The 144,179-nt window shown below is 35.2% G+C and overlaps 6 protein-coding genes, 1 long non-coding RNA gene and 1 other non-coding gene across 13 annotated transcripts in view; 5 read left to right on the forward strand and 3 right to left on the reverse strand.

The window, feature by feature from the left end:
- Positions 1-19,971: 19,971 nt before the first annotated feature.
- Positions 19,972-20,940, forward strand: LOC110775626 (uncharacterized). Its single transcript, XM_021980235.2, has one exon. It carries the CDS (start codon positions 19,972-19,974, stop codon positions 20,938-20,940), a length of 969 nt encoding a protein of 322 aa, XP_021835927.2.
- Positions 20,941-50,360: 29,420 nt separating this feature from the next.
- On the reverse strand, positions 50,361-51,630 carry LOC110775624 (23 kDa jasmonate-induced protein-like). The gene is made up of 2 exons (XM_021980233.2): positions 51,100-51,630; positions 50,361-50,803 (listed from the first exon to the last, which is right to left on the reverse strand). The coding sequence occupies exons 1-2, from the start codon at positions 51,547-51,549 to the stop codon at positions 50,621-50,623; spliced, it is 633 nt and encodes a 210-aa protein (XP_021835925.1). The 5' UTR covers positions 51,550-51,630; the 3' UTR covers positions 50,361-50,620.
- Positions 51,631-62,774: 11,144 nt separating this feature from the next.
- On the forward strand, positions 62,775-63,759 carry LOC110775623 (23 kDa jasmonate-induced protein). Its single transcript, XM_021980232.2, has 2 exons — positions 62,775-63,290; positions 63,403-63,759. Exons 1-2 carry the CDS (start codon positions 62,841-62,843, stop codon positions 63,595-63,597), a joined length of 645 nt encoding a protein of 214 aa, XP_021835924.1. The 5' UTR covers positions 62,775-62,840; the 3' UTR covers positions 63,598-63,759.
- A 1,013-nt stretch (positions 63,760-64,772) lies between these two features.
- Positions 64,773-64,844, reverse strand: TRNAD-GUC (transfer RNA aspartic acid (anticodon GUC)). Its single transcript has one exon. It is a non-coding gene; the product is annotated as a tRNA-Asp (tRNA).
- Positions 64,845-69,256: 4,412 nt separating this feature from the next.
- On the forward strand, positions 69,257-74,402 carry LOC130464016 (uncharacterized). 2 transcript variants are annotated; one of them, XR_008924310.1, is made up of 2 exons: positions 69,257-69,609; positions 71,325-72,214. XR_008924310.1 is itself a non-coding variant. In XM_056833356.1 (2 exons), exons 1-2 carry the CDS (start codon positions 69,356-69,358, stop codon positions 74,383-74,385), a joined length of 438 nt encoding a protein of 145 aa, XP_056689334.1. In that variant the 5' UTR covers positions 69,257-69,355; the 3' UTR covers positions 74,386-74,402. The 2 variants fall into 2 exon arrangements, 1 of the variants encoding a protein (XP_056689334.1); XM_056833356.1 differs by lacking the exon at positions 71,325-72,214 and adding an exon at positions 74,202-74,402.
- Positions 74,403-94,714: 20,312 nt separating this feature from the next.
- LOC130462788 (uncharacterized) lies at positions 94,715-101,225 on the reverse strand. 5 transcript variants are annotated; one of them, XR_008923576.1, is made up of 6 exons: positions 100,776-101,225; positions 99,402-99,465; positions 99,073-99,312; positions 98,429-98,573; positions 97,113-97,200; positions 94,715-94,979 (listed from the first exon to the last, which is right to left on the reverse strand). It is a non-coding gene; the product is annotated as an uncharacterized lncRNA (long non-coding RNA). The 5 variants fall into 5 exon arrangements; XR_008923575.1 differs by having other exon boundaries at positions 99,073-99,465; XR_008923574.1 differs by lacking the exon at positions 100,776-101,225 and having other exon boundaries at positions 99,402-100,146.
- Positions 101,226-136,477: 35,252 nt separating this feature from the next.
- On the forward strand, positions 136,478-137,890 carry LOC130463158 (uncharacterized). Its single transcript, XM_056832205.1, has one exon. The coding sequence runs from the start codon at positions 136,478-136,480 to the stop codon at positions 137,888-137,890; it is 1,413 nt and encodes a 470-aa protein (XP_056688183.1).
- A 2,352-nt stretch (positions 137,891-140,242) lies between these two features.
- LOC130463159 (uncharacterized) overlaps positions 140,243-144,179 on the forward strand; it is a 6,310-nt gene continuing 2,373 nt past the window's right edge. Inside the window, exons 1-3 of the mRNA XM_056832206.1 lie at positions 140,243-140,404; positions 143,702-143,852; positions 144,126-144,179. The exon at positions 144,126-144,179 is cut by the window's right edge and continues 212 nt beyond it. Coding sequence (XP_056688184.1) covers positions 140,243-140,404; positions 143,702-143,852; positions 144,126-144,179 — 367 coding nt within the window. The remainder of the gene's footprint in view (positions 140,405-143,701; positions 143,853-144,125) is intronic.

The following is a 144,179-nucleotide window of genomic DNA, read 5'->3' on the forward strand; positions in this document are numbered from 1 at the left end:
CACTTATACCCATACAAACCAATATTCCAATTTTCTTAAAAACCACACTAGATTCCAAATGGATACATAAAAAAGAAATGGAGGGATTATTTATTATTTATTATTTATTATTTATTATTTATTATTTATTATTTATTATTTATTATTTATTATTTATTATTTATTATTTATTATTTATTATTTATTATTTATTATTTGTTATTTATTATTTGTTATTTGTTATTTGTTATTTGTTATTTGTTATTTGTTATTTGTTATTTGTTATTTATTATTTATTATTTATTATTTATTATATATTATTTATTATTTATTACTTATTACTTATTACTTATTATTTAGAAAAGTTCAGACCAGACCAGCATAAATCAGACCAGACCAGACCAGATCAGACCAGACCAGACCAGACCAGTATGAATCAGACCAGACCAGACCAGACCAGCAAAATGAAAAATCAGACCAGATCAGACCAGACCAGACGAAGAGAACAGAGGCTGAGGCATCAAAGTACACTAGTGTATAATTAAAAATCGTGTGATTTAAAAGTTTTTTGTTTTCGTGTAATAATTACTACTTCCGTTTTAAAATGATATTTACGGTTATTGTTTGCAAAAATATTAAGACAAAGTAGGAATTAAAAGTGTGTAAAAAGGTGGCTGGATATAAGGTGGTGATAAAGGTTGCAAGTTGAAACAATTTTTAGTTGTCGCAATATCCTACGCGTGGGATTCTAAATGGTACTCCCTCCGTCCCAGAATATTTGAACCGATTTTACCGGCACAAAGTTTAATACAATGTAATTGACTTAATATTTAATTAGATGGTAGTTGATAGTGGGGTATTTTTTAATATAGATAGGGGATATGTGTCAACTTTTTAAAGGGGTAGGGGGAGGATGCATGTGACCACAATGACATGTGAAGGGGATAGATAATTGATATAATTAATATTAATAAAAGTTTACCATTTATATAAATGGTGCAAGTAATCCGGGACGGCTTTATAATGAAAGTTGTGCAAATATTTCGGGAGGGAGGGAGTATATATGAGCGTCAAGTAAGTCGTGCGTCATCAAAATGTCCATACTATATATAAATGCAATAGTTTTACTATGAAAATCTGTACATAAAGCGGTCGATACAAAAAACGCAAATTATAATATTTTTCTGAATAACAAATTACATTATAATAGATTATATAAGTTAAAAATTTTAGTTTTCAATTTAAGTCATGACACATAAACATGTTATGTCATCATTGTGACACGGTTTAAAGGTCGCAAGTTGCGACCTTTATCATTTTCGTAATAAAATATGTACAAATTGTAATAGATGGGTAAAAGGGTGGGTAAAGGTGTAATAATAAAATAGATATAGTAAGGGAAAGTAATTAAAAAGTTGTAAAAATATTGTGGGGTAAATGATAAGATAGTATACTTTCATGTATAAAAATAAAATAAATCAAAAAGTAACTAACATTATAAAACGGACAAAAACATAAAATATAGAAGTAAATATTATTTTGAAACATAAGTAGTAAGTAAATAACGAAATGGTCCATTAATTTTGGATTGAGGAATAAGTCGATCTAGTCATAGTCATGCATGATGCATGCGTATGTGGACGCTGGACCAATGTTTGGTCGATTGTGCTAGATGTACAAACGTGCTTTATTATTTGGGCAAAATATATTGTTTGCCGACTATATTTTAATTTGGTCCATTTGTACTATTTAACCAATTATTTTTAGAGATGATATTTTCTTCGATTGCATTCGGTCCATTCATATTTTACTATATTGGATTCTTACGACCCTTGCATGATAGAGTATGTGGTACTTATTCCGAGACTTACCATGCATATTCATTAATTCATATAGTCGTATACTCGTATATGATAGATTCGGGCCTCCAAGATAAAGACAAAGTAAATTAAATTGTATTTCCTCCGTCTTTTAATACTCGCAATGTTTGTTAATTTCACGCATGTTAATACACAACTTTGATCATTTACATCTTAAATTCTCTTTATGCAAAAATTATAAAAAGTTGATATTTTGAAAATACACATTGAGACGAATATAACAAGATCCCACATGACTACGTTTTATCTTATATAAAAAACACAACGAATAGTCAAAGTAGATTATATGAATAATGGGAAAAGTCTAAACGTTGCGAGTATTAAAAGACGAAGAAAATATATATCTTTTAGTGTTGCATGTGGACATGATCACGTTCCGCCTGGACGGTGATGTAATTGTACAAGACAATGAAGATCATGTTTTGGATTTGGGTTTGTCATTGGTAATGAAGATTATATGGAGTATTATACTGCTTTAATTTTGTGGTACCAAAATATATAATAATATATTTTGAAACATTGTGGTACCAATTTATATTATACCAAAGATTATGGTACCAATTTTATACCTGTACAGTAGTACAAGATGGTGAAAACAAACTAAGATGATAAAGTTGTGAACTTTGGGGGGGATGAAGACTTACTTTGTACAAGTATAGTTGTGAACTTTGGGGGGGATGAAGACTTACTTTGTACAAGTATAATTGAGGTATTGGTTTATTCATAAAATGGATCATGCTTCCATAGTAAACACGTGAATAATAGGTTAAATTCTGTAGGGTTGTTTTATAGGGTGGTCTCGACAATTTATGTAACCTGGAAAAAAGAGCGCTAGTCCTTATATAATCTATATTATTAAAGCAGAGTGGTGAGGAATGTAAGGGCTCCAAAACCCCAATCCTCACCTCTCATGCTTTGTTATTTAAGGAAATTTAGTAAATAAAACAATTAATAAATCAGCAAAATCACCTCTCACACAATTAATTGGGAGACTAATTGAAAATAACCATAATAAAGGGTAATTAATGGACATTGAAGAATAAGGAAATAATTTTAAACAACTATTTACTTTCAAATTTCATGACAAATCCATAGTACAAAATGAAAACGTTACACATTTTAGTTTCTATAAAATAATAAAAAAAATTAATATATTTTAGCAATGGAAAATCGAATTCTACATAGTTACACAATACGAAAATAAAAATAAAAATATCATAACTTTGGCAGAATTATACATTGTAAATCAAATTAAACAAAATTACTTCTAAGCCTACATGCACAATTGTACATATTATCAATAGCTCCGCATTTTCCACTTGCCGCTACATTTTAATTTTCCTACTATATATTGTAATATGCATGTCTATATTCTACCAAATATCATGCCATTCTAATCAAATTAAATCGGCAAACTCCAACAAAAAGGGAAAAATACCACATAAGAATATGAAGAAAAAATATATCAACCGAGGATTAGATCAATATAATGAAAAATAAATTTACAACTAAAGAAAAACATAATAAGAGGAACTAGATCTAAGAAGTTATTAAATCTAGAGAAATGAAGTTTTTCGAGAGCAAATCTCATTTTCAACCATCTAAGCAGAATTGAAACATACCCTTAGAGTTCTTATTTTTTAGGGGAATACTCTTAGTTTACCAAGTATAAAAATATATGCAATTACACAAGTCAGCGAACCTATTAATTTTATTGGCATAAGACGATTAATTGTGTATAGATTGTTGAAGATTGGAAGAAAAATCTTAGAAAGAAGGAGAAATAATGAAGCTTATGCTTAATATTTTGAGTTAGATGTCCTTCGACTAAGCTTGGTATACCACAATACCACGTAGATTTTTTAACACATGAAAAGACGATTATATTAACAATACGTTAAGGTAGGTTCGGTACAAATACATCTTCCATTCTGATGAAGAAAATAACGATAAGATCATACCTCCTTTTTACAAAATATCTCACAAACCTTGAGACCACAAAAAATCCTGGTTATCTATACAAGCCAAAAGATGAAACACACTACGACACTTGGGAGAATTAATTGTTGGTGATTTCTCATCTTCCATTTCAACAATGGTAATCGGACTATCCACTGTTGAACCACTAACAACAAAAGGAGTAAAGTCCTTTGCCTTCGAAGATGACCCTTCTGCCACATTCGAGTCCTTTGAAACCTGGATGGCCTCCTAACTATCGGACCAAAAACTATCTGAGATGCATTTGAATTAGTTGCCACTTTGTTGATCACTGCAGCTCTTTCCTCTGCTTCCTTTTTTAATTTTTAATTTTGTTAAATGGCTATATTATTCTCGAAGAAACATTTAAGCCTAACTAAAACATGATCATTAATATCATATCTAACTAAACATTAGTAAATCTGCATTAGCTTGGGATGAAGGGATTATTGTAACGTGTTGTTGATATGATTAGAAAAAAATAACATACTCCATTCAAAATAAACGGGTAAGTGAGGATATTAAGGTATTCAAATAATGCAAAAGGTAATGAGAAATAAAATGAAGGTATTCAAATCCCTTTTGTCGAATCGCCATTTCAGAGATAAAGCTCGAACATTCAATTCTTTGTTGGCATTCACATCTATGGCGGTAGAAATAATTGACAACACAGTTAATGATGGTAGAGACTCCTATGTCTTCCACATAAGTGGTAGTAATCATCAGAAAATTGGGTCTCCCAGAGTCAAGGAACTTGCTAAATTTTGCGTAATTATACATTTATGACATTGATAATGAGTACAAAATTGCATGCATGTGATAGATGGTTCTGAATCTTCTATGATAAGCACCATAATCCTATGTAGAATTGAAGGATTACAAAAATGTTTGACAGTGTAAATCCATATGCTGCGATATTTCAGAATGCTCGAACCATGTTGCATGACCAATGTGAATATCGAGATTTGCGGATTAGGATTACTCGGGCTAGAGAAGGTAGACAATATGTTCACATTCTTTTAGACTCTCATTAATCTAAAACTTAATTTTGGATACTTTTTTAGTTTCTTATTTCTGGTTTTATGTTTTGCACAAGGGACATACAATATTTAGAAACGTTTTGATACTGCCAAATAATAAACATTGTAATTAACATAGTCGTTTAATAATTTTTTTTATACTGCGTACTTTTTATAGGTACCCGTACAATAGCACGGGCACATACTAGTTTATTTTAAAACTCTTTATGCCATTTAAAAATTGCTCCATTTGAATACTCCCAAACACTCTGGCGTTGTTTAATAGGTACCTTAATTATCCTTATTGTCAACTCAATATTGGAGTCTATTAATTATATTTATACGAATTATATAACACTCCTAAGCTTCGTCAATAATGGTTAGGCTGTATTACCTATATTCAATACTTACCAAGGCGGAGAGTGTTACCACATTCGTAATAAGTCTACAACCGGTCCAAACCGGTTCGGACTGTGTTTTGGACCGGTTTCTTGTCTGATTAATAATAACTTGAATTAACAAAATTTTGATTTTCCGTCTGTTCCGGCCATATTTGGACCGATAAACACCCATACGTCACAAAAAATATATACTAGATTTTAGCTCGTGCGATGCACGGATTTTATTAAATTGTTATGTTTAAATAAAACTCACATATATATATATATATATATATATATATATATATATATATATATATATATATATATATATATATATATATATATATATATATATATATACCAATTTATATATTATATTAGATTAGATTATTTTTTATTTTTCGTTGAATTTCATTTTAGATTTATTTTTTTTAATTATGAGAGTGTTTGTTTTTGGATGAAATTGTATATACCTAATATGAATAATTAATTGTTAAAAATTTCTATGTGACAATGAATTACTTATCTATGTGGCACTCGAATTTTTTATTTCAAAATTGATTTTGAATTCTTATTTTTCATTGGCGGAAACCATTATATTTCATACGTGGCGCTCTAATATTGGATTAATGTTTGATTTTAAATTAAATTTTATTTTATTTTATTTTAGATTATTTGGATTAATTTTATTTTAGATTTGATTGTTAATTTTTAGAGTGCTTGATTTTAGATGGAGTGGTATATATTAACAATTAATTAATTAAAATATCTACGTGGCATCTATTTATCTACATGGAAATCGGTTTTTTTAATTCAAAATAAATTAGAAATATATACATAATATGAATAATTAGTTGTTAAAAATTTCTATGTGACAATTAATTATTTATCTATGTGGCACTCGAATTTTTTATTTCAAAATTGATTTTGAATTCTTATTTTTCATTGGCGGAAACAGGCTATTATATTTCCTACGTGGCGCTCTAATATTGGATTAATGTTTGATTTTAAATTAAATTTTATTTATTTTATTTTAGATTATTTGGATGAATTTTATTTTAGATTTATTTTTTAATTTTTAGAGTGTTTGATTTTAGATGGAGTTGTATATATTAACAATTAATTAATTAAAATATCTATGTGGCACCTAATTATCTACGTGGCAATCGATTTTTTTAATTCAAAAATAAATTAGAAATATTATTTTTTATTGGCCGAAACCATTAGTAATCCTAGGTGGCGCTCTAATATTTCAGCAAATATGCCTCCTTTTATATATATATATATTAGATTAGATTAGATTAATGTACATGGGTCGTTCTCCCCTCTAGAATTTTTTAAAGTGTTGATCACCAAGGTGGAGAGTGTTAACACATTCTCAACATCTGTTGTAACTTGATAATCTCTCCTGGGTGGGAAGTTCGACTCATCCATCGTAATCGTGAAGAAATAGAGTAGTTGATCAATAGTCTTGCTAAGGTAGGAGTTTTTTTTTTTTTTTTTTTGACATTGGCTAAACAAACTTGGAAATCTAAGGTGTATTACTAAAGGATAATCCTTCTCGTCTACAGCTATTCGCTATGTCGTGGCTTCCTTGACGTCCAATCTGTTAGTTTTCATGATTGTGCAAACGTTGAATCTTTGTGCGATCCTTTTGATCTCCTCCAGTGTCCAGTGGATATGAATGTCATGAGAGGTCTTCGCTTGTAATGAATTTACTAAAGTTGCGCAGTCTGTCAAAATGAGTATGTTGGCGATGTGTCTCAACTTTGCCCACTGAAGGCCATGAAGACAAGCCTGTGCTTCTGCTTGTAGAGCTGATTTGGCAGAACCATGGGTTCCCCCTCCCTTTTCATAAGTCATATTGTCTTCCTTTCTGAATGCCCACCCATAACCTGCCTTATTCTTGTCCCACGAACCATCAACCTGCAAAACAAAGTTAGCAAAATCCGTTTTGGAAATACCCAATTGTACCAACCAAAAGCCCGGTGGATTTTGGTGTTCATTTATGTTCTTCTCCCCCTTTCGTGGGTTGCCTTTCTTGAATATTTCCAATTGTTGCATTCCTAAATTTGCTTGTTGTAAAATCATACTCGCATGGCCTCCTGATTCCCTAAACACTCTCGCATTTCTGGTTGTCCAAATACTCCATAGCATAGCTATGAAGATTGCCAACTTGTTACTTTGTTTCCCATCCTCGCTATAAAAGAGCAGGATATGTTGTTGTACCCATTTGTTGAGAACAATGTGTATGTCGTTTTCTGGTTGAATTTTCAAGGTGCATAAATTCCAGGCTAGTTTAGCCACGCTACACAGCATAAAAACATGCTGCATGTGTTCTTCCGTCTCTCCACAGTAGGCACATCTAGCATCCACCCCTATTCCCTTTCGAATCAGATTAGCATTGACTGTTATGCCATTATAAGTAAGTTTCCATAGGAAGACTTTCCACTTTGGTAGAATGGGTAGTTTCCAAATCAGACGAAGGAACTTGACATCCCCTTCACCTAGGCGGTCTTCCTGTTCTCTTCTAGTTGCAGCTAGCCAAGCATATCCAGATCTTATGGTGAAAGTCCCATTTGTGGTACCCTTCCAATATAGATAATCATCAGTCGAGTCTTTTGGCAGTTCCATGGCAATGATTTCATTTGCAACTTTCCATTCAAAGCATCTTCTTACCTCTGCAAATTTCCAAGTTCTGGATGTTTGATCAATAAAGTTATCCACCCTCCACCCTCGGATACTAGCCAAACTCTGGTCTGTTCTTGCCTCCGGTACTTTCCCATTCATCCAAGCCTCCCTACAGGCATGTAAACCCTTCCCATTGCCCACCTTCCATGCCATACCTTTCTCGAAAACCCTGCAAGCTCTGTACAACCCCTTCCTTCCCATCGAGTAATTTTTATCATGGTTATTTCTCCTCATTTTCTTGCAAACATAACATCCATGAGTACTAAAGATTACTTTTGTACTTAGTAGATCTCTATTATCATGCAATCTCATTGCTTGCTTGAAGAGAAGGGTGTCATTTAGTATTTCACTCGATCTAATACCTCTCCCTCCCATTGACTTGGGTCTATTAGTTAACTCTTTCCTTACCCAATGAATGCCTTTTCCTTTCCCTCTAGCCCACCAGAATCTGGTTATAAGTGAGTCTATTTTGCTTGCTATCGACACAAGAACTTTCAAACACTTCATAACATGAGAGGATATGCTCAGTAGAACAGTTTAGATCAAGATCAGTTTTGTTGATGGTGAAAGGTGGAGGTTTGACCAGGACAGAATCTTCCTAGCAACCAAATCCACCAAGTATTGAAAGTGGATTGTCTTTTTTCCTTGTATGTCAACGGGAACACCTAAGTGGACTCCCATGCTTTGAACTTTGGGCATTGATAGAGCTGACTTTAGCCTTTCCTTTTCTTCTTCCCTCATTATTGGCGAGAATTTGACATATGACTTGTGTAGGTTCAGTTGTTGTCCTGAAAGTTTCCCAAATCTTTCCAAGATTTCTGTAATATGCTTGCAGGAGTCATCGTTTGCCTTGAAAAACAATAAAGCATCGTCCGCAAAAAAGAGGTGTGTTATTGAAGGTGATCTTCTTGTTGCCTTTATACCTTGAATGAGCTTAATATCCTCCGCTAGTAGTAACATTCTGGACAAGATATCCATACAAAAAAGAAAGAGATATGGTGATAAAGGATCACCTTGGCGGAGGCCACATTTGGGGACAAAGGTATCTGTAGTCTTTCCATTTATCACCGCTTTGTAAGAGACCGTAGTGATACATTGGGAGATCAGTTGAATCCATTTGGTCGGGAATCAATAGGCATGCAAAACTTTTAGTAGAAACAACCAATCCACTCTGTCATATGCTTTTGACATATCCAGCTTTATCACTGCCATCCCACTTGATTTCCTTGTGTTAATGACATTAATTAGTTCATGACTAAGAAGGATGTTATCCTCCATGTACCTCCCTGGGATGAAAGCATGTTGGTAGTCTGAGATCAGTTCTGGAAGAATTCCCTTCATTCTGTTCACTAAGCATTTCGAGATGCACTTGTATATTGTGTTGCATAGACTTATTGGTCGAAAGTGTGCAGCCAATTCCGGGGAGTCAACTTTGGGTATCATAACCAATAGAGATTGGTTCCATTCCTTCAAGATATTGTCTTTTTCAAAGAACCTAGAGACACTCTGCACCACCAAATCTCCTACTATGTTCCAGTATGTTTTGAAAAATTCAGCACCAAAGCCATCTGGTCCAGGCGATTTTGTACAATGTATATGGAACATTGCATCTTTGATCTCTTTACCTGTAAAAGGTTAGTATATCAATATTTGCCTCACTTATTTTTGGTAGACTTAACTGCCTTAGGGTGAGGTCTATATCTTCCCCATGATGTGTTGGCAGTGTTGGATTGAAAATATGAACAAGAGAGTCCAAGATTAAGTTGGCAACTTGCTCTTGTCCCTCTACCCACTCTTCATGGTCGTTTCTCAAACATGTAATCTCATTCCGTGATTTCCTTTGCTTCACCGTTCTATACATTGTTGTGGAATTGCAGTCTCCCTCTTTTATCCACCTCTCCTTCATTCTTTGCAACCAATACCTATATTGGAGATCATGTATTGGTATCAACTCATTGATCTTTTCGATATACATGTTACCTTGTCTAAGATCCATCCTATCATTAACTTGCTCATTTAATTTTGAGTTCACCTCCTTCCAATTGATGCCCCAAAGTTTCCTATGACTTAGACACCAATTTTGTAGTTTAGTCCTTATATCCCTTAAGTGACTTCTTACTCGAAACATGCTTGATCCATGTTCATAAGTAGCCCACGATTGTTGAATCAACTGTTTGATTTCCGAGAAATTTAAACACCAACTCTCAATTTGGTATGGTCATCTTGGGCTTAAGATTGGTGGGTCCGAGTCATAGCATATTGCAGCGTGGTCCGAAACCGTGATAGGTTCGTTTTTAATTCTTCCTTCAGGGAACTCATCAAACCAAGAAGTCGTGACGTACCCTCTATCCAACCTTTCTAAGATTAAAGAGTTACCAATACACTTGTTCGTCCACGTATATTTTGGTCCCGAGAAGGGGATATCTATAACATTACATCTCATTCTCCAGTCAATTAACTCATTGGCCCCTCTTATAATAGGGCTACCTCCCAATTTGTCGTCTAGCATTTCCAATTGGTTAAAATCTCCAATCATAATACTATGAGGATAAAGATCCAAAAAAGATGAGAGGAGAGTCCAAACATGTCCCCTCTCATCAACTTTGGGAGCACCATAAACAAACATCACCTTTCTATTTTTCCCATTGCTTTACAAAAGATTACAAATGATGAGGTGCTTCGAGGCATGAATACAAGTGATTACAGCATTTGTCCAACCTAGAACAACTAAACCTCCCTTACTTCCTTCTGCATCAAAACCAAAAGAGGAATTGGGGTTCAAAAAGCCAACTTTACTGGCTACATCATCTACAGAAATCTTGGTTTCACACAAAAACAAAAGAGTTGGCAATCTAGTTCTACATAACCACACTAAGTAGGGGAATTTAGGGGTGTGTGGATCATTGAGACCCCTACAATTCCAAGATAGGAGTTTCATAATATCTTCGGGGACTGATCTAGTTCAGTCACCTCACCCTTGTCATCCTTCTTCATTGATTCCAGAATGCTTGCTTGTACATCCATTCTCAAGTCATCATCTTCTTGTATGCCTACATTTGAAGTCGCATATTCCTTCTTCAATTTCTTTACCTCTTCTCTTGGACGATCCTCTCTCCTTTCTTGTCTTTTCATGATACCTTTCCCTTTGTCATCGTGCTTCACAAAAGCACTAGCACCATAGTTTCTTGCCATATCCACATCAGAAATCGCCTTGGAGACAAGTCTGGATTCCCCTTTTTCATCTTTCCTCCAAATGTTGAATCCACCATTGTCCGACCATCCATGAAGGGTTCTGTATCTCTTCAACTCCACCCAGTCAGAGTCAAATTCACTTCTCCTTATGGATAAATCATCATCACATGATCTTGCCCTTGTTCAAGTGGAAAGAGTGTTGTATTTTGATGCTCCCCCGCATCAAAATTCTTATCTACTCCGCGAGGACATTGTAGAGTGGATTTCCCACGTTTAATGGTTTGTTTTCTTTTTTATTCTACAGGGCTCTCCCCTCTTTGGCATCAAGAAAGTAAATTAAAAATTGTTATATTTTCTTTTTGATATTCAAATTTCATTGATAAAAAAAAGTCATAAGATATCTACATAAATATTTGGATCGAATAAATAAATAACAATCAAGCCAAATAAAAATTGTCTTTCACCATAGCTATAGCTGTAAAAAAAACTCACCCTATCCAACCGATTTCTGACAAAAACAAAATCGAGCCGAAAAGAATTTCACACATTTAATCAGCATAAACATAATGGCCCAATACAACTACATTATCTGATTATACCCGTACCGATTATACTCGACGCGTAACCAACTGATGATCCGATTTGACACCCCTACCATAGCTATGATCGTAGTATATCGAACAGTTTGTATATCCTCTTTCATATCCTATGTTTTACAACCTTCTTCGACGAGGGGATCTATAGATCTGTTGCTGCCGTGATATGCATAGTTTCCGTCTGATTCGTCTAATTGTAGTTGAAAAATTGACCTCCTTTTCTATCCCGAACTACCTCTAACAAATAAACAACCTTGACTAAAATAGGCACTTGATATCTATGAGGGTTCACCCACCCAGGTTACAACATTCTACCGAAGATGTAGATAACGAGACCACCTTCACAACCTAATTCTCCCTTCTGTCCTTCTTTTGTAATAAGGTAGGGCGAGGCTTTCTTCTTTACAATCAGTTCATCAGTATTTTCAGAGAGAGGGGCCCACAATTACCCTCCTCCCGTAACTCGATCCTAAAAAAGTGTATTCACAAAATTTAACTAGAATCAAATCCACCATAGGGGTACTTACCACGCCAAAAATATGTAGTTTTATTAAGATTAAACGCAAAAAAACAAAGCAGAATTGAAAAGAAAGGGCCAAAAATAGCCAAATTTTCGACCTAAGGTACCTAATTTTTTAAAAACCCTAAAAAGAGTAGGGCAGAGAGAGAGAGAGAGAGAGGGGGGGGGGGGGAACTCCTCATTTTAACAGGAAAAATGATTATATGATTGAGACCATGGCTCTATTTGAATTAGCATGCCAATTCAGACGGCTAATATAATAAGATGTTGAAATTTTAAGTTACCTTAAGAACATGTTTATCAAACACCAAGGGTTTGGATTTCAACCCAATAAAATATAATCCCTAACACCAAACCCAACACCAACAATATTGAACAACATTTATGAAACACCATCTCTAAAATGTCACTTTGCAATTAAAACACTATCTATAAAATGTCACTTTGCATTTAAAAAAAAATTGTTTAGTCCCCTTATATGCCACATGTCAAGTCTCCCATGCATGAAATTGATTTTCTATTTGGTCTTCATGAATACCAATTCTCAAATGATTTTACTATCTCTCTTCTTTTCTCTCTCATCTTTCTAACTATTTTATTGTATTTTATTCAATTCTCTCTCTTGAACACCAAAAGTTGGTGTTTGATAAACATGCTCTAAATGATTTGAGTGGTTATTCAAGTACCTTAAATAGAATATAAGGTCTTGCAATTGACTTGAATTGAGACGTTACTTTGAGTAAGGTTTCAATTTATGGTACTTAAACTTTCATGTATTTACCTATAATTTTTTATTTTAAAAAATAATTTTATAAATTTTAGTTTCTTAAACCATTAATTCTACCAAACAACTCATGCATCTAATCAAGTACCTTATTAGTTTCAGGCTTTCAGCACCTTGATTATTAGTTTTAGCTACACCCTTTCCAATTTCAGCTAACTTGTCAGTTAGTTTTGGCAAACATAGCCCATAACTAAGACACAATGTTTATATTAAAGTAACACACAGAATATTAAAGTTGAAAAATGATTTGGGAATGGAGCATAGTTGTTACACTTTCCTTTTTCGTCCGTCCCAGATTAGTTGTTATACTTCTAAATTAGGAATGACACACAATTATTATATTGTCTCTCTCTTCCCACTAAATTCTTTTTCGTCTTCACACCCTCTCTCATTCAATTAAAAAAATACCCCACTAACTCCTATCACATCTACTTTTTCAATAAAATAACAATTGATAACCAAACAACCACTTATCACCTAAAACTATGTGCAAAGGTATGTGCAAAGGCTCGTGATACCACTGCTAGGTTATGATACATATGAATAAACATAAATCATGCGGAAAAACCATAAAGCCAGGAAACAATTATTAACACATAATCATTTAGCATAATTCAGATGCATACACTTTGTAGCGCGCCCTCCCTAGCTGCGCCCGAACCGAACAAGAACAAGTCTTTAGGACTCCAAGTGTCGTCCCTCCGTAGATAGTTCACAGCACGTCCGGATCCGCCTTAAGCTTGACCAACTAGAATCGCCCTTAAGGTACTTAGAATTTTCGGCTATTGTAGGCAATGATGTGACTGAATTTTTGCTCTCAGAAATCACTTTGAATACTTGAATTGTCTCTCTAAAATTGTGAACCTAGGCTCATATATATAGAGTTATGGAAAGGGATTTAGAATCCTATTAGGATACCAATTAGTTTAATTAGAATCCTATTAAAATTCTATTTAAACAAATTATATCTTTATTAGGATTAGGATTTAATCATAGAACGAATTCCATTAGCTTTAGGATTCGTAACGAACACAAGCGTTGCACGAACACGAGTCCGAGCCCGAGCCGCACAGCCCGCGCAAGCCTTCGGCCCACGCGAGATGCACAGCCCGCGAGCTGCGTGCTCCGCGGCATTGCTGGGCCTGGCCTTCGCGCTTGGCTTGGCGAGGCTTCGGCTGCCTGTGTCGAGTGCGTGGCTTGATGGACGCGGGCCTTGCCTTGCGCTGGGCCTTCGTCTAGCAAGTCTCGTCCGATGCTAATTCGTACGATGCACTTCCGATTAAATTCCCGATTCCGGAATTCATTTCCGATACGAACAATATTTAACATTTTCGATTCCGGAACTAATTTCCGTTTCGAACAAATATTTAATATTTCCGTTTCCGGAATTATTTTCCGATTCCGATAATATTTCCGATTCTGACAATATTTCCGATTCCGGCAATATTTCCATTTCCGATAATATTTTCCAATACGTACCATGTTTCCGTTTCCGGCAACATCTATGACTTTGATAATATTTATATTTCCGATAAGATCCATATTTCCTGTTTCCGACAATATCATCGTTTCCGGAGTATTCAATGTTTTCCTTTGACGATCTTAGCTCCCACTGAAACCAATATCCGTCGATTCCGAATATCCATAGATGGAGTATTTAATGCCATTAAATACTTGATCCGTTTACGTACTATTTGTGTGACCCTACGGGTTCAGTCAAAAGTAAGTTGTGGATTAATATCATTAATTCCACTTGAACTGAAGCGGCCTCTAGCTAGGCATTCAGCTCACTTGATCTCACTGAATTTATTAACTTGTCAATTAATACTGAACCGCATTTATTAGACTTAACATTAAATGCATACTTGGACCAAGGGCATTATTTCCTTCAGTCTCCCACTTGTCCTTAGGGACAAGTGTGTATTTCCTAATTCCTTTGTCGCTCGATGCTTGCTCTTGAACATAAGGTAAGAGTTGTCATCCTTATTATGTCCACAGGTGTTTCTCGGTTTCAGAGTTCAACTGATCAAATAAACAGATAATCATAGCCTATGATTCATCTGAGCACGGCCATGCATTTCACAGTTTCTAGCTCTCCGAGTGGCCTTATACAACTTTTAGCATCTCATCCCGATTTATGGGAGGACAATCCCAATCTTGCGATCTTGAGATTAGACTTCGTTTGATAGGTGATTGCCTGAGCGTTGCCTTTATAGCCTCCTTTTACGGTGCGACGGTTGGTCAACGTCAAAGTAAGTAGTTCTCAAACAAGTAATCTCAAATCACTCAGGCATTGAGGATTTAGTGTCTAATAATTTTAATGAAATTTACTTATGACAGATTTTCATCTCTTACAGTAAAGTTTCATAGGTATGTCCGATACTAGTATTTCCAAAGTAAGTATCTATGCAAATGATTATGACATTGCCATGTCCACATAGTTCAAGAAACAGAACTACTAGTCATCTTGCATTCTAGTCGTCTGACGTTTTCTATGCGTCCGTCTTTATAGAAAACTCTGACCAGGGACCATTTTCAACTTTTGACATTCAAGTTCACTTGATAGACATTTCTTAGTCACAGGACTGGTCCTGACAGTCTGTCTTGAATATATCCTCAAATTTGAAGGGACTCATCATTTAATACTAAACCAAGATTAAATGGAATATGAAAATACATTTCATATATGATAAATGTTCAACCCCAATGTTTTACAACCATGGGCCTCAAACCCATCTTTAAAACAGTTCATGGAATTCAAAGCTATGCTTGATTTCCAGTGCTACAATGTGAGTGTTGCTTCTCACTTGTTGCATAGGTTTAGTTATCATGCTTTGCCAATCTTAATATCCTTTTCATCGAATGTTCTTCGAGATATGATGATAAGATCTTTTGAGTATGTTTATTTTGTGATCTAGTCTTTCTTGCTACATTAGTGGTTCTACGCATTTTGCAATGAAGAACCATTAAGTCAACAAACATGTGATCTTCCCAAGTTCAATGAAGAACTCATTAATATAAACAACTCTGTTTTATTTCTTCTTAGGCAATAAGTACTTTTACTTCAACTGTTTAGGTTGCTAGTGATACTTTGTTTGGATTTACTTGTCCAAGCAGTTCGCAGATATGTGGAAAATTTTCCAGCTGTATCTTAGAACATAGAAATTAATATTTAATTTCCCACGCAACAACTCATGGTCTCCGATCCATGTTGCCATTTCAAAACACGATGCTCTATAGCTCGTCCTTGCCAATGGTTAACTCCAAAGGGATCTTGCTTGATCCTTTACCAGTGTTTATGCGTGTAGCATCAATATTTAGCATATCTTTATTTCGTTGAATCAAGAACTATTCCTATGTACCTTTTTAAGTACCATAAGTATTCTTGATCTCAATCTAGTTGATCTTCACTTAGATCAATAGAGATTGGTATATGTTCGTCATGCCTAAAGTCATACGATACGTTTTTGGCGATCCTCATATTATATCATACATGATAAATTCTTTTGCAGAATAATTCCCAATTGAATTCTATTCATGTAACTTTAGCTCATTCTAGTTTTAGTAGATACTAAATCCAGCTAAATTCTTTGACATATAATATAGGTTAAGAATCTCACTTAGATCCTTTGATGTTTAACTTAGTAAATGCTTATACATAGTTCAAACATCCATTACTTAGATTTATTCATATGGGTCGAATGTCTCCAATGGAGTCTTTCGTGTTTGATTTAGTAAATGCCATTACTTAATCCAGAACAATATTATAAGATCTTTGTGAATAGATCTTAATACCCAGTATGCACTAAGTTTCGCCTTGGTCCGTCATTGATGAATAATTTTCAAATCTAAGTCATTAGCATTTGAATGTTATTTCACAATAGAGAGATATGTGTATGACACACATAGGACCAATTAAGTTTTATGTACTCCCACTAAACTTCTTATATATCTATAAGAATCATGTACATTTTATGAAACTAAAATACGTATTAGCTTCACTAAAATACAATTCCAATTCCCAATTGCTTGCTTAAATCTGTACTTAGATTTCATAAGCTAACTTCCCTTTTCAAGCATTATTTGGATCCACAAATCTTATGACATGCCATGTACATAGTTTCTTCCAACATTTGATTGAGGAATACTTTTTGTCATCCAATTGCCATATGTACCAATATGCAATCATTGCTTGAATTATAGACTTAAGCATTACGATTATGCATGAGGTTTCAACACAATCCACGCCGTGAATTTGCTTGTAACCTTTAGCAACTAATCTAGCTTTGTGTGTGAACACAATTCCATGTTTGATGGTTTTTATCCTTAAAAACAATTTGCAACCAATAGGTGTTAACCCATTCTTACAAATCAACAAAATTTCAATTTTGTCATCAAAACATTGGTTATGTTTTATGGCCTTTAACCATCTAAAACATTTGAGTTTATATATGGCTTTTAACCATTTTAGGGAATCTAGGTTTCGTCATAGCTTTCTTACAAGTCACAAACTTATTGATCTACATGATAATAGTTTGACTGCAAGTTGTAGGTTTCTTCACTATCTAATAGAAGAATCGCATAGATTCAGTGACCTGAACTCCATGATTCTTCACTATCTAATAGAAGAATCTCATAGTTTCAGTGACTTGAACTCTATGCCTACTTGGGTATAGAACATCGATCAAACAATAGAATATCAACAGCCACTTGAAAGTCCTTTGAATATTCTGTTCTCCTTGAAGCACTTGTAAAGTCTTCTAAGAGATGTCTATTCTTTAAAAGCCACTTCTAAAGTCCTTAAAGAATACGTGTCCGGATTTTCTAAAGAACTTTGAAAAGCCTCCGGAATGTCCGTTTATTTTTGTTGTTCGCCTCGAAGACTTTCGAGGTGTATTTTCTCCTACTTGTCATTTTGGAAACGAATCTCCAAAAGGACATCATTTCTAGCAAACAAACATTATGTTCTCAAAAATTCGTGGTAGAAACAATACCCTTGTGTCTCATTTGAATAAATCACAACGAAACATATATCTATACTTGGGCCTTAGTTTGTTGAATAACAAACACTAAGCTCCCACTGAGTTTAGCAACTCTCTAGATATATATTATCGAAAAGATATTCTGAAATTACTTTTCAATAGCTTTGACGAATTTGGTTTAGTTTGGTGGTAGTTGAGCATTTTTGTTTTAGAAATTATAGGAAAAGTCTTTATGATTCATCATTGATCGAATCAAGTACTAATCGACTTCGATCATTCCAACTTAGATATGTCATATCTTATGGAGCTAGATTGTGAATTTTACTACACACAATCATTGATGATCATTCTTGACTTAAGTAATCATCAACATGATCTAACCTAGATCTTTATGATTTCTCGCCAAGTGGGATTTATACTTCTGAATCTTTGAACTAGCCAAACAGATTCAAACTTATATCACATTGAGTAAATAAACCTATATTCACTCAAATCTGTGTGAAATAATAAAGTCATAAAACCTTTCTAACAATAATTCATATCTTTTGTTACTTTCAACAAGTAAGACTAGCTTGTCTTGAATTGATCTATAAATCAACCAACTTTCAAAAGTCCATCAAAATAGAGCTTTTGAAAGTTAACTTGTTGACATGGTCTAAGCAACAATGCCAAAAATTAGTGGAACTCAAATCAAGGGGTTGATTTGAACCTAGTAAAGTATTGTTAAAGAGTAGTTTGTTTTAATCAAGCATATTGACTCAACCCGTAAATAACCATTTCATTCAAATAAACAAACAAACAAGCATTGTTTTCGTTCTTCTGAATGTGAGTCTTTCTGTGTTTGAAGCAGAAATTTAGGTATGTTGATTATGGAACAAAATAGCCATTAAGTTCCAGCCTTTGAAAGGACTTAAAACAAACTAGATGACCCTACAACTAATGTAGCATTGCCATGCTTCATTTCCCACTTATAGGTCATTAGTGTATCCTAGCTTCCATTGTTTGAGTTATTACCGAAGCAAGAACCTCAAGCGGTATATGATACCAAGGAAGTTTGATTGCTAGGTCACTTCTCTTTAAACATAAACTTATAGCTAGAAATGGAATAGTAAATTCCTTTCATTTGTTCCTTGTTTTCCTATTTCTTGTACCCTTTCTCATAGTCTTAAGAAGAATTGAATTCTTTAGTGTTGACTTTTATACATTGTTTAGACATGTCCAATGTCACCAACAAGGTTCTTTACCATTTTAATTTATGTTGAATATTTTGTTTCAACTAGATGATCTTACCAGAAGCTTCTAAAGTTCTCTAAGCATCGATCTATTCGAATGTCTAGGGACTAGACTCATTCGAGAATTAAATGGATAAAAGATGTTAGGTTGTTAACCATTGGTAAAGCTGAGCGTTTAAACTCAATGCTTTATGATCTCAAAACTACATTGTATTTTGAATTCACAAGCACCAATCGGTTTGCCATTCGACTTTGATGTTCGAAAACAACCATAAAAGTCGCTATAAGAAACGTACATTTAAATTGCTCATTTTATCTCATTTCCGTGAATCGTTCTTGGATTTATTACCAATCGAGGAAATTTACTGTTATCTTTCTAAAAGGATTTACTGCAGTGCAAGATATTTAATTATAAACAATAATTAAAACATACATTGAAGCATGCGAAGTCTAAACATTTATCATGAGTAATAACTGATAGAATAGAATATTTATTCCTTATTTAGTCAATATATTGTATATGTGTAATTGGTTAATTTTCCTAACTATTAGCCTAGAATCATGCTAGAATACAACTATACGTAGTTTGTATATATTGACACACACAAAGCAATAATATTCAGGGAATTATTTCTCACATGGTATCAGATTAGGTTAAGAATCCTAACCCTAGCCGTCGCCCATTTTCTCTTCCTTCTCCAATCTTCTTCTTCCTTCCCGTCTGTCATCCTTCACCATGACTGACACTTCCAAATTCCACTTTGCACTTGCTGTTACCAATGTCAAAACCCTCATACCCATTACGCTGGACCTGGAAAATGGGAAATTTCATTCATGGGCGACGTTATTCAAAGTACAAGCAAACATACACTCTGTTCTGGAACATATTCAGCCCCCCACTGAAGAAACTGCTGCGAAGGCATACCAAGCCTCAAAAGAGGCTGACCTCCCTCTCTGGACTCGCCTGGACAATGTGGTCCTACAATGGATTTATGCTACCGTGTCTACTGAAATTCTGGACACCATTCTCGTCCAAGATGACGTTGCTGAAAAGGCATGTAAACGAGTGGAGAGTTTGTTTCATGATAACAAAAATACCCGTGCCGTATACCTTGAAACAAAGTTCACCACAACAGTTATGGCAGATTTTTCTTCGATTACGGCATATTCGAACCGCCTTCAGTCCCTAGCCACCCAACTCGCCAATGTCGGCGCCCCGGTATCTGAAAACCGCCTTGTCCTCCGCCTCCTTGCGGGTCTCCCGGAAGCATACAGATACTTCGTCACCAATATGCAACAGAAAAAGAGATTGCCGGGTTTCGTAGAAATGGTCTCGCGTCTCAAGATGGAAGACAACACAAATAAAGAATGGGCTGCCCGTGACAGTGGTGGTGCCGCCCTCCTTCTGGTTGATGACGACCCCACACCTCCCCAACATCACCCCCATGGCAATAACAACAACCATGGTGGTGGCCGAAATCATGGTGGTGGCCGAAATCATGGTGGTGGGCGAAACATTTACAGAGGCAAGAAACCATCTTACCGTGGAAGGAGTAACAACAACCACCACCGTGGCGGTAATCACGGCGGTGGAGGGGGTGGCAGCAGTCACGGCGGCAGCAATTCCAGCGGCTACAACAACCACAATGGGTCAAGCCGTGGACGAGGGGGACACAATGTAGGAGATATAACTAATAGTATATGAAATTAGAATGCCTTATCTGAAATTATGTCGTGGTGTGACACCAATCACTGCCCTAAAGTTGAATTTTCCCCGCTACACACACGGACTCATGGCAATCAACCCCCAGGGTTACACGACTCTTCATATCCGGTGTGGACGGATACGAAGATTGAGAACACCCTTAAACAATGCCCAAAACAATGGTAGATTTTGTGTTTTTCATTTTGGAGAGGATGAAGAGGTTAATTTTCTGTGTGTCTAGAGGAATAATCAATAGCCTTTAAATAGGCCGAAACAATCAACAAGAATAGAAGGTTATTAATTGGTCATCAATTAGGCCATAAATGGAGGAAGCAATTAAGGTAATAATGGTCAACAAATCAATTAGTTGACATTACACAATCAATTCAATAATTACGCTCCAAAATTGATGATTCATAGTAGGAAAACCCACATTGTATTTACGGGAACTTTAATTCTTTTGAAGCAACATAATTTGGAGTTTTTCAACATAGACCAAAAGGGGAAAAACTCCAACATTCCCCCACATGATTCAAAAGAACATAGGCTTTATTATGAGAAGATGTTTTGGGCAAGGTATACTTAGTTTTACAAGTATCAATGTCTTGTGGACTTGAATTGATACCTAGTGCATACTAGTATGTCATACAACCATGTAAGGTAGAATTACCCTTGAACCTTGCATGGGGATTGTAGTAACACAATAGCGCACCAAACTTTTCTCAAAACAAGTACTGTTCTCGCGAACTTTAATAGTCGATGCCCCACGATTTCCTGGTTTTTCATGAACGCTCTAGAGGGCCTATCCTAAGGAACCTCATAGGGGATTGGGCGTAACCCCCACATTCACATAGGTAAGTTCATCAAGTTTGTACTGTCACAAACCACCTTCACAAGGCTATGAACTTATTAAGAGTTTTGACTCAACCTTACACATATGACAGTAGAAAAAGTACTACATCACTTTAATTTATTAATAGGAATGGTTGTAGTACAATACTTGAGTTCTTTTGTGACTTCGTTTGACCCATTGAACTTAGTTATTTCTAAGACAGGTATCAATCACAATTTACTCACCATAGGCTTCATACCCATTCCTTAATGCTGACTCTAGCACACAATTTCTACAAAGGCCTTTGATGAGAGAATCTCAATATTCCTCTCACGTTCACGTGACATCACAATTTTTCATGATCAATATCCATGCCTCAATCATGTATTCTAATTACATTACAAACTATCTCAATTATAGCTTGTAAGCCAAAACCATGGTACTAATGGAGTTGGATTCACCAATAATGGATCTCACATTTTCCAATTAACTCATTGTACCTGACAAGAGTGACAACCCACATACATAGTAATATGTAAATAATAATGTGGAGAAACAGAAAAATCACCTTACCCCCACAATGAGCTAACATCCAACTTTTTTTTTTTTTTCTAATGGTAGAATCCATTGATATGGATATCAACTCCATAGTAGAATTATCACTTTCTATTAATCCAACGGACATCTCAACCATACTCGTTTGACCATCATCCCTAGGTACATTTCAGTGATTAATGGAGAACGCTTCACATTCTCCACCTGCAACACAAGATTGTCTACATATTCTGCTTATCACATAAGCCACATCAAGTTGAGAACCAAACATAAACCATTAGACCTTCAAACACGTTAGCCTATTTGATCATGGAAGACTATTTCCACATAAATTTCAACAACAATATGCTAGGAATATACTATATAATGAAGGCAACTCCATAGGAAATTGGTTCTTACCAAACACCTGTTCTACGTATTCATTTTAGTTGGGTAGCACCTTTACCAACTTATTTGTCCCATTTTGTCTTTCATCTTGTTTGAAAAAAAATAAAGATTGTAGTCTCATTCGAAGCATTAACGTGTGTACAATGCAACAAAATATGATCCACATAAGTCATACGATCAAAGCCAATCATATTTGAACACACACATCCATCAAATCCACTCACGATTAAATAAAAGTAACTAGGATAGTTAAACACTAAGGTTTTAGAGAACCCATTAATCACCAACCTTGTCCTTAGCCTCAACAAAGCCACCTCTCAAAATAATTTTAAAGGTTGTGATTAGAGATTGACTCCTTCATGGTTTGACAAGTCTCAAGGATAATAGATCATAACTCATTCATATATCCAATTTAAGTGGTTTCTCTCAAGAAATTAGCGCAAAAAATACTCATGAATTCATCATACAACATATGAGTTACATTTACTATTAAGAAACACCTCATGACCTATTAGTCTTGTGACATAAACTTAGCAAATGTGTCACAAGCACCATATCCATCGATAGCATGATTTGGAAAAAACACCATAACTCATACTCCTTTAGTTGTGATTGGATAAGCAACGAGTAATCAGAGGAAAAAGATTGAATGCATAAAACAAAAACTATCAACTAAAGATTATACTAGAAGCGATAAGCACGATTTTAAAAGTATTTCGTAAAATGTCATCCTCTCTTGGAATTGCAAAAAAGTTAATCATTTCCAGCATGTTACCTCCCAAAGACTCCAAAAGTCCCAATAAATGTCCAAGGAGAAACCCGTCTTTGGTTTTTCGACATTTCAGTTAGAGACTAACAAAAAATGCTAACAGTAAAACTCACTGTACAAAACTTAGCTCAAGTTAAATACTGTTGAAAGTTCAGACGATTAAGTAACCAGGATTTTATCAAAGAAATTCTTCATTAAGGCCATCTATAACCCTATGATATATCATCATACTTCAGCAAAGAGAATACAATCCACAAGTCATGAAACAATAATCAAATCGAAAAACTGCACTCTGCCATATTTATAGGAAAGTCAATAAGATAAAATGTCAAACTTTTAACATAGTGTTTGCTAGTAACCTACGCCTCAAAGCTACACTTATTCTTATGAGACAAACCAAGGAATTGGGAATTAAATTACCAATAAAGTTCTTCCCTTTAATAATGCATTTCAAGAATCAATCACTAGCCGCAAACATATACGCTAATACACATACTCCGTAGCGTATTATTTATCATGTTTCGCATTGTTATCAAACCCTCGTATGTCAATAACAGTATGCATAACAATTAATTACTCCAAAAAACCACAATGTAAAATCTAAATAATGGAGTTCTGTATTGTAGCAACAATTTAATTGATTCAAAACCCAAAACAACGGTACCAACAAATCACTAACATCCAAAAACTTAATTTGTATCCTTCCATGTTATCTTGTTAACCGTCAAAAACCAATTGATGTCATGTAAAAATATGCCAGATCAAGAATTTTCTTGCTCGGTCAAAAACCACAAGAAACAGCAATCCAAAACTCAATCGACGAAGATGATGCAGAAAAACATGAAATATGAATGTCGGACAAATTGAATTGAAATTGGACAGAAAATCATGGTAACAACAAAATAAGCTTCTACAAAAAACTATTAGTCATAAAAATAAATAATCAAAATTCAACTTTAGATTGTAGGAGATATAACTAATAGTATATGAAATTAGAATGCCTTATCTGAAATTATGTCGTGGCGTGACACCAATCACTGCCCTAAAGTTGAATTTGCCCCGCTACACACACGGACTCATGGCAATCAACCCCCAGGGTTACACGACTCTTCATATCCGGTGTGGACGGATACGAAGATTGAGAACACCCTTAAACAATGCCCAAAACAATGGTAGATTTTGTGTTTTTCATTTTGGAGAGGATGAAGAGGTTAATTTTCTGTGTGTCTAGAGGAATAATCAATAGTCTTTAAATAGGCCGAAACAATCAACAAGAATAGAAGGTTATTAATTGGTCATCAATTAGGTCATAAATGGAGGAAGCAATTAAGGTAATAATGGTCAACAAATCAATTAGTTGACATTACACAATCAATTCAATAATTACGCTCCAAAATTGATGATTCATAGTAGGAAAACCCACATTGTATTTACGGGAACTTTAATTCTTTTGAAGCAACATAATTTGGAGTTTTTCAACATAGACCAAAAGGGGAAAAACTCCAACACACAACGGCACCCATCAACCAGCAACTCAGTACTGGCAATACTCACCTTGGGGTTGGGCCTCACCACAATAGGCCGTCCCTCCCTGTCCGTACCCCACAATCCCATGGCAGCAGCAATCTCGCCCTAATAATCAGCCAGGGGTACTTGGTGCTCGTCCTCAGCAGTCATACAATATGCAAGCGCCTCAAACCGGGTACACACCAACGGATATTGAAGCCGCCATGCATACTCTCTCTCTCCATCAACCTGATGAAAATTGGTATATGGACACAGGAGCGACCTCTCACATGACTGCAAATTCAGGTAGTCTCACGTCTTATTTTAAATTGAGCACAAATAATGGCATTATTGTTGGAAATGGTAGCACTATTCCTATTCATGGTTATGGTCATAAATCTCTCACTGCATCTAAACCCCCTTTAACCTTAACCAACGTTTTTCATGCTCCTAAACTCATCAAAAATCTTATTTCCGTCAGAAAATTGACTAGTGATAATATGGTTTCTGTTGAGTTTGATCCTTTTGGGTTTTCTGTGAAGGATTTCCGGACGGGGAGCCGCCTAATGAGATGTGAGAGCTCGGGGGATCTCTACCCATTCACTGTCAATCACCAAGCCACCAAAATTCAATCCTCCTTCCTAGCTGCTGCTCCATTCAATACTTGGCACTCTCGATTGGGTCATCCGGGAGATGCTATTCTTAATTCACTTCGTAGCAATGACTTTATTCAATGTAATAAGACTCGTAGTTTTTGCAATTCTTGTCCATTGGGGAAACACATTAAGTTACATTTTCATGATTCTCTGAATGTCACTCATATGCCTTTTGATATTATTCATAGTGACTTGTGGACTTCACCTGTTTTGGGTTCAAGTGGCCATCGTTATTATGTGCTATTTTTGGATAATTTTAGCAATTTTCTATGGACTTTTCCAATTTCTAAAAAATCTGAAGTTTACTCCACTTTTCTCTCATTTAAGGCCCTAATTAAGACTCAGTTTGAGAGAGATATTAAGAATATTCAATGTGACAATGGTGGAGAGTTTGATAATGGCCTTTTCGAACTTTTTGCAATAATAATGGCTTACAATTTCGTTTCTCTTGCCCCCATACCTCTGCCCAGAACGGGAAAGCAGAAAGAAAAATCAAGTCTATTAATAACATTGTACGAACATTGCTTCTTCACTCATCGATGCCCCCTTCCTTTTGGCATCATGCCCTCCAAATGGCAACATATCTCATTAATATTCTCCCTACTAAGCTTCTCAAGTTCAATTCTCCTACTCAAGTCTTGTACAAGCGAGACCCATCTTATTCCCATCTTCGAGTTTTTGGTTGTCTATGTTATCCTCTATTCCCCTCTACAACAATCAATAAACTTCAAGCCCGATCAACACCTTGCGTATTCTTGGGGTATCCTACAAATCACCGGGGTTATAAATGCTTTGATTTATCAAACAATAAAATGTTTATTTCACGGCATGTTATATTTGATGAATTACAATTTCCCTTCTCGAAATTACATAACCCCATTCCGAATTCTTATACTTTTCTGGAAGATGGAATTTCCCCACATATTCTATACAACTTGCCCAAATCCCATACACAAAATGCTGGTCATGCGGATCATGTTCCTACCCCCACTGATCCAGCAAACCCCTTAAGGCCCACGGCCCAACTTGACCATGCAAGACCAACATCTCCCTCCAAAGCCCACCTTGATACCCCACATCTACCTACTGCCAACACATCAAATATCCCCCCCTCTCCCATCTCTTCACCTACTGTCGGTCCATCACCCTTAAGCCCAGTTCAGGCTCCCATTTCCTCTCCACGGCCCACACCTAGGCAGCCCAACCGCATGGCAACTAGAAGCTAGCACGGAATCTTCAAGCCCAAAAGGCTGTTCAACTTGAGCACTGCTACCACCATCTCTCCCATACCTCGTAATCCTTTGAGTGCTCTAAATGACCCAAATTGGAAAGCTGCTATGACCGATGAATATGATGCTTTAGCTCAAAATAAGACGTGGGACTTGGTTCCACGCCCTCCTAATGTGAATTTAATTCGTTCAATGTGGATTTTTCGTCACAAAAAGAAATCTGACGGTTCTTTTGAGAGGCATAAAGCCCGTCTTGTAGGTGATGGCAGTGGTCAACAGGTTGGCGTGGATTGTGACGAGACCTTTAGCCCGGTAGTCAAACCGGCCTCTATTCGTATTGTGCTAAGCATTGCTCTCTCAAAATCTTGGCCCATTCATCAGTTGGATGTGAAGAATGCTTTTCTTCATGGTAATCTTAATGAGACCGTGTACATGCATCAACCAATGGGATTCAAAGATCCTGTTCATCCAGATTATGTGTGCCTTTTGCGGAAATCGTTATATGGGTTAAAGCAAGCTCCTCGAGCCTGGTATCAACGATTTGCATATTATGTCTCTACCATTGGTTTCTCCCACAGTCGATCTGATCATTCTCTATTTGTTTATTGTCGTGGAACTGACATTGCTTACATCCTGTTATATGTTGATGACATCATTCTTACAGCTTCCACAGATGCTCTCCGCAAATCCATTATGTCTCTTCTCAGTGCCGAATTTGCTATGAAAGACTTGGGTCCTCTAAGCTACTTCTTGGGCATTGCAGTTACACGTAACAAAAATGGTATGTTTCTCTCACAAACCAAATATGCGGAGGAAATAATTGAACGAGCAGGCATGACTCATTGCAAACCGTGTCACACTCCAGTAGACACGAAGACTAAGCTCGGGGCTCAAATTGGCGTGTCGTGTGATGACCCCACGCACTACCGCAAGCTTGCGGGTGCTCTCCAGTACCTTACATTCACTCGACCGGACATTGTTAGGTTATGATACATATGATATTACATAAATCATGCGGAAACAACCATTAACCCATGAATACATATTATTTACACATAATCATATAGCATAATTTAGATGCATACTCTTTGTTGCGTGCCCTCCCTAGCTGCGCCCGAACCGAACAAGAACAAGTCTTTAGGACTCCAAGTGTCGTCCCTCCGTAGATAGTCCACAGCACGTCCGGATCCGCCTTAAGATTGACCAACTAGAATCGCCCTTAAGGTACTAGAATTTTCGGCACTTTTGAGCAAGATGTGTGGCTGAATTTTTCTCTCAAAAACTCACTTTGAATACTTTGAAACTCGTTATAAATTGTGAACCCAGGCCACATATTTATAGGGTTATGGAAAGGGAATTGGAATCCTATTCAGATACAAATTAATTAAACCTAGAATCCTACAAGAACTCTAATTTAATTAATTTATCAAATAGAATTAGGAATTTAATCATTAACCGAACTCTGCACGTTTTAGGAAACGTGCACGAACACAAACACTTACGCACACACACACGGCAGCCTCGATGGGCCGCCCATGCGTGCGTGCGAGCAGCAGCCCACGCAGCGAGGCCTGCGCGAGCCACAAGCTCACGCAAGCACCCGCGCGCGCTGCGCGCGCTGTGCGCGCTGCCACGGCCTGCTGGGCCTGGCCTTGCGCTGGGCCTGGCGTGACTGTTTGTGTGGCGCGCTTGGCTTGCTGGGCGATGGCCTGGCTTCGTGCTGGGCCCTCGTCTGGCAGGCCTTGTCCGATGCTTATTCGTACGATACGCTTCCGATTAAATTTCCGATTCCGGAATTCATTTCCGATACGAACAATATTTAACATTTCCGATTCCGGAATTAATTTCCGTTTCGAACAAATATTTAATATTTCCGTTTCCGGAATTATTTTCCGATTCCAGTAATATTTCCGATTCTGACAATATTTCCGTTTCCGGCAATATTTCCGATTCTGGTAATATTTCCATTTCCGATAATATTTTCCGATACGAACCATGTTTCCGTTTCCGGCAACATCTACGACTTGGATAATATTTATATTTCCGATACGATCCATATTTCCGTTTCCGGTAATATCATCGTTTCCGGAGTATTCATTTCTTGCCTGTGACGATCTCAGCTCCCACTGAAACCAAGATCCGTCGATTCCGAATATCCATAGATAGAGTATTTAATGCCATTAAATACTTGATCCGTTTACGTACTATTTGTGTGACCCTACGGGTTCAGTCAAGAGTAAGCTGTGGATTAATATCATTAATTCCACTTGAACTGAAGCGGCCTCTAGCTAGGCATTCAGCTCACTTGATCTCACTGAATTATTAACTTGTTAATTAATACTGAACCGCATTTATTAGACTTATCATAGAATGCATACTTGGACCAAGGGCATTATTTCCTTCAGTCTCCCACTTGTCCTTAGGGACAAGTGTGCATTTCCTAATTCCTTTGTCGCTCGATGCTTGCTCTTGAACATAAGGTAAGAGTTGTCATCCTTATTATGTCCAGAGGTGTTCCTCGGTTTCAGAGTTCAACTGATCAAATAAACAGATAATCATAGCCTATGATTCATCCGAGCACGGCCATGCATTTCACAGTTTCTAGCTCTCCGAGTGGCCTTGTACAACTTTTAAGCATCTCATCCCGATTTATGGGAGGACAATCCCAATCTTGCGATCTTGAGATTAGACTTCGTTTGATAGGTGATTACCTGAGCGTTGCCTTTATAGCCTCCTTTTACGGTGCGACGGTTGGTCAACGTCAAAGCAACCAGTTCTCAAACAAGTAATCTCAAATCACTCAGGTATTGAGGATTTAGTGTCCAATAATTTTAATGAAATTTACTTATGACAGATTTTCATCTCTTACAGTAAAGTTTCATAGGTCTTGTCCGATACTAGTCTTCCCAAAGTAAGTATCTATGCAAATGATTATGACATTGCCATGTCCACATAGTTCAAGAAACAGAACTACTAGTCATCTTGCATTCTAATCGTCTAACGTTTTCTATGCGTCCAATTTTATAGAAAACTCCGACTAGGGACCATTTTCAACTTTTGACATTCAAGTTCACTTGATAGACATTTCTTAGTCACAGGACTGGTCCTGACAGTCTATCTTGAATATATCGTCAAATTTGAAGGGACTCATCATTTAATACTAAACTAAGATTAAATGGAATATGAAAATACATTTCATATATGATAAATGTTCAACCCCAATGTTTTATAACCATGGGCCTCAAACCCATCTTCTAAAACAATTCATGGAATTCAAAGCTATGCTTGATTTCCAGTGCTACAACGTGAGTGTTGCTTCTCACTTGTTGTATAGGTTTAGTTATCATGCTTTGCTAATCTTAATATCCTTTTCATCGAATGTTCTTCGAGATATGATGATTAGATCTTTTCGAGTTTGTTTATTATGTGATCTAGTCTTTCTTGCTACATTAGTGGTTCTACGCATTTTGCAATGAAGAACCATCAAGTTAGCAGACGTTTTTCTTGCTTCAAGAGTGGTTCTACGCATTTTTCAATGAAGAACCATCAAGCCAGCAGATAGGTGATCTTCCCAAGTTCAGTGAAGAACTCTTTAACATAAACAACCCTGTTTTATTGCTTCTTAGGCAATAAGTACTTTTACTTCAACTGTTTAGGTTGCTAGTGATGCTTTGTTTGGATTTACTTATCCAAGCAGTTCACAGATATGTGGAATACTTTCCAGCTGTATCTTAGAACATTAATATTTTAATATCCCACGCAACAACTCATGGTCTCCAATCCATGTTGCCATTTCAAAACACGATGCTCTATAGCTCGTCCTTATCAATGGTTAACTCCAAAGGGTCTTGCTTGATCCTTTGCCAGTGTTTATGCGTGTAGCATCAATATTTAGCATATCTTTATTTCCTTGAATCAAGAACTATTCCTATGTACCTTTTCAAGTACCATAAGTATTCTTGATCTCAATCTAGTTGATCTTTACTTAGATCAATAGAGATTGGTATATGTTCGTCATGCCTAAAGTCATACGATACGTTTTTGGCGATCCTCATATTATATCATACATGATAAATTCTTTTGCAGAATAATTCCCAATTGAATTCTATTCATGTAACTTTAGCTCATTCAATTTCAGCAGATACTGAATCCAACTAAATTCTTTGACATATAATATAGGTTTAAGATCCCATTTAGACTCTTTGATGTTTAACTTAGTAAATGCTTATACATAGTTCAAACATCCTTTACTTAGATTTATTCACATGGGTCGAATATCTCCAATGGAGTATTTCGTGTTTGATTTAGTAAATGCCATTACTTAATCCAAAACAATATTCTAAGATCTTTGTAAATGGATCTTAGTACCCAGTATGTACTAAGTTTCACCTTGGTCCATCATTGATGAATAATCTCAAATCTAAGTCATTAGCATTTGAATGTTATTTTACAATAGAGAGATATGTGTGTGATACACATAGGACCAATTAAGTTTTTATGTACTCCCACTAAACTTCTTATATATCTATAAGAATCATGTATATTTTATGAAACTAAAATACTTATTAGCTTCATTAAAATATAATTCCAATTCCCAATTGCTTGCTTAAATCTGTACTTAGATTTTATAAGCTAGCTTTTTCTTTCAAGCATTTATTTGGATCCACAATTCCTATGACATACCATGTACATAGTTTATTCCAACATTTGATTGAGGAATACGTTTTGTCATCCAATTGCTATATGTACCAATATGCAATCATTGCTTGAATTATAGATTTGAGCATTACGATTATGCATGAGGTTTCAACACAATTCACACCATGAATTTGCTTGTAACCTTTAGCAACTAATCTCGCTTTGTGTGTGAACACAATTTCATGTTTGATGGTTTTTATCCTTAAAACAAACTTGCAACCAATAGGTGTGAACCTATTCTTGCAAATCAACAAAATTTCAATTTTGTCATCAAAACATTGAGTATGTTTTATGGCCTCTAACCATCTAAAACATTTGAGTCTATATATGGCCTCTAACCATTTTAGGGAATCTGGGTTTCGTCATAGCTTTCTTACAGGTCACAAACTCATTAATAGTTTGACTGCAATTTGTAGGTTTCTTCACTATCTAATAGAAGAATTGCATAGTTTCAGTGACCTGAACTCCATGTTTCTTTACTATTTAATAGAAGAATCTCATAGTTTCAGTGACTTGAACTCTATGCCTACTTGGGTATAGAACATCAAACAAATAGAATATCAATAGCCACTTGAAAGTCCTTTGAATATTTTGTTCTCCTTGAAGCACTTGTAAAGTCTTCTAAGACATGTCTATTCTTTAAAGCCACTTGTAAAGTCCTTACAGAATAAGTTCGGATTTTCTGAAGCACTTCGAAAAGCCTCCGGAATGTCCGTTTATGTTTGTTGTTCGCCTCGAAGACTTTCGAGGTCTATTTTCTCCCACTTGTCATTTTGGAAACGAATCTCCAAAAGGACATCATTTCGAGCAAACAAACATTATGTTCTCAAAAATTCGTGGTAGAAACAATACCCTTGTGTCTCATTTGAATAAATCACAATGAAACATATATCTATACTTGGGGCCTTAGTTTGTTGAATAACAAACACTAAGCTCCCACTGAGTTTTGCAACTCTCTAGATATATTTTGAAAAGATATTCTGAAATTACTTTTCAATAGCTTTGACGAATTTGGTTTAGTTTGGTGGTAGTTGAGCATTTTGTTTTAGAAATTATAGGAAGAGTCTTTATGATTCATCATTGATCGAATCAAGTACTAATTGACTTCGATCATTCCAACGTAGATATGCCATATCTTATGGAGCTAGATTGTGAAATTACAACACACAATCATTGATGATCATATTTGGTCTCAAGTAATCATCAACATGATCTAACCTAGATCTTTATGATTTCTTGCCAAGTGGATTTTATACTTCTGAATCTTTGAACTAGCCAAACAGATTTAACTTATATCACATTTGAGTAAATAAACCTATATTCACTCAAATCCATGTGAAATAATAAAGTCATAAAACCTTTCTTTAGCTTTGAACTCTATCGTCTAGGCGTTCTAACAATAGTTCATATTCTTTGTTACTTTCAACAAGTAAGACTAGCTTGTCTTAAGTTGATCTAGAAATCAACCAACTTTCAAAAAGTCCATCAAAATAGAGCTTATGAATGTTAACTTGTTGATATGGTCTAAGCAACAATGCCAAAGATTAATGGAACTCAAATCAAGGGTTTGATTTGAACCTAGTAAAGTTCTTTAAAGAGTTGTTTGTTTTAATCAAGCATATTGACTCATCCCGTAAATGACCATTTCATTCAAATAAACAAACAAACAAGCATTGTTTTTGTTCTTCTGAATGTGAGTCTTTCTGTGTTTGAAGCAGAAATTTAGGTATGCTGATTATGGAACAAAATAGCAATTTAGTTCCAGCCTTTAAAACAAACTAGATGACCCTACAACTAATGTAGCATTGCCATGCTTCATTTCCCATTTGTAGGCCATTAGTATAGCCTAGCTTCCATTATTTGAGTTATTACCGAAGTAAGAACCTCAAGCGGTATATGATACCAAGGAAGTTTGATTGCTAGGTCACTTCTCTTTAAACATAAACTTATAGGTAGAAACGAAATCGTAAATTCCTTTCATTTGTTCCTCGTTTTCCTATTTCTTGTACCCTTTCTTATAGTCTTAAGAATTGAATTCTTTAGTGTTGACTTTTATACTTTGTTAGACATGTCCAATGTCACCAACAAGGTTCTTTACCATTTTAATTTATGTTGAATATTTTATTTCAACTAGATGATCTTACCAGAAGCTTCTAAAGTTCTCTAAGCATCGATCTATTCGAATGTCTAGGGACTAGACTCATTCGAGAATTAAATGGACAAAGATATTAGGTTGTTAACCATTGGTAAAGCTGAGCGTATTAAACTCAATGCTTTATGATCTCAAAACTACATTGTATTTTGAATTCACAAGCACCAATTGGTTTGCCATTCGATTTTAATATTCGAAAACAACCATAAAAGTCGATATAAGAAACGTACATTTTAAATTGCTCACTTTCTCTCTTTTCCGTGAATCGTTCTTGGATTCACTACCAATCGAGGAAATTTACTGTTACCTTTCTAAAAGGATTTATTGCAGTGCAAGATATTTAATTATAAACAATAATTAAAACATACATTGAAGCATGCAAAGTCTAAACATTTATCATGAATAATAACTTGAAATTAAAGCAACCATGCAATTCAAACAAGTTATTAGCATTTTATTCGATTTTATTGTTCCGGCAGGTGTGAATAAAATGATTCCAAGACCCTAAAACCATTGAAGAATTAAGCACAGTTTGTCGACTCAATTCTAAAACATTTTAGGTAAGCAAAAGCCTTTTGCTAATAGTCTAGAAACTACTCTTGGTTGATAGGTACGTCTAAGAACTTATTAGGTAAACCTATCAATTTTGCCACGACATAAAAGGACTCCTTACTTATATCGTTGAGTTTCACCAAAACTAACATATACTCACAATTATTTGTGTACCTTGCCCCTTTAGGACCAATAAGTAACACCTCGCTGAGCGAAAACTATTACTAGATTGATGTAAAGGATATCCAAGCAAGTGTATATTTTGGCATGGCACCTTATAACTCAATTTTTAAGTTTGGAACTTAAGGCTCTTACTATGTTGGTTAGATATTAAGTGAACTAAAATCCTTAATCATGCAACATAATCAAGCCACAATCTCATGCATAATTAAGACATATTTAAAGCAATAAATAACTTAAAGCATGCATAAGATAAATGTGATCTAGTATGGCCCGACTTCATCTTGAAGCTTTAACTTCAAAGTCCGTCTTGAAAATCTCCGTGGGAGGCACCATTTTCTTCAAATAGGATAAGCTATAACTAATTACAACTATTTGATGGTACGCAGACCATATTTTCTATCCTATTTGGGCCATACTAGTCACTTCATAACCTGCAAAACAGTACATATACAATATATACCATTCACCCATTCATTATCATGAATGGCCCACTTAGCTGGTTAGTAAAACACATTATGCATCACGTAAATATTTGCAGCAATTAATCAAGGGCACCAATAATCTACCAATTATTCAGTCCTTATTAATTCTAATCAAGTTGTTTTAACCTTAAGGATTTGTAGACCTAATCAAGAGTTTATGACTAAAATACGCTTCCACTTAAACCAATAAATTCATATGCTTTACTAATTTTAAACATAAAAATGTATTTCTAGTCTAACCGGAAACATACAAATTTAATTAAAATTTAAAGCTCATATAAATTTATAATTGAATCCAAAAAGTTTAATTTAATTTCAGTCGTTATTTAAATTAATTCATGATTTTAATTTTAGTAAAATAATTAGAATAAATAACATTTATTATAATTACAATATTCAAAATTAAAATCCAAGAAAATAATTTAAATTATTAATTTTAAAATTAATTAAAATTTCGTGAACTGAAATTTTCAAATTAAACATTCAAAACGATCTAATCGTAACGCAAACACCCTACGCATTGCACGCCCATGGGCCGCACGCATACAGCCATTGTTGGCCATATGCGCGCAGCCCATGCGCTCGTCGCATAGCTGCTGCATCTCCATCGCAAGCCATCGCACGCTGTGCGCGCGAGCCATCGCTCGCTGGGCGCGCGACATCGCTTGCTGTGCGCGCGACATCGCTCGCTGTGCGCGCGAGCCATCGCTCGCTGTGCGCGCGAGCAACGCTGGGCGCAGCGCTCGTGGCACGCGAGCTTGCGCTCGCTGCGCGCGAGGCTGCGCGCTCTTGCGCGAGGCAGTGCGCGTTGTGGCGCAGCTCGCTTGCTGCCCACACGCGACTGCCTTGGCTCGCCCTTCGCCCATGCCCATTCGTCCATTGCTCGTGGCCCACGACACAAGGCAGGGCTGCTGCCTTGTGCTCGTGCACTACGCCCTTGCTCATTGCATTCGTGCCGCACGGGCGACGAGCTCCCTTGCTCGTCGTCGCATGCCCGCATTATACAACACCCCTTAAGGGTAACACGAAGCGTCCATTGCTTTGTGCGTGCAAGTTATATGAACGAATCGCATAAAAAATTTAAAATTTATAAAATATATGACAAATTAATAAATATAATTAATTTCATAATTTTAGGGCGAAAAATCGAAAATTTATTATCCAATTGATTTCCGATTGTTATGGATTCAAGTCTAGGTCATAAAAATTTAAAATTTATCATAAATTTACAATTTTTATGGTGGTTTTTAATCATAGGTTTCTAATTAAATTACAATTAATTATGAAAATCAAATTAATTCTAAATTATTCTAATTTTCAACAAATTAATCATAATTACAAATTAGATTGCATAATTAACAAGACTAGGCATTCAAACTTGTTAAACATATGCAGTAGGTCAATCAAAAATTCAAGATTTATCAACAAGAATCGCAAATATTTAATTTAACATCTTAAATTTACGAAATTTTGCATTCGAAAAACTAAAACCTTCGAAAAGTCATAGTTAGGCTTCGAATTTGAGAATTCTGGGTTCGGCAGAAAAACACTATTTTTGTCAAAATTTTAGAATGCCTTTTACATGCGGAATTGACACAAAAATCACTCGATTTGGATGAGTAACGAAGAAACTGCCGAAAAACTGCGTACGTATAATTAAATAAACGCAATTTGCAATTAATTAACAATTACGAAAATTAATCACCCCTTTTAATTCTTGCAAATTTGTAATATTTAACCATGTTTATGCAATTTAGATTATGAAAATAATAAGGGGCTCGTGATACCACTGTTAGGTTATGATACATATGATATTACATAAATCATGCGGAAACAACCATTAACCCAGGAATACATATTATTTACACATAATCATATAGCATAATTTAGATGCATACTCTTTGTTGCGTGCCCTCCCTAGCTGCGCCCGAACCGAACAAGAACAAGTCTTTAGGACTCCAAGTGTCGTCCCTCCATAGATAGTCCACAGCACGTCCGGATCCGCCTTAAGATTGACCAACTAAAATCGCCCTTAAGGTACTAGAATTTTCGGCACTTTTGAGCAAGATGTGTGGCTGAATTTTTCTCTCAAAAACTCACTTTGAATACTTTGAAACTCGTTATAAATTGTGAACCCAGGCCACATATTTATAGGGTTATGGAAAGGGAATTGGAATCCTATTCAGATACAAATTAATTAAACCTAGAATCCTACAAGAACTCTAATTTAATTAATTTATCAAATAGAATTAGGAATTTAATCATTAACCGAACTCTGCACGTTTTAGGAAACGTGCACGAACACAAACACTTACGCACACACACACGGCAGCCTCGATGGGCCGCCCATGCGTGCGTGCGAGCAGCAGCCCACGCAGCGAGGCCTGCGCGAGCCACAAGCCCACGCAAGCACCCGCGCGCGCTGCGCGCGCTGTGCGCGCTGCCACGGCCTGCTGGGCCTGGCCTTGCGCTGGGCCTGGCGTGGCTGTTTGTGTGGCGCGCTTGGCTTGCTGGGCGATGGCCTGGCTTCGTGCTGGGCCCTCGTCTGGCAGGCCTTGTCCGATGCTTATTCGTACGATACGCTTCCGATTAAATTTCCGATTCCGGAATTCATTTCTGATACGAACAATATTTAACATTTCCGATTCCGGAATTAATTTCCGTTTCGAACAAATATTTAATATTTCCGTTTCCGGAATTATTTTCCGATTCCGGTAATATTTCCGATTCTGACAATATTTCCGTTTCCGGCAATATTTCTGATTCTGGTAATATTTCCATTTCCGATAATATTTTCCGATACGTACCATGTTTCCGTTTCCGGAAACATCTACGACTTGGATAATATTTATATTTCCGATACGATCCATATTTCCGTTTCCGGTAATATCATCGTTTCCGTAGTATTCATTTCTTGCCTGTGACGATCTCAGCTCCCACTGAAACCAAGATCCGTCGATTCCGAATATCCATAGATAGAGTATTTAATGCCATTAAATACTTGATCCGTTTACGTACTATTTGTGTGACCCTACGGGTTCAGTCAAGAGTAAGCTGTGGATTAATATCATTAATTCCACTTGAACTGAAGCGGCCTCTAGCTAGGCATTCAGCTCACTTGATCTCATTGAATTATCAACTTGTTAATTAATACTGAACCGCATTTATTAGACTTATCATAGAATGCATACTTGGACCAAGGGCATTATTTCCTTCAGACATATCTTATGCCGTCCAACAGGTATGTTTATATATGCATGATCCGAAAGTTGAGCATATGAATGCCCTCAAACGCATTATTCGCTACATAAAAGGTACTATTACCTTTGGTCTGCATCTGTACAAGTCTGTTGTTGGCTCTCTTACATCTTATACAGATGCCGATTGGGGTGGGTGCCCGGATACCCGTCGATCTACCTCCGGCTATTGTGTTTTTCTCGGCGATAACCTGATTTCCTGGTCTGCCAAACGACAACCCACACTATCAAAATCAAGTGCCGAAGCCGAGTATAGAGGAGTGGCTAATGTTGTTTCGGAATCTTGTTGGCTCCGAAATCTTCTCCTAGAGCTTCACTGCCCAATCCGGACGGCCACATTAGTATACTGTGATAATGTTAGTGCTATATACCTATCGGGTAATCCAGTTCAGCATCAACGCACTAAACATATTGAGATGGATATCCATTTTGTACGTGAGAAAGTTGCACGTGGTGAGGTTCGCGTTCTCCATGTTCCGTCCTGTTACCAGATTGCTGACATCTTTACCAAAGGGCTTCCGCGCGTTCTATTTGATGATTTTCGGGACAGTCTCAGCGTACGACAACCTCCCGCTTCGACTGCGGGGGTGTGATAGAATAGAATATTTATTCCTTATTTAGTCAATATATTGTATATGTGTAATTGGTTAATTTTCCTAACTGATAGCCTAGAATCATGCTAGAATACAACTGTACGTAGTTTGTATATATTGACACACACAAAGCAATAATATTCAGGGAATTATTTCTCACAATAACTTGAAAATTAAAGCAATCATGCAATTTGAACAAGTTATTGGCATTTTATTCGTATTTATTGTTCCGGCAGGTGTGAATAAAATGATTCCAAGACCCTAAAATCATTGAAGAATTAAGCACATTATGTATTTTGACTGAATTCTAAAATATTTTAGGTAAGCAAAAGCCTTTTGCTAATAGTCTAGAAACTACTCTTGGTTGATAAGTACGCCTAAGAACTTATTAGGTAAACCTATCGATTTTGCCATGACATAAAAGGACTCCTTACTTATATCGTTGATTTTCACCAAAACTAACATGTACTCACAATTATTTGTGTACCTTACCCCTTTAGTATCGATAAGTAACACTCGCTATGGCGGAAACCTATTACTAAGATCGATGTAAAGGATATCCAAGTAAGTGTTATTTTGGCATGACACCTTTTAACTCAATTTTTTAAGTTTGGAACTTAAGGCTCTTACTATGTTGGTTAGATTTTAAGCGAACTAAAATCCTTAATCATGCAACATAATCAAGCCACAATCTCATGCATATTTAAGACATATTTAAAAGCAATAAATAACTTAAAGCATGCATAAGAAAATTGTGATCTAGTATGGCCCGACTTCATCTTGAAGCTTCAACTTCAAAGTCCGTCTTGAAAATGGATTGGAAACTCCGTCTTGAATTTCACCGTGGGAGGCGCCATTTTATTCAAATAGGATAAGCTATAATTAAACTAATTACAAGTATTTGATGGTACGCAGATCATTTTTGAATTGAAAAACAAATTTGGTGCTTTAGACCAATTACATTCAAATTAATGGTACAAAGACCATATTTTCTATCCTATTTGGGCCATACTAGTCACTTCATAACCTGCAAAACAGTACATATACAATATATATCATTCACCCATTCATTATCATGAATGGCCCACATAGCTGGTTAGTAATAACACGTTGTACGCATCACATAAATATTTGCAGCAATTAATCAAGGGCACCAATAATCTACCAATTATTCAGTCCTTATTAATTCTAATCAAGTTGTTTAACCTTAAAGGATTTGTACACCTTATCAAGAGTTTATGATTAAAAATACTCCCACTTAAACCAATAACTTTATATGCTTTACTAATTTTAAACATAAAAATGTATTTCTAGTCTAACCGGAAACGTACAAATTTAATTAAAATTTAAAGCTCATATAAAATTATAATTGAATCCATTGATTTAATTTATTTTTCAGTTGAATTAAATGAATTTAAATTAATTCAAGGTTTAATTTTAGTAAAATAATTAGTATAAATTAAAATTTATAATAATTATAATATTCAAAATTAAAATCGGAGAAAACAATTTAAATAATTAATTTTAAATTTAATTCAAATTATTTCCGAACTGAAAATTTAAAATTAAAACGAAACGCATCAATAATTTGCAACACGAGGCACTTGGGCTTGCGCCCAAGCCCCATCGAGCTACGAGGCCCATGCCCCGTGCCTATTGATCGTCGCACATAGCCCGCACAGCCATATGCACCCACGCCCATGCCACGCACACGCAGCCTTGCGGGCTACGCTGCGCGCAGCATTGTTGCGTCGTGGCTGCTGTTCCTTGGTGAGCTTGGTGCGTCGTGCGCAGCGTGCTGCTGCCCACACGTATCGTGCTCTTGCTGTGTGCCCATGCCCTCGCCCATCGCCCTGCACGCACGCCTAGGCGCAGGGCCTTGCGTGCCGCATAGCTCGTTGCTCGCTGCATTCGTACCGCACGGGCGACGAGCTCCCTTGCTCGTCGTCGCGTGCCCGCACTATACAACACCCCTTAAGGGTAACACGTAGCTTCCACTGCTTTGTGCGTGCAACATTTATGGGCGTTTTCATAAAAATTTAAAAATTTTATTTTAAAATTATTAAATCATATTAATTTCATAATTTTAGGGCGAAAAATCGAAAATTTATTAATCAATTAATTTCCGATTAACATGGATTCAAATATAGGTCATAAAAATTTAAAATTTAACATAAATTAACAATTTTTATGGTGGTTTTTAATCATGGGTACCTAATTAAATTATTAATTAATTATGAAAAACAAATCAATTCTAAATTATTCGAATTTCAACAAAGTAATCATAATTACAAACTAGGTTGTATAATTAACAAGTCTAGGCATTCAAAGTTGTTAAACATATACTGTAGGTCAATCAAAAACTCAAGATTTATCAACAAGAATCGCAAATATTCAATTTAACATCTTAAATTTACAAACTTTTGCGTTCGAAAAACTAAAACCTCCGAAAAGGCATAGTTAGGCTTCGAATTTGGGAATTCTGGATTCGGCCGAAAAAAACTATTTCTGTCAAAATTTTAGAATGCCTTTTACAAGCGGAATTGACACAAAAATCACTCGATTTGGATGAGTAACGAAGAAACTGCCGAATAACTGCGTACATATAATTAAATAAACGCAATTTGCAATTAATTACGAAAATTAATCCTGTTCATGCAATTTAGATTATGAAAATTTGTAAATTTGTAAATTCTTTGCAAATTTGTAAGAGGCTCATGAAATTCTTTGCAAATTTGTAAAATTCTTTAATTCTTTGCAAATTTGTAAAATTTAACCATGTTCATGCAATTTAGATTATGAAAATAATAAGAGGCTCGTGATACCACTGTTAGGTTATGATACATATGAATAAACATAAATCATGCGGAAAAACCATAAAGCCAGGAAACATATTATTAACACATAATCCTTTAGCATAACTCAGATGCATACACTTTGTAGCGTGCCCTCCCTAGCTGCGCCCGAACCGAACAAGAACAAGTCTTTAGGACTCCAAGTGTCGTCCCTCCGTAGATAGTCCACAGCACGTCCGGATCCGCCTTAAGCTTGACCAACTAGAATCGCCCTTAAGGTACTTAGAATTTTCGGCTATTGTAGGCAATGATGTGACTGAATTTTTGCTCTCAGAAATCACTTTGAATACTTGAATTGTCTCTCTAAAATTGTGAACCTAGGCTCATATATATAGAGTTATGGAAAGGGATTTAGAATCCTATTAGGATACCAATTAGTTTAATTAGAATCCTATTAAAATTCTATTTAAACAAATTATATCTTTATTAGGATTAGGATTTAATCATAGAACGAATTCCATTAGCTTTAGGATTCGTAACGAACACAAGCGTTGCACGAACACGAGTCCGAGCCCGAGCCGCACAGCCCGCGCAAGCCTTCGGCCCACGCGAGATGCACAGCCCGCGAGCTGCGTGCTCCGCGGCATTGCTGGGCCTGGCCTTCGCGCTTGGCTTGGCGAGGCTTCGGCTGCCTGTGTCGAGTGCGTGGCTTGATGGACACGGGCCTTGCCTTGCGCTGGGCCTTCGTCTAGCAAGTCTCGTCCGATGCTAATTCGTACGATGCACTTCCAATTAAATTCCCAATTCCGGAATTCATTTCCGATACGAACAATATTTAACATTTCCGATTCCGGAACTAATTTCCGTTTCGAACAAATATTTAATATTTCCGTTTCCGGAATTATTTTCCGATTCCGATAATATTTCCGATTCTGACAATATTTCCGTTTCCGGCAATATTTTCGATTCCGGCAATATTTCCATTTTCGATAATATTTTCCAATACTTACCATGTTTCCGTTTCCGGCAACATCTATGACTTGGATAATATTTATATTTCCGATACGATCCATATTTCCTGCTTCCGGCAATATCATCATTTCTGGAGTATTCATTGTTTGCCTTTGACGATCTTAGCTCCCACTGAAACCAAGATCCGTCGATTCCGAATATCCATAGATGGAGTATTTAATGCCATTAAATACTTGATCCGTTTACGTACTATTTGTGTGACCCTACGGGTTCAGTCAAAAGTAAGTTGTGGATTAATATCATTAATTCCACTTGAACTGAAGCGGCCTCTAGCTAGGCATTCAGCTCACTTGATCTCACTGAATTTATTAACTTGTCAATTAATACTGAACCGCATTTATTAGACTTAACATTAAATGCATACTTGGACCAAGGGAATTATTTCCTTCATTATATATATATATATATATATATATATATATATATATATATATATATATATATATATATATATATATATTGGGGACAATTTTATTTTCACGTTTGCCTATGCAAGTGTTCGGACATTAATATTTCTAATTTTATATTCGTAAAAATTATAAAAAGTAGATATTTCAATAGTATATATCGATATGAATTAAACACGATTATATTTATCTTACCCATAAATCACAATAGATAGTCAAATTGAAATTTGTGAATAGTTTCAAAAGTTAAGTTGGTGTTTGATAAACATGCTCTAAATTATTTGAGTGGTTATTCAAGTACCTTAAATAGAATATAAGGTCTTGCAATTGACTTTAATTGAGACGTTACTTTGAGTAACGTTTCAATTTATGGTACTTAAACTTTCATGTATTTTACCTATAATTTTTTATTTTAAAAAATAATTTTATAAATTTTAGTTTCTTAAAAACCATTAATTCTACCAAACAACTCATGTGTCTAATCAAGTACCTTATTAGTTTCAGGCTTTCAGAACCTTGATTATCTGTTGTAGCTACACCCTTTTCAATTTTAGCTAACTTATTAGTTAGTTTTGCCAAACATAGCCCATAACTAAGACACAATGTTTATATTCAAGTAACACACAGAATATTAAAGTTGACAAATGATTTGGGAGTGGAGCATATATATACGGAGTATATATATTGGGGACAATTTTATTTTCACGTTTGTCTATGCAAGTGTTCGGGCATTAATATTTCTAATTTAATATTCGTAAAAATTATAAAAGTAGATATTTCAATAGTATATATCGATATGAGTCAAAGAAGATTATATTTATCTTACCCATAAATCACAATAGATAGTCAAATTGAAATTTGTAAATAGTTTCAAAACTTAAAGTGCCCCTATAATTTCGAAACGAGGGACTATATAATAAGAAACTAGATTAGCATACGTTATGCAATTTTTCTTGAAAAACTAATGTAATTTTAACAAAGTGGCGTATGTTGAAGATTTCATTTACTTTTTCTTTGGCCCGTTATAGATTAGAAGATTTAGGCCCTGTTCTTTTTAGCTTAATTTCAGTTTCAGGACTTATTTGGCAGTTCAATTCAGAAGCATTTAGTTCAGTTCAGTTCAGTTCAGGAGCATTCAGTTTAGTTCAGTTCAGTTCAGTTCAATTCAGTTTAATTCAATTCAATTTAACTTAAATAATAATAATAATAATAATAATAATAATATATTATTATTATTATTATTATTATTACTTATATTATTATTTATATTATATCACTTATCATTTATATTTATATTATTATATTACTTATTATTTATATTTATATTATTATTATATTATTTATAACTAATTATTTATTATTAATTAATATAATTTATTATTTATAATTTATTATTATTTTTATTAATTAATTACGTATTATTAGTTATTAATTATTTAGTTATTACGGAGTAGTTATTAATTATGAATTATTATTATTGTTATTATTAATATTAATATTTACCATTTATTATAATTATTTAGTAATCATTTATTTATTATTATTTCTTATATAGTTATTTTGTTATTTATTTATTAATTACTAAATATTATTTAGTTCTTAATTAACATTTTTATTATTATTTATTACTTTATTATTTTATTATTTATTATTTTATTATTTTATTATTTATTATTTATTATTTATTATTTATTATTTATTATTGTAATATTCTGTTAAGTTAAGTTAAGTTAAGTTCAGTTCAGTTCAGGAGCATTCAGTTCAGTTCAGTTCAGTTCAGTTCAATTAAGTTCAGTTCAGTTCAATTCAATTCAGTTCAGTTTAGTTCAGTTCAGTTCAGTTCAGCTCTAAAGAACAGGGCCTTACACTCTGTTCCTGTTATTTTGACATATTTTAAATAAAATAAGTTCAGAAAAGTTTAGTTAAGTTCAGATAATATAAGTTCAGAAAAAATAAGTTTTTTTCAGACACTTTCACACACAATTGAGTATATTTCAGACAAAATAAGTTTTTTTCAAATTAATTAAGTTCAAATAAGTTTCGACAAGTTCAGTTAAGTTCAGTTAAATTTAGTTAAGTTAAGATAAGTTCAGATAATATAAGTTCAGTCAAATTAAGTCAAATAGAACGGAGCCTTAGTTTGTATGGTTCGCAGTTACGTTCTACCTACTATGTTATCAGATACACCCTACGTAGACAATGGGGGCGTTTGGTTAGAAGACATTTGAGGGAAAAAGAACTTTTTGAGGTGAATTAGAGGTTTGTGTTTTTCAAAAAGCTAACTGGGAGTGATTGGTTAGGAGAGGTTTGGAAGAGAGTTTTAGGGTGAAAAAGCTAGTTCTCAAAAAGCACAATATATGAGCTTTTTGTAATTAGAGGTTTGAGAAAGTGAACGTAAAATTACTATTTTGTCCTAATATTGCTTAAAATTACAACACTTAACAAGCTAGCATTCTATATTATTTTCTTTACCCCATTTACTACTCGTTACTTGTTGTAATAAAATTTATATTAGTACGTTGAAGTACTTAACTAAAACTATTGCAATCATGCTTGTAATATCGATATGATATCATTACTAACATATCCCTATTTGCATATCAATAGGCTATGCATTTAAAATTTTAATTGAGAATGTTTTTTTTTATTTTTTTATTTTTGAAAAAAGGGAAAATACATTTGTTTTATTTATCCTCTGTTTAAAATAAAGAAAAGATAATTAACATAATGAACTATTGTCTAATACTAATAAGAAACAAAGTATCATTAATGGTCATTTCACATATTAAACAACTAACAGTTAACAACTATTTTACCAAACACTTTTACACAAACAGCTAATTCATCCAGTTAATACAAACAGCTAACAACTAACAACTAACAGCTCATAACCAAACAAGGCCAATACAATGATTAGCTAATTAACATTCTATTTCATGAAAAGTCAAACTTTCTAGGAAGTAAAAACTAAAAAGGTCATTTCATTGACATGAACGTAGGATGATACAAAATAATTGAAGATGCTAATTTATGTAGCTAACCCCCTTAGTTGATAAATAGAACACACTTCTCATAATAGAAATTTCAAATTGCTATACAAGATCAACCAAACAATATTGCGGCTAGGAAGCAAACATACACAGGAAGCAAACATTAATATACTGGTACAAAAATGAACATTTACTCCGAAAATTATTCCGAAATACTAAAACTCTTAAAATTATTCCGAGAAGCATTAAACGCCTATTCATAGGAAGCAAACATACATAGGCGTTTCAAATACAAGGGAATTATTCCGAAATACTAAAACTCTTAAAATTAGGAGCGATTGCGGCTACCGGTTTTGCGCAAATTTTTAGCTATATCCGGGTACAACCAAAGCTGGCTGTACCCCCATCCAAAATGATGTCGTTTGTGTTGTTTAAAATGAACATTAATATACTGGTACAAAAATGAACATTTACTATTACGGAAATGAACATTTATTTATTTATTTGGAATGAACATTTACTATTTTGGAAATGAACATTTATTTATTTATTTGGAAATAAACTACAAAAATGAACATTTACTATTTGGGAAATGAACATTTATTTTTTATTTGGAATGAACATTTACTATTTTGGAAATGAACATTTATTTATCGATTTTTTCACGAAATGCCCACGAGGTTTCACGAAATTCACCAAATACCCCTGCGCGTTTCAAAATACATAATATACCCCAATTTAAACTTAAAGTGCACCAAATACCCCTAGACTTAATGGCCGTTAGTGCTCCGTTAGGGTTACTTTACCTTTATACCCTTACTCACCCAACATTCTACATTTAACTTTTTTTTAAAAATGAAAAATTCATTTCAATCCTCTTCTTCTTCTCTCTCCTCCCCTCTCTGTTGTTTGACCCGTCTGCCATCATCTTTCTGTTTTTTTTCTTCTTCTTCTTGATGATTTCAACAGAAAAAACTTGCACAATTCTTTGCACTATCTTCCTCATATCATCATAACTCTATTTCTCCCAAAACCCAGTGCACTATCTTCCTCATATCATATCATATCATATCATCATCATCATCATCATCATCATCATCATCATCAATCCCATAAACTCTATTTTCTCTTTAAACCTAAAAATTTTGTGGGAGAGTAATTTCTTACCATTTAAATTCAAGCCGTTACATAATTTCGTTCAAATTTGGCTTGATTTCGTTCAAAATTGTTGAATTTTGAGTCGATTTTGCAAGCCTAACCTTTGATTTCGAATTTGGGGGTTTTAATTTATTATTTGTTTAATGTAATTGGGCATGTATAATTGATGTTAAACACATATATATATATACTCATTTTTTTTTTATCATATAAAAGAAGCAACATCAATTTCACAAGGGGTCTGATTTTTGTTGCGCGATAGAGGAGAGTAGCTGCAGCGATTAGAGAGCATAGATTAGGATAGAGGAGATGAATAGAAAGCTGAATTGGTATCTGTAGATTTTGAATTTTGTTTTCAGATTTTGATTTCTTTTGTGTTTTGTTTTTATTTTTCGTTCTTGAGCTGCGATTAGGAGAAGGAATGGCAGCAGCAACATCGTAGGTAGAGGATGAGCATCAACAATTAGCATAAAATTAGATAAATTAGAAGTTCGAATTAGAGGCCTAGTGAATCCATTCTTTCTAGTCAATCTTGGGCATATATTTCACTGTTTATAGATCTTCCAACAATTGATGATTCCTACCATGGCATTGACATCTATGGCTACCAAGATGAGCTAGAGGTTCTGGGGGTTGTAATTGGGTTTGAAGAAGGAGCCCATTTTGTTCTTCAGTTTACAGATCTTTCATTTCTTCAGGAGCTAGAGTCTCAATGGAAAGATATTCTTCGGTTTACAGATTTGCCATTTCTCGATGAAATTTACTATGGCAACCGCATATCTGAATATGAGGATGAGCTGCATACTCGTGGTGCCATCATCTGTAAAAGAGATATTACAAATTTTTACATAGTATTCCAGGGATATAATAATTCCTGATGAAGCTCACAATCCTCAAGTGTGGATACCTGACCAAAATGATTCTGACAAAGGCCAATGGATAAGTTCAAAGGTCAGCATAGGATACACTCTTTCATATCCTACATACTCATTATGATATGGAATTGCTCGCTTTATTTCCTCGAGCATTTGGTGTAACTGAAGTTCCTGGATTAGATCATTATATGCAGTTATGGCGTAGCTGGCTAATTGGGTATTTGGTGCAAACAAATTTACAAATAGGTGTATATTGTGCAAAAAGTTTATAAATAGGTGCATTTGGTGAATTATAAACATGACTTAACGGAGGACTAACGGAAAGTCAAAATAGGGGTATTTAGTGAATAGTACGAAAAAAATAGGGGTATATTATGTATTTTGAAACACGCAGGGGTATTTGGTGAATTTCGTGAAACCTCAGGGGCATTTCATGAAAAAATCGTTTATTTATTTATTTGGAAATAAACAACATAGGCGCTTGTAAAAACATAAAAGACCAATGAAGTGAACAATTTCATTATGAACATTAACCATATATTTATTATGAACAAATAAATAAACAAGAAAGAACAAATAATTCAACAAAAAAGAACAAACAATATAAAAAAGAACATAAAATTGCAGAAAAAAAAGAACAAACAATACAACAATTATGAACAATTTTATGATGAATTTTAAAGCCAACATGAAAGAACAAACAATACAACAAGAAAGAACAAACAATAAAGCAGATAATTATTATGAACAAACAAATAAACAAAAAAGAACAAATAATTCAACAAAAAAGAACATAAAATTCCAGAAAAAAAGAACAAACAATACAACAATTATGAACAATTTTATGATGAATTTTAAAGCCAACATGAAAGAACAAATAATACAACAATAAGTTTGATGAATGAATTTAAAAAACAACAAGAAAGAACAAACAGTACAACAAGAAAGAACAAACAATACAAAAAGAAAGAATAAAAGATTAATGAAGAGTTTAATTATGAACATTAACCATATGATTATTATAAACAAACAAATAAACAAGAAAGAACAAACAATATAAAAAAGAACATAACATTTCAGAAGAAAGAACAAAAAATACAACAATTATGAAAATTTGATGATGAATTTAAAAAACAACATGAAAGAACAAACAGTACAACAAGAAAGAACAAATAGTACAACAAGAAAGAACAAACAGTACAATAAGAATGAACAAACAGTACAATAAAAAAGAACAAACAATCGACAAGAATGAACAAACAATATGAGCGCGTCGTTTTTGGAGGGTACAGCCAGAGCTGGCATGTACCCGGGTACACCAGTTAGCGATTGCCGGTTTTGGCAATGAGTCAAACTTTGGTCGGTTAGGGTAAGACCTAGACCCGACCAAACCCATTCTTTTGATTTGGATCTAGACTAGTTTTGGGTTTAAAAAATCAGATCGACCTGGATATATTGAGTCTAGCGGACCTAGAGAGTCAAAAATGTGTTTAGGCGTATTCGTTTTCCAAAAACATTATTCTTTATTTTTTATCCTATACAGTTTATTCACCATATTTTTTTTATGCAACGATGATGTTGTTTTAATAAAACTACTAATTATATAGGCAAATTTGCCAAAAATAACCTAATAAAGTTCACTATTTGCCAATTACAACCTCAAATTTCTAATTTTGTCAATTACAACCTTAAACTTGTACATCTATTTTAAATTACAACCCGAAACCATTTTCCGGCAAAAATCAAAAAAAACTTACGAAGTACATATATCTATAAAAAAAAAAAATATTCAATTTTTTTATTTTTTTTATTTTAATTCTTATGTATCGATTTAATTTTTGTATAGAAATTATATAATTATTTTTTTAATAACATTATGACATCATTTTTCGGTGATTTATGCCGGAAAATAAATCCGGGTTGTAATTTAAAATGGATGTATAAGTTTAAGGTTGTAATTGACAAAAATAAAAATTTAAGGTTGTAATTGACAAATAGAGAACTTTATGAGGTTGTATTTGACAAATTTTCCCTAATAATATTATGAAAAATTATATTTTATGGGATCGAATAATCTAGACCCGCACCATGAAAATGCACTCCAGATCGAATGAATCTATTTGTTTTGGACTCTGACTCATACAAATGGATTGGGTCTAACTATATCACGCATATCATCTGAATCATCATGCATGGATCCAATAGACCAATACCATCCCTACTGACAATCCCTAAAAATGTTACTCCGTATTTCATTTGTGACTTTTAGCATTTTCGATGTATTAATTATATAGAACGAAGAGTAGCATTAGTTATTCGCAGAACACAAACATAATTTATTATATTATTTAGCTTATTACAAGAGTGAAGAGGCACAAAGATACATGCACTCCTTGTTCTTCTTCACACTGTACATTATTCAAAAAAAAAAAATAATACAAAGACATACAGAAGAAAAGAAAAGAAAGCAGACAAATTATATAGGATAACAAACAAGTTGTACAACGTAACGTACGTACACCACAAATTAAGACAAAGACTGAAAAATGATTATGCCTTGATGGGCGGTGATTTAAGAACTGAAGGGGATCTTGATGGTTGCATGAAATATAGGCGCACCACCGGTTGCTGTATCGACGTCTATCTTAACGCCGTCCCGGTCTACATGATCGGAATAGCCACTATTGTTCAACTTATCATAGATATCATCCCAACGGCTTTGAAAACTGTCAACTCCACCCATCTCACAGTAAGCCTATATAGACGGATTATTTGACAAAAACAGTTAGTTGACGTACAATGGAGAATTTAGAAAGTATATATATAGACAGTGGAATTACTACTTAAAAATTTAATGAAAAATTAACTGAAATTAAGTATTTTTAAAAAAATTAATAAATAATCGACTAAATTTAAGTTTTTGTTTATGCAAATGGAGTCCCGTGACTCCACTTAAATAAACCCTCTGTATCTGCCACTGTCAGTTAATGGCGAATTTAAAAAACATATTAAAGTTAAAGTAGTAATATCAATTAATTCTTACATATATACCTTGTTTTTATACCAAGGACCCCAAGGTGTAGACCAAGAAAGCATAAAGTCACGTTCATGTCCATCCTTGTTCTTACCGCGGTACACAACCGCGGCTTCAGAACCGGAAGAAGCACCGGTGTTATGGACATGTTGGAAGGCTGCCCATTGACCATTACCGATCTCAGTAGGATACGGAGTTCGGCTAATGAAACCATACCAGTCGTTATCGGTAACATAAGTGAGTGTATCACCAGTTGCATTGTACACCATGCACATCGTCGATACACCCGAACCATAATATTCCTTAACACTCTCTGCATATGCTTCTGCCTTTGAATTCTTATCATCCTCATTTATTAGATGCATTGCTTCTCTTGCTCTATCTTCTTGTGTTTTTGTTTTTCCTATGTACCTTTCCATTTCATCCAACTTTTCATCATCAACCACCGAACCAAATGGATTCGCCATTTTCTTTTCTTTTTTCTTTTTTCTTTTTTCTTTTTTTTCAAAAAAATATAAATTAATCAGCTAACTAGCTAGCTATACTTCTGATTAGTGATCCATACGCATTTATATATAGTCCCAGTCAGTGGCGGACCTTGAACGGTTTTACGAGAGGGGCCGGTAGAAAAAAGTTAAGCAATATACTATGTAATTATACAATTATACACAAATTTTAGGGGGGCCATAACTAAAAATACACTATAAAATTTTCCGGTCGGGGGGGCCAGGCCCACCCCAACCACAACCAAGATCCGCCCCTGGTCCCAGTGGCCGGTGAATATCCGTAGTAATCTTTTGCATACGTACTTAGAATAATATATATATATATATATATATATATATATATATATATATATATATATATATATATATAAAGTTGAATTTTTAAAAGTAAATTTTGAAACGAAGCTAACAAGTTTCCAAATAACTACTTACTTTGTTCTTTTTTAGATGATATAATTGGACTTTTGATACTATTATTCACATAATTAAATTTTTCTATCAATTGTGATTTATCCTTAATAATAAATACAGTCATGTGAGATTTTGTCATAATCGTTTCATTGTATATATAAATTTTTAATATAATCCTTTTATAACTTTTACCCATCCCATTGTATAAATTTTCAATATCAACTTTATTTTAGCTTGTACCAGTATCAAAATATTTAATTAAACATTGGAGAGGGTTAAGCAATTTAATAATCTAATAAACTTTAAATAAAGTCTAATAAGGTTTAATGAGATCTTATAAGGTCCTGTAAGGTCTTATAAGGTCCTAAAAGATCCTATAAGTTCCTATAAGGTCCAATAAAGTCGTATAAGTTCCTATAAGGTCATATAAGGTACAATAAGGTCGTATAAGTTCCTATAAGGTCGTATAAGTTCCTATAAGGTCCTATAAGTTCCAATAAGGTCCTATAAGTATTAATAAGGTCTTATAAGTTCCTATAAGGTCCTATAAGTAAAATAAGTTCAGATAAGTTCGGATAAGTCCATATAAGTTTAGATAAGTTCATAAAAGATAATTTTAGACCTTATAAGTTGAAGAGCACACACCTTTAGTCTTATTCTTAAATTTAAGGCAAATTTGTCAAAAAATACCTTATAAAATATGATTTTTGCGATAAACTACCTTATAAATAAAATGTTGTAATAAACTACCTAGTAAAAATGTTATGCTGTAAGCTAATACCTTTGGCCGGATTATGAACATTATTAATTCAAAATTACGACGTTGACTTTACTAGGTGCATCTTACGCGACATCTAATGGGAAAGACGTAATTAAATGTCACGTGACATATATATGGTAAAGTAAATCCCGAAATATCGATCTAACGCTCGTATTTCGGGAAAAGGTAGTATCATATCTTACAACATGAATTTTTTATAAAATAGTTAATTGCAACATTTTTTTATAGGGTAGTTTTTTTTTGCAAATAATTAATTTTATAAGTTAGTTTTTGACAAATTTACCTAAATTTAACCATTACTTTTATTTAAGTCTTTGCTGTTGAAATCATCCTCTTCTAAACTAGGAATATATAAAAGGAGAAAATAATAGAAAAAACTAAATCAAAAAAAAAAAAGTGACACTTATTTAGAAACGGAATCTCTTCGTTTCTAAAAGATTGCTCCACGGACTGAGGGAGCATCAAATCCATACACGTACCGAATCGAGATCAAAGGGTACAATAAGATAAATTATTGGACCACTAGATATGTAAAACAGCCATGCTGAGTTTAACCAATTATTTCACATGTTTACGATAGAAGCATGGTCCATTTTATGAATAAACCAATACTTCAATTATACTTGTACAAAGTAAGTCTTTATCCCAAAATTCACGACTTTATCATCTTAGTTATCTACTTGTCTTTACCGGCCATATTGTAATTTTGTACAACTACAAAATCGGTACCACAATCTTTCCTATAATATAAATGGATACCACAATCTTTCATATGATAAAAGTTGGTACCACGTACGACTATACGACTATACGAGTATGATAAATTTCAATATATGTACCATTTATTCTATCATAAAAGGATCAAAACAATCCAATACAGAAAAATATGAATGGATGAAATACTTACAATCGTAGAAAAATATATTTCTCTAAAAATAATGGGTAAGTTGTACAAATGGACCACATATAGTCGGCAAACAATATATTATGCCCTAATAAGCACGTTTGTAACCTTCAATCGACTAAACATTGGTCCATGCATCATGAAAGTATATGACAAAATAATGAAAATCCGTAGTATATGACAAATCCAAATCCGCAACTTTATCGTCACAGTACAATAAAATGTAGTAGTATATGACAAACCCAAATCCGAAACTCTATCTTCATTGTCTTGTACAGTTATACGTAATTTCTATTTCTCAGAAGTAGTTCTACAGAAACGGTTTATATAGAAACAATTGTTAGAAACAGAATCGTTTCGCCACCACATTTAAGAGTAGTTATGAGAAACATAAACAGTTTTACATTGTTTGGCCCATTATATATTTTTGAAGTTACTCATCACTTTTCTTATAAATAACATAAACTATAATAATTTGTTAAATAATTATATCATAAATTCATAACTAATGAGAATGTAAGGTATTATTATTTTTTATTTGGTTATTTTAAAAAATGTAAAATAAAATAAAAAGTAATATTGACAACCCAACAAGAAGTTTACAAGTGTTGCACCATAAAAATAAAATTAAATAAATGGTAAATTTGTCAAAAACTACCTTATAAAATTAATTATTTGTAAAAAACTACCTTATAAAAAAAATGTTGCAATGAACTACCTTATAAAAAATTTATGTTGTAAGATACTACCTTTCCCCGAATTACAAACGCTTGATCGATATTCCGAGATTGACTTTACCATATATATGTCACGTGCAATTTAATTACGTATTTCCCGTTAGATGTCGCGTAAGATGCACCTAGTAAAGTCAACGTCGTAATTTTGAATTAATGCTCATAATCCGGCCAAAAGTAGTATCCTACAACATAATATTTTTATAAGGTAGTTTATTACAACATTTTTTTTATAAGGTAGTTTTTAGAAGAAATCATATTTTATAAGGTAGTTTTTGACAAATTTACCTTAAATAAACCATAAAGTAAATAATAAAAAGTTAACCAATGTTAAATTAAGGCATCAAAATCATCAAAAAGCGTTCCGGTGTTGTAAAGGTGGAAACAATGGGATTCGAATGAAGGCCCTTTCGTGTGTGTTGAATATCTTACTTGCTTGAATGAGTCGAGTCCGAATTCACCTGCACAAGAGTAAAATCACTAGCCTCGGGGGTGTTTCCGAGAAAAGCCCCTCCGATGCATAAGCAAGAACGATGCTCGGATTCTAGAGAGAAGTTCTCTAGAAGAGTAGTCTTAAGGCGATAAATTGGACGTACCTTGAGGTGTGAGCCTTGGCGGCCTATTTATAGTGTTTGCATAATAAATGCCCGTAGGTCATTTATTGCTATTGGGCCTTCGGCCTTGGTTCATGGTTGAATAGCCATGTTGGTTTGTGGTAGGTTTGATGTTGCTGTTTTGAGCCATTGGGCTTTGGACTTAGTGGCCCAATTGATATTCAATTGGGAGCCCAAACAACATGCCCCCCAGACCCGGTCCATTTAGAATTAAATGGGTGGGTTTCCAGCTGTGAGAAGTCCAAAAGTTCCCTCTTTTTTTTTGAAAAGAGGTGACTTGCATTAATGACAAGTGTTGGGACTTGTTTTGCATCGTGGAGGTCGTGGGTTTGAAAGAAGTTGGTGCGCCTTTTTCCTCTATAAATACTGGATGCAGGCTTCCTTTCAAACCTTTATTTTCTCTCTCTTTCATACAAATTCCCCTTCTTTTTCCGGTGATCGCAGCTTTCGAGTTTCTTCAGATCTACGGATTTCAGTTAGCTTTTGTCTTCGGGAACTTGTCTTATTCACTTTGTCGGCGAATTCCGCTTCGGAAGAAGGTAACTTGTTTGTGAATTTCCCTTATTTTTTTTCTCGTTCTTTCTTCTACTCCTCAATCTGAACCCTAGACCTAGAATTTGCAATCATGGCGAAGAACAAAGGCAAGAGTAAGTTCTTCGTTGGTTCTTCCAGTGAGAGGGAAGATGTGCCTTCGGAAAGGGTACAGAAAACTTCGAGGGGCTGGCCTTCAGATAAGGTGGTGGAGAAACGTTCGACTGGTTGGGATGCTACCAAAGATGGTGCTGTTGGAGGATCTGGTGGGTCTGAACGCGCTGCTTCTGGTAAGAAGACCGGTTCTTCGGGTCACCGTCGACCTTACCCTGAGTTTCCAGTTCACTGGACTGAGGCTGATCCGAAGGGCAAACTTGCTCCAATATTGCATGAGACCACCGAGATTGACGGTCCGCTGGAGAAGTCAGTGAGTGGTGATTGGTTGGTGGAGGCGAAGCTGGGAGCTTATCATCGGAAGGCCTAAGAGTTATATGGAATCCAGCATGCTTTGGGGTACTGCTGTGTGAAGGAAATAATGCCCTTGGTCCAAGTATGCATTCTATGTTAAGTCTAATAAATGCGGTTCAGTATTAACAAGTTAATAATTCAGTGAGATCAAGTGAGCTGAATGCCTAGCTAGAGGCCGCTTCAGTTCAAGTGGAATTAATGATATTAATCCACAACTTACTCTTGACTGAACCCGTAGGGTCACACAAATAGTACGTAAACGGATCAAGTATTTAATGGCATTAAATACTCCATCTATGAATATTCGGAACCAACGGATCTTGGTTTCAGTGGGAGCTAAGATCGTCACAGGCAAGAAATGAATACTCCGGAAACGATGATATTGCCGGAAACGGAAACATGGTACGTATCGGAAAATATTATTGGAAATGGAAATATTACCAGAATCGGAAATATTGCCGGAAACGGAAATATTGTCAGAATCGGAAATATTACCGGAATCGGAAAATAATTCCGGAAACGGAAATATTAAATATTTGTTCGAAACGGAAATTAATTCCGGAATCGGAAATATTAAATATTGTTCGTATCGGAAATAAATTCCGGAACTGGAAATTTAATCGGAAGCGTATCGTACGAATTAGCATCGGACGAGGCCTGCCGGACGAAGGCCCAGCACGAAGCCGGGCCATCGCCCAGCAAGCACGCGCGCGCCACAAGCCCAGCCAAGGCAGCGCCCAGGCCTACCACAAGGCAGGCCCAGCGCGCGCCAAGGCCACCGTTGCGTGGGCCGCGCTGCGTGGGCTGCTGCTCGCACGCGCATGGGCAGCCCTTGTGGCTGCCGTGTGTGTGTGAGTTTGTGCTCATGCGTGATTCCTAAATCTACAAAAGTTAGTGTATGATTAAATTCCTATTCCTAATTGGATAAATTAATTAAATAGAATTCATGTAGGATTCTAATTTCAATTAATTCGTATCCTACTAGGATTACGATTCCTTTTCCATAACTCTATAAATAAAGGCCTAGGGGTCATTATTTATACAAAAAAAAAAAGTTTTAAGTATTCAAAACTAAGATTTTTAAGCAGAAAAATCAGCCAATATTCTTGCCTACCTAACCGAAAATATTAGAACCTTAAGGGCGATTCTAGTTGGTCAATCTTAAGGCGGATCCGGACGTGCTGTGGACTATCTACGGAGGGACGAAACTTGGAGTCCTAAAGACTTGTTCTTGTTCGGTTCGGGCGCAGCTAGGGAAGGCACGCAACAAAGAGTATGCATCTAAACTATGCTAAATGATTATGTGTAAATAATATGTTTCCTGGCTTTATGGTTTTTCCGCATGATTTATGAACTGTCATATGAATCATAACCTAACACCATTTGGGGTACATGCATGGCTCGATGAATCCAGCCTCTTGTAACTTTTTTACCTCTTCGGCGATGGCCTTGTTTTTCTCCGAGGAGTAATTCCTCTTTTTCTGTTTGATTGGTCGAGCTTCAGCGTTGACGTCCAGCTTTGTGACAGATCAACTTCGGATCTATCCCTGGCATGTCTGCTGCTGACCATGCAAAAATGTCTTTATGATCCCTGAGCAGTTGGATCAGATCGATTCGGAGCCCCGAGCTTAGGCCCTTGCCTATTTGCACGCTCCTGTCTGAGTCGTTTCGAGGAAGATATCCTCCATTTCTTGATCTGGCTCGGGAGATAGGGTTTCGGGACGAGCATCAACCTCCGCGGGAGATAGGCTGCTCGTGCCTGCTTTTCTCCTCTTTGCCTCGCTCTCCTCTTTTGGGGGATCTTTCTTTTCTTCCTCAGCCTCGGAACCATCTCTTAGTTTAGGCTTTCGGATGGCGGTGTGGCATGTTTTTCTTGAAACCTCTTGATCACCTCTAATTCGTTCGGCAAATCCTGCGTCCGAGACGTATATCATCAGCTGATGGTATGTGGATAGGATTGCTTGCATTTTGTGAATCATGGTTCTCCCCATGATGCCATTGTATACTGAGTCGCAAGCCATCACTAGGAATTCGGAGAGTTTTCGCTGCTTGGCCTTCGCCAACCGTGACTGGTAGGGTGATCTTTCCCCGAGGGATAGCTACGGATCCGTTGAATCCGATCAGGGGGTAGCTAACTTTTGTCAGCGATTCTTCTGACTCCTCAAGGATCAGCTGCTCGAAGCAATTTCTGAAGATGATGTTGACGGCGCTTCCTCCGTCAACCAGCACTCGGTGTATGTTGTGGTTGTTGAGATCCAAGGAAATTACTAAGGGATCGTCATGTTTGTATTGGACTCCGAAGCAATCATCAGCAGTGAAAGTCATGTTCGGGGGGTGTGGTTGGCTATCTCCCACGGCGCTGAAGTTCACTTGATGGGAGAGAGCTCTTAGGTGTTTCTTGCTGGCCTGGCCAGACCTCTGCCCTCCGAACACCACCAGGATGTCATTCTTCTTCTGCCCTGCGGCTTCGTAAACCCTTTTCTGGGATTGCTCATGCGGTTTGCCGCTTGCGGCCTTTTCCTTTTCCTCCCTTCGGTCTAACAAGTATTGTTTCAGGTAGGCTCGGCGAACGAGGTCCTCAATGTTATCTTTCAGCGAGTTGCATTCCTCAGTGTGGTGACCAAAGTCATCGTGAAACTCGCACCATTTGTTCTTGTTTCTCCGAGCTGGGTTGGACTTGAGCTTCCCTGGTAGCTTCCACTTCTCATCATTTCTGTTGAGGCTGAAAATTTCTTTTCGGGGCAGAGCTAATGGAGTGTAGTTAGTGTATTTGGGTTGAAGTTCACCCCTTCTCCCGTCTTTCTTCGGGCTCATATCTCTAACTCCCACTTTCTCTTTCCCTTTCCTTGAGCTGCCCTCGGGCTTGCTCTGGTGGTTTTTCGTATCTCTCGGATCCGACGATCCTTTCAACCTTGCAGCAGCTTTGTTGAATTCTTCGGTTCTGATGAATGCATCAGCCATTTGGAGCACGTCGGCTATTTTGGAGGGGTTTTTCATCGAAAGTTTGTCACGGAATTACCCCTCCTGGAGTGCGTGCTTTAGAGCGAAGATGGCCACGTCTGGCTGCAAGTTAGGTATGTTTGTTGATTCCTTCATGAATCTGGCCATGAATTCTCTTAGACTTTCGTCTCTTTCTTGTTGGATTGAGGTTAATTCTGCGGTGGTTCGTTCGGGGCGATTGTTGCTCACGAACTGCGTGCAGAATCTCTTCTTCAACTTCTTCCAGCTTTTGATCGATCCCTTCGGCAGCTATCTGAACCACTCTCCCGCCACTCCGGTTAGCGTGGTTGGGAAATATTTGCACCAACATGCTTCGGAGTAGGGGCTCAAGAACATTTGCTGCTCGTAGGAGATGATGTGATCCCTCAGATCTGTGGTTCCGTTGTATGTCAGGTGGGCTGGCAATCTGACCATTGGGATTTCTTCCATGATCAGCTCATCCGAGAAAGGGGATGACGTTGGGGTCATGATTCTTTTCCCGAGTCTAGCCCTGATGCCTTCACTTGCCGGGGTTCTGTGGTTAGAACGCTCGGGCGTACGACGGGGGCTAGGGGTTCGATCATGCCCCCTCTCTTTTCTTCTTTCCCGGCTACTGACCTCGGGCCGTTCGCTGGATCTACTTGATTCGCCTACCCCAAGCCTTGAATGAATCGAAGGTCTTAACCTCGAATGGACCGAGGGCCTCAACCTGCTGAGTACCGAGCTTCGGATCCGAGTGTTAGGAGCAGTCGATCTGCTTTGGAGAGCTGTTGGGGTAGGTGTTGGTTTTGCAAACCAACCTGGTTGTTGTTGTGCCCTTTTTTGGGTGTCCCACGTGCTTTCCATCCATCTCGACGTTAGGTGTGTTCCTGTCAAGGGAGGGAGTTCTCGTTCGGGTCTGGACACCTCTACACTGAGCGGCTCGTTCAACCGTCGTTTGGTCCTCCTCTCCTCTCTGCGGTCTTTTGCCAATCCTTGTTGTTTCTCGTTGAAGAGGAAGTTTTGCATGATGGTCATGGCCGCATTGAGTTCTTCCCTGGATGGAATCGGAGGTCCAGCGGTTGTGGCGGTCGTAGCTCTGCTTGGGTGTGACCTCGCCACCGATTGAGGGTGCGCCTCCTCATCAGATTCTGAATCTGATCGCACTATCATATCGTCATCATTGTTGTTGACAACGTCGTTAACCATTTTGCAGAAAGAGATGGTTCGTGTTTTCAAGGCTTTGAAGTGTTCTTCCCCACAGACGGCGCCAAATTGTTCTGGTGTTGTAAAGGTGGAAACAATGGGCATCGAATGAAGGCCCTTTCGTGTGTGTTGAAGATCTTACTTGCTTGAATGAGTCGAGTCCGAATTCACCTGCACAAGAGTAAAATCACTAGCCTTGGGGGTGTTTCCGAGGAAAGCCCCTCCGATGCCTAAGTAAGAACGATGCTCGGATTCTAGAGAGAAGTTATCTAGAAGAGTAGTCTTAAGGCGATAAATTGGACGTACCTTGAGGTGTGAGCCTTGGCGGCCTATTTATAGTGTTTGCATAATAAATGCCCATAGGTCATTTATTGCTATTGGGCCTTGGGCCTTGGTTCATGGCTGAATAGCCATGTTGGTTTGTGGCAGGTTTGATGTTGCTGTTTTGAGCCATTGGGCTTTGGACTTAGTGGCCCAATTGATATTCAATTGGGAGCCATACAAAAAGTAATAAATATCAGTAGTTATCAATATTTCTACTAGCAAAAGGAAATCATAAAAGTCCGAGATAACCCTTGGGTTTGCAAGCCAATACCGTCATCATTAACATCAACAGACCCTTTGATCTTCAACAACCACAATTATATTGTTTGTTGCAGCTAATATATCCTACCAGTCGCCCGGAACTTTTGACAAATCTGATTCACTCTCGTGTGCGGTGCAACTATGCAAGCCCTCAAGCAACCATTTTCTCTCTCCTATCCTCTCCTCTTCTGAATTTCTAGTCTTTTTTCACATTCGTCTACCCATCACCGTTAACAACACCGTCTGAAAACTATTATCAAGGAAAGTCGCCATTAACGACACTCAAAGGTCTCTTGTCGTCTAGATCTGTTCATTGTTGTTTTCTTAATTGCCAGTTATTGTGATTTAGGGATATGTTATACGAGGATATATGGTCTTTATTGTTATTTATAGGGGCATATTAGTCTAGGAGAAAATTTCATTTAACCACATGAAGAGCTCCCCGAGAAACTAGAAGGAGAAGCTTCAAATTGGAGCTTCTATTTCTAAAGGCAATTTGATGTCTAGTGGGCTTCTAGAGAAGCTGAAACTGTTTTGCAAAATATCCCCGTTTGGCCAAATTTTAGCTCCACGCCTCTAGAAGTTGGTCCAGAAACTAGGCCAAACAGGGTCTACATCACCGTCCATGCACATTTCACGTTTGGATATCTAGCTAGCATAATCTAACAAACATTGGTACATGCATCATCATGCACGTTAAATTAGGACCATTCCTCAATCAAAAAAATAATAATGGACCATTTTACTGTTGTATAAAATTCATTATTACATGAAAACAAAAGCTTCTAAATCACACATGTTTTTTAATTGTACGTGTCATTTTGAATGATTTACTATGGAGTATTTATTTCAATTATTATTATTCTTTATACGTGGCTTGTTTCAATTACATCAGACCCCATTTAGTTTACCTTATTTTCCTTGATCTGATCTTATTTTTCTGATCTGATATGGTATGATCTGATCTAATCTAATCTGATCTAATTTTTCAGATTTAAGTTTAATAAAAACTCTACATTTATTAATATTAAACGATTTATGTGTAAAATAAATGTTACACAAATTTATAATATTGTTATTATTTATTTGACTTTGCTCATAATTTAACTATTCTTTATATTGATGTATATAATAGTGAGAATTTACGGTCAAAGTTTTTATACTTTGGACACATTTTCCAAATCGTAAAGAATTTTCAGAAACGGAAATAGTATATGTTTGGAAATCTAGAAGAAATGCAGTTATAATCTTATAGAGCAAAGAGCATATTTATTAGACGCACAATGGTACATCGTACACCATCTCACATTTTCTTATAGAGCAAAGAGCATATTAATTAGACGCACACGGGTGCATCGTACACCTTCTCACATTTTCTCCTCATACGTGAGGAGAAAATATGATAGGGTTCACCAATGAACGTAAAATACTTTTGGATGTATTGTACACCCAAAAGAGGGAGGGAGAGAAGGAGGTGAGTCTGAAATTTGAGGGGGTATACTATGGATACCCCAATCAAACAATAAAAACCCCAATCAAACAATGAATACTACTAGTACTCCGTAATATTAAACCCAAAATGTCCAATTATTTTAAACAAATTTGCTAAAAGATTACAATTATCAATATTGAATAAATGGAGTAAAAATAAAGATTGATCCACTGATCTATCCTCCAGTTAGTTTGAATAAACATTTTTTCATGCAAACTGATTTTCCTTGTTTGGTTCAATAAAAGAAAAGTTAAGTAAAAACTAAAAAAGAGGATAGAAGTGGAAGGGAGGATATGGAAATGAGGAGAGAAAAAGATAAAGAGGTAGGGAGTATGCGTGAAAAATCTGGCATAACCTTCCTTATCATTCCATCCATGAATATTTTTTTTATTTTTTATTTTTTATTTTTATCTTTCCAATGAAATGAGGTTTTGGGCTAGTGGTTAAAACTGAACGTCTGTTAAAATTAAATCGAAAAAGTTTGAATATAAATATGCTATCATGCATACATTGTGTTTGTATCCAAGGTACTTAAAATCATTAAATCAGAGTGAGGAAACAAAAAAAAATGAATCCCTTTGGTGTGCCAATAAGCAATGAAACCTTGAAGGCAATGTCAAGGTATAAAGACAAAAGTATAACACAAGAAGATAGAGCAAGAGAAGCAATTAGGTTAATACACGCTGAAGACAAGAATTTGAGTGCACTTAAACATGCATTGAAGCTCAAGTCTGATTATGGGAATGGAGTTTCAACACTGTGTCTTCTTTACAACGCGACAGGTGACACCCTGGAGCTTGTCCAAGACCAGAAACAAGATTGGTTAGGTTATATTTATAAGGAGGAACCACCAAGTTCCTTTGAGAACGGCCAGTGGCTCGCTTTCCTCCATGCCCACCCTACATCTCAAGCTTATGGTTCAGAAGCTGCTAGGGTGTACCGTGGCAAGAATGTTAAGGGAGATGTTCGTGATTTCTTAGTTGCTTGGTCTACCCCATGGGGTTCCACCCAAAACTCTGTAAGTAAGATTACTTTTTTTTTTTTTTTATTATTTATTGTGCTGTAATTAATTAAAAAGACTGACTAACTGAGAGTAATTATAATTACAATTGAATTCATGTGAAATGCAGGCTTACACTGAGGTCCGTGAGAAAGATCACTTTCCACAATATTGGGATTACATCAAAGTGAGTAAGCTTGAAAATGCTAATAAAATAACAAAGGATGAGAGCGACGAATACTGTGCATCAACAGTGAGTATTGGCGGCATCACTTCGCCAGAATTTATTGCAGTACTCAAGCACAAATTTAGCCCATTGCCATGAACTTGGCTGATTAAGCTGCCTAACAGCATTAAGAATAATAAGTATATTTATCATTCGCCTGTTCGGTATTATGTCATCAATTTGCTTCTTTCCTTTATATGCTTTGTTTTGGTGAGTATAAGAGTTGAATAAAATATGGCTGAGACTTTCTCATCTTCTGTAGATTATAAGGCTATAGCTACAAATTATTGACAGATTTAATCTCATTGCTAATATGAAAATTAAAAGGCAGAATTTCCTATAACCTTCAAGGCTACTGCATAAGTCCCCTTGTACTCAATGAGATCGGTTCGAGCTTAAATGTGAGCAAAGAAAACAAGAAAAATCACTAGATTCACCATGTCAAAGAGGCGAAGGGGTTGAATTGGACTCCAATCCTAACTTATCATTCATCATTCTTCTTGACTTGATGAGTTCAAATCTATAAATATCAATGAAGACCTAACATATGAGAATATGATTACATGATTTGCTTCTAAAGTAGTGTCATACCATCAACATTTTCCCAATTGAAAATCAAACCAGCTGAGAAATACATCAGATTTCAGGCTCAACAATATCTGTGGGCTTGGTACAGGGAAATAAAGGTGCTCACTATAGTTGAAAATTATTCAAGTTCTGAAATGGTATAAACCAGTACGTTCAGAAAGAAATTTAGGGTAAAACATATAAAAGGTGTTGACTGGACAGCATTAACCTTAAATCCATGGTTTTCTGTGTATACATGATCCAGCCAGAGGGCAGAGGGTCAACAACTCAATAAGACCTTCAGTTTACTACACTGTCGTCATTCCATTAGTTTGCAGACATAACATTATAAAAGAAAATTAATTCCATTAGTTTGCAGACATAACATTATAAAAGAAAATTAATTCAGAAAGCCATGAGATGACAGCCAGGAATACAAGACAGATGATGGAAATTGGAAAGCAGTATATGTATATTCAAGCAAAAGAATGCATCAGCCTATTTTCTGAAATTCAACAATTAGTAGGATAAGAATTTACAGAATTACAGGAAAACCAAGAAGTAAGAGTTGAGTTGGATTACCTGATCAAACAAATTCTTATCGAGAGTGAACCCTAATTTCGCAGTCTCCTCCGGTTCGCGCCTTCGCGGTGGTCACTGCTTTTATCGGAATTAAAAAAATATACGATGACGAGAAACAAAAAAGACGCCGTTGCCGGGGATCGAACCCGGGTCACCCGCGTGACAGGCGGGAATACTTACCACTATACTACAACGACTTTTCTTGTTTAACACAGTAATGAGTAATTACACATATTATTACTTTGTTTTGTATCAAATTAAATGCGATTGACTCGATACTTTTTGTTCTGATTTAAAATCTTGTCATCATTCACAAATCACAGTTTAAGAGATCATCTAGAATATTTTTCTACACTTTTTTTCAATAACGTTAGGGTGTTTGGTTCGCCGTTCGCATATTGGTGTGAGTTTGGATTTAGGAATAATATCAAGATGGACCAATTGAAAATATAATAAGTTGAGGAAATCTAAACTTCAAATGACTTATGATCAAATTGGATACAAATCAATCAAGTACAATTATTGTTAATACCAATATAAAATATGTCAGTACTAGTAACATAAATTGGTACTCCATAGCAGTGTATTAGAGTATCAATACCACACTAATATCGAGACCAATACCAAATTAATAAGAGTCATTTATATCCGTTTTGGACAAACTTACTTTTGACAACGACGTCCTCATACTCTGTATAAGTTAGCACTCTAGCCACTCTTTTATCACTTGGGTATACTCTTTTATCACTTGGGTATACGATATTTGACTATATAAGTTAACACATGGCAACATATTAGTCTTAATTTTTACTGGTGCTAGCATGTAACATATTTTTCGTTTTAACCCCTTTTTCGTTTTTTATTCAAGTAAATATCATTTTTGTTTCACTTATCGATGATTAATCATCCACTTTAACTAGTATGACAACTAACGATAGAAAAATTCGATCACCATGAGTTACGTCTTGTATTATCAAGAACATAATTTTATTCGCCGCTATTTTAATACTCCCTCTGGTTTCTTTTTATGGTTACACTTTTCTTTTCTCGGTTGTAAACATAAATTTAATGTCTGCAAAAATAATAAACTCAAAAAACAATGTGAACAAAATAATTTTATTAATTTCTGAAGTTTCTCGTACAATCTCTAATATTTTGATCCACAAATTTGATCTCCACAATCACCTGAGCTTGTTTAACAGGACGTCTTTAGTGAGGGTCGCCAAACTTCATCTCTTTCAAGGACGTTATATGGAGGTACATGTCGATTTCTTGTGCTTGTTGTTATTTTTTCACCGGGATTTGTATTGATTTGTGTGCGTGAAGCAATATTTAGGTTTTCTAGAGAGTAGTATATTTGTGTACTTTGTTCAGTGTGTCTGGCAAATGGGCTGGAGAGGATTATTTATATCATTCTCCTGGGTTAGGGTTCTACTTCTCCCCGTTAATAATAAACGGGCCTTCATAACAAAAATCCATTTAAATAACCCAAATCTATTAAATAAACGTCATTTACTTAAAATGCGCCTATTTGATTTATAACCCAAATTAATCAATTTATTTGTTTTAAATAATAGAAGTCAAAATTTGACATTTCCGCAAACAAAATGACGACGTGACATTTATCATTTTTTTAATGCCTATAACTCTCAGGACCGATCACGTACACGAAAGTTTGAGTGTTTGATCATAGCCAGATCTCGAAATCTTATTTGCTTTTTGTAATAATCATATATTCTACCCTTTTCTTTTCTAGAAACAGGAGTTGTACTTGGTCCCTTTATACGAAGTATTAAAGTATGCCCTCAAAAAAAATACTTATGTTACTCCGTAAAATATGTGTATCGCTATTCGACGCCCGCCCACGCTAAAATCGCCCTACTATTCATAGCGAAAGTATAGAACTACCCTTATATTTTTTTACCCCTCCCTTTCATTTTTTTTACCCTTCTCACCTCACCTTTCCCTCACCTCTCTCTCATCCCCCCTCCTCACCAATCTGGCTGCCGGAAAATCGCCGGAAAAATGAAATTCCGGCGAGAATTTTTTTTACCCCTTTTATAATTCGCCGGAAAACTGATATTCATACCTGTTTCTTCATAATTCGCCGGAAAACTAAAATTCTGGAAAACGTTAGTATCTTCATAATTCGTGTGAGAGTTGCGGCGGTGTTTATAGTCGAGGAAGTTGTCCCGGAAAATCGCTCCCGGAAAACTCGTAAGCTTCAATGGAGGAGGTAAAAATGGTGTTTTTTATTTTTTTATTTTATTCATTTCTGGCGCACAAGATTTGCGCCGTTCACATGTACCTGGCGCACGGAATTTGCGCCAGTTCCATGGACCTGGCGCACGGAATTTGCGCCAGTTCCATGAACCTGGCGCAAAATCTGTGCGCCAGGTCCATGGAACTGGCGCAAATTCCGTGCGCTAGGTCCATGGAACTGGCGCAAGTTCCGTGCGCCAGGTAAGGATCGGAGATGGGGCGGCGGAGATGGGGTGGCGTTGAGGGCGGCGGAGATGTTTATAGCCGGCAGGAGGAAGGGAGGGAGAGAGCAGAGAAGGAGAAGGCTCATGAAGGAGGTGGGTGAATTTGAATTTAAAGGGTAGAATTGTACTTTAACGTAATAAATTAGGGCGTTATTAACGGAACAGGGCGTCGAATAAAAATCCCCTAAAATATGCCCAAAATTGTCTTTTTCCTCTCTTCTTTCACTTGAGTACAGAGTATTGTGTATAATGTATTATTTTATACTCCGTATTTTTTGGTAAATCATGATTGATGACGGCATACTTTATACGAGTACTATGTTTTTGAGGAGTACGGCTCCGTATTTCTAAATTTTTATTTTGTACAGAGTATTATGTTTTTGAGGGCATAAGAGGTGGTTGAGGTGGAGGTTTGTGTTTTTTTTTTTTTTTTTATTTCTTTTATAAAAGGAAAAGCATGTAAAAACTAGTTAAGAGGTGTAGTAAATATAAGAGATATTGTATTTCTTGGGTCTTTTTTTTTAATGGGAAACTCTTACTAAAAGATGATGATGAGGTGGATGAGGAAAGAGAATATGAGGGGGCAAATTAATAAGAGTTAGCCTACTTTTGTCGCACTTAATTAATAACAATACTAGCACACACTTAGCTAACTCTTAAGGAGAGAGAAAATTTTAAGAGTCAACTCTTAGATAAATACTACCAGCTCCGTTTCAAAATGATTTTTACACTTTTCGTTTTAATATGTTTCATAATATTCTTTACACTTTGTTTTATTCAATATTTGGACATGAAAATTTACTACTTTATCTTTCTTATTCAAAAGTATTTATAATTTTTCCATTATTTCTCTTACTTTATTCATTTTTTCTTACATCCACCCAACTTTTAATACATTTCTCTTACTTTATCCATATTTTATTATATTCAAACAACTTTTCCACTTTTGTCTTAATATTTGTGCAAGTAGTAACCGTAAATATTTTTTTTTAAAATAGAGGTAATAAAAGCTAACTTTTGGCTACCTCAACTCTTATTTAGAGGTTGATTGAGACACTAGGTAAATAAAAGATAACTCTTAGAAATAAGAGGGACTAGTTGTATATTTATGCATGCTATTTTGTTATTTTTCTTTTAAAAAAAAGGTATAAAAATATATAATAGTTAGTATATAAGAGCAACTCCAATGGGTAATTAGCTACAAGGTGGTGTAGCTAAATTTGCACATCAAATTTCTAGCTACAATGTTTTTAAGATACAAAGTTTCTCATTGGTTGGCTACAATATTGTACCTCCTTATAATATTTTATTTAATGTACAATTTTATTTATTTTACCTTTTCCACTTTTTTTATGAGCTATCTGCTCAAAATAGCTACTCCCTCCGTTTCTTTTTGTTTGTTACGTATTTCTTTTAGGGTGTTTTACAATGTTTGTTACGTGGGAGAATATTTCCTTTTATAAACTTATCATATTATCATTTTTTGTGCCATCTTTTAATTTTAATTGGTCCAATTTTTTCATCTCATTAAATTTCGTTACAATTTACCAAGTATGTTAAGTTAGCAATATTTGTGATTTTCCATTATTGGTTCATTTTGATAAATAAAACAATCTTATTGGTTGTTGTAATGATTAGTGGATTGAGGTTTTACTTGGGTTTATTTTTTTAATAAAAAAGAAAAAGAATCTTTATTATGCGTTAATAAACGTGCAAAATTTCAATGTAACAAACAAAAAGAAACGGAGGGAGTACAAGACTTTAATAGATATTTATGTCATTGATGTAACAATGGCATGACTACATGCCCACGTGTTTTTTTTTTGTGAGTCTGTTTCTTTTTTAACCACTGGAGTTACTAAGAGATAATCTATTTCTTGTGATTTTTTTAGTAGATAACTCTTAATAAGAAATGCTGATGACGTGAAAGAAAAAAGAGACCAAGAATGGACAAATAAGAGTTACCCTTACTATTCATGAGAACCAATTTGCAAGAAGCCGGGAAGGCTTCAAGGGACCGTTGACCGAAAACCATCATCGCATGATGGCAGGCCGGATATTGTTTATGACCAAAAATAAAGATGCTTTTCCCAAAGATCAGCATATTTAACGAAGTATTTTAGTTGCAGTGCCTTTGCTAGCTCATCAAAAAAAAGGAGACACTTGATCGTTCATTCTTACAAAACATACAAATATTTTTGAGTCATTAAAAAGTGAAGGAGATGGATATGAAGATGATAAAGAAGTGTGTTAGTATGATACTCATGGTTTCCTTTTTTGTGGTTTTAACAACCACACTCAAACTGCCTCGGCTTGCGTTGGTAACAGGGAGCCGTGCAATTTCTTTAATCCTTGTTGCGGACATTGTCGATGCGATTTTTTTCAATCATGGTTGTGCTTCCCCGGTCCTTTCAGCAATCAATTCAGTAAGGCTCTGTTTGGGAACACTAGCTGATATTCAGCTGAATCTGATAAGGTAACTTAAACTGATAAGATAGTATCTGAAACTGATAAGGTGCTGAAACTGATAAAGAAGCTATCTAAGTATCTATATTGTCTGTTTGGTAGAACTGGTTTTTTAAGTATCTGAAATTTTAGTAGTTTAATTGATATTTGATATATTTTGACATCCATAATTATTTTCTTTGTAACAATAATTACAAATAAATAAGTACACAGTTTATAATTTTTTTATAATGATAGTTGATATTATACCGATCTACCATCTACGAGTCATAAAATAAAATCAAAAAATCTTTATAACTCTGGCTTTTTTATAGTATTAATACTCCATCGTAATTCACCATCAATTATATAATGGGTTATACTCAATCCAATGCTTGACAATGCCGCCTTCCAATCCCCAAATTTTGTTATTTACAAGAACAAACCTGCGATTCTCATTTCTTAAAACTTTTCCTTCAACAATAAAACAAAAAATGTAAATAAAAATTGAAAAATAGACCAAATAAATACGGAGTAACAATAAAAGTCAAAGAAATGAGTACAAAAATTAGGTAAAACCGTAGGATGTAAAAGGCTAGGGATACACTTGGTGTGCAAAGGTATCTTGCACACCACCAATTACACAATGTCATCTCACAAATCTCACTAAAAAAAGAGAGGGAAAAGCTTTCTGAAATATTTTTTTTTGGGCGGCAAATATTTTCAGCCATTTGCGCCATATTCTGTTCTTTGAGCGGGATTTAATTGCGCCAAAATACCCATTTTTCATATTTGCGCCAAACACCTCTTCACCTCAAATTTTCATCTTTCACCTCCACTAATAATAAGAGAACTGCAAAGAGCCATTTTTTCTGGTTTATATTGCTAAAGCAACTGCAAAGTATGTGATTCATTTTTCCCACCCTCTGAATTTCTATTTCTCATTCTATTTTCTGCCATTTTCGAATGCATTAACTATCTAAATGAGTTATATTTTTTTTTTGAGGCATATAAAAGTCTGCCATTAAAAGAACTTCCATGGATTTAGTGATGCATATAACCTGTTTGATGAAATTACTAAGAGATTTTCAATCATATTTATTATAGTGTTTCAGTTGAGATGTACTGGAAATGATGAATTGAAAGTGACAAAAGCTGGACCTATTGCAATGGCTGGAAAAAATAGTTAATATTGCAATGGATGTAACTATTATTCGTCTTCTACGAATCCAGAGATGATGAATTGGAAGTGACAATGTTGAACCTTTTGTATAGCAATAAACCTGTTTGATTAAGTTATGATTTTGATTCTAAAAATTGTATAGACGATACTCCTAAATGTGTTTTGGTTGTAGAATTTGTATAAAAAATACTCATTAAAAAAAAATGAATAGGGAAAAAATATATTATTTTTCAACAACCACATAGGTTCGAACACGGGTTTAGCTAGTGTAAGGGTAATCAAGTGACCAATTTAACGGGGGGTATCAGCACATCATAGTGGGCTACCTAAAATTTTATACAAGATACGATAGCTAATGAAGTTCATAAACAGTATGTATTCCGATTTCATTATACATGTAATGATCCCACAAATTAAAACACAATCTCTTCAAATTCAACATTTATTCACAAGATATTTCACAATTAAAACACTCCGTCAAAAAATAAACTCGTGTTTGTTGAACTTATTCATCAAAAAATAAAAATAAAACATATTTATCTGAATTACCCTTTGTGCATCAGGAATCAACTTGGGTTCATAATTCGACGTGGTGAAGACTCTCGTGATGAAATTAATTCATTTGTCAAGTGAAAGCTTTCACGACTTAATTCATTCGTGATGAAGTTATTTTCTTATTTTATTGTATTATACGAAGAGGTGATTTGTTAATTGATACCATCAGAATTTTAAAAAATATATATATGATTAAAAGAACTAAAATCATACTCCCTCCATATAGATAAAAATGTTTTATATTGCAAATGTTAACGTGCTGATACCCCTTTGTCATCTTGGACTTATGGTCATTGCTTTACCGCTTGAACTTCAATATATTTGCGATCAACATGCCTTCCAATCCTGGCTCTAGCAAAAACAATATTTTTAAAAAATGACATCTTTTTATGGGATCATTGATTTTTATAAGTCGTATAAATTGGTATTGCAATTGTAGACGTGCTGATACCCCTTGTCATAGTGGTGGTAACTTCAACGCTTTTGCCTAACATTCACCCGTGTTCGAATCTTAACAATAGGTTAGGATTTTATTTTTTAAAAATCCCACGTTTCTTTCAATTGATGAACCAAAATCATTATGAATTTTATTTGTTGTGTTCAAAAGTAATTATAGTTGATCCTTTAAAAAAAAACATATTCTATGTACTATAAACCCTTCTCTGAAACTAAAATCATGTTATATGTAAAAAGTTGATTGTTTTGATCATTTACACAAAAGAGATTATATGTAAAACAAACCCCTCCTAAAATTAACACCATGTTAATTGTATTTGTTGTGTTCAAAACTAAATATTTTGTGGTCCTATTAAAAAAAATAGATTTACGTAAAATATACCACTCCCAAAAGTTCGGAAAACTTTGATCAAAATAAATAATTGTTTAGAAATCATCTCAATCTAAATCCTATATAAAAAAATAAAAAATAATAAAAATTATGTTACAAATGTTAACAAATCATTTATGGGATCATTTTAATAAACTATAAATCATAGTTATAGAATTAAGAATATATTTTGGGTAACTCGTTACTTTTATGGAAATGATTAGATTTAGTGTAAAAATCGTCAATGTATAATTATAAGTATCATTGAACTATATATAGTATCATTATGAATAATATGAGTTATTTTTAACCGCCTATACTTCGTGATATCTGTAGCCGTAAAGTTTGTTTATGGGGACTAACACAAAATTTATTATCCCCATTGTTTATCAACATTGGTTGTAACAATTAATTAATATGAATATTACATTTAAAAAAATATATAAGTCATGATCTTAAGAAAACCCAAAATAATAGTAAAGAATAATATTGAATAATACGCGAAAAATATCCGTACGACAATAATTTGTGTCAAGTTATATATATTTTATTTATGATAACCTAATTTTATAATGGTACACAAACAAATAAATAATTATTTAGAAATCATCTCAATTTTTTTAAGTTATATACTCCGTATATTTTATTTACATTAACCTAATTGTATAACGTTACACAAATATTATAATTTGAATGAAAATAAATAATTGTTTAGAAATAATTTCAATCTAAGTCCTATATATAAAAAAATAAAAAAAATAAAAATTATGTTGCAAATATTAACAAATCAATTATGGGATCATTTTAATAAAAAAAATCATATTTATAGAATTGGAATGTTATTTGGGTAACTCATTACTTTTATGGAAATTATTAAATTTAGTGTAAAAATCGTCAACATATAATTATAAGTATCATTTAACTATATATAGTATGAGTTATTTTTTCACGCCTATATTTCATGTTATGTGCAGCCGTAAAGTTTTTTTATGGGGACTAACACAACATTTATTATCCATATTGTTTATCAACATTGGTTATAACAAATAATTAATATAAATATTAAATTTAAAAATATATATATAAGTCATGATCTTAAGAAAACCCAAATTGATAGTAAAAAATAATATTTAATAATACGCGAAAATGTTCGTATGACAATAATTTGTATCAAGTTATTTATATTTTATTTATGTTAACCTAATTTTATAACGGTACACACATATTTAAATAATTGTTTAGAAATCACCTCGATTTGTTTTAAGCTACATATATATTTTATTTACGCTAACCTAATTGTATAACGGTACACAAATGTTATAATTGAATGAAAAATCAATAATTGTTGTGAAATCATCTGAATCTAAATAGATAAAAATTAAAATGTCATCAGATTATAGTAGGGTTTAGGGATCATTTTAGTGAGTGATAAAGACTCGTTGCTTGCCACCATGATTATTTACAAGGAAACAACATATTATTTGAATTTGTCACAGATCATTTACGAGATCATTTTAGTGATAAAGAAATCAGAGAACTAAGCTAATTTTGTTCTACTTCGTACAATTTTTTGGTAACTTGTTACTTTTATCGGGAGTACGCGAATATTTAATGTCCCTATTATCAAAGAGGTATATTGGAAATATAACATTGGATTTATATTTACTCTAGAAAAATATTTTAAAAACTTTACTCTTAGGATCGGAAGTTCAATAAATAGTTCCTTGTACATAATTTTTGTTTATCATACTCGGCGTGTAGTCCAATGAATAGTTCTTTGATTTTCTCTAAGATAAAATGATCCCGTATAACTATCTATTCAGATTAAAAAAAATGTTGTGTTATGCATTTACAAGGATTCGAACACAGGGCCTCTATAAGATAATGTATTGCGGTGACCAATATGGCAAGGGGTATCAGCACATCTACAACAATATCATAAATATATTTATTGTATTTATTTTAATAAGTTATTTCAGTTTCGCTTTTGATTTTCTCTAAGATAAAATGATCCCGTATAATTATCTATTCAGATTAAAAAAATTATTGTGTTACGCAGTTGCAAGGATTCGAACACGGGTGCAGGGTACATAATCAAGGTGCGTTTTGGTGACCATCTTGGCAAGGGGTATCAGCACCTGAATATTTACAATACAAAGTATACAACAAGAATGATTATAGATTTTATGATAAGATTTCAATTACATCCTACTGTGTTAGATGGCAATAAAATGATCCTCTAAATACATTATATATTTTATTGAGCATGAACAAAGGAAATCTGATTCTGCGTTTCCAAGATTAATCTGAACTTCAATTGCAATTATAGATTTTATGTTGCAGTATAAATTGTTAATTTATTAAATCTGATTTTATTTAATCAGGGATTTGTTGCAAATTCATAAATTTGGGACATTCCAATTCCAATTGCAAATTCGTTAATTTGGGATTTATCAATTGTAAGTAACCACCATGAATCCGCCCAAAAAATAGCACCACCACAATTTTCGATTGTCTGTGGAGGAGGAAAATGAAGGTGGCGATCAACGAAGAGAGAAATTTGTTTTTGGGCATCGGCGCGATGAAATTCTGGGGATGGAATTTAGTTAATGAACCCTAAAGCCGCCGCTAAAAGTCACGGTTCACCCGCCGCTGAAAACTCAAGTAAAATAGATGTGTAACTCGTAACATTTTCATAAACATCTACCCAATAAGTTGTTTACTTCTTGTTATAATACAAAATTATGACCCACCACCAAGATTAGAAAAGATAGATAGAGCACATGAATGTGTTATAATATTATCTACGATTATAAATGATCATTTCACCTTTACATAAATCATATGTAGAATTCTCAAACTCGGTAAAATTAGATGTCTTATAATATTATCTACGATTATAAAATGTGTTATAGTATTATCTACGATTATAAAGGATCATTTCACCTTTACATAAATCATATGAAGAATTCTCAAACTCGGTAAAATTAGATTAAAAGATTTATGTTTGCAATGACTTACGAGCTGATACCCCTTGCTACAATGGCCACTACTAAGCTGTTACAACATCTACTCTATCTGCGCAAACCCGTGTTCGATTCTTCTCAAGAGGATAAATAACCAAATTTTTTTAATTGCGGATCAAAACTATTTTACGGGATCATTTTAGTCATGAAAAGATCAAAATATTAGATGATGAATTTTTTGGTTACTCGTTTCCTTTATGGGGAATGCACTCATTGCATTTATGGGGAATTAAAGATAATTAATTGCTGATTGTTGAGAACTTAAAACCAATTTGAAATTCAAAATTAAAATTTCAAAACACATTTCAAATTTCAGTTTGAAATTTTCAAAATAGAGGAATCTTTTAAAATTGAGGTGGCATATTATAAGTGGTGGTGTGCAAGATGCTCTTGCACACCTTGTGTACTTCTATCATCATCCCCGTAGGATACATTTGCAAGCTCGCTGGTAATTGGGCAACAATCCTACGAAACATCACAAAAATCAAATTTCCGTATGATGATTTCCGAGAAAACAGAAACACAAATAATTTCAGCTAACTGATTCTCGGACGTTATTATGAATAACGTTTCAGTTTCAGTCACTTTTACCACCTTAAATCTTATTTCAGCTCCATGCTAAACACTCCTAATTATTTAAGTCAACTTAAATGATTAGCACCTACTCATTTAAGGTGACTGCAAGTGGTTGACAAACAGAGCCTAAGTGTTGAAGCTAACAATGTTTATTTCGTAAGACGATCATATACCAAAATGTTTTAAGTTACATTTGGAGTAACATAAATTTCTTTGCTTTATAAATTACAGTCTATTTTATACGGACTATCTTGTTTTCAATTTAATATAATAATGGCCTGTTTGGATAACATCATTTCATTTCAAATTCTAAAATTGACTGAAATCCATTGTTTGGATAACCAGAATTTGAAATCATGGAATTGGCCCAAAATTCCAGAATAGATAAAAACAAGCCCAAAAATAATAATTTGAAATGACCTATTATAAGCTGTCATTTGAAATACCAGCTTTCTCTGTCCTCCATTTTTTTTGGTCATTCTTCTTCAAACACAAATACTTCATACATGGTTCATATCTCCATTCTCACAACCCTCTCTTTCTCTCTCCTATCTCAATTGTAATCCCTCTCTTTCTCTCTCCTATTTCAAATCTTTCTCTCCTTTCAACACCACCAGAAAAGTCTCCGGCGCCATCATTCGTCTGCGCGGGCAGCGTTGTTCTGGAAGCACCACAAAAGATCTACGGATATTTTTTTTAAACACTCGTCAATTCAGAATCAGATGCAAATGCTGACTTTAACATTTTGTTGCTAGAGAGATAAATTAAAGAGTTATGATATGATTTCCCCAATTTTTGGTCAAAGGCTAATGATTTTTGTATGGATTATAGTGAATGGACTGATGGAGAAAGAAAGAAGTGAAACTAAGCTTGATTAATTTTTTTGTTTACAATTCGGCAGTTGATTTAATTGTTAAATTTGATATTCTTTTTTTATTTTTAAAAACAGCTGAAGTTCTCAATTCCAAAATTAATTTCTTTTCCCCCATAAAACATACGAAGTACTAATAATTGAAATGAAGGATTTGTAATTCTGGATATTTACCAAACAGATACTTGGAATTTGAAAGTTGAAATTTGAATTTCTAGATTTGAAATGAAGCATTTGAAATCAAATACTTGTATCCAAACACTACCTAAGAGAATTTGTTATCCCAACCAGGTTTTTATGTTTTATGGATGATTGATGATCCAATATCTATATTCATGTGTACGTTGATGATTTGCTAGTGTGGACTATGTATGTCAAGGCCACGGAATCTACTGTGTGGCTAAATCGCTATCTCACTTATATTTATATATAGTATGGAGTACGTATTACGTAATTTTAATTTACGCTTTTTAATTTTCTGTCCTAAATATCGATATCTTCAGTCTTCACTGTTAAATTTACAGTAGTGGCGTGCATACTTCTTCCAATCTTTTTATTTAAGCTTTAGTCGATCCCTGTCTTAATACATACTTCTTCCGGGTTTATTTAGCACTAATTCTTAAATGAACATGGTAAACACTAAATTTATTATATATGTTATGTGTGTCTCGAATCTTCCTTGAAGGATGTTAAGGTGTTATAATGGAAGGTCTGACTTCAAATGGACATATCTCATGATCTAATCATTAGATTGAGTTGATTCAAGTTGGAGGTGAAAGCTTGGCTCAATAGCTTTCCAACGCCTGGTCATAAGCCAATTTTGGATGAGAAATGAGGGAGTTATGACTGTTTTACGAGAAGCTGTCATGCAGCAGGGGAAGTTCGGCCGAACCTGCTGGAGGTTCGGCCGAACCTGCTGGAGGTTCGGCCGAACCTACTGGAAGTTCGGCCGAACTATTAGGTGGTTCGGCCGAACCTGAAGTCAGTAGCTGTGATTTTGGAGGTTCGCCCGAAATTTGGGTAAGTTCGGCCGAACCTACTGGAAGTTCGGCCGAACTCTTAGAATGTTCGGCCGAACCTGAAGAGAACCAGGAACTATGTTTTTGGAGGTTCGTCCGAACTTTTTGGTAAGTTCGGCCGAACCTGACAAAGGGTTCGACCGAACTCTGCGGGTAATCTGTTTTCTTCTCCGCACGGTACAATTGACGTGGCCTTTTCTTGTCCCTTAGATTGGTTTGATGTCTAACACTATAAATACCAAATGTAATGAGATTTTCAGAATTAAGAGAGAGAAACACAAGTGAGGTTGAAACCCTAGATCTAAGCATACATATAATTCTCTCTTCTTCACCTTTGAGAATTCCTTTTTGTAATCCTTTCTCCATTGAAGAGTAATACAAGCTCCAAACCCTCCCCCATGGTGGATGTAGCTCATTGAAGAGTGAACCACCTTAAATCTTTGTGTGTGTTTTAATTTCTTTAATTATTTTTCTCATTATTCAAACATCAAATTGTCATACAAATCAACATTCAAGCCTAAAAGGTCCTTCATTTATAACAATTGGTATCAAGAGCTAAGGTTGTGTTTGGGTTGTTTGTTTGATTTCTTGGGAGTATTGAATACTCATGTCAACAATGAAGTTGGATATTGAGAAGTTTGATAGGTCAATTAACTTTGGCCTTTGGCAATTGAAACTGAAAGCTATTTTGATACAAAATGGTGTGCACAAGGCTCTTGAAGGGAAGGATAAGAAACCCACTACCATTACGGAAGAGAAGTGGGAGGAGATTGATTTGAAGGATTTTTCGGCTATACAACTTTGCCTCTCGAATGAAGTATTGAGGGAAGTTGCCAAGGAGGAAACCGCGAATGATCTATGGTCGAAGTTGGAGGCTCTTTATATGGCTAAAAGTGTCACCAATCGTCTACTACTCAAGAGTAGACTCTATGATCTTCGGCTTGAGGAAGGTAATTCTCTTAAGTCTCATTTAGATGAGTTCTTTTCGATTGTTATGGATCTTCAAAATATTGATGTTGTTTTAGATGATGAGGATCTTGCAATTTACTTGTTATGTTCATTACCACCATTCTATAAACATTTTCATGAAACTATCTTGTATGGTAGAGATGATTTGAGTATTGATGATGTTAGAGATTCTTTGACCCAAAGGGACTTAATTGATAATCAATTAATTTCTAAATCATCAAATAACTCCAATGATGGCTTGTTTGTGAGGGGTAGAAATCATGAGAAGACTTCTACTAGTAATGGTGGCAATGGGGGAAAGAATAGGGGTCGGTCCAAGTCAAAGAAACCGAATCCTAACCGTAACAAGTCTTGCAATTATTGTCACATTAAAGGCCACATTAAGTCGGAATGTTGGAAGTGGCAAAAGAAACAACCGGGAGGTGATGGTAAGTCCGGAAAGGGCAAAGAACCTCATGCTACCGCCGAGGCTAGCTATGTTGATACCGATAGTGGTAGTGGTGCATTGGTTGCCACTCATGGAAGAATCAAGGGTAAGGATGAATGGATTTTGGATTCGGGTTGCTCGTTTCATATGACCCCCAATAAGGATCTCTTTAGCTCTTATGAGGAGTATAATGGAGGTAATGTCACCATGGGAAACAATGCAACGTGCAAGGTGATTGGAATTGGGACGGTAGCCATCAAAATGTTTGATGGTATTGTGAGAACCTTAACTAAAGTTCGTCATGTTCCGGAGCTAAAGAAGAATTTGATCTCTCTTGGCACTCTTGACACTAACGGTTGTAAGTGCATAGCGGAAGGTGGAGTAATGAAGGTTGTGAAAGGTGCTCTTGTGTTGATGAAGAAGGGTGCTAAAGTGGGTAGCTTGTACTCATTGCAAGGATCCACCATGGTAGGCTCGGCAAATGTTTCCACGGGTACTATGAGTGATAGTGAAACCAAGTTATGGCATTTGAGACTTGGCCATATGGGGGAGCATGTTATGTCGGAGCTTAGCAAGCAAGGTTGTTTTGGAAGCTTGAAGCTTGGAAGCCTTGGCTTTTGTGAGCATTGTGTGTTTGGTAAACACAAGAGGGTTAGCTTCAAACCCGCCGTACACAACACCAAAGGGATACTTGAATACATCCATTCGGATTTGTGGGGACCTGTGAGGGGGTCGAAAAAGCACGAGGCTAATGCGTGACCTCGTCCCTCGTGGGTGTGACGATTCTTTTTATTCAATCAAGTGTAATTGGATTTCCTGTGAGTTTACACCCAATTGACTAGTAATATAGGAGTCGCCATTCAGTTTTTAACGACAATGAGAAAAACTGACAAAACCCGGTTATCGTGACATAAAGGGAGTGCAATTATGTTTGACCACGACGGCCGTAGGTTCCCTTGTGATCCCTGGTGTGGGGATCTCTCAACATACACCCGCAAGGTAGAGATTGAGGGTTCGGGGGACTGTAACTACCGAGAGGAGTACTTCGCTCGTCGATAACTCCAGAGGCAGGATATCCTTACTAGCTCAGCATAAATAATTGAAGGGACATGCGTTAACTATTAAACTAATCTGAATTGATTTTAGCAATATGCAACATATAATACTAATTCGATCATGATTATCTGGTTTAAATAGCATTAAGGGACCTAGCATGATAATCCGATATCCCAAAAATATTATATTTGTTAGGCGTGACAGAACAATCAGATTAGGTTAGTTTAACAGTTCATAAAAGGGCGAGGAAAGCAGTTAAATCATCGAAAAGGGACACATTACGACGCACCCTTGAGAGGTGCGTCACGGTTCTCAGAAAACTAACCACTTTGACTTTGCTATTTCTCCTTTTTATTTAACGAATCTCAATTATGGGACAGGATACGTTCTGTTCGATTTATGGATCGATTGCGACAGAACGCGTGAACAGTTTCGCAGCGTGAGGCTTAGGCTAAGGGTTGGAGTTAATACTCAGAATATAATTGTGTGTTGTGTGTTCTTTTCACGTTGAATTTAGGGGTCTATTTATAGGGAAGAGTTCGTGGAAAGATAGAATTGCAGAGTTCTAATCCACAAAGAATTAGGAAAAAACACGTACCCAGGTATTTTCAGCGCCAAGGCCTGGGCGCCGAAGATTCCGGCGCCCAGCTCTGGGCGTTGAAAATAGGATCCAGGCAATTTCAGCGCCCAGGGCTGGGCGTTGAAATTGATGTTTGGGCTGTTTTCTTAGTCAGATTCGGATTCCTGAAATCCGTAGAGTTTGAGATTTAATCGAGTCTTTTAGCGCGTATCAATTTTATGACGGAATGCGTCTGGGCCCGTTACGAACTCTAGGCTCGTTAGGATTTTAATTAATACGTAACTCTTATTTCCGAATCATATTAGGAATAGGATTCTCGCAGTTTTCTATCTCATTTAGGATTTATGTTGGAATGCAACACCTAATTCTGGCAGGTTTCTATCTTTTATGATTTGCCACTTTTAGAAGCTACCTTTTACGGCAGTTACTATTTTTAGCATGTTTCCATAAATAGCAGGTTTCGGGTGAAATGAAAAGGGGAATTGAGATTCGTTTATTTTATAGGAGATGCGTTGTCAAGTGGAGATTTATGCTTTCATCGTCGAACCTTTCCCTTTCGGGAATGGGGACAAAAGTAGGTGTCTACAGTTAGCCCCCACTTTGACTGAGTCTTGGAGTAAGACGATGGTCAAAGTATTAGACGGAGTGCGTCACACAAGCCATGGTGTATGTGACCTGTTTTGCGAGGGTCTCACGAGCCCCCGAGTGATAACATTTGACTTAAGGGTCATCACTTGAAGTGTCGACATATCCCTCACGTGTCATTGGGATTTGTCAACTGATAGTATAGAAACTTCCTCACTTTGTCATTGGAAGGATCTAAAGGTGCGTAGAAACTCCCTCACTTTGTCATTGGGAGTAGCTACAGAGTTTTTCGAAATCAAAGCTGTAAAGTGTAATTGGGCCTGGCCAAGCCCAATCACGAGGTAAAACGTTTTTTTTTCAAAATTCTCATTTTCAAGGCTAGTTAAACGAGAAAACCCCCTTGTTTTTATAGGACGTAAAACGAAGGAAAATCCAGCACCCTGGTTTTTATAGGACGTAAAACGAAGGAAAATCCAGCACCCTTGTTTTTATAGGACGTAAAACGAAGGAAAATCCAGCACCCTTGTTTTTATAGGACGTAAAACGAAGGAAAATCCAGCACCCTGGTTTTTATAGGACGTAAAACGAAGGAAAATCCAGCACCCTTGTTTTTATAGGACGTAAAACGAAGGAAAATCCAGCACCCTTGTTTTTATAGGACGTAAAACGAAGGAAAATCCAGCACCCTTGTTTTTATAGGATGTAAAACGAAGAAAATCCAGCAAAAGTTATCGCTGCAGCGACTAAGGACCTGCGCGGTTTAATGGCGCAGACCCCGCCGGCTAAAGATGGCGAGCCTGTCCGCTAAGGGTGGACACCCCGTCCGATAGAAGTGGACGAATCTGTTTTTGAAATTTGAAAATAAGGACCTACGCGGTTTGTGGCGTAGACCCCGCCGACTAAAGATGGCGAGCCTGTCCGCTAAGGGTGGACACCCCGTCCGATAGAAGTGGACGGATCTGTTTTTGAAATTTGAAAATAAGGACCTACGCGAATTGTGGCGTAGACCCCGCCTGCTAAAGATGGCGAGCCTGTCCGCTAAGGGTGGACACCCCATCCGATAGAAGTGGACGAATCTATTTTGAAAATTGTTTGTGCCTTTTGAAAATAAGGACCTACGCGGTTTGTGACGCAGACCCCGCCGGCTGAAGTGGGCGAGCCTATTTTAAATTTGAAGACTTTAATTTTCGAAAACTGAGGACCTGCGAGGCTAGTGACGCAGACCCCGCCCGCTGAAGGTGGGCGAGCCGTGTCCGCTAAGGGTGGACGCCCCGCTCGCTGGAGGTGAGCGAACCTGAATTCGTCTTTTCGATTTGGGATTTGCGTGTCGCGATCTTGCCCGATTGAGGTGGGCAAGTCCCTATTTCATTTTTTTCTTGTGATTTCTTTTGAGAATTTCTTTTTATTCATTCTTATAGGAGCGAATTCTTCCGAGGGATGCTCGGATTTAGTTGCAACCTGAATGTGGGTTGACAATGTGTTTAGATGGACCATAGTCTCGTGGTCATATTCCTTCATGGTTTTGAGCTAGTCCTTACGGCTCAATTTTGCCACTACCTGGGTCCTTGATTGGGGGACCATGTATAAGTATCAACGGCAACCTTTGTCTTGAGTTCGTAAACTGGTTCTTTTTCTTTTGAGATTATCCAAACACGGGACTTTGTATAGCGTAGTCTGGGAATATTGTTTTAACTTTGCATACCTCTTTTTTTTTGAGATATATTTTTTTCTTTCGAGCCACCAAGTACTCGTGCTTGATGGTCATTTCTTGTCAAAAAGGTTCCTTGGGGATAAGCATTTGTAATGTCCTTGATCGTGTTTGGGATCGTGCTCGTAAGTACGGGTGATCTTTATAGTGGTGTGCTACTCTTAACAAAGCCGTGAGGTGCGACTTTCAGTGAAGAAATCGGCAATTTTCAAGCCGAATGAATATGGCAGGGCCCAATAGAAGTTAGGGCCTTTTTTGAGCCTGGGTTCATTTTCGGCGCCCAGGCCTGGGCGTTGAAATAATTCACGCCCAGGTGGGGCGTTGAAAGTGTTGTTTGGGCTGGTCTTTTGATGACACAGTTGGCCTCTTGTTCATTCGTTTATTTCACTTGGAAGTTCTATGTATTCTCTTTTCTTTTGTTTTTTCTTTGTTTTTAGAACGTGATGATGTGCTTGTCGCTTTGGGGCGATTATTTTAAGGAACTGTTGCTCTTAAGGCGTAAAGTTATTGCGATAGTTGGGCGAGTCTATATGGCCCGAGGAACATACCTTGAGGCGTAAGACTTTGACCGCTCTTGTCGTTGTATATTTTTCCTTTTGAACGCGTTCGTGAATGTTCGATACTTAGAATGATGATATGTATGTGCGAACGAGCGCTCATAGAATGGCCGTTTGTGTGCGGTCCATTAATCAGTTTGCTTGAATCATTTTTTTTGAGCAATGACTGATTTTGAATAGTTTGCTTAGAAGCTTGATAGGGTTCAGGCTCATTCATGAAGTGGGCTCAAACATCGTACCCTTTCGATTGTTCAAACATTTGCTTCAAGATTTTTTTTATTTTGCTATGGTTTGTTTCGTAGCTTGGAGCCCCCAAGTATGCATGTTGGGATGCTTCCTTTTGGCATACGATTTTGTAGGTTCTTTTGAGAAAGATGCCTTGGGGTTCCGCTCGTGTAGGTGCGAGCTATCCCTTTCGTGGTAGGTAATATTTTGCTACTTTCAATCCTTAATGTAGAATTCGTGTGGCTTGCATTTTGAATTTGGGCGATAAGTAGTCTTTGCCTCTTTCACACGTGCTCTTGGTCGTGATGTATTAGTGCAATATGCCTTACTCTCTTTTTTAGACTTTTACCGTGGGATGGTTGAACTTATGGTGCGACGTAGGCTTGTGTGGCCTAACGGCGTGTCTTTGGGCTGGTCAGCTGGGGCGTTGAAAGTGTTGTTTGGGCTGGTCTTTTGATGACATAGTTGGCCTCTTGTTCATTCGTTTATTTCACTTGGAAGTTCTATGTATTCTCTTTTTTTTTGTTTTTTCTTTATTTTTAGAACGTGATGATTTTCTTGAGAAGCCGTAGCCGATTGGTGGACTACGGTGCTTGTCGCTTTGGGGCGATTATTTTAAGGAACTGTTGCTCTTAAGGTGTACAGTTATTGCAATAGTCGGGCGAGTCTATATGGCCCGAGGATTATACCTTGAGGTGTAAGACTTTGATCGCTCTTATATTTTTTGAACGTGTTCGTGAATGATGATATGTATGTGCGAACGAGCGTTCATAGAATGGCCGTTGTATGAGGTGCATTAATCAGTTTGCTTGAATCATTTTTTTTGAGCAATGACTGATTTTGAATAGTTTGCTTAGAAGCTTGATAGGGGTCAGGTCCATTCATGAAGTGGGCTCAAACATCGTGCCCTTTCGATTGTTCAAACATTTGCTTCGAGATTTTTTATTTTGTTATGGTTGTTTCGTAGCTTGGAGCCCCCAAGTATGCATGTTGGGATGCTTCCTTTTGGCGTACGATTTTGTAGGTTCTTTCGAGAAAGATGCCTTGGGGTTTCGCTCGTGTAGGTGCGAGCTATCCCTTCCGTGGTAGGTAATGTTTTGCTACCTTTAATCCTTAATGTAGAAGTCGTGTGGCTTGCATTTGGGCGATAAGTAGTCTTTGCCTCTTACTCTTGGTCGTGCTTGCATTAGTGCAATGTGCCTTACCCTTTTTTAGACTTGTACTGTGGGATTATGGTGCAACACAGGCTTGTGTGGCCTAACGGCGTGTCTTAGAACATTCCTCCAAGTGTTGGGATATCATTATTTGGAGTACTTCATCGTGCTGAATCGTTCAGGTGCTCGAACAAGTGTAGCACCTTCTGCGTGGGTTTGCACGGCTAATTACTTCGTTCGATGCGATGATTCATAGGTGTTTCTTTCTTATTTTTGTATCTGGGCAAAACTTGGCTAGCAGAAAGATTCAGCGCCCAAGCTGGGGCGTTAAAGATATTGGCGCCCAGCTCTGGGCGTTGAAAATGATTTCTGGGTATATTTCGACAGTTCTTATCCTTGATGATTTTTTTTCTTTCGCTTTTGCTTTGGAACGATGTAGACCGTGTAACGGGCGCTTTATAGGGCGAGCGTTATGTGCAGTGGTTTGATCGGAGTTTTGGTGACTCGCGATTTTCAGTTACCCTTGTTAGTGGGGCGACTTTATATACTCTAAGTAATTCATAGAATTTGGGAGGGGTTGCAGCCATTCTAAGGTTCGTTTTACATGATTAAAGCTTAGGATTGTGCCCCTATGATGTATGTATAGCATTAGCGTCGAGAATTTGCGATAAAATCGTCATTTCGAGCATTTTTAGAGTGTTTTTCTCAAGCCCCCAATTGTAGCTACGGGATTGGCTTGGTGCTATAATGCTTTGCATACGTCTTTATGCATTCATGGTGACATGGATCATGAATAGTTTGAACCAGACTCGTTTAGTGCGAGGTACGTTCGGGTAGTAATTTGCTACTTTTCTTGTAAATGTCGTATTGTGCGACATTGCCATGGTCAAGGTAATCATACGTTGAAGTGTGCCTTGACCAAAAGCTAGGTGCCTTTCTTTACCCATAATCATATTTATAGATCTTTTTGACTCACTTGCAACATCGAGATAAATGCATACTTAGATTAAACCAATGACACTTTATTATGTTCGAAAAAGTCTTTTAAAAATCATTTGAAAATTATTTAAAATCCGAGTCCTACTGTGTACAATCCGAGGTGTCCTAAGTAGGTTGACTTATAGAAGGGTTCGTACAGGATTACATGAGTGAATCAGAATACTGTTATGATTTTTGGAATGCTGTCTAAGGATTTGCTGGAAGCCAGGGTGCAGCTGTCAAGATATACTTGTGCCCGTTTGGCATATGTTTTAGGCTTTTAGGGCCATCTTTTCCAAAATTGCGGGAATATAAACCGTTTTCAAATTGACTTAGATTTACTTGGTGTATGTCTGCACAAAAGGTCAAGGTATACTTAGTTCTTTCCCTAGTTCTTTCATTTCAATCTTTTAGCCCCCAGTTGCTGTTATGTCTTCCCATTAATGATGCTTTCAGATTTCGATTTTAGATGCCCGTGTCACATGTCTGAGTAGGGCGAGCCTTGGTTAAGTGCCAAGTCCTACTGATAATGTCTGTTTTTTTTTCAAAGGGGATTCGCAAGCATTTGAATTACCATGAACGGGTGCCCTGAGTTCGAAGGAACGATGGGGCGATGCCGTAGAACAATCCTCTTTATTGCAAGCTTACTGCCCTTACTACTTGTTGGCGATCATGACTGTGTCTAGTGGTGAAAGAAGGTCTTTAAGCGAACGACTATGTCTAGTGGTGAAAGAAAGTCTTTAAGTGAGTTAGTTCGCTTTAGGGAGGGTCAAGTCGAGTACTTTAGAGGTCATGGACGCTTGCGTTAGCCCCCATTCAATTGAGGCAGAGTGATCTTTTGAGTCTTGGCTAAGTGCCTAGGAGTGTGAGTGCTCCTTCTGGCAAGGGTACGTGCCCTTATTATTTTTCGATGTGTGCTCATTAATTTGGCATCCTGGTGACTTGTATTCTTCCTTTGACTTAAATTTTTCTTTCGACTTGGGTTGCAAGTAATTAAATTTCAATAAGGGACTTCTATTTTTATTCTTGTTATTCTATAGGCTTTAATATTTTTGCAAATTGGTTGGACCGAATCATGGATTACCTACGTATCCGCCTTAAATAGATTTAATTTGGAATCAGGTCTTGCGTAGTTCTTAGCCTAGAAAACGGTTTCATAGAATGCCGATTTTAAACAAGTATGTTCTGAGGTGGAAACATATTATTTGAAACGGTAGAATAAGTGAAGTTTATTATTATTTAAATCTGCTGCCTTGCCGTAAGCCAAAAAATTTGTTTTATATTTTTGAGTACATGTATTTTCTTTTCATGTGTTTTTTTTTTTTGGTACGTATACCTGAATACGTGTTGTACCCCTCCAAGTGTTCGTTATTTTTCCGTGCATGTGCGGATAAAATGACGAGCACTTCTGGACAAATTTTTCAGCAAGCAGAGAGATTAGGCGCCCAGGCTTGGGCGCTAAAGATTTCGGCGCCCAGCTCTGGGCGCTGAAAATGGTTTCTAGGCGGATATTTTTTGGTGCGCTAAATGCTTCTTTATTTTTCTTTTTAGACTAACTTTAGAGGCGCTTTTGCAAAGTTTCTTTTTTATTATTCACATTTTAATATTTTTTTTTGCACTTTTCATTTGTTTCCTTTTTTTTTTGTTACTCAAGACGGCTTGAAAGATGGGTTGAATGAGATAGGATAAGTTGTATAGGTATTAGTCGAGCATGAGGATTACATCAACCAAGGCCAATGAATAGCATGGGGACAGTTCAAGGGTATATCAACAGGACGTATCCAAACAAGTTATTTGGTCATTATGCTAATGGTGGTGTAAGAGCAGGTTTGGACTTTGGAAATGATGGGCATGACGCACGTGTCAATGGCCGTGCGTGGTTTGCGGTTGATAACAAGTTCAAAAACAAGAGTTGAGGTAATGGTTTCTTGGGTTATGGCAATGAGAACATGGATGGGCTAAATGAGCTGAACAGGGACCCCAGAGCGAAGGCGTTTAAGAGCATAAGGATTGGAAAGGGTAGACATCGTAGAATTTTATGATTTGGATTGGTTGACTCAATTCTTTTCCTTCGTTTACTTGGGTAGATTTCGCACTTTGGGAGGTACGGGCTAAGTATTTCATGGCTCTTTTCGCTCTCCCCTTTCTCTTTCTCTTTTTTCTTTTTGCTTGGGATTTCTCCCCAACATAAATCATTCAATCAATTTTTTTGTTTGGGCTAAAAGGTAGATGGTTGTGGTCTTTGAGTCACGAGGCGAGACTGAGTGAGCCTCGTTTGGTAGGCCTATAGTGGACCTTTAATTTTAGTAGGCCTAGGGTGGACCTTTAATTTTGTCTTACTTTGCAAGCGTATTTAGTCGTTTCTTAAAATGTGCAAATAGCGTAGATCCAAAAATGTTGTTTTTACCTTATTGAAATTTAACGAAAGAATTACATCGAAAATAATTTTTGCTTCTTTTTAGATTCCAGTTTCTGGGATTTAATTGAAGTTGTGATTTAGACTCAAACTTTCATTAATCTTTCTGATTATAACCCGTGTATGAATACAAGGAGGTGGCCTAGACTCAAAATAATGACGTGGCGTAAGCCTATAATACTTGACCAAGCAACTCTCAGACTTAGGCTAATTGGACCATAACTTTCGTTGGTTGACACTTTAGATTTTAACCCTTGGGTGTTCATTTGTCGTGCGCCATTTTGCTTAATGTTGGCAAGGTAGTTAATTGGGGAGATCGAATTTTTATTTTTGCAAGACTAGAATCATTAGTGCGGCTTCTCTCTTAGTGTGTATTGCTTTACCCCAATGGTAGCCTTATGGTATGCCGATTTGGGTATTTTCATGGTTGGTCATGCTGCATTCATGGAAAATCTTTTAGTCCGTACTTAGTAGTATTTCAAGGAGCGAGTGACTCGAGAGGACTATGATAATCGTGACCCAATGTGATTATAAGCCTTGGGGGCCATTAATTTTTTTCTTTGCCAATGGTATTAACACCTCAGGTTCACTTTGGGGGTTGTGCGACTATGGGGGAATGATTTCCAGAATGTGACCGCTTCCATTTCGCAAATACTATAATATATTCTTTTTATTGGTGAGAGAGAGTATTGAGGCCGTGGATTCCTAGCAAGGGATGACAATTACATATGGGTGCTCATTGATTTAAATGTTAGGAAGGGAGACTCAATATGGTTTAACCTTTTAGCTTGCAGAACAACACCAAGTATTAGGACCGATTCTATGGATAAGACAACTAAGACTTAGGATTTGGATTGTACTTTGGCATAGCCTAGTCTAGACTCGGATTTATTTTTTATTCGAACATTATTTTTCTTGAAGACTCTATTTGAACATTATTTTTTGAATACTTTGCCCATGTGATATTCATAGTTATTAGCATGTTCGGTTTTGGTGCCGAGCATTGTCGTCGTAGGAGGCCTAACAACGACACAAAGAGTTATTTATTTTTATTTTTTTAGTCGCTTTTAGAATCGAGTGCCTTTTCATACGCCCTCGCAGCAATTTTTTCGAAAAGTTTTTTTTTTGCTACCTATATTTTTCATGCGCGGGCACCGAGGCTGCTGTGCCTGACCAAAAGGCCAGGCAGCAACTTCAGCGCCCAGCAGTGGGCGTGAGAAATTTCGGCGCCCATCCAGGGGCGTTGAAAATGCGTCCCTGGCTGGTTCTCGTTTTCTGTTTGCGTCTACTTTTGTTTATGCGACTTCGATTTTGCGTGCTTGCCTAATAACGTCCTTACGCGTTGTGCAGCGTTTGTGGGATTCGTTACAGGCCATCCCGAGCGTCGCTTATTTTTGTGGCGATCGTTCGGGTTTGTGGAACACGTATTTTGGTATAACTCTTTGGCCAATTGGTTTATGAATGTTTGGGTAATTTTTAAGGTCGTTGGTTTTCTAGTATTATTTGTCTAGCATTATTCGTACCCACAATCATAACATAATCACATAGTTCGCTACACATAACTACATTACAAACATGGATATGAAAATTAAATATGTCACGTAGTTTATGATAGGCTTTTATGGGTAATATTTGCGCCTGGCTTGGTACCGCTTCTATCGTAGATCCAACACATGCCCCGGTCGAGGTAGTGTCTTCAACAGACGAATTTCGCTCAAGAGGCCAACCCGCAAGTGCAAGCCAAGGGGCATGCAGGCGAGAGGGACTTAATGAGCGAGCGATTGGGTTCGGGATAGGTGTACTACCTGCACAAGTACCGAGTGGGCAACATGCGCGGCGTATGCACCCCCCTATTGGCGGAAAAAGGTATCCTTAGTCCCAACTCCCAAGGGAGCCGTGATTCGTTATGCGGTTCTGCCCGTTCACATTAATATGCTGATTTTCAGGTCGTCCCAACTTGATGGGGAAATAAACGCGGGGTAAGATCGTTTCACCCTTCGGCTATTTTGATTACCTACAAGCACGAGTATTTCCTTCACTATCCCCAGTGGAGTCGCCACTGCGAGGGGGTCGAAAAACCACGAGGCTAATGCGTGACCTCGTCCCTCGTGGGTGTGACGATTCTTTTTATTCAATCAAGTGTAATTGGATTTCCTGTGAGTTTACACCCAATTGACTAGTAATATAGGAGTCGCCATTCAGTTTTTAACGACAATGAGAAAACCTGACAAAACCCGGTTATCGTGACATAAAGGGAGTGCAATTATGTTTGACCACGACGGCCGTAGGTTCCCTTGTGATCCCTGGTGTGGGGATCTCTCAACATACACCCGCAAGGTAGAGATTGAGGGTTCGGGGGACTGTAACTAGCGAGAGGAGTACTTCGCTCGTCGATAACTCCAGAGGCAGGATATCCTTACTAGCTCAGCATAAATAATTGAAGGGACATGCGTTAACTATTAAACTAATCTGAATTGATTTTAGCAATATGCAACATATAATACTAATTCGATCGTGATTATCTGGTTTAAATAGCATTAAGGGACCTAGCATGATAATCCGATTTCCCAAAAATATTATATTTGTTAGGCGTGACAGAACAATCAGATTAGGTTAGTTTAACAGTTCATAAAAGGGCGAGGAAAGCAGTTAAATCATCGAAAAGGGACACATTACGACGCACCCTTGAGAGGTGCGTCACGGTTCTCAGAAAAACTAACCACTTTGACTTTTCTATTTCTCCTTTTTATTTAACGAATCTCAATTATGGGACAGGATACGTTCTGTTCGATTTATGGATCGATTGCGACAGAACGCGTGAACAGTTTCGCAGCGTGAGGCTTAGGCTAAGGGTTGGAGTCAATACTCAGAATATAATTGTGTGTTGTGTGTTCTTTTCACGTCGAATTTAGGGGTCTATTTATAGGGAAGAGTTCGTGGAAAGATAGAATTGCAGAGTTCTAATCCACAAAGAATTGGGAAAAAACACGTACCCAGGTATTTTCAGCGCCAAGGCCTGGGCGCCGAAGATTCCGGCGCCCAGCTCTGGGCGTTGAAAATAGGATCTAGGCAATTTCAGCGCCCAGGGCTGGGCGTTGAAATTGATGTTTGGGCTGTTTTCTTAGTCAGATTCGGATTCCTGAAATCCGTAGAGTTTGAGATTTAATCGAGTCTTTTAGCGCGTATCAATTTTATGACGGAATGAGTCTGGGCCCGTTACGAACTCTAGGCTCGTTAGGATTTTAATTAATACGTAACTTTTATTTCCGAATCATATTAGGAATAGGATTCTCGCAGTTTTCTATCTCATTTAGGATTTATGTTGGAATGCAACACCTAATTCTGACAGGTTTCTATCTTTTATGATTTGCCACTTTTAGAAGCTACCTTTTACGGCAGTTACTATTTTTAGCAGGTTTCCATAAATAGCAGGTTTCGGGTGAAATGAAAAGGGGAATTGAGATTCGTTTATTTTATAGGAGATGCGTTGTCAAGTGGAGATTTATGCTTTCATCATCGAACCTTTCCCTTTCGGGAATGGGGATAAAAGTAGGTGTCTACAGGACCCTCTAGAGTTCCTTCGATTGGTGGTTGTAATTATTTGCTCACTATAATTGATGACTTCTCTAGGAAGGTTTGGGTGTTCTTTATAAAGCATAAAGATGATGTCTTTGATGTGTTCCATGATTGGAAGACCATGATTGAAAAGAAGACCGAGAAAAAGATCAAAACCTTGAGGACCGATAATGGTCTAGAGTTTGTAGAGAAGAAGTTCTTGAAGTATTGTCTCAAGCATGGCATTGTGCGGCATCGAACTTGTGCGGGTAGACCTCAAAAAAATGGGGTTGCGGAGAGAATGAATAGAACTCTCTTAGAGAGGGCTAGATGTATGCTTTCACAAGCAAATTTGGGGAAATCGTTTTGGGCGGAAGCCGTTTCAACGGCTTGTTACTTGGTGAATCGCTCTCCTCACTCGGCTCTTGACTTCAAGTCACCTCTTGAGGTCTGGTACGGAAAACCCGTTGATTATTCTAGTTTGAGAGTATTTGGTTGTCCGGCTTATATTCATGTTAGTGATGGTAAACTTGAACCTAGAGCTAAAAAATGTATTTTTGTTGGCTATGGTTTAGGAGTTAAAGGTTATAGAGTATGGTGTAACCAATCTAGAAGAGTCATAACTTCTAGAGATATTGTTTTTGATGAAAATTGTATGATCACTCCGGGAAAGGAGCTTTCTATTTGCAATGATGTAGGTTCACACCATGATACCGAGGAGGAGGTGGAGCTAGATGAGCATTCACATGAAGATGGTCCCTCATCAAGGGGACCTCGTGAAGCGACACCACAAGCTCAAAAGAAATCTATTGCCGAAGAAAGAGCAAAGAGACCAATCAAGCCTCCAAGTAGATACATTGAGGAGTGTGATTATGTCCAATATGCTCTCTCCGTTGCAAGTCAAGTGGAGACCGATAATGATGATCCTTGTTCATTCAAGGAAGCAATGTCTCTAAATGATGCCGGCAAGTGGTTGATGGCCATGGAGCAAGAAATGGAGTCCTTGCACAAGAACAATACTTGGAGCTTATGCATTGCACCGAAAGGAAAAAGAATTGTTGGGTGCAAGTGGGTGTACAAGAAGAAGGAAGGTACACCGGAATCGGGTGGTCCCGTCTACAAGGCAAGAGTTGTTGCAAGAGGTTTCACACAAATTGAAGGTGTTGACTTTCATGAATTATTTTCTCCGGTTGTGAAACACTCATCCATAAGGGTGTTGCTTGCCTTGGTAGCTATGGAAGACTTGGAGCTACACCAACTTGATGTAAAGACCGCATTCCTCCATGGGGATTTGGAGGAGGAGATCTACATGAAGCAACCGGAAGGTTTTGAGGAGAAAGGGAAGGAAAATCATGTGTGTCATCTTTTAAAGTCCTTGTATGGCTTGAAGCAATCTCCAAGGCAATGGTATAAACGATTTGATTCGTTCATGTTGGCACATGATTTCACAAGGAGCTCTTTTGATAGTTGTGTCTATTACAAAGAACTTGTGAGTGGTTCCTTCATCTACTTGCTCTTATATGTAGATGATATGTTGGTGGATTTCAAGAATATGATTGAGATTGACAACTTGAAAAAGTTGTTGGCAAGTGAGTTTGATATGAAAGATCTTGGTGAAGCCAAGAAGATTCTTGGTATGGAGATTATTCGTGATAGGAATGCGGGTGTTTTGTATCTTAGTCAAAAGAGATACATTGAGAAGGTGCTTGAGCGCTTCTCCATGGTGCATGCAAAACCCGTTTCCACTCCATTGAGTTCTCACTTTAAGCTCTCAAAGGAGCTTAGTCCTCAATCCAAGGAAGAAGAAAAGTCCATGGCTCACATTCCATACACTAGTGCGGTTGGAAGTGTGATGTATGCCATGGTGTGTTCAAGACCGGATATAGCTCATGCGGTGAGTATGGTTAGTCGGTATATGTCAAGACCGGGAAAGGTCCATTGGGAAGCCGTGAAGTGGTTGTTGAGGTACTTGAAGGGTACCTCAAACGTTTGCCTTGAGTTTGGTAGAAATGCAAACGGACTTGAAGGCTTTTGTGATTCGGATTATGGAGGTGATTTGGATGACCGGAAATCTACTTCCGGCTATGTCTTTACTTTGGGTGGTACGGCCGTGAGTTGGCAATCAACGCTACAAGATGTTGTAGCTCTTTCAACTACGGAGGCCGAGTTTATGGCCATTACCGAAGCATTCAAAGAAGCAAAGTGGCTCAAGGGTCTAGTGGGAGAGTTTAGTCCATGTTCAAGCTTGGTGTCCGTGTTTTGTGATAGTCAAAGTGCCATACATTTGGCTAAGAATCAAAACACATTCTACAAGAGAACCAAGCACATTGACATCAAGTACAACTTTGTTCGAGATGCGATAGCTAAAAAGGAATTTCTCTTGAAGAAGATTGGTACCGAGGAGAATCCCGCCGACATGTCACTAGTGGAAAAACTACCTGTTGAGGGGGGCATTTTGGGCTTATTGAGGCGAACATTGCCCGCTTCGACAGACGGGGCTTCAACAGCTCACTGAGCTGTTGAGGCGGGCTTTGTTCGCCTCAACAGGCACTCTGTTGAGGCGGGCTTTCAAAAGTGAGCCTCAACAGCCCTAAACCAAAGGGGAAAAAAAGGACCTGTTGTGGGGGGCATTTCAAAAGCCCGCCTCAACAGACACCTCTGTTGAGGCTCACTTCTTAAAAGCCCCCCACAACAGACCTGTATTCTTGGCACCATAATTCATATGTTGTTGAGGCGTACATTAAAAGCCCCCTTCAACAACATTAATTTTTTTTTCCAAATTCTTTTAAAATATAAAATAGGTAGCAATACCTAAATCTAGATATATACTCCATTGAGTATTGAGACCTGTACACCAATCAATACCAGAATAGCAAAGGTATGAATCTGCTTATTTTTAATAAATAAATCATTACATTAACTTCATTTATAGTAACCCAAGCGTATAGTACGTACGTTTGCAATTTTAAACACCTAGCTAGTCTAACAAATTACAACTAATATTAACAAATAAAGACAAAAGGCTAGAGAGCTAGTCTAACAAATTTCTCTAATCCGGCCACTTAGCTCCCTTTAGATCATGCATTATAAACCTTAATTAAGGCAGTGTTGAATTTCTTCCAATCGACTCGATCCCTGCAAGATGTAAGGAAAATATACATGAGTACCAAAGTTTACACTCACGATATTATCTTTACATTCCACTGAAGCATAAAAACATATAGTTGCAGACTATAGAGATAATTAAGTTGTTGAAAACCATGCAGCTAAACATGTACTTCTAATTGCTCTGTGAGCATTCAAGTGTCCACGAAAGCTGATGCCTGTCAAACCATGATTAATTAGTTGGTGGAACAGCTCTAATTTAGACAGATCTAATGCATATTAATCATGTAATAAGAATCAAATGAGTCGTTAGGTTCTGTAGTTCAAAGTTGATAGCGTAAATGTCATTTTAGCTCTAAACATGACCTATAACGACATAATGAGCCTTAAATGTGCATAAATAGATTCGAATGAGTTTTAGCTAGTTAAAAATATGCATATTAGTCATGTAATAAGAATCAAATGAGTCCTTAGGTTCTTTAGTTCAAAGTTGGGAGCGGAAATGTCATTTTAGCTCTAAATATGACCTATAACGACCCAATGAGCCTTCAATGTCATACATAGATTGGAATGAGTTTTAGAAAGGTAAAAATATGCATACTAATCAGTTAATAAGAATTAAATGAATCCTTAGGTTTTTTACTTCAAAGTTGGGAGCGGAAATGTCAGTTTAGCTCTAAATATGACCTATAACGACTCAATGAGCCTTAAAATGTGCATACGTAGATTGGAATGAGTTTTATAAAGTTAAAAATATGCATAATAATCATGAAATAAGAACTAAATAAGTCCTTAGGTTCTTTTGTTCAAAGTTGAGAGCGGAAATGTCATTTTAGCTCTAAACATGACCTATAACAACCCAATGAGCCTTAAATGTGCATAAATAGATTCGAATGAGTTTTAGAAAGTTAAAAATATGCATATTAATAATGTAATAAGAATCAAATGAGTCCTTAGGTTCTTTAGTTCAAGGTTGGGAGCGGAAATGTCATTTTAGCTCTAAATATGACCTATAACGACTCAATGAGCCTTAGAATGTGCATATGTAGATTGGAATGAGTTTTATAAAGTTAAAAATATGCATATTAATCTTGTAATAAGAATCAAATAAGTCCTTAGGTTCTTTAGTTCAAATTTGAGAGCGGAAATGTCATTTTAGCTCTAAACATGACCTATAACGACCTAATGAGCCTTAAATGTGCATAAATATATTCGAATGAGTTTTAGAAAGTTAAAAGTATGCATATTAGTCATGTAATAAGAATCAAACGAGTCCTTAGGTTCTTTAGTTCAAAGTTGGGTGCGGAAATGTCATTTTAGCTCTGAATATGACCTATAACGACCCAATGAGCCTTAAATGTGCATACGTAGATTAGAATGAGTTTTAGAAAGGTAAAAATATGCATATTAATCATGTAATAAGAATCAAATGAGTCCTTAGGTTCTTTAGTTCAAAGTTGGGAGCGGAAATGTTAGTTTAGCCTAAATATGACCTATAACGACCCAATGAGCCTTAAATGTGCATACGTAGATTCGAATGAGTTTTAGAAAGTTAAAACTATGCATATTAGTCATGTAATAAGAATCAAATGAGTCCTTAGCTTCTTTAGTTCAAAGTTGGGAGCGGAAATGTCATTTTAGCCTAAATATGACCTATAACGATCCTGTGAGCCTTAAATGTCATTTTAGATCATATGCAATTAGAGCCGAAAACCTGCCACTCTTGTTTACAGGTGGTGCAGGTCAAGAGAAGGGGCTAATCAATTTAAAGAAAGTGGAAGAAGCTTACAGAAGACATAGGACGAACATATTCAGCATATGCTTACTTTTTGGAAGCATAAATATTGTTTCCTGGTGTACTTGTTACTATGTTTTAAAGCTGACTTTAGAGAGAGAGTTCAATAAGTGATTCCAAAGAAAGAAAATTAGGAAAGGAAATGAGCGGTTCTGGTTCGTACATTCAGAAAACTTAAAGTGACTAACAGATATTCTATCAACCAAAATTTGATGATGATATATATGAAACCCGAAGTTTCTCATACTTCCTTGGACTGACTGTGCTGTGAAATTGCTAAAGTTAAAGACAATAACGAGCTAAGTGAATAGATTCCTCACTGTAACAACAATCTGTTCTAGCTAGTTCTAATCAGGAAGTGTCCTTACCTTGATGTCTGGATGAGTTAAAATATACTCTCCAAGGAGATGGATCTAGAGTGAAACCATTAACACCGCTTCCAGTACTCAAAACAAGCTGTAAAAACAACAAAAACTGTGATGTTTTAACCACCTCAATAAAGAAATAAATTAGAAAAAAGAAAGAAAACAGGAGGAGGCTGCCACATAATTTGATTTCTACAATTTTGCAAATTCAAACAGATAAAACAATTCAACACAATGACGGACCAAGCAAGTACGAAGGAAACAGTTAGCACACAAAATGATAATATTTTTTTCCTTGATTTGTTGCCATAGTTTACCAATCTGCTATAGTTAGCACCACAATACGTGGGCATAGATCACCGACAGTATATCTTAAGATCAGCTGAGGCCAACCTGAACTTATCGAAAAATGGACTATATTAGTGTTAAGTTAAACTGAACTAATTGGAATTCAACTGAGCAAAAGTGAAATTCTAAAGACCGTTACCACTACGGCACTACCTGACAAGCAGAATTGTAGCAGTTATTAATGGTTGTAAACAGCCAAGTAGTATAAGTAGAGGTGGAGAGGAAAGAGAAAGTTATTCAAAAAATTATAGAGAGTTAAAGAGACTTGTCACCTAATCAATCGAATTCCCCTTCTCCTATTTGTTTTGTTCAAAGTTGAGGCACGCAGATCAGTGCACAGAACTGCACAGTTCTGATCTGAGTTAAAGAGCCAATCAACCGAATTCCCCTTCTCCTATTTGTTTTGTTCTTGGTCTCGTTGTTTAGCCTTGTATTTGGGTGTTGCTACCGTGGTTCTTGTGTCTGCAGGAGAGAGTAAAGCTAGGGCTTTACACATTCTCAATCCAGAACAAGGGGAGTTTCTTTCAGATAAAATGGGTTAGAAAAAACATTCTCATCAATCTCTTCATTGCTCTCAGTTCTTCACCTATCCTATATATTGATTTCAGAGTTCAAACATTTGGAATTTCCTGAACACAACTTGTATTAAATGGCCTTTGCATGTCAGACTCAAAAACGGCTTGTAGCATAATATTCATACACATCAATAGATTTATGATAAGGTCAATTATTCACAGCAGCATATTAGTATTCACAGCAGCAGCAAGACCAGCAGATTAGTATTCAAAGCAATAAATTAGCAACATATCAGTAAATCACAACAGCAGCAGCAAGACCAGCATATTAGTATTCAGTAGCAAGACCAGCAGATCAGTATTCACAGCAGCAGCAAGACCAACAGATTAGTATTCAAAGCAATAAATTAGCAAATCCAGCAGACTTGTAATTATGGAAAAATTAAAGAACTTTACCAAATCCATGAAGATATAAACGCTTCCATCTTTGTGTCTAAACAACCTAAGTAAATAAATACTCGGTTGTAAAAAACTTAGCCCATTGCTCACGAACCACATCTATTTCCTCATCGGTATAAGGCGCATTTCTTGGAGTGTAAGCCTGAAATAAGTAACATGATAAGTAATGCTACTTGTAAATTAAGAATTCTACTACGTACAAGTACTAGTATTAGTAGTTCAACTAACATATGGTAAAAGAACGAACATTATCTAACCGCTCATCAGAGTTATGGTGTAACGTGACTATTTCATGCATGAACTTCATAATGTAATAGCCACACTCGCGGGCACCGACTTGTTGAGCACACTGATTTGGAAACAAATCATAAATTACATGGGAATGCATGAAATGCATCGTGAGTTCTACGACACTCACGAATCATGAGCATTGAAGCAGACGGTTGGAAAAATCAAAGCAAAAGCCTCTGTTTGGGGAGGGGAGTACATGGGATTTTGTCTTCTTAGGCCAATACGGTGGGGATTCAAAGACAATGCATGCATTCTAATCATGAAATCCCCTGATAGTTTTGCAAGAAAAAAAAGGGTAACAATTAAGAAATATAGACCAAAAACAAAAAACAAGGAATCCCCACACTTACCGTCACTGAGGACCAACACAAAATCACTATCCATAACTGTTGGTATTCTGTGTGTTATCATCACAACTGTGCAGTCCCTGAACTCTGCCCTTATTAGAGTCTGGATAAGATTATCTGTCGCTGTATCAACAGAAGCAGTGGCTTCATCAAGAACAAGTATTCTTGCCTGCTTAAGCAAAGCACGACCCAATGAAACAAGTTTTCGTTGTCCCACACTCCAATTTTCCCCATTTTCAAGCACTTCATGTAAAGCAAAATAAAATTTGGTGTAAAAAAGGCTAATTATGAATAACAGATCATAGATACTCTCAACGTATATGATTACAGACCTGGTGAATCAAGCTTTTCGCCTCTTTGACGAAGAAGGGCTCCAAGCTGCGATTTATCAAGTGCCTGCACCAGATAAAACATGTATTTAGAATAGCACACAAGTATATAAAGTTTCAGATTCCTCGAGATTCTGCTTCATGATATACAGCTATGTAGGAAGATACTATAATGGACCTAGAAATGAAATTAAACAGTGAGCTGAAAAAGGATACACACAATATTCAACCAAAAAGAGAACTCGTTGAACCTGGCAATACTAGAACTTGTTGCACTTGTAGTAAAACGCAAACAAAACAGGAATATGTTTTATCTATCTAATCCCAAAAATATGCTTTTGGAAGGAACAATATGCAAGGTTCATCAACAGCCAATGGAAGCAAAGTATTCAATCAATAATTCAGCAATGAAAGTTCCCCTTTTTATCCCCGGTTCAATATTTTTTTCCCGAAGGTCCAAAACTGGCAGTAACTAATGAACAAACTATAGCACATCTTGTTAGGACAGTAGGATGTTTCTATAGAAGGCCACTAAATGAAATGTGTTGATCATTCATTAAGCTTCTGTTGGAAGCTGAAATCTTAGTAAACGGATGCACTATATTTCTATCTTTTGGCATCTTATATATCTGGAAATGTTTCACATATGTATCAGTTAGCAAATGCCTATATACAGTAACCTTACCAACAATACAAGTTACAAGTTTACAACCCAAATCTATAGGTTTTTGTTTGTTGACCTTCTAGCCTATCATATTGTATAATTACTCTAGTGCCTCAAATGAGTCTCGCGCGTAGTCTGTTCTGATGGGTCAGATGTCTGCAGCCTACTAATTCTTGCAGAAACACACTTTTTGCTGATGTCTTATTACTGCGAAATGGTTGTTTCTAATAGATCCTTGACTACGGAGACAACTAACTTAACTACTACTCCGTAAGGGCCAAAGGGGAATTCAGCTAGATGTTTGATTTAGTTTATTGTAATACAAGAACGTCTGTTTGAAAGTGTCGAAAAAGGGGTAAAATAAAACACCGCTTTGGTTGACCAGAATACTATAGCACAAATTACTGATGAAGCTTCGAAAACTTACCAGGTGGCCTTGCATCTAAATGCTTTAGTAAACTAACCTATTTTGAACTAGAAAAACCACAAATATCAAAACCTATTTTGTAATTGAACTAGAAAAACCACAAATATCAAAACCCTATTTTGTAACTGAACTAGAAAAACCACAAATATCAAACCCTATTTTTTAAATTCATCTAATATTGGAACATTAGCCTAAATTCTCTGCATAATCAACTCATTATGCTCAACTAATTGAAGGAAAACTGAATTTTAAGACCAAGCAAAACAAGAATCAATTATAAACTAACCTTGACAGATTGCGTGAAACAAAGTCGGAGATAGGAAAGACGACGGTCGGGGGCAACTACGTACTATGGAAGAGGAGGCGAGGAAGGTGGTGGTGGTGGTGGAGCCGCGCGGTGAGGAGCGGTGCGAACTCGCCGGTGATGCGTTGGAATAGAGATTTGAAAGGATTCTAAAATCTTATCTGTTTGGCGGTCATAGCGTTGTACGTGTTTTAAGTGTTTAAAATTTTGTGAAGACCTGTTGAAGCGAACAAAGGGAAGCCCGCCCCTTTAGACGGGTGTCTATTGAGGCGGGCAAATAAAAGCCCCCTTCAACTGGCTCTATAGAAGCGAATACCACAAAAGCCCGCCCCAACCTGTTAGTTAAACATTTGACCCGCGTTAACTAAGTGGTTATTGTGGCTCGCTTATATATGCCCCCCTCAACAAGGGGGCTACAACAGGGGTTTTTTCCACTAGTGTGTTGACAAAGCCTTTGCCGACAACTAAGTTCACTTTGTGTGTGGATTTAGTTGGTCTTTCTCCATGGTCGATGTAAGCCCATAAGGGCTTGTTGGGAGTGTGTTTGGAGTATAGTTTGGTATTACATTATGAGGAAGTGTGGAGGATTCAAGTCAAGGTGGAGAATTGTTATGTGTGCCTCGAATCTTCCTTGAAGGATGTTAAGGTGTTATAATGGAAGGTCTGACTTCAAATGGACATATCTCATGATCTACTCATTAGATTGAGTTGATTCAAGTTGGAGGTGAAAGCTTGGCTCAATAGCTTTCCAACGCCTGGTCATAAGCCCATTTTGGATGAGAAATGAGGGAGTTATGACTGTTTTACGAGAAGCTGTCATGCAGCAGGGGAAGTTCGGCCGAACCTGCTGGAGGTTCGGCCGAACCTGCTGGAAGTTCGGCCTGACTATTAGGTGGTTCGGCCGAACCTGAAGTCAGTAGCTGTGATTTTGGAGGTTCGCCCGAACTTTGGGTAAGTTCGGCCGAACCTACTGGAAGTTCGGCCGAACTCTTAGAATGTTCGGTCGAACCTGAAGAGAATCAGGAACTATGTTTTTGGAGGTTCGTCCGAACTTTTTGGTAAGTTCGGCCGAACCTGACCTTGGTTCGGCCGAACCCTTTGAAGGTTCGACCGAACTCTGCGGGTAATCTGTTTTCTTCTTCGCACGGTACAATTGACGTGGCCTTTTCTTGTCCCTTAGATTGGTTTGATGTCTAACACTATAAATACCAAATGTAATGAGATTTTCAGAATTAAGAGAGAGAAACACAAGTGAGGTTGAAACCCTAAATCTAAGCATACATATAATTCTCTCTTCTTCACCTTTGAGAATTCCTTTTTGTAATCTTTTCTCCATTGAAGAGTAATACAAGCTCCAAACCCTCCCCCATGGTGGATGTAGCTCATTGAAGAGTGAACCACCTTAAATATTTGTGTGTGTTTTAATTTCTTTATTTATTTCTTCTCATTATTCAAACATCAAATTGTCATACAAATCAACATTCAAGCCTAAAAGGTCCTTCATTTATAATAATATACTATGTCTAAAAAGAAAATTTAACAAGTTATTCTAATTTATTTTGACGTGTTTATTAAAATTATTATAAAAAAGTATCAAACTGGTGCCATTAGTACATGTTGTGCTTGAAGAATGTGATTTAAATTAAGTCACACTCTCTTTTAAAAACATAGGGCTACCTTGATTAAAAAAATAGTTATTATATCAAAGAAAAATGGTGTTTACTTTGTTATAGTCACTATGTGAACAATAAAGATCACTATGTACGTAAAAAGGTGGTAGAGTAAACAGTTTTCTTTGGATCCACAATAATATTATTGTGGACCAGGTCCATGCAAGAATAATTAATCCTTTTTTTAGATGACATGATTTTACTTTGGACATTATTCATATTAGTTTGACTTTCAATTGTGATTTATACTTAAGAAAAAATATAGTCATCTGAGCTCTTGTTATAATTAATCATCTCATTGTACATTTTTATAATTAATATTAACTTTGTATAATTTTTACCCTTTAATAATTAAAGATATTAATAATTAAAATATTGTATTGACAAACTTAATAAAAAAAAACTGTGTTAACTAAAAAATGGAGGAAGTATTAAAGGAAGGGATTTAAATAGAGATAGAGAACAATTTGATAATAATAAGAAAAAGAGTTAACCCAAAGGTTGAGTTCTGATTTTTAAGACCCGAATCTTTGAACAAAATTTTGAGCAAACGAACAATTTAATAATAAAAATAAAGTTAAGTTTGCTCAGTTAAATACCTCTTCAGCTCGCATTCGACTTTCAATCGCTAACTGCTGTACCCGGGTACAGCCAGCTCTGGCTGTACCCCCTAAAAACGACACGCTCATATTGTTTGTTCATTCTTGTCGACTGTTTGTTCTTTTTTATTGTACTGTTTGTTCATTCTTATTGTACTGTTTGTTCTTTCTTGTTGTACTGTTTGTTCTTTCATGTTGTTTTTTAAATTCATCATCAAATTTTCATAATTGTCGTATTTTTTGTTCTTTCTTCTGGAATTTTATGTTCTTTTTTATATTGTTTGTTCTTTCTTGTTTATTTGTTTGTTTATAATAATCATATGGTTAATGTTCATAATTAAACTCTTCATTAATCTTTTATTCTTTCTTTTTGTATTGTTTGTTCTTTGAATTTTATGTTCTTTTTTATATTGTTTGTTCTTTCTTGTTTATTTGTTTGTTTATAATAATCATATGGTACGTTAATGTTCATAATTAAACTCTTCATTAATCTTTTACTCTTTCTTCTTGTATTGTTTGTTCTTTCTTGTTGTACTGTTTGTTCTTTCTTGTTGTTTTTTAAATTCATTCATCAAACTTATTGTTGTATTGTTTGTTCTTTCATGTTGGCTTTAAAATTCATCATAAAATTGTTCATAATTGTTGTATTGTTTTTTTTTTTCCTGGAATTTTATGTTCTTTTTTATATTGTTTGTTCTTTTTTGTTGAATTACTTATTTTTTCTTGTTTATTTGTTTGTTCACAATAAATATATGGTTAATGTTCATAATGAAATTTTTCACTTCATTGGTCTTTTATGTTTTTACAAGCGCCTATATTGTTTATTTCCAAATAAATAAATAAATGTTCATTTTCAAAATAGTAAATGTTCATTCCAAATAAATAAATAAATGTTCAATTCCGAAATAGTAAATGTTCATTTCCGAAATAGTAAATGTTCATTTTTGTAGTTTATTTCCAAATAAATAAATAAATGTTCATTTCCAAAATAGTAAATGTTCATTCCAAATAAATAAATAAATGTTCATTTCCGAAATAGTAAATGTTCATTTTTGTACCAGTATTTTTTCTTTCTTGTTGTATTGTTTGTTCTTTCATGTTGACTTTAAAATTCATCATAAAATTGTTCATAATTTTAGTATTGGCTGTTCTTTTTTCTGGAATTTTATGTTCTTTTTTATATTGTTTGTTCTTTTTTGTTGAATTATTTGTCCTTTCTTGTTTATTTGTTTGTTCATAATAAATATATGGTTAATGTTCATAATGAAATTGTTCACTTCATTGGCCTTTTATGTTTTTACAAGCGTCTATATTGTTTATTTCCCAATAAATAAATAAATAAATGTTTATTTCCAAAATAGTAAATGTTCATTCCAAATAAATAAATAAATGTTCATTTCCGAAATAGTAAATGTTCATTTTTGTAGTTTATTTCCAAATAAATAAATAAATGTTCATTTCCAAAATAGTAAATGTTCATTCCAAATAAATAAATAAATGTTCATTTTCGAAATATTAAATGTTCATTTTTATACCAGTATATTAATGTTCATTTTAAACAACACAAAACGACATCGTTTTGGATGGGGGTACAGCCAGCTTTGGCTGTACCCGGGTATAGCCAAAAATTTGCGTTCGACTTTGCCTAAGTTCATTTTCAATAATAAGGACGACTTGAATATGACCGAACATGGTAACATGGGCTCGCCTCACGGCCGGCTAAAGGGAAGTCCAGGTAGAACTCCAGCACCGGGCCATAAAATTTTGGGGCCCAAAAAAGAAATTATGTTGGTTAAACCCCCAAGTAAAAATATTATATATTTAACAACTGTTTTGTTATGCATTAAGTAATCTTTGTCTCAGTTGGTAAGGAATTAGAAGTGTAGTAGCCAAGATCAGGGTTCAATTCGCCAAATACTATACAATATCAAATATCTCAAAAATACAAAACATTAATTTTTTGGTTGAATTGTTTTTTACCACCTAAACAAATTGACAAATTGTTTTTTACCACCTAAAAAAATAAAAATTGTTTTTTACCACTAGAAATAAAATAAAAATTGTCATTTACCACCTCTTAACTAAAAATTGGATGAAAACTTTATGTGAATTAATGGGAAATAAGAGAAAATTGTAGCTTATATACATGAAAATAGTGGGATAAGAGAGGAAATAAAAAAATTTAGTCGTTGAAATGGAATCGCATAACGTTTTCGTCCACATTTTCGGTTAAGAGGTGGTAAAACACAATTTTTATTTTATTTTTAGGTGGTAAAAGACAATTTTTATTTTTTTAGGTGGTAAAAAACAATTTACCCTAATTTTTTTGAAAAGGTATCGTGCTTGTACGAAGTAAAGAAGATGGAGAAGATAATGATGAAGAAGTGTGTTAGTCTTCAACTCATGCTTACATGTTTTGTTAACGATAAGAAGAAGTCGTGCAATTTCTTGAATACTTGTTGCGTAAGTATTATCTACGATTACTTTAGATACTGATGGTGTATGTCTACGTGCAGTTCGTGGGGCCGTTGAACAACCAATATACTCTAAGACTGTCTAATGATTGATCTATCAGCCAATTAACATAAAAATGCATTCTAAAAGTCAATCGTTTATAATTTTTCCTACTAAGCGATTCTAATTTCTACATGTCCGGAATACTGAATTTGGAAGACAATTGAATTGTCGCGATAATGAAAACAATTAGAATAAATGTATCTCGATATCGCGACGAGTCAATGGACAATTTCCATCTAGTTTTGATCCACTAAACTAAAAGACGATTATGCACTATCTCAGATGCAGTAGATATTAATAGAAATTTGAGTACGCACGCGGAAGTTTTGATGGACCTCAATTATATAAAAAAATTGTATTTTTATCATTGATTACATTAATAAGAAATGTACAACAATATTTGTGAGAGCCCATGTCTGTCACTTATCTCTTTGGTAGAACCCTTGTTTCTACCCCTCTTATTTTGTGGGAGCTCTCTTGATTGGCTCTGAGCTCTCTTAATTGGCTCATCCTCTCAACTTATGCATACAACTTATTTATAGTGGGTATATCCTACTTTCTAGATTTTTCTACACTTATCTAATATTACATAATTCCACATCACATGTCCTAGATGTTTCTAGATACACCACCACTTGATTTTTCATTACTTATGTAGATTTTTCTAGAATAACCTCTAACAATATCAAGCATCCGCCCTCCAGGATAACCACAACTCTAGAATTGGCGAGCACTCACAAATTTGAATGGTGTAAAAAATATTTATGAAGAGTATTTTTGTAAGAGAAGATGAATATATATGAATGTTTTTGTGAGTTGTATTTTTTTAGCTGATTAGAACGGTTGTTTCATATAACCCTGGGAATCGAAGAAGTAAAAAGGGGAGTGACGATGAGAGAATAATTAGCCATTAAACTTATCAACTCCCAACAGCCATGTAATCAATCCCATAACGGCTATAGGATTTCGAAACAATGATCAATAAAAAGAGATTGTACCAAAAAGAGAGAGAGGCCCGAAACCCACATATCTGATTCTGAGCTCGACCCTACCGGTGTGCACGCGCGTTGGTCCACCAATTAAGCCTTTGTGCTACTTTCTTAAATAAGTACTACCAACCTCCACTGTATGTATTGAAATAACTGTTGGTATGCTTTCCATGTGGAGAAAAAGATCCTCGCTTTTCACTCTTGTGGGTTTTTGTTATACATAAGAGAACTTCCTGACCAGAACAAGGAGAATCATGTCAAACTAAATCAGAAATTAGAAAAATCAGATAAGCCCAAGCCATACCATGCGAATAGAATAGAGTCGAAAACCTAGGAAGCTACACATTTGCAAGTTCATGATCGAGTATTCAGCTTTATTGCAATTGATGAGGTAGTTTGTCTATTCGTCTATGTTTAGAAATATAAATAAGTGTTTCATGTGTGTTAGACAAATAAATAAATTGGTTTGATTTGTCTCCTTGGATAATTATGGACAGGCGGTAGCTCTGCCAATTGTTTAATTGGAAGTTATGATCCTTCACGCATACACTGAATTAAAGTTTGATTCTATGTGAGAACACTAGTTGATTAATTGCTCTTCATGATGTTTCGGTTCTCCATGTGTCGTAAGACATGGACGGCTCTCCTTCTGCCGTGAGAGAGGTTTTTCATGTCTGGCATTTTTTTTTCTTGTACGAAACGACAGGATTCCTTCAAACGACAGTAACGACAAGACTCCTTGACACAACAAGACAAACATATAACATTTTTTTTTTCTCTTGTACGAAACGACATGACTCCTTGAAACGGCAGTAACGACATGACTCCTTGACACGCATATAACATTTTTTTTCTTGTACGAAACGACCGGACTCCTTGAAACGACAGTAACGATAGGATTCCTTGACACGACAAGACATGCATATGACATTTTTTGCCTTGTACGAAACGGAAGAACTCCTTGAAACGACAGTTACGATAGGATTCCTTGACACGACAAGACAGGCATGTGACATTTTTTGCCTTGTACGAAACGGAAGAACTCCTTGAAACGACAGTAATGACAGGACTCCTTGACACGACAGGACAAGCATATGACATATTTTTTTATTTCTCTAATCGCAACGTTTGTGAAATTGCCGTTCCGTTTGCGGGAGGGTATTGAGGATAACGTAGTTATCCTAGATTATAAAATATCGTATGTAGTTATTTATTACTGAGATATATGATATAAGATAGAAGTCTATTATGAATTAGTAAACCTACGAAAAGTAGTAGATCTAGTTCTTATTTTAAATAGAGGCGTGTGCCCACGAATAATACAACACAAGATTATATTTTCCCTATCAATATTATTTTAACAACTTTCCTTTATTTGTATTTTCTTATGAAATGCTTTCTAGGAATTTTCTAATAGCTTTCTCTGCTTTAGGTAGCATTATTATGTTACTGTTAATCCAGTGTTCACCGATAGCTTGTAGTTAATTCAAAATAAAACTACACAAGGGGTAAGGAATGAATGAATTCTTACTTCTCATCCTAATTTATAGATCTCCTGTCCTGCTTTAATTAAAGAATATATCCAAAATTCATCAAAGTCCTACAAAAAGATACATTTTCGTAGTCGATCCCTCTTATACCTTTTGTGGCACATTGACTAGAACCCGGATTAATTTTATGTGCGTTTAGAGATCGACTATACAACAGATTAATAATATATTCTGATTTTTAAAAGTTAGTGATTAGTGTTTGCACTTCAACCATGTTCATTGCACAACGTGGAGATACGTATCTTAATATTTAATGTCCGTATTATATTTTTCTAATTAATGGAAATATAAATAAATATATATTTTGCTCCTTTTTATTCGTATTATCTTGATTTTGTTTTTTTTTGATTCTAATGAGGCCAAGCCAATAAATAAACAAACAGACAGAACTTAAGGAAAACAAACTAAAACTACTGAATTAAAAAAACAAACGAACTAGCTAGGTATGAGGCGAGGCAGTGCAACACCCCTAGCATCTTCAGCTAGGATCCTAGTGAGTTCTCTAGGTGCAGAACGAAGGACATGTAGACGAATGTGTTGAGCCACGCCTTGGTTTGCAAGCCAATCTGCTGCTCTATTACCTTCACGATAGACGTGTAAAATCTTCACTGTCCAAGAGGGACTATCTATCAGTTTCATGATGTGCTCAAACAGATGCGAAGGGAGCTCCAGGAGCTGCTGGGGGGGAGCTATCATTAGAAACCATAGCGGACAATTTATTTCAGCAATCACTGCTAATTTTGGCCACTGCACAGCCTTCAAAGCAGTGGTATTAGCCCTTGTTCAAGGAATTGAGCTAGCAAAAAATCTCCAGATTGAGAGGCTTGTACTACAAATGGACAACCTTGCTTGTATACAAATCCTGATTTTGTTGTATAGTACGGAGTATTTCTATGGATTTCTAATACTTGGTATTATGTTCTAATTCATCGTGCGGGACTGCAAGTCTGCTATCGCAATTAGTGATGTAAATGTAGCGACACATACGGGTCAATGGTTCGCCTACGCAAATTATATTTATTGTTGTAATGAGATTATGCTAAACATGATCGATAGTCGATAGATGTATATTTTGTAATTGTTGGAGTGCCTTTGCCCATCTATAAAAGAGGACAATACATTCTTTAAAAAAAGGAAAAATTGAAATTCATAATCCCAACTTCCACTCATTTTTTCAAAATAATCTCCACTTTGAATTATTTTGGAATAATCCCAACTTTCGGGTATATTTTCTTCAAATAACTAAACTATCAATTTGCCTATGTAAAATAGACCTAAAACGGTTTAGTAATGACAGAAAAATAAGAATTCGGATTATTTTGAGAAGGTAACCCCAAAAATTTAGATTATCTATCAATTAATACTATATACTAAAAGACACTCCTGGGGTGTCCTTAGAATTTTTTATTTTTTTTTAATAAAATTTAAATCAAAGAATCTTTTAAATATCTAATTTTCTCTTTTTTTTCTCTTTTTTTTTTCAAAATTACGATTTCACGGCATTATGACAAAAATCTAACATAATATAATAATACTAATTTGAAAAATATATGTCAGTAATGGAAAAATCACAATGTTTATGATATTATTGTTTTTATAATATACGTAGTAAGTTTCTACTCCGTTATAGCAAGATAGTATTTTGATTTTCATAAACCTTTTTCAAAAAAACTTAATTATACTCTTAGTCTACATGCAATAGTTTAAAAAAAAATGTGTTATTATATGTCCATACCCAAACAAGTATTTTATTTATTTATTATTTTCTTCCATTTAATGTAGCGGGTACAAATATGGTTACAGTTATGGATATCATTCAATTTTAAAAGAAACACTTACCTAATAAATGTATGATAAGTTTTTTTTGGCCCAACTTAAGTATTTTTGTCGAAACCCTAAACACCTAAGATTGCAATAATCACTCATAATTCGAATAAATAATAAAATTCTCTAATTTTCTAATAACCATAATAAAATTATATGATTTTGTTTTATTAAAAAAATATTTTAAATATGTTAGTCTCAATATAGAAAACAAATTATTTAGTTTCACATGTGCGTTGCACGGGACCTAATGTAGTTACTATATACTAAAAGAGATACCAGGAATGACATGTGTCATTTCCTGATGTGATTTTTTCCCGCCAAAAAATATATTATTTTTACTTATTTTTAAAAGATTTTACTTTGCATTTTTTAGGAAACTAAGATAAAAATGAAATAAAACATAATTGAATTACCATTGATAGAAAATAATTATGTATTATGTAAATATTATGTATTAATCTATATATTATACTAAAAGAGAGGAAATCAATGTGGTGATGACAAATGTCACTCATTGATTGGCCTCTCTTTTAATATCAACAATTAATTAATATATAATTTTTTGTTGTCATATTTAACTTATTGTATTTTATGGTAACACTAACTAATATGGAAAATGCATAAAAAATGATCCACCAATATCTCATATTCTCATTAACACAACAATTTAAACTAATTTTCCTTTTAATTCTCAAACCTCTCCGTGTACCACGTACTGTACAAAATCCAATATAGAAAAGAATACTCATTATATATTACCAAACCCATAAGTCATAGATAAAAATAATCTTGCATCCTAATTCAACCAAGATTATGTTAAAACAATGCGCGATGATCTTCGAGCATTTCTTCTTATTTTTCTCAAAAAAATATGCAAAAACAATATAAATAAGAGAGGATTAATAAATAAAAAAGGGCATTACAAGAATTTGTATCTGACAACCCAATAACGACAGATTAAAAATTCTGTCACAAAAGTTTTTTGCGATGGGGCAAACAATCAAATAAAGACGGGAACAACCATCGCATATCCCTTTTACGATAGGCTAACGACGATATTTTTCATCAATTCATCCCCTTTTTATAATGGGTTTGCGACTGGAAATCCCACCACTATTGATCTCTAGGGACGGGATTTCTCGTCATTAAATGGTACAATTTCTTGTAGTGGGATGACAAAGCAAGTAAAATGATAGACTAACACCAATATCAAGGTCTTTAAAAAAATGGAAGTCTATGTGTTCCTCTACTTATCTAGGTCTTTAAAAAAAATATCTAATTGTGATTAATTCTTATCTAGGTCTTTAAACATCTATATATATACGGAGTATATGTTATCCTAGATAAGTAGAGGAACACATCAAGGTCTTTTCGTATGTATTATATTTATATTTTTGTAACATTTGTATTTAGATATATATTAAGAAGCATGTGATAAAATTAACATAATATTTTAAAATATAACATGTTCTATGTTATCCTATCACATTAGGTACTACTACGTATATATTATAATTTATTTATTTTTGCTCTTCAACAAACACTTCATGGAGTGAAACTTTACGGTAGATTTTCACGATATATTTTAGTAAAATTATAGTACAACGTAAGATAGATTTATAATTGTTATATGGAAACCTATAGAGTTGTAATTACTTAATGATTTTTAGTAACTCCTACTACATATATTTTAAATATTGTATTACAAATTTTATAATCAAAATATTTACTCCGTAGATATTATGGAGATAATTAATAAAATAAAGGGTACACAAACTTATTTAGGTACAGTCAAGCAAACTAAGACGTTAGAAGATGGTAGTATTTTATTATCCGTACTTTTATTTATTTATTTATCCATACTTAAAGCTTATAAGTTTGTACTACATGAATCATATATAAATATTCTCTTTATACAATATATCGTGTAGTGCTACTAAAAATATAAGACCCTTAATTGCCGCATTCATTATAAGGGAGCTTAACTCATTTTGGCATACATTATCTCTTATTTTATTTTTCAAAGAACACATTGAAAAATGACCGTGCATATTTGCTGAGCTATTAGAGTGCCACGTAGGAAATCTAATGGTTTCGACCAATGAAAAGTAAGATTTCTAATTTATTTTTGAATTAAAAAATGTGTGTGTCACATAGATATTTTAATTAATTAATTACTAATATATACAAGTTATACAAATCCATCCAAAATCAAACACTTTAATAAAAAAAAAAAAACTACAATAAAGTCAATTCAAAATCAAATATTAATCTATTTTTTTTAAAAAAAAACCCCAAAAACACAAATCTTCATATTTACGTGAAAAATACAGGACTTTTAGTATTGTCCAAAAAAAAAGTGTGTGCGCCAGGTAGATATTTTAATTAATTAATTACTTATATATACAACTCTATCCAAAATCAAACACTCTAATAATTAAAAATAAATCTAAAATAAAAGTCAATCCAAAATCAAACACTAATCAAAAAATTTGTAAAATAAAAAAAACGGCAACTTTGTGTAAGACCCCCTTAACCAAACGACCGCTTATATTTCTTAACTTATTGGTTCAATTGCTTAATTAACGTTAAAGATAATATTTTGAGCAAACAAGTACTGATTATATTTGACCAGCCATATTTTTTACCCCGTATAAAATATTTCTCCCCCTAAATCTAATGTATAATTGATAAATCTTGAACGTACATATTGATTGAATCATCTAATACTTCGCTTAATTTTTGTATTATTTGTTTTTTTTTTTGATCATTTGGTGGGTAATATATTTTTACATTATAATCTACTGAATGCAATTTCAGATAACCAATACTTCGTATAGAAAATCTTATAATAGTTGAACTTGTACTATCCATTCAATTGTTTAAAAATTTGTGTCATATATAAATACTATCAATTATTTAATTTTTTTTGCCATATAATAAATACTATCAATTATTTTAAAAAAGATTCACGTTCTCATTATCGTGATATTTTTACACGAATTCAGAAATAACCAGTTATTCCCTCACACATAGTATTATTGAAGTCGTAAGGGCATGTTAATTTAAACTTTTGACTAATTTATCGTAATCAACTATTTCTATAATCATACTCCCTCCGTCCCATAATATAGTGTCCGTTTGACCAAAATCACGGTTATTAAGGTAAAGGATAACATTGATAATAAAAACAATAATTATTTGTACTTTTAAGATAAAGTACATGTTACTTGGCTTTTATGAAGAGAGAAATTAGAGATTAAAGGTGTGTACATAATAAATAGGCCTAAAAAAGACAAAAATCAAGCACATGAGTTGAATAAAAAGTCAAAAAGTATAATTTTCAAAGTAAAAATTCTGACTTATTTAGGACAATATTGGAATTACAAATAGTGCATGAGGGTATTATGGGTAAAAATTAATGGTTTAAAATAGAAATATGCACATCATTTAGGGACACAATTTAAGGAAAACAGACGCTATATTATGGGACGGAGGGAGTAAGATTTAGATGATTCGATCTGTTTGCTTATTATGTTTGGAACAACAAAAATAATCTTTATATGTTAATGTAAAATATTACAAATCATTTACTCCGTGAGGTATATTTTAGATAAGGCTGAAGACGAAGATAACGTGGATGATTGACTAATATTACTAATAAATATAGATTTGGTGTTGGTGAGCGGGTATAAGGATAACATGTACCCACCTTGGTGATGGGGTGAGTTTACATTTCCTGGACTTGGATCACTAACCCAATCCTAACTATTATGGATGTCATTTTTAAATATTTTAGCTAATACAATTAATTTTAATAATAAAGTTATGCCAATATATTCAAAAGTTAGGTAAAGGTAAAGTGGCTTATTTACCGAATATAGAGATGTCATATTGTCAGCGGAGGTGGTTTTTTGGGAGTCCTCCGGGCATCCTCTCCAAGTGGGAGAGAACCAATGAAAGTTTGGTGGGAGATGTGGTTAAAAATGTATCCGCAAGCGGGTAACGGGGGCGAGAACGAATTTTAAATTGGACCCTCCCGCCCGCATCGAATCGCTTATCTTTCATCAAAATGATTATGAATATATCAACATTTTTTTACACTAACGTACATATGATAATGTTTATATATTTACTCAATTAATATAACCAGACAATTGAATTATCGAAGACGTCAGAACATAGTTTTACAATTCAAAACTCTTTTACCAAAAATAAAATAAAAATTGACACTAGGGATGAGGTTACATAGGTGGGTGATGGAGCTTGGATGAATTTTATTTTATACCTGATCTCTCGAGATGGAGATTGGGAGGGGTGGGTAGGCGTTAAATGATCGAATAATGAGATAAATGAGACAAGTATTAAGTAGATATGACTAACGAAAAGAAGGGTGGATGAGATAACTTAATGTTTGACATGAGATGATGAATAGGGATGAATAATAATTTTGTCCATGCACTATTTTAATGATAATTGACTGCCAGATTTTCATATAAATTTATATTTAGATCATAAATCGTGCATCGCACGGGTATTATACTAGTTAGATTCCTAATTAATAGCCTCATATCACGCTATTGTACAACAAATAGTTTGTATATATACTGATGTCCTTCATGTACAATCCCGCCACAAGATTGCTGATATTTTTACAAAAGGTCTTCCACGCGTGCTTTTTAATTTTTTCGAGACAGTCTCAGCGTACGACAATCTCCCGCTTCGACTGCGGGGGTATAATAGAATATGCAGTTATTTTGTAAATATTATGTATTAATTAGATTCCTAATTAATAGCCTCATATCACGCTATTGTACAACAGGTAATTTGTATATATACTGACAATACACAATTAATGAAAGTCAGGGGAATTATTTTTCACAACCATAAATGTAACTACATAGTACATGATATATTATTGGAGGAAAGATGAATCAATATTCTTTTCTCCTTTACAATTTGATTTTATTTCTGTATTGTCATAACTTTTTAATTGATTTATATAATATTGAATAATTGATTTCTAATGTTAGTATAATAACAATACACGGTGAGTACGGATGTTAATTAAAATAATAATAAGTGATAAGTGTACAACTATATAATCCTTAACTTTGTACTCCGTATTGTACTAATATGCATATTTAGCTTATTTGGATATTTATTTTATACACTATGAATTCATACTTTTGCATATATTATTTTTATTTACACTAATATAAACCTGGTCCATGCTAACTTAGCGTGGACCAGGGCAACGGAGTAAATTTTATGGGTAACATATGTAACTGTCATGTGACAGTTATTTTGTAATTTTAAATAGTAACTATATGCGTATTACAGTAACTATGTGTTTTAAAGAGTTACTATGTGTTTTGAAGAGTTTTAATGCGATTTGTGTCTAGCCCACTTTATATACGTTTTAAACTTTTTTATTTTTCAAAAATTCAGATCTACATTCTGTTCATTCTCTTTCATTTTCTCTCTCTTCATTTTCTCTCTATGCTTTTCAAAATTTAGCCCAAATTTCTAGGTTTTGTTCGATTTTTTTCGTAATTATCTTATAATTCTTATGATTGGATCTATTTGATGAGGAAAAATTGGAGGAAGTAGTAGATCAAGAAGGAGGTTCGTCGTTGCCGAAATCGAATCGAAGAATTTGCGCTCGCCTACAAATCTTCGCAAGAATTTTTAGAGATCACATCTCGGTTTGTTGTTTTTTAAAGAATTTTAAGTCTATTTTTATTTAAAATTGAAAATATTTTTTGTTTTGAAGAAATTAATGTTTGTGTTTTACCGAAGTATCGTTTTCACTTCGCGAATTCGATCAGTGACTTCACGATTTTAAATAGTAACTATATGAGTAATACAGTAACTATATGGTTTAAAGAGGTACTATGTAATTTTAATGGTTACTATATGTGTACAATAGTTACTATATAATTTTAATGGTTACTATATGTGTACAACAGTTACTATATGTGTACAATAGTTATTATTTTGTTGAGTGATTCGAAATGTTTGTTGTTTTGTTGAAATTAGGGTTAGTGTTTCACATAGTTAGTATATAAATGATATAGTCACCTTTAATTTATGTTGTGAATTAGTGTTTTTAATAGTCACTGAAATGTTCGTTGTGTTTATGTCAGTAGTAGTTTTTAGAGTAACTATACTTTTTTTAAAAGTTACTATAACTTTAAAAAAACAGTAACTATGTGTTTAAAATAGTCACTATATTTTTTAGAAAGTTATTATAAGTTTAAAACAGTAACTATGTGTTTAAGATAGTTATTATGTTATGAACAGTTTATAGTGACTTTTTGATAAATAATAGTTACTATACGATTACATTATGTACTATGTTAGAGTATGTATTTGTCCACTTCTTAAATAGTGACTATATGATTATAATGGTTACTATATGTGTTCAATAGTTACTATATTTTAATAAGAGTCACTATATGTTTTATATAATTACTATATGGTTTATATAGTTATTATATATTTTATATTTGTATAAGAAAATAATACGAAGTATCAATCACATGTTATTCCAGGTCCTAAAGTTGCACTATCTAGTGACGAATCTCCAAAAATACTTTACAATATCATTTGTATATGAAGAAATAATGCCTTAAATTTAGAAAAAAGAGACAAAGGCTGTGAACTTTAAGAATTGATGCAGCAAAGCACAAGAGGTAGAAATAGTGTTTGTTGTTTGGGTGAAATTAGGGTTAGTGTTTCATATAGTTAGTATATAAATGATAGGAAAAATTACTTTAAATAATCCAACCTTTTGACGATTTTCCGTTGATAATCCAACATTTGGATTATTATTTAATAATCTAACCTTTGCACCCCATTAACTTTTATTGCACCCAACCGGTCACCAACCTGATACATCAGGTCACCTATACACGTGTCATGCAACCATTCGTTGTAATTTATTTATATTTAAAAATATTTTTTTTTCTTTTCTAATTGTTTGGTTGACTTTTTTTAATTAAAAAAGAAAAGAAAAACTAATGTTTAAAAAAACAAAACAATTTTGCTGCAACATCAAAATGAAGACATCATCTTCAACATTTATGCAGAGAACATGATCAATCAACCGTTCAACACCATTAACCATGTCCAACACAAGTCTAACAACAACGATACGTCGATACCCCTTTCTTTCTCCTCCCCTCAAACACAACCTACTTTTTCTCCTCCCCTCCAACACACCTCTGCAATTGCACGCACCACCACCGCACCTCCCGGCTCCAGTGCTCCACCACCAGTCCACCACCATCTTCAGCCACCGCTTACACCCAGAACACCTCAAGCCCCAGTTTGATTATTTTAGATAATAAAATCTTTAATTTCATATGCTGAATTGTTAAATAAGTTTAATTTGCTTGAAGTTAAAACACCGCCTACTCGAATTTGTACATAATTCCAACAAAAAATTTCAAATTTTTTCCAGTATCGACATTTTAAAGTTTCTGGTGTGACGTGTGGGCACGAATTTTCGACGGATCCTGGACTCCTGGTTTCGCAAGTTGTTCCGCGGGTCGGCGGGTAGGTTTGCTAGAGAGTATGAATCGTGGTGGCGCAAGTTATGGATTCCGAGTGTGACCCCGTGAATGGGGTTTAAGTGCGAATGATGGTCAGAGATGAAGACGAAGATGGGGAAAGAGAGGGTTTCGAGGGTGGGGTTGCTATTGGGATTAGGCTTGCTGGTAGGATCGGGGAAAGGGATAGAAGAGACGACATCACATGGCTAGGATGGAGGAGAGCTTAGAGAAGGTTATGGAGGAAGAAGGGAGGAGGAACGAGGTCGGAATTAAAAGTTGACCTTTTTAATCGGTTACCGGTCGTTTGGGTTCAATAAAAGTTAATGGGGTGTAAAGGTTAGATTATTAGATAATAATTCAAAGATTGGATTATTAACGGAAAATCGTCAAAATGTTGGATTATTTAAAGTAATTTTTCCTAAATGATATAGTTACCTTTAATTTATGTTGCGAAATAATGTTTTTAATAGTCATTAGAATATTCATTGTGTTTATGTTAGTAGTAGTTTTTAGAGTAACTATATTTTTTTAAAAGTTACTATAACTTTAAAACAGTAACTATGTGTTTAAAATAGTTACTATATTTTTTAGAAAGTTATTATAAATTTAAAACAATAACTATGTGTTTAAGATAGTTACTATGTTAAGAACAATTTATAGTGACTTTTTGATAAATAATAGTTACTATACGTTATGTAATATGTTATTTCGAGTATAGTTTTGTCTGCTTCTTAGATAGTGACTATATGATTATAATGGTTACTATATTTGTACAATAGTTACTATATTATAATAATAGTCACTATATGTTAAGCTAGTTGTTGTGTGATTATAATGGTTACTATATGTGTACAATAGTTACTATATTATTATATTAGTTACTATATGTTTGAAATAGGTACTATGTTTATTTTATCATGATGTGTAACCATATGTTTATTTTCTTCAATAGTTACTATATTATTTATATAGTTACTATATGTTTGAAATAGATATTATGTTTATTTTATCATGACTTGTTACCATATGTTTATTTTCTTTAATAGTTATTGTACGTTTTATATAGTTACTATATTTTTGAAATAGGTACTATGTTAGTTTATTATGTTATGTGCATGTTTTTATGTTATTCTATATTTTTAATGACATTATGTAATATGTTATTTCGAGTATAGTTTTGTCTGCTTCTTAGATAGTGACTATATGATTATAATGGTTACTATATTTGTACAATAGTTACTATATTATAATAATAGTCACTATATGTTAAGCTAATTGTTGTGTGATTATAATGGTTACTATATGTGTACAATAGTTACTATATTATTATATTAGTTACTATATGTTTGAAATAGGTACTATGTTTATTTTATCATGATGTGTTACCATATGTTTATTTTCTTCAATAGTTACTATATTATTTATATAGTTACTATATGTTTGAAATAGATATGATGTTTATTTTATCATGACTTGTTACCATATGTTTATTTTCTTTAATAGTTCTTGTACGTTTTATATAGTTACTATATTTTTGAAATAGGTACTATGTTAGTTTATTATGTTATGTGCATGTTTTTATGTTATTCTATATTTTTAACGATATAGTTACTGTATTATGGATAGAGTTACTATATTATTATCACATCAACTATGTCTGCAACTCTGTGTCTAAATGACCATCAATAATATTTATAGGTATTATATCTTGTATTATAGTAACTATATGTTTGGTATAGTTTTTTATGTATATTATAATGTTCTTTTCATGTTCTTTTCATGTTCTTTGTTGTCTTCAATGTTATTAGTAATAAGAGTTACTATGTTATGATCACAACAACTACATGATCATAACAATAACTATATCTACAACCTTCTCGTATATGACTATCATTAATATTAAGAGTTACTATATCATGTATAATAGTAACTATATATTTTTAATAGTTATTATCTTATCATTATTTTCTTTTTATGATCTTTCTTTGTACTCCATGTTATTATTAATAAAAGTGACTATATTATTTTAACAGTAACTATATGACTATAACAATAACAATAACTATATATGAAATTCTGCAAGTATTTTACCATCGTTAATTGTAAGAGTTACTATATGATGCATAATAGAAACTACACGTTTTACATAGTTACTATGTTATTTTTTCATATTTAAATGTTAAATTATTAACTTAGTTTAAATATTATTGATTCAGAAATACAAAGATGATGCACCCAAAATTGAAATCGTGCAAAGAATAAATTCTGCAAGGAAAACAAAAGCAGGAGGAGAAGAAGAAAATCCTGACAACAATGGAAACCAAGAACGTGGTAGAGGAAGGACATGATGTGTTGGTGGAAAAAAGAGACTTGTCCACGTGGACGTGTCGATTAGTATTTTTTAGTTCAAAAAACATTTGAGTTTAACATGGTTTATTTAATAGATGCAAAGAATTAGAATGTCGTAGCTAAAACAACTAACCAAGTAGTTAATGTTTTCTTTATTATTGTTCAAGAGTTATAATTACTGTTACTTTTGATATAGTTACTCTTTTATATTTCAGTAATTATGTGATATATAATAGAAAAAAATTACTATATGACCTCTAAACCATCTATATCATATTGTTTATTTTTATAATATAGTAATTGTTTTACAGCTAAAGTTATTTTTCTATATAATATAGTTAATCTTTGGATAGAATAATTGTTCTCATCGAAATTACTATATTATTATTATTATTTATTTATTTCATAGTTACTATTATGAAAATATAGTTACTTTACAGCACCTATAGTTTCTATAATTTACTCTTTTTGTCTGCAAGAATGAATATATAGTAGTAATTGTTTTACAGTTAAAATTACTTTTCTATATGATATAGTTACTCTTTGGATAGAATAGTTATTCTTATCATTATTATCATAGTTATTATTCTGGAGATATAGTTACTTTACAGAAACTACAGTTTCTATAATTTACTCACTGTTAAAATTACCTAATTACCCTGGTCCATGGTAATCTTATGGTGGACCGGGTCCATGCAAGTGGAATTGTATTATTTTTACTTTCACGTTTTCCAAATATCACAAGTCTTTTATTTCGATACTATTGAAATAATTAAATATTTTAGTAAGTGCGTTGCACGAGACCTAACCTAGTTCTAAAATAATCCAAAGTTGGAATTATTTTTAGAAAATGAGTAAAAGTTGGGATTGTTCATGTCGAATTTTCCTAAAAAAAACATAAATATACAAAATATACGAATAATTGTTATTATTTTGATAGTGAGTGAAGAAGATGGAGATGATGCTGATGAAGTGTGTGAGTATTCTACTCATGCTCACCCTTTTGGTGGTTTTAACAACCACACCTCAACCCGTCTCGGCTTGTGCTGGCGAAAGGCAGCCCCGTAATTTCGTTAAAGGTTGTTGCGGAATTTGTACTTGCGATTATTATAGATCCTGGTGGTGTTTTCCTCCAACTGGCGTTGTTAGTGGTTGTTAAACCACCAATGTACTCCAGTGAGGCCGACAATATTATATGTGTCATGTTACGTTTGGAGGGACTTCGATCATTTTCTATACTTTACAAATTAAGTGTTGTTATCTTGATTTTAATCTAATTAGGGAATTTGTCATCCTATCTAGGGGTTTGCAGAAATAACTCGGGTCCTGAATCCGGTCCGGAATCAGACCTGAATTGTTCGGACCGGTCCGGTCCGTTGGATTCAGGACCGGATGCCGGACATCAAAAACCATGCGTTTCGGATTCAGGACAGGTCAGGACAAAATCTGGATAAATCCGGTTATGTCCGGCAACCCTGTTTTAATTATATAAAAAAAAAAATTTCCCACCCAAACTAAGCGATCCCAATTGCATGGACCTGGTCCACGCTATAATTAGCGTGGACCAGGGTGTTTTTGTAAATTAACGTGAACTGGGTAATCGACGTCTTCTATTATAGAAACTATAGGTTCTGTAAAGTAACTATATTTTCTGAATAGTAACTATGAAAAAATAATAATAAAATAGTCATTTTGATAAGAATAATTATTCTATCTAAAGAGTAACTATATCATATAGAAATGTAATTTTAACTGTAAAACAATTACTATAAAAATAAGAATAAATTATATATTCATTCTTGCAGACAAAAAGAGTATATTATATATAGAAACTATATGTTCTGTAAAGTAACTATATTTTCAGAATAGTAACTATGAAAAAATAATAATAATATAGTCATTTCGATAAGAATAATTATTCTATCCAAAGATTAACTATATCATATAGAAAAATAACTTTATCCGTAGAACAATTACTATATTATAAAATAAACAATATGATATATAGATGCTTTAGAGGTCATATAGTAACTTTTACTATTATATAGTTACTATTGTATATCACGTAATTACTAAAATAAAAAAGAGTAACTATATCAAAAGTAACAGTACTTACAACTCCTGGACAGTAATAAAGCAAACATTAACTACTTCGTTAGTTGTTTTAGCTACGACATTCTAATTATTTGCATCTATTAAATAAACCAGGTTAAAATCAAATATTTTTTGAACTAAAAAATACTAATCGACACATCCACGTCTCTTTTTTCCACCAGCACGTCCTCTCCTTCCTCTACCACGTCCTTGGTTTCCATTGTTGTCAGGATTTTCTTCTTCTCTTGCTTTTGTTTTCTTTGCAAAATTTATTATTTGCACGACTTCAATTCTGGGTGCATCATCTTTGTATTTCTGAATCAATAATATTTAAACTAAGTTAATTATTTAACATTTAAATATGAAAAAATAACATACTAACTATGTAAAACATATATTTTCTATTATGCATCATATAGTAACTCTTAGAATTAACGATGGTAAGATACTCGCAGAATTGCAGATATAGTTATTGTTATCGTTATAGTCATATAGTTACTGTCATAATAATATAGTCACTTTTATTACTAATAACATAGAGTACAAAGAAAGGACATAAAAAGAACATAAAAGAACATAATGATCACATAGTAACTATTAAAAACATATAGTTACCATTATACATGATATAACATCTCTTAATCTAATGATAGTCATATACGAGCAGGGTTGCAGATATTGTTATTGTTATGATCATATAGTTATTGTGATCATAACAGAGTAACTCTTATTACTAATAACATAGAGGACAACAAACAACACAAAAATAACATTATAATATACATAAAAAACTATAACAAACATATAGTTACTATAATACAAGAAATAGTACCTATTAATATTATCGATGGTCATTTAGTCACAAAGTTGCAGACATAGTTGCTGTGATAATAATATAGTAACTCGATCCATAATATAGTAACTACATCACTAAAAATGTAGAATAAACATAAAAAACATTCACATAACATAATAAACTAACATAGCACATATTTCAAACATATAATAACTTTATAAAACATACAATAACTATTGAAGAAAATAAACATATGGTAACAAATCATGATAAAATAAACATAATACATATTTCAAACATATAGTAACTATATATATAATATAGTAACTATTGAAGAAAATAAACATATGGTAACAAATCATGATAAAATAAACATAGTACCTATTTCAAATAGGAAAAATTACTTTTAATAATCCAACCTTTTGACGATTTTCCGTTAATAATCCAACCTTTCGATTAATGTCTAATAATCCAACCTTTACACCCCATTAACTTTTATTGCTCCTAACTGATGGGAGACCGGCTAAAAAGGTCACGTTTTTATTTTATTTTTATTTTTATTTTTTTAAAAATCCATGAAAAGGAAGTAAATGTTGATATTTTAATTTATGTCTACAGTAAATCGGTAATGAGTTTCAACTTTCAAAACCCGTACTTGGTGAGGCACGAAACAAAGGAGGAGTAGAAAATTAAATGGCATGGGCTTGCGCGAGATGAGATGGGTTGGACCAAAAGGGGCGGGGTTTAATTGGGTGGTTGGAGGCACGCTGATAGGGTGGTGCAAAGGTGGTGGAGTCAAGGTGGTGTACTGGTGTTGCGGTGGACCATAGGAGAGTGAAAATAGGTAATGTGCGTGAGTTTGTGTTACGGTTATTGGCTACTGAGTGTTTTAATTAGTTTTGTGTTTATGGGTAAAGGTCGTATGGATTCAGATGGTGGAATTGGAAAGGTTTTGAGGGAAACAATAGGTTAGGCGACAGTGGAGTCGCGGTGGTAAGGATGGGTGCTCCCCTCAATCTCCTCTTTCTCTCCCTCCTCTCGATCTCCTTTTTATGGATGCTTCACCGAATTTAGTTTATGGACGAAGCAGCCAATGATGTAGGGCAAATGGCGAGGAATTGCGGGGTGCGTAAGTGATAGTGAGAGGAGAAAGTGAACGGTGAGTTACGGGGTGGAGGAAAGGAGAAAGGAGATGAGCGTGGCGGTAGTGGAGGGAGGTGGTGGAACTGTGGAAAAGCAGAGGAAGGCGGTGGTTTTATATGGTGGTGGTGTAGAGAGAGAGAGAGTGAGTGGGGAGGAGGGCTAACTCTGACTCTCACTATAACAAAAATTACAGGCATGAGTGAAGGAGGAAGGAAGAAGAAAGAAAGAAAAGTCAGAAAAAATGAAGGAAAAAAGTAATTAATTTTTTAATAAATTATAGCGAATGTATGCATGACACGTGTCCATATTACCTGCTATAGTGGGTTGATGACCGGTTAGGAGCAATAAAAGTTAATGGGGTGCAAAGGTTGGATTATTAGATATTAATCGAAAGGTTGGATTATTAACGGAAAATCGTCAAAAGGTTGGATTATTAAATGTAATTTTTCCTTTCAAATATATAGTAACTATATAAAATATATAGTGACTATTATTATAATATAGTAACTATTGTACACATATAGTAACCATTATAACCATATAGTCACTATCTAAGAAGCGGACAAAACATACTCTAAATAACATAGTACATAATGTAATCGTATAGTAACTATTATTTATCAAAAAGTCACTATAAACTGTTCATAACATAATAACTATCTTAAACACATAGTTACTGTTTTAAACTTATAATAACTTTCTAAAAAATATAGTGACTATTTTAAACACATAGTTACTGTTTTTTTAAAGTTATAGTAACTTTTAAAAAAAGTATAGTTACTCTAAAAACTACTACTGACATAAACACAACGAACATTCCAGTGACTATTAAAAACACTATTTCGCGACATAAATTAAAGGTGACTATATCATTTATATACTAACTATGTGAAACACTAACCCTAATTTCAACAAAACAACAAACATTTCAAATCACTCAACAAAATAATAACTATTGTACACATACAATAACTGTTGTACACATATAGTAACCATTAAAATAATATAGTAACTATTGTACACATATAGTCAAGGTTATCAAAATCGTGATTCTACTTTGAATTGGAAGGGACTATTAGAATCGAATCGTAAAATAGAATCGTAGAATCGTAAGATTCTTAAAACAAATATAAGCAAGATATTATTCTCAAATTTCATTTAAAATGCTTATATTATAGGAAAATTTTTAATAATTGAAATATATAGTTGTTTAATAGTTATATAAGCAATAATTAACAATATTTTTCTATTATTTACTTTCTCTACATGATTCAAATTTACGAGATTTTCGGTAGTCAAGAAAAAAGTGTAGAATCGTGTAGAATCGTAAATCGAATTGTAAGACATATTTGAATCGTAAAATCGTAAGATTCTATGATTTGAATCGCGATTTTAATAACCATGCATATAGTAACCATTAAAATTACACAGTACCTCTTTAAACCATATAGTTACTGTATTACTCATATAGTTACTATTTAAAATCGTGAAGTCACTGGTCGAATTCGCGAAGTGAAAACGATATTTCGGTAAAAAACAAACATTAATTTCTCCAAAACAACAAATATTTTCAATTTTAAGTAAAAATAGACTTAAATTCTTTAAAAAACAACAAACCGATATGTCATCTCTAAAACTTCTTGCGAAGATTTGTAGACGAGCGCAAATTCTTCGATTCGATTTCGGCAACGACGAACCTCCTTCTTGATCTACTACTTCCTCCAATTTTTCCTCATCTAATAGATCCAATTATAAGAATTATAAGATAATTACGAAGAAAATCGAACAAAACCTAGAAATTTGGGCAAAATTTTGAAAAGCATAGAGAGAAAACGAAAGAGAATGAACAGAATGTAGATCTGAAATTTGTAAAAATAAGAAAGTTTAAAACGTATATAAAGTGGGCTAGACACAAAGCGCATTGAAACTCTACAAAACACATAGTAACTCTTTAAAACACATAGTTACTGTAATACGCATATAGTTACTATTTAAAATCACAAAATAATTGTCATGTGACAGTTACATATGTTATCCATACAAATTACTCCGTTTCCCTGGTCCACGCTAAGTCAGCGTGGACCAGGTTTATATAGTGTTTCACTTGGATAATATTTATATTTCCGATACGATCCATATTTCCGTTTCCGACAATATCATCGTTTCCGGAGTATTCATTTCTTGCTTGTGACGATCTCAGCTCCCACTGAAACCAAGATCCGTCGATTCCGAATATCCATAGATAGAGTATTTAATGCCATTAAATACTTGATCCGTTTACGTACTATTTGTGTGACCCTACGGGTTCAGTCAAGAGTAAGCTGTGGATTAATATCATTAATTCCACTTCAACTGAAGCGGCCTCTAGCTAGGCATTCAGCTCACTTGATCTCACTGAATTATTAACTTTTTAATTAATACTGAACCGCATTTATTAGACTTAACATTGAATGCATACTTGGACCAAGGGCATTATTTCCTTCAGTCTCCCACTTATCCTTAGGGACAAGTGTGCATTTCCGAATTCCTTTGTCGCTCGATGCTTGCTCTTGAACATAAGGTAAGAGCTGTCATCCTTATTATGTCCAGAGGTGTTTCTCGGTTTCAGAGTTCAACTGATCAAATAAGCAGATAATCATAGCCTATGATTCATCTGAGCACGGCCATGCATTTCACAGTTTCTAGCTCTCCGAGTGGCCTTGTACAACTTTTAAGCATCTCATCCCGATTTATGGGAGGACAATCCCAATCTTGCGATCTTGAGATTAGACTTTGTTTGATAGGTGATCACCTGAGCGTTGCCTTTATAGCCTCCTTTTACGGTGCGACGGTTGGTCAACGTCAAAGCAACCAGTTCTCAAACAAGTAATCTCAAATCACTCAGGTATTGAGGATTTAGTGTCTAATAATTTTAATGAAATTTACTTATGACAGATTTTCATCTCTTACAGTAAAGTTTCATAGGTCTGTCCGATACTAGTCTTCCCAAAGTAAGTATCTATGCAAATGATTATGACATTGCCATGTCCACATAGTTCAAGAAACAGAACTACTAGTCATCTTGCATTCTAGTCGTCTAACGTTTTCTATGCGTCCAATTTTATAGAAAACTCCGACTAGGGACCATTTTCAACCTTTGACATTCAAGTTCACTTGATAGACATTTCTTAGTCACAGGACTGGTCCTGACAGTCTATCTTGAATATATCGTCAAATTGAAGGGACTCATCATTTAATAAACCACAAATTAAATGGAAAAATGAATTCTTTTCCTTTATTGTGAATGATTAACCAATAATGTTTTACAAAGATTTAAACTCTAAAACTTTAAAAAATTAAACAGGGATATCAAAGCCATTCTCCAATATGCTTGATTCCCATAGCTGCAGTGTGCGAGTTGTGCTTCGCCTGCGGCAGAGGTTTAGTCAATGGATCTGATATGTTGTCATCAGTTCCAATCTTGTTTATCTCGACTTCTTTTCTTTCAACGAACTCTCGTAGAAGGTGAAATCTACGAAGTACATGCTTGACTCTCTGGTGGTGTCTAGGCTCCTTTGCCTGTGCAATAGCTCCGTTATTATCACAATACAGGGCTATTGGTCCTTTAATGGAGGGGACTACACCAAGTTCACCTATGAACTTCCTTAGCCATATAGCTTCCTTTGCTGCTTCATGTGCAGCAATGTACTCCGCTTCAGTTGTAGAATCCGCAATGGTGCTTTGCTTAGCACTTTTCCAGCTTACTGCACCTCCGTTGAGGAAGAAGACAAACCCAGACTGTGATCTGAAATCATCTTTGTCGGTTTGGAAACTTGCGTCTATGTAGCCTTTAACAATTAATTCATCATCTCCACCATAGATCAGGAAGTCATCTTTGTGCCTTTTCAGGTACTTCAGAATATTCTTGGCAGCAGTCCAATGCGCCTCTCCTGGGTCTGACTGGTATCTGCTCGTAGCACTGAGTGCGTACGCAACATCAGGGCGTGTACATATCATAGCATACATTATTGAACCAATCAATGATGCATATGGAATACCATTCATTTGTCTACGCTCATCAAGTGTTTTTGGGCACCGAGTCTTGCTTAGAGTTATTCCATGAGACATGGGTAGGTAGCCTTGCTGGGAGTCTGCCATCTTGAACCTATCAAGCACTTTATTGATATAAGTGCTTTGACTAAGTCCAATCATCTTTTTAGATCTATCTCTGTAAATCTTGATGCCCAATATGTACTGTGCTTCTCCTAGATCCTTCATCGAAAAACATTTCCCAAGTCAAATCTTGACAGAGTTCAACATAGGAATGTCATTTCCGATAAGTAATATGTCGTCGACATATTATACTAGGAAAGCAATTTTGCTCCCACTGACCTTCTTGTATACACAAGATTCGTCTGCGTTCTTGATGAAACCAAAGTCACTGACTGCTTCATCAAAACGTATATTCCAGCTCCTGGATGCCTGCTTCAATCCGTAGATTGACTTCTTTAGCTTGCATACCTTTTTAGCATTCTTTGGATCCTCAAAACCTTCAGGCTGTGTCATAAACACAGTTTCTGTTAAAACGCCGTTTAAGAAAGCAGTTTTGACATCCATCTGCCATATTTTGTAATCGTAATATGCAGCGATTGCTAACATTATCCGAATAGACTTTAGCATTGCAACTGGTTAAAAGGTTTCATCGTAATCCACACCGTGGACTTGCCTGTAACCTTTTGCAACCAATCTAGCTTTGAAAACTTCAAGTTTCCCATCCTTGTCCTTTTTCAGTTTGAAAACCAATTTGCTTCCAATGGCTTGGTAGCCATCTGGCAAATCGACTAAATCCCATACTTGGTTTTCAGATATGGAGTCTAATTCAGATTGCATGGCTTCTTGCCATTGCTTGGAGCTAGGGCTCGTCATAGCTTGTTTGTAAGTCGCAGGTTCATCACTTTCAAGTAATAGAATGTCATAGCTCTCGTTCGTCAAAATACCTAAGTACCTTTCCGGTTGAGATCTATATCTTTGCGATCTACGCGGGGTAACATTTCTAGATTGACCATGATTCTCACCAGATTCTTCTAAAGATCTCTGAGTTTCATCCTGAATGTCATCTTGAGCATTCTCTAGAGTTTTTTGTTCGACTCGAATTTCTTCGAGGTCTACTTTTCTCCCACTTGTCATTTTGGAAATGTGATCTTTCTCCAAAAAGACACCATCTCGAGCAACAAACACCTTGTTCTCAGATGTATTGTAGAAGTAATACCCCTTTGTTTCCTTTGGATAGCCCACAAGGATACATTTGTCAGATTTTGGATGAAGTTTGTCTGAAATTAATCGTTTGACGTATACTTCACATCCCCAAATCTTAAGAAAAGACACATTTGGAGGCTTTCCAAACCATAATTCATATGGAGTCTTTTCGACAGCTTTAGACGGAGCTCTATTTATAGTGAGTGCAGCTGTATTTAGTGCATGTCCCCAAAAATTCTAATGGAAGTTTGGCCTGACCCATCATTGACCTGACCATGTCTAGCAAGGTTCTGTTCCTCCGTTCCGACACACCGTTCCATTGTGGTGTTCCAGGAGGAGTCAATTCTGAAAGAATGTGTCAATTCTGATAGAATTCCACATTCTTTCAGATGGTCATCAAATTCATAGCTCAGATATTCACCGCCTCTGTCAGACCGCAGTGCCTTAATCTTCTTGCCTAATTGATTCTCTACTTCACTCTGAAATTCCTTGAATTTGTCAAAGGATTCAGACTTATGCTTCATTAGGTAGACATAACCATATCTACTGAAGTCATCAGTGAAAGTGATAAAGTAGCTGAAACCGCCTCTAGCATTTGTACTCATTGGTCCACATACATCTGTATGGATTAAACCCAATAGTTCATTTGCTCTTTCTCCAACTTTAGAGAAAGGTTGCTTTGTCATTTTTCCAAGTAAACATGATTCGCATTTACCATAATCTTCTAAGTCAAATGGTTCTAGAATTCCTTCCTTTTGAAGTCTTTCTAAGCGTTTCAAGTTTATATGGCCTAATCGACAATGCCACAGATAGGTGAGATCTGAATCATCCTTTTTGGCCTTTTTGGTATTTATGTTATATACTTGTTTGTCGTGATCTAATAAAGTCCATTGACTAATCTAGCAGATCCATAAAACATCTCTTTAAAATAAAACGAACAACTATTGTCTTTTATTAAAAAGGAAAATCCCTTAGCATCTAAGCAAGAAACTGAAATGATGTTTTTAGTAAGACTTGGAACATGGAAACACTCTTCCAGTTCCAAAACTAGCCCGGAGGGCAACGACAAATAATAAGTTCCTACAGCTAATGCAGCAATCCGTGATCCATTTCCCACTCGTAGGTCGACTTCACCCTTGCTTAACTTTCTACTTCTTCTTAGTCCCTGTGGATTGGAACATAAGTGTGAGCCACAACCTGTATCTAATACCCAAGAAGTTGAATTAGCAACTATACAGTCTATAACGAAATACCTGAAGATGGAACGACTGTTCCGTTCTTCTGATCTTCCTTTAGCTTCAAGCAATCTCTCTTCCAATGCCCCTTCTTCTTGCAGTAGAAGCATTCGGATTCAGAAGTGGGTTGACTGACCTTCCTCTTTACAGATTTGGCGCCAGTTTGCTTAGTTGGGCTGGCCTTGTTGCCACCTTTCTTAGCATTCCTCTTCTTTCCAAATTTCTTGAACTTGCCCCCACGCACCATAAGCACATCCTGCTTATCACTTTTGAGCGTCTTTTCAGCGGTCTTCAGCATACCGTGAAGCTCAGTGAGCGTTTTGTCCAGACTATTCATACTGTAGTTTAGTTTGAACTGATCATACCCGTTATGAAGAGAATGGAGGATGGTGTCTATAGCCATTTCCTGAGAAAATTGCTGATCCAGCCGACTCATATTCTCAATGAGTCCAATCATTTTGAGAACATGTGGACTTACGGGCTTGCCTTTCTTAAGCTTGGTCTCAAGAATTTGCCTATGAGTCTCGAATCTTTCGACTCGAGCCAGATCTTGGAACATGTTCTTCAACTCACTGATGATTGTGAAAGCATCTGAGTTGATGAACGTTTTCTGCAGATCTGCACTCATGGTGGCGAGCATTAGACATTTCACATCCTTGTTGGCATCAATCCAACGATTGAGGGCTGCCTGAGTGACCCCGTCGCCTGCGGCTTCGGGCATCGCCTCTTCTAGGACATACTCCTTTTCTTCCTGCATAAGAACTATTTGCAAGTTCCTTTGCCAGTCAAGGAAGTTTTTCCCGCTTAACTTCTCCTTTTCGAGAATTGATCGAATGTTGAATGAATTGTTGTTTTCCATATTTAAAACTACAATTGAAAAGAATAAACAAATAAATAACCATTCACAGTTTCTCTTAATAAACTTAAATTCTAGCATACATGCATAATTCAATGTTCATTAAGCATTTTATTCAAGTTATGTGTTCCGGCAGGTGTGAATAAAATGATTCCAAGATCCTAAAATCATTGAAGAACTAAGCACAGTTTGTCGACTTAGTCCTAAAACATCTTAGGTAAGCAAAAGCCTTTTGCTAATAGTCTAGAAACTATTCTTGGTTGATAGGTACGTCTAAGAACTTATTAGGTAAACCTATCGATTTTGCCACGACATAAATGGACTCCTTACTTATATCGTTGAGTTTCACCAAAACTAACATGTACTCACAATTATTTGTGTACCTTGCCCCTTTAGGACCAATAAGTAACACCTCGCTGAGCGAAAACTATTACTAGATTTATGTAAAGGATATCCAAGCAAGTGTATATTTTGGCATGGCACCTTTTAACTCAATTTTTAAGTTTGGAACTTAAGGCTTTTACTATGTTGGTTAGATTTTAAGTGAACTAAAATCCTTAATCATGCAACATAATCAAGCTTTTGATCTCATGCATTTTAAGACATATTTAAAAGCAATAAATAACTTAAAACATGCATAAGATAAATGTGATCTAGTATGGCCCGACTTCATCTTGAAGTTTTAACTTCAAAGTCCGTCTTGAAAATCTCCGTGTGGAGGCACCATTTTCTTCAAATAGGATAAGCTATAATTAAAACTAATTACAACTATTTGATGGTACGCAGACCATATTTGAATTGAAAAACAACTTTGGTACTTTAGACCAATTACATTCAAATTAATGGTACGCAGACCATATTTTCTATCCTATTTGGGCCATACTAGTCACTTCATAACCTGCAAAACAGTACATATACAATATATACCATTCACCCATTCATTATCATGAATGGCCCACATAGCTGGTTAGTAAAACACATTATGCATCACATAAACATTTGCACCCATTAATCAAGGGCACCAATAATCTACAAATTATTCAGTCCTTATTAATTCTAATCAAGTTGTTTTAACCTTAAGGATTTGTAGACCTAATCAAGAGTATATGACTAAAAAGGGCTCCCACTTAAACCAATAAATTCATATGCTTTACTAATTTTAAACATAAAAATGTATTTCTAGTCTAACCGGAAACATACAAATTTAATTAAAATTTAAAGCTCATATAAATTTATAATTGAATCCAAAAGGTTTAATTTAATTTCAGTCGTATTTAAATTAATTCATGATTTTAATTTTAGTAAAATAATTAGAATAAATAAAATTTATTATAATTACAATATTCAAAATTAAAATCCAAGAAAATAATTTAAATTATTAATTTTAAAATTAATTAAAATTACGTAAACTGAAAATTTCAAATTAAAATTTCAAAACGATCTAATCGCAACGCAACAATCCCACGCAACGCACGCCCATGGGCCACACGCACACAGCCAGCGCTGGCCATGTGCGCGCAGCCCATGCGCTGCGTCGCATCGCTGCTGCTCACCATCGCAAGGCATCACGCGAGCTGGTGCTCGCTGCGCGCGCCAGCCATCGATGCACGCGAGCCATCGCTCTCTGCGCTCGCTCGCCAGCGCTCGATCCATGCGAGCCATCGCTCGCTCCGCGCCTGCCTTTCCCGCACGCGAGCTTGCGCTCATCGCACGAGGCAGCAGTATGCGAGCTGGCGCTCGCTGCGCGCGAGGCATCGACGCTGTGCGTAGCGCTCGTGGCACGCGAGCGTGCGCTCGCTGCGCGCGAGGCTCCTCATGCTTGCGCGAGGCAGTGCGCGCTGTGGCGCAGCACGCTTGCTTCCCACACGCGACTGCTGTGCCTTGCTTTCGCCCCTGCCCACACGCCCATCGCTCACAGCCCACGACACAAGGCAGGGCTGCTGCCTTGTGCTCGTGTACCATGCCCTTGCTCGCTGCATTCGTACCGCATGGGCGACGAGCTCCCTTGCTCGTCGTCGCATGCCCGTACTATACAACACCCCTTAAGGGTAACACGTAGCGTCCATTGCTTTGTGCGTGCATGTTATATGAGCGAGTCGCATAAAAATTAAAATTTTATATTCAAAATTAATGACAAATTAATAAATAATATTAATTTCATAATTTTAGGGCGAAAAATCGAAAATTTATTATTTAATTGATTTCCGATTAACATGGATTCAAGTCCAGGTCATAAAAATTTAAAATTGAACATAAATTTACAATTTTTATGGTGGTTTTTAATCATAGGTATCTAATTAAATTATAACTAATTATGAAAATCAAATTAATTCTAAATTATTCCAATTTTCAACAAATTAATCATAATTACAAATTAGATTGCATAATTAACAAGGCTAGGCATTCAAACTTGTTAAACATATACAGTAGGTCAATCAAAAATTCAAGATTTAACAACAAGAATCGCAAATATTTAATTTAACATCTTAAATTTACAAAATTTTGCGTTCGAAAAACTAAAACCTCCGAAAAGTCATAGTTAGGCTTCGAAGATGAAAATTTTAGAATTCCTTTTACATGCGGAATTGACACAAAAATCACTCGATTTGGATGAGTAACGAAGAAACTGCCGAAAAACTGCGTACGTATAATTAAATAAACGCAATTTGCAATTAATTAACAATTACGAAAATTAATCACCCCTTTTAATTCTTGCAAATTTGTAATATTTAACCATGTTCATGCAATTTAGATTATGAAAATAATAAGAGGCTCGTGATACCACTGTTAGGTTATGATACATATGACAATTCATAAATCATGCGGAAAAACCATAAAGCCAGGAAAGCATATTATTTACACATAATCATTTAGCATAGTTTAGATGCATACACTTTGTTGCGTGCCTTCCCTAGCTGCGCCCGAACCGAACAAGAACAAGTCTTTAGGACTCCAAATGTCGTCCCTCCGTAGATAGTCCACAGCACGTCCGGATCCGCCTTAAGCTTGACCAACTAGGATCGCTCTTAAGGTACTTAGAATTTTCGGCTATTGTAGGAAATTGTATGACTGAATTTTTGCTCTCAAAAATCACTTTGAATACTTGAATTGTGTGTACAAATGATGACCCTAGGCCCTTATTTATAGAGGTATGGAAAAGGAACTGGAATCCTATTAGGATACGAATTAATTAAACTAGAATCCTAATAGAATTCTTATTTAATTAATTCATCCTTTTAGGTTTAGGAATTTAATCATATGTCGAAACCTGATAGCTTTAGGATTCGTATAGCACACAAACACACACACGCACGCACAGCAGCCCACGAGGGGCGCCATGCGCGCGCGCGCAGCCCGCGAGCTCGCAGCCCATTGCCACGAGGCCCACACGCTGCAGCAGCCTTGGCGCGCGCTGGGCCTGCCTTGCGGTGGGCCTGGCGCAGCCTTGGCTGGTGCGTTGTGGCGCGCTGGCTTGCTGGGCGATGGCCCGGCTTCGTTGTTGGGCCTTCGTCTGGCAGGCCTCGTCCGATGCTAATTCGTACGATACGCTTCCGATTAATTTCCCGATTCCGGAATTCATTTCCGATACGAACAACATTTAATATTTCCGATTCCGGAATTAATTTCCGTTTCGAACAAATATTTAATATTTCCGTTTCCGGAATTATTTTCCGATTCCGATAATATTTCCGATTCTGACAATATTTCCGTTTCCGGCAATATTTCCGATTCCGGCAATATTTCCATTTCCGATAATATTTTCCGATACGTACCATGTTTCCGTTTCCGGCAACATCTACGACTTGGATAATATTTATATTTCCGATACGATCCATATTTCCGTTTCCGGCAATATCATCGTTTCCGGAGTATTCATTTCTTGCCTTGTAACGATCTCAGCTCCCACTGAAACCAAGATCCGTCGATTCCGAATATCCATAGATGGAGTATTTAATGCCATTAAATACTTGATCCGTTTACGTACTATTTGTGTGACCCTACGGGTTCAGTCAAGAGTAAGCTGTGGATTAATATCATTAATTCCACTTGAACTGAAGCGGCCTCTAGCTAGGCATTCAGCTCACTTGATCTCACTGAATTATTAACTTGTTAATTAATACTGAAAAAAAAACCGCATTTATTAGACTTAATATTATATGCATACTTGGACCAAGGGCACTATTTCCTTCATACCTTACCACCATCTTTTAATAAGGGTTATCCATAAAAAAAAAACCAAGAAATACATATCTCTTATTTACTATTCTGTACCTCTTAACTAACTTCTTACATGTTTTCCCTTTATAAAAAGAAAATAAAAATTACAAAACATACACAAACCTCCACCTCAACCCCTCTCTTATTTCTAAAAACTACCTCTTAAGGATGGGCTAAAAGTTACCAAATTTTAGCTAAGAGCTAACTATTAAGGAGAGATAAAATTTAAAAGGGGGCTAAGAGTTGTCTAATATATATGTTTTTTTTGACAGCAACAAATAAGAAAAACACACACTAGGACCCTTTTCTAGCCTTATGGGCCAAATCATGGGCTGATTGAACTATGGATCTGTTAACATGGATACAAACAAAATAAGCTATAGTAATTTAGTTCATACTTTTGAAAGGTTAAAGATATATTTTGTTTGACGGTAATTTATTCGTATTATTTACTTGGATTGTGACTTACATTTGTGTAGGCCAACCGAAGGTGGAGACGTTGTGGCTACTTACGGATCACTACTCACTATTTAGTTTGCGGTATAAATTTTGAACTATCCATGTTGTATGTTTATGATTCTCCTTGTTCTCAATTTATGTATGCTTTAATTTGTCTTTCTGTGATATTTTTTGTTGTTGATAAAGGGAAGTCTTTCTTTGATGGTTGGTTGCTTATGTTTCTTATGGTTTTCTAAAGTATGGTGTTTTCTAGGATGCAATTTGTTTTTATTTGATCGTGTATTTTCAGTGTATTATCTTTCTTTTTATCCAGTTAATAATACATTTCTCTTTTCAGTCATTAGTGAATGGAGATGGTTATACATTATCTATTTAATTACCTTCGTGAATGAATTGTATATATGTTATTTCATATGGAAATCGGTAAGTAAGGACCTGAGCATTAGGGTATTGGAAATTAGAAATTGAAGTTTAAGACTTTGTTATTGTGTGTTTTATGTGTTAAGGCTTATGTCTTAGGGTACTTTTCTTGATATGTTGTAGAGTAAAAAAAAATTAAGGGTAATTTAAATTTGTAATTTCAGAAATATGGCGCCTTGTAAGCAATGGATGAAACTTGCTGGAGACGATCGTTTGAATAATGAATATGAAATAGGCGTTGAATCTTTTATTAATTATGCATTTGGAAAGACGGGTGAAAAAGAGAAGATCAAATGTCCATGTGTTAAATGCAAAAACTCATCATTTGGATCTCCAAATATGGTTAGGGATCATTTATTAACTTTTGGCATCATTCAAAGTTATAATTTTTGGTATCATCACGGGGAAAGGGTGGGTGAGGATGCATTTGAGTCACCAACTGTAGGAGATGATGATGGATTAATAGAAAGTGATGGTGAAGATGAGATGGAGACACTGCTAAGGGATTTTTTTCCTAATAATTGTGGTTTTGCTGAAAATGATATGCATGATGGTTCATCGAGTACTAGACGTGAAGATCCTAATGATGAATCAATGAGATTCTATAGATTATTTGATGATTTTCAGAAACCTTTGTATGAAGGCTCCATCTCCTCGACGTTGTCTGCAATTGTTAATTTGCTTCACATTAAAACTCTTGGGAGGTGGAGTAACGAGTCATTCACTATGCTTTTGAACTTTTTGAAAACTCAGTTGTTGCAAAAAGAGTCATCTCTTCCTGATTGTTTTAATGATGCAAAAAAAATTGTTAAAGATTTAGGTCTCTCATATGAAAAGATAGATGCATGTGTTAATGATTGTATGCTATTTTGGAAAGATGATGAACAATTAGAACATTGTAAAGTTTGCAAGGCTGCTAGGTGGAAACAAGGTAAGCATAGTGGAGAAACTAGAACCAGGGAAAATGGTAAGAGAATACCTCAAAAGGTACTTCGATATTTTCCACTAAAGCCTAGACTTCAACGTTTGTTTATGTGTTCAAAGACGGCTTCTGATATGAGATGGCATAATGAAAGGCAAGCTGAAATTGGTGTGCTTAACCACCCTTCTAATGGGAAAGCATGGCAAGATTTTGATGAAAACCATCCATCATTTTCTTCAGAACCTCGTAATGTTAGGTTAGGGCTTATAAGTGATGGATTTAACCCGTTTTCTAATATTGCAAACCCATATAGCATTTGGCCTGTTATGTTAGTTCCATATAATTTACCTCCTTGGGTTTGTATGAAACAATCTAGCATGATGTTGTCAATGCTTGTACCCGGCCCAAAAGGACCAGGTGATGCAATAGATGTCTATTTACAGCCTTTGATAGAAGAGTTGAAAGAGTTATGGGAAGTGGGCGTTGAAACCTATGATGCTTCCAAATGTGAAAATTTTAAAATGCATGCTGCTTTGCTTACAACAATTAATGATTTTCCTGCTTATGGCATTTTATCTGGATGGAGTACAAAAGGAAAGCTGGCTTGTCCTTGTTGTCACAAAAAAAACAGCTTATTTGAGGTTGAAAAATTGCTGTAAGCATGTGTATATGCGTCATCGACGTTTTCTTCACATTAAGCACTCATGGAGAAAGAAGAAAGATGTATTTGGAAAGAAAGAAAAAGGAGAGCCACCAAAACCAGTGTCAGGAGAGGAAGTTCTTCAGCAAGCGAAAGATCTTAAAGGTTTTTGTTTGTCAAAAGATCCTACTAAGAGAACCAAGGTATGTCACAAGACTAGAGGGGATAATTGGAACAAACTAAGTATTTTTTTTGAGTTGCCTTACTGGAAAACACTTCTGTTACGACATAGTTTAGATGTAATGCACATTGAAAAGAACATATGTGATATTATTTTGGGAACCATCATGAATATTAAAGGAAAGACAAAAGACACAACTAACTCTCGTCTTGACATGGAGGAATTAGGTATAATGTCAAAGCTTCATCCAATAAAAAAGGGTGATAAGACTGAAATACCTCATGCGCCGTACACCTTAACTAAGAGTCAAAAGGAGATATTGTGTCGATTTTTGAAGGATCTAAAAGTTCCTGATGGGTTTTCTGCTAATATTTCTCGATGTGTTAATGTGAAAGATAGTAAGATTTCTGGATTAAAGAGTCATGATTGCCACGTTCTGTTACAAAGCATACTTCCTCTAGTGATACGTGGTCTTTTAGTTAAGGATGTTGCAGAGCCTTTGATTGAGTTGTGCCAATTCTTCAGCGTGTTATGTGCTAAATCGGTAAAAGTTAAACATTTAGAAGAAATTAAAGCCCAAATTCCTTTGAAACTTTCCAAGTTAGAAGCATGGATGCCTCCTTCTTGTTTTGATGTGATGTTGCATTTAAGTGTGCACTTAGCTGATGAGGTAATACTTGGTGGGCCTGTTCAATTTTGTTGGATGTATCCTGGGGAACGATATCTTCATAATCTTAAATTATATGTGCGTAATAAAGCTCGTCTAGAGGGTTCAATAGCAGAGGGTTATCTGGTGGATGAGTGTATGACTTTGTGCTCAAGGTACTTGGATGAAATTGAAACAAGGTTTAATCGTCTTGAGCGAAACGATGATGGTGATAAAGATGATTCGAAAAGCTTTCTATTTTTTCTCATGCCGGACGACCACTGGGAGCTCGAAAGAACACCAACCTAGATGTTTATGAAAGAGAGCAAGCTCACATTTATGCTCTAAAAAATTGCAGCGAAGTCGAACCATTCCTCCAGTATGTATTCTATACATATATATTTATTTATTTTGGGTTTTGTGTTTGTTTAATAACTTCCTCAATGTTAAATGTAGAGAATATGCTGAAATTATAGCAACCAAAGGAGTTGATATCTCACCAGAAGAACAAGATGCAAAATTTGTACTTTGGTTTAGAAAAAGAGTGAGTGTACGTTTGCAAAATGTTATATAAGAATTACTTTTTCATATAAACTATTTATGATAATCATTATATTGGTATTTTTCAGGTTGAAAAGTTGCATGAAGAAAATAATTGTCCTTTTGGGGATGAGTTCTTGTCTTTAGCTCGTGGTCCTATTCAATATGGTCAAGCTTTTAGTGGTTATATAACTAATGGATTCAGGTTTCACACATCTAAACGTGACAAAAATTTGAGAACACAAACATGTGATGGACATGAAACTTGAGACTTTTATGGAGTGTTGACGGAAGTGATCAGGTTGGAGTATTTGGGGGGAAATTATGTTGTGTTTTTTCGCTGTGATTGGTTTGATGTGCTTGATTCTAGAAGAGGAATTCATGTGGATAAATTTGGTTATGTTAGTGTAGACACCCAAAGGCTCCTAAAAACAAATGAACCATTTGTTTTAGCTAGTCAAGTATCACAAGTCTTTTATGCAACGGATGTTGTGAAACAAGGTAGTTGGCGTGTTTCTGTTAAGACAAAATCTCGTGCTACATATGATATGTCAATGGAGAAAGATAGCTCACAACACATGGAAATTTTGGATGATACAGATGATGCATATCAAGAACTAGAATCTTTTGGATTAGATTTTGCTGTACATGCACCGACATATACACATAATGGAATGAGTGTTGAAGATAGGGTTGATGTGGAACCTGAGATCGTTGATACACCTACCTTAGTCAAGAAACGGAAAAGAATTTCTAAGAAAAACTAGTTACTTTTTGGTGTTGTTTGGTGCTTGTATGTTAAGTAGAGTTTATTCAAATTCACCATTATTGTGACAATTTTCTCTCTATTTTCTTTGTGTTTCTTTTCATCTCTGCCTTTTGATTTTTTTCCTTTCTTACCAGAATATTCTATCATGTTATTTGTTTAGGAAATGCTAGTGTTATAATTTTGTTAACTAACTTGCTAGTGTCCTTTATATTGTTAAAGTGGCTTGTTCATCTAAATGGCACCAATTGGAAGAAAGGCTACATTTCTTCCACCAGGGAGACTTGGTTTAAGTCGTAGTGTAGGTTCGAAAGTTTCTTTTCTTTCTAGAGTATTAGCTAAAGCACCCTCAAAAACTACGACAAGCAATGATAATCCAGATGCAAATGTTCCTACTATGGTAAGTGAAGTGAACCAAGGAACTATCAATGAAGCATCCATGGAAGAGGATATGTCCACTACTACAAAAATGTCCAAAGAGATCTCTAAAAACAGACCCATTACATGAATTAACGGGTCTCTTTAATTAAAAAGACCTTATATAACAAATAGAGGGTCTCTTATATAGACCTGGACGCACTTACAAGACAATAAAATATAAAACAGAGACCTGCTAGCATAGATAAGAGGTGTCTTTTGTATGTGGGGTCCACTAGTTGGAAAAGTTGAGACCCGTCATCTTATACCGGGTCTGTTTCCTAATTTCGATCAATACGGAAAACTCGTTGTATAACTTGGAATTATTCCATAAAAATAAAAATTAAAACGTTTTGAATAAAAACGAAAATTCTTTTTCCCTTGTACCAGCGAAAAGCAACCCCTTCAGATCTAAAGTCAATCATCCCAAAATTCTTACTCCTTCATTAACAATCAAAAACCCTAATTTATCTTCCTCAATCATTCTCCATTTTCTGCACCTAATTCGAAGAAAAACCAATTCTTTCAATCTTCAAATCAACAAGGGTATAAAACCCTAATTTGTAGAAAAACAAATTCTTGTAATGAGATGTAATTTCAAAAGCTCGGAGGAAGGAAGCGGTGAAGTAAGCTCGAATCTTGCTATGGAACCAAGGTCTCCATTGATGAAGCTGCTTATGGTGAGAATTTTGTCATAATTAGGTTCAATGGTCGTCCTCATCTCTTAGTTAAAAAACCTAAAAAGGGCGCCGATAGCGGTGTAGATCTGCAATCGAAAAAAATCAATTTTCTAGAAATTGAAGCACCAAGCTCTACAACTGTCACCTTCTTTCCATTCTCAAATTTGAACCTCATATTTCACTGGTATTTCCCTTCCTCCTCATTGTTTGATTTTCTTTAGATCTGTCGTACGTAATTTTAAGCTTTTATGGTTAAAAATGGATGTTATTGTTTGCCGGCGGCGTAGATTTGTCTATTAGGGCACAATTTGTTATTTTTTTAAGCATCTCTGGTGAAATTGTGACCGTGGAGGTATATATTTTTAGCTGTTATATTTCTCGCTGCTATATTTAGGTTTAATGTTTATATGTGTATTCCATTGAAATTAAAACTGCCTGATTAATGACTTTATTCACCCTCCGTCGTCACCGTCGGTGACATCTCTGACAAGTATCGCCATTCATTTCCTTCTCTCTCTTTTTGTCACTCTTAGTTTTAGTGTAACTTTTGTGTGATTGTGTATGAGATTTGATAGTGGAGTTCGGTTAATTTTATGAACAAATGGATCAGGTTATTTTCGGAAAATATCATTATATATTGATTTATTTCAAATTTGAAGTGGAACATTTTAGTTTTAGACGAATGCTTTGATTTTAATCTAATTTTTTCGTGTTCTGTTTTCCTAGGAGAAAGATGATTAATCATAGTTACAAAAGGAGAGATGGCTCCAACTCCATTTACTGATATTGGCAAGAAAGCCAGAGGTAATTTGGATATTTTTGTTTTTGTTAATTGTAACTTTAACTGGTTTTATGACGTTTGTATTTCGTTTTATTTTGTGTAGATTATGATATTATAATTGTATTTGGTTTAGATTCATTTTATATTTTTATTAGATTGGGAATACTTGATTTGGTGAATATATTTCAATTATTATGTGTTTGGAATGATACTCACCATTGGTTAGGAACTTAGGATACATATAAGCTGAAGCAAAATCAGTTGTTGGTATATCATTGTTCCGAACGAAATCAGTTCCAATAGTAGCTCAAAATACTGGAATTTATTGCGCATATTGTTCTAGTTTTCTAGGAGAAGCTTTGCATAGTACATTACTGCAGTCGGTATGAGTACGTATTTGAACCTTATTCCGAGCAGGTGAGTGGAAAGTCACTAAACAAAGGGGAAAAGGTTTTTTTTCCTGGGGAACTGCATGGTTGATGTTTTTAGTTTCTAGAACTATTAGAAGTATTTTTATGTCACAGCTAACATATTAGGCAAATAGACCCTTGATAAATTTTTCTTGATTACATGTTTTTCCAGTTTAGAGACGTTGGAAGAGTTTTACATTGATCGAGTATAACAAAACACACATAGATACAATGATCTTACACGCAATTGATTTTGCGCGTTTTTGTTTTTCTTTTTGAATTTTTTCCAGTTGAACATAAAATATCTTTGCTTTGAGTATGATACGGATCAATATTATCAAGCGTTAGATGCTCTGTGTTGATGTAATGTTTGATCTCTCTTCTTCCCCGATTCATATTATCAGTATTGTTTGAGAGTTTAAAAAACCTCTTTCCACGTGTTGTAATTTGTTCTTTTTAGCAGATTACTTTCTAATTACTATATGTTGGTGTTCACAGAAATATGGATCTCAACAAGGGATCGAGGTTCTCTCCTGTAAGGCATACACTATTTGATCCTGGTGGTCATAGATAAGGTACATGCAACCTACATTTGACTCAGATGTATTACTTAAAACTGGAGCTATATTATTAACTGATGATGAATTTGCTCATTTTGAGCTCTTTCTATTTGGTTGAATATTTGTTTTGGCTAATTCCTTGAATCGACTTTTTGTAAAATGTTTCAACAGAATGGGGTAATCCACCTCTTACTTATAGTCGTTTATGAAGATTACTGGTTAGCTCTCGTCAATTTGGGTGTACGACTTCAGAGATATACATAGTATATTTTTTAGTGGGTTTATTTAGGTTGTAACGAGATTTTATTCCTGTAGTTGCACAATTTTTGTATTTTTAGAGGTAAAATTTAGATTTATATATGAAAGTTACAATCATGAATGAGTAATTTGTAATTTTGTGTAGAAGATTTTGGATGTAATATTTGTTTATTTTTCGGTTGGTAATATAAGCAATTATCAATATGCAGACATGTCGGCATAAATATTCTTTTTTTTAAAAATTAAAAATTATCAAAGAGACCCGTTAGGGGAAATAGGGGGTCTGAGTTTGTTGAATTAAAAAAATAACAAAAATTCAAAGAGACCCCTTTTCTTCCATATGAGATCTGAATTTAATTAACAAAGAGACCTCATATCTTTAAGAATGGGTCTTTTCCCCTTCTTAATTATTTTTTTAATGCTCTATATAACAGACCCCCTTTCTTGCCTAAGGGGTCTCTTGTTTCTAACAAAGAGACCTCCTTTAGATGAGAGGGTCTCTTAATCAAAGAGACCTCTGAGATAGAGACCTCCTCAAAAGGGGTCTCTTATGCCATTTCGGAAGGGTCTCTTTGCCCATTTTTGTAGTAGTGGTCACATGCAATTCTCCTTCAATCTCTTCGTGAGGACGTCGGGAATGATGAAAGTGATATTATACAAAGATCCATAAATAATGCAGCCATTTCTGACTTCCTTGAGCAGCAAAATGCTTTACAAGATTCCTTAACGACCCAAGAGGAAGGTATTATGTTAACTTTAAACATGTAATTAGTAAAATTTTATTATTGTTAATAATTATTTTATGGTATGTTAAGTATCTGCTTATGTTACTTTTGGTGTTTAGTTTTGAGCTTCATTATGAGGGGAAGTCGTTGGTGTAGTCCACTTCTTTTCTTTGACAATTCTGATAAACTTTGGCAGATTTTATTATTTGTTTTGTGCCTTGTTAATATATTGCTTAGAAAAAAAATAATTGTTTTATTGAAGAAATTTGTTTACTTTATGTTTTGCTAAGCACATAACCCTACATTAAGGAAGAGAAACAGAAAACCGGATGCAAAGCCAAGAG

This window comes from Spinacia oleracea, chromosome 6, assembly GCF_020520425.1.
Source record: "Spinacia oleracea cultivar Varoflay chromosome 6, BTI_SOV_V1, whole genome shotgun sequence".
In the NCBI taxonomy this organism is placed as follows: Eukaryota; Viridiplantae; Streptophyta; class Magnoliopsida; order Caryophyllales; family Amaranthaceae; genus Spinacia; species Spinacia oleracea.

Bases quoted from the DNA above. Each gene is read 5' to 3' on its own strand.
- LOC110775626 (XM_021980235.2), top strand. From the start codon at position 19,972: ATGACTGACACTTCCAAATTCCACTTTGCACTTGCTGTTACCAATGTC.
- LOC110775624 (XM_021980233.2), bottom strand. From the start codon at position 51,549: ATGGCGAATCCATTTGGTTCGGTGGTTGATGATGAAAAGTTGGATGAA. The intron at 50,804-51,099 runs GTATATATGTAA...CCGTCTATATAG, and splicing joins GTCCTTGGTATAAAAACAAG to GCTTACTGTGAGATGGGTGG.
- LOC110775623 (XM_021980232.2), top strand. From the start codon at position 62,841: ATGAATCCCTTTGGTGTGCCAATAAGCAATGAAACCTTGAAGGCAATG. The intron at 63,291-63,402 runs GTAAGTAAGATT...TGTGAAATGCAG, and splicing joins GGGGTTCCACCCAAAACTCT to GCTTACACTGAGGTCCGTGA.
- LOC130464016 (XM_056833356.1), top strand. From the start codon at position 69,356: ATGGATATGAAGATGATAAAGAAGTGTGTTAGTATGATACTCATGGTT. The intron at 69,610-74,201 runs GTAACTTAAACT...TGTGTTACGCAG, and splicing joins ATTCAGCTGAATCTGATAAG to TTGCAAGGATTCGAACACGG.
- LOC130463158 (XM_056832205.1), top strand. From the start codon at position 136,478: ATGGCGCCTTGTAAGCAATGGATGAAACTTGCTGGAGACGATCGTTTG.